Source organism: Schistocerca piceifrons, chromosome 4, assembly GCF_021461385.2.
Source record: "Schistocerca piceifrons isolate TAMUIC-IGC-003096 chromosome 4, iqSchPice1.1, whole genome shotgun sequence".
In the NCBI taxonomy this organism is placed as follows: domain Eukaryota; kingdom Metazoa; phylum Arthropoda; class Insecta; order Orthoptera; family Acrididae; genus Schistocerca; species Schistocerca piceifrons.
The window spans coordinates 5861833-6006011 of record NC_060141.1 but is presented as its reverse complement, the minus strand read 5'-3'; positions in this window follow the sequence as shown (position 1 = coordinate 6006011).

The window sequence follows — 144179 nt, the reverse complement described above, 5'->3', positions numbered from 1 at the left end:
TGGGACTCTGACTTTCGCAGGCGAGTATTCTACCAACTGAGCTGCCCAAGAACTACTCACGACCCGTCCTCACAGCTTTACTTCTGCCGTAACTTCACCCCAACAATGTATTTGCTGACCACCGCGATTTCGGTCCAGTAAGCCATTTAGAAGACAGCTGTAACAAAATAAACTGCCTGAAGACCATTTCAACTTTGCGATATTGCGGTGTGTGTGCTATTGCCAATTACGATGCAACGTTCCTTCGAACACGGATGCATGTCCGAAACAAGTTTGTATCGTAATTCGCCATAATACACGTACTGCAATATCGTATTTATCCGCCAGCGCCGGGTGAACGACTTTCCAGTGAAATGTCTGCCCTGTACAAGAATACACGTAATGGATCTGCGAGTACAGGTTGTAAACAAGGCTCAAATTGCTCTGAGTACTATGGGACTTAACATCTGAGGTCATCAGTCCCCTAGAACTTAGAACTACTTAAACCTAACTAACCTAAGGACTTCACACACATCCATGCCCGAGGCAGGATTCGAACCTGCGAGCGTATCGGTCACGCGGTTCCAGACTGAAGCGCCTAGAACCGCTCGGCCACTCCGGCCGGCTACAGGTTGTAGACACATGGTTGACGAATATGGAAGTTTCTGGCGGACTGTGAGTCATGACCGAGTAGCCAAACGGTGAGGCGACCTCTAGCGATAACCGGCAAATCCTGGTTCAAGTCCCGTCCAGCACAAATATTCATTGTCGTCATTCCATTCTACAACTGATGGTTGTCCACACTCGCAACTGCGAATACATTTAATGTATTTCAACTTTAAGAACACAAAGTGTTGTCAAAGCCTTTCAAAACAGTTGTCGTGGTCTTCAGTCCAAAGGTTGGTTTGATGCACTTCCCCATGCTACTCCATCCTGTGCAAGGCAATTCGTCTCCCAGTAACTACTGCAGCCTACATCCTTCTGAATCTGCTTAGTGTATTCATCTCTTGGTCTCCCTCTACTATTTTTACCATGCACGCTTCTCTCCAGTACTAAATTGGTGACCTCTTGATACCTCAGAACGTGTCCTACCAACTGATCCCTTCTTCTGGTCAAGTTGTGCCACAAATACTTCTCCTCTCCAGTTCTACTCAGTACCTCCTCATTAGTTATGTGATCTACCCGTCTAATCTTCAGCATTCTTCTGTAACACCACATTTCAAAAGCTTCCATTCTCTTCTTGTCTAAACTGTTTATTGTCCATGTTTAACATCCATACATGGCTAAACTCCATACAAATACTTTCAGAAACGGCTTCCTGACACTTAAATCTATAATAGATGTTAACAAATTTCTCTTCTTCAGAAACGCTTTCGTTGCCATTGCCAGTCAACATTTTATATCCTCTCTGCTTCGACCATCATCAGTTATTTTGCGCCCCAAATAACAATACTCGTCTGCTACTCATTTCCTAATCGAATTCGCTCAGAATCGCCTGATTTAATTCGACTACATTCCATTACCCTCGTTTCTCTATTATCGATGTTCATCTTATAGCCGCCATTCAGGACATGTCCATTCCCTTCAACTGTTGTTCCAAGTCCTTTACTTTCTCCGACAGAATTACAATGTCATCGGCAAATCTCGAAGTTTTTGTATCTTCCCCCTGGATTTTAATACCTACTCCGAAATTTTCTTTTGTTCCCTTTACTGCTTGATCAGTGTACGGATTGATTAACACCAGGGAGAGGCTACAACCCTGCCTCACTCCGTTCTCAACTACTGCGTCCCTTTCACGCCCCTCGAATCTTATAACTATCTTCTGGTTTCTGTACAAATTATAATTAGCCTTTCGTTCCCTGTATTTTACCCCTCACACCTTCAAAACAGTTATTAGCATTAAAGATGTATATCTCTTCCTATCTCACTATGAAGCGTGCCACTGCATAATCGTTTTTTTTAAGCGGTACTCGGGACAACTGTGGTTTCATAGGAAATTTGTGGTAAGGACTATGGACCAAACTACTGAGGTCATCAGTCCCTAGGCTTACACACTACTTAATCTAACTTAAACTAACTTACGCTAAGGACAAGACACATACCTATGTCCGAGGGAGGACTCGAACCTCCGACGGGGACAGCCGCGCGAACCGGGGCAAAGCGCCTGAGACCACACGGCTACTAAGGTGGATGTTTACAATATAGATTCATTCTGCAGTTGAACATGCCCTAATTTGAAAATTCCTGGCAGATTAAAACTGCGTGCCGGATCGGTACTCCAAACAGACCTTTTGCCTTTTTGTGGCAACTGCCCTACCGATTGCTTTATGCGGGACAAGACCCTCGAGCACTCCGTCCCCTCCTCACAACTTCACTTCCACCGCTAACTGTGGAAACAGTGCCCCAGGTTGCGCCTAAGCCACGTCTCCACAATACGTATGCTTTTCTGGAGGAATGTCAGTCATACGTGATGTTTGGAAGGTACGAGAGGAGGTGGTGGCGGACGTACACGTGCCAGTGCGCGTCGCGGTCGGGTAGCGCAGTCGGAGGACGGCCGCGGTGGCTCACCGTGTCTGAGAGTGCTCACTAACTACGCACAGCCTTTCTTTCTACTCTGAATCGCCAAAGAAACTGGTACAGGTGCGCGTATTCAAATACCGATATAGGTAAACAGGCAGAATACGGTGCTGCGGTCGGGAACGCCTGCATAAGATAACAAATGTCTGGCGCAGTTGTTAGATCGGTTACTGCTGCTGCAGTGGCAGGTTATCAAGATGTAAGCGAGTCTGAACGTGGTGTTACAGTCGGCGCGCGAACGATGGGACACAGCATCTCCGAGGTAGCGACGAAGCGGGGATTTTTCCGTATGACCATTTCACGAGTGTACCGTGAATAGCAGGAATCCGGTGAAACATTACATCTATGAAATCGCTGCGGTCGAAAACAGATCCTGCAAGAACCGGACCAATGTCGACTGAAGATAATCATTAAACGTGACAGAAGAGCAACCCTTCCGCAAATTGCTGCAGATTTCAGTGCAGGGCCATCAACAAGTGTCAGCGTGAGAACCATTCAACGAAACACCATCGTTACGGGCTTTCGGAGCCGAAGGCTCACTCGTGTACCATCGATGACTGCACGATACAAAGCTTTACGCGTCGTCTGGGCCCGTCAACACAGACATTGGACTGTTGATGACTGTAAACATGTTACCTTGTTGGACGAGTCTCGTTTCAAAAGGCACCGAGTGGAAGGACGTGTACGGGTATGGAGACAACCTCACGAATCCATGGACCCTGGGCGTCAGCAGGGGACTGTTCAAGCTGGTGGAGGCTCTGACGTGGTGCGGGTCAAATGCAGTTGGAGTGATATGGGACTCCTGATACGTCTAGATACACCTATCACAGGTGACACGTACGTAAGCATCCTGTCTGATCACCTGCATTCCTTCATATTCATTGTGCATTCCGACGGACTTGGGCAATTCCAGCAGGACAGTGCGACACGCCACACGTCCAGAATTGCTACAGAGTGGCACCAGGAACACTTTTCGGACTTTAAACATTTCCGCTGGCTACGTTATTGAGCATATGTGGGATGGCTTGCAACGTGCTGTTCAGAAGAGATCTCCACCCCCTCGTACTCTTACGGATTTATGGACAGCCCTGCAGGATTCACGGTGTCGGTTCCCTCCAGCAATGCTCCAGACATCAGTCGAGGCCATGCCACGTCGTGTTGCGGCACTTCTGCGTGCTCGCGGGGGCTCTACACGATGTTAGGCAGGTGTACAGGTTTCTCTGGCTCTTCAGTGTAACAGGAGTGCAGTGCAAAGTGGTGCCGCTATTGCCCACCCTCGTGTTGAACAAGCGTCCGTTTGTCTTGGCTAGAACAGCTCAGCGCCGGTTACGCCGGCAGTGGGGCCCTCCTTCCGTTCCCGCAGCAGGTAAGGCGAGTTCACCCGTTCGTTAGTGAATTGTTTTTGCGTTCTCTAAACAGGAGCGACTAATTTCAGTTAACTGTGCGCTTACTGTCTTGAATTTATTTCCGCGGATGGGTAGGAACTGTGATTCCTATGTTCAGATGAGAGCTGAGTTGCTGACTTTCAGTCACAACCCCAAGCAGTGTTAGCTAGGTCACAGAGCTTCAGGCTGTTGCCAGTTCCTCTTGTGATTCTGGTGTATTTTTGGTTCTAGAAGTCTGAGAAATTTTGTGTTGGAGCACAGTGAATTTAGGGTCATTTTGAAATGTCTAAGCATCTGGTACTTCCCCTTGTGCTGATTTGCATTATAATCCTCTTTTTTCCTTTAAAACGTGGTTCGTTCGCTTTTGCCATATCTCGTGACTACTGATGGCCTCGGGAGAGCCAGTCATGACAAAACTCTACCATCTGGTGAGCACGATGTATGAGACAGGCGAAATACCCTCAGACTTCAAGAAGAATATAATAATTCCAATCCCAAAAAAAGCAGGTGTTGACATGTGAAAATTACCGAACTATCAGTTTAATAAGTCACAGCTGCAAAATACTAACGTGAATTCTTTATAGACGAATGGAAAAACTAGTAGAAGCCTACCTTGGGGAAGATCAGTTTGGATTCCGTAGAAATGTTGGAACACGTGAGGCAATACTGACCTTACGACTTATCATAGAAGAAAGATTAAGGAAAGGCAAACCTACGTTTCTAGCATTTTTAGACTTAGAGAAAGCTTTTGACAATGTTGATTGGAATACTCTCTTTCAAATTCTGAAGGTGGCAGGGGTAAAATACAGGGAGCGAAAGGCTATTTGCAATTTGTACAGAAACCAGATGGCAGTTATAAGAGTCGAGGTGCATGAAAGGGAAGCAGTGGTTGCGAAAGGAGTGAGACAGGGTTGTAGCCTCTCCCCGATGTTATTCAATCTGTATATTGAGAAAGCAGTAAAGGAAACAAAAGAAAAATTCGGAGTAGGTATTAAAACTCATGGAGAAGAAGTAAAAACTTTGAGGTTCGCCGATGACATTGTAATTCTGTCAGAGACAGCAAAGGACTTGGAAGAGCAGTTGAACGGAATGGACAATGTCTTGAAAGGAGGACATAAGATTAACATCAACAAAAGCAAAACGAGGATAATGGAATGTAGTCTAATTAAGTCGGGTGATGCTGAGGGAATTAGATTACGAAATGAGACACTTAAAATAGTAAAGGAGTTTTGCTATTTAGGGAGTAAAATAACTGATGATGGTCGAAGTAGAGAGGATATAAAATGTAGACTGGCAATGGCAGGGAAAGCGTTTCTGAAGAAGAGAAATTTGTTAACATCGAGTATAGATTTAAGTGTCAGGAAGTCGTTTCTGAAAGTATTTGTATGGAGTGTAGCCATGTATGGAAGTGAAACATGGAGGGTAAATAGTTTCGACAAGAAGAGAATAGAAGCTTTCGAAATGTGGTGCTACAGAACAACGCTGAAGATAAGGTGGGTAGATCACGTAACTAATGAGGAGGTATTGAACAGAATTGGAGAGAAGAGAAGTTTGTGGCACAACTTGACTAGAAAAAGGGATCGGTTGGTAGGACATGTTCTGAGACATCGAGGGATCACCATTTTAGTATTGGAGGGCAGCGTGGAGGGTAAAAATCGTAGAGGGAGACCAAGAGATGAATACACTAAACAGATTCAGAAGGATGTAGGTTGCAGTAGGTACTGGGAGGTGAAGAAGCTTGCACAGGATAGAGTAGCATGGAGAGCTGCATCAAACCAGTCTCAGGACAGAAGACCACAACAACAACAACAACGTGACTCCGTTTTGCCCCGAATGCAAAAATAAACAAACCAGGACGTTGGTAAGTTAGCATCCACATTGTTTGCATTATACTAAGTCTGAAATACGCTGAAAAACATATTTAATTCAAATAATTATTTACCTGTTTCTTATCAGGTAATGTTTCTGTTCAGTCTACTGCTCCTAATGGTGCCAACGTCGGAGAAAATTTCAGCAAAAACTTTCAAATGTTCTATAAGGGAAAAGGAGCAGCGCCCACTAATTACGATTTCTACAACTCGCCTCTAGCAGTTCCAAGCGTTATGACAACAGTGTCACTGGTCGCAGAGAACTGAGGCACCCACTTCGATCCGCATATCCGGTTTTACCCTACCCTCTGTTACACCGTGCGTCATTTTGGAAAATGAATAACGAACGTTTCAGCCACTGTCACAGGCGACTTTCAGCGGGGCGTGTAAGATACCTTCGCATCCTCGCGAAGGCTGCCTGTAATTTTTGTTGAAACCTTGGCTGTCACTTCTACAGTGCGGCACGGTTTACAGCGCACTTGCACAATATAAGGGTCGTCAGGGGTGTTTTCTCTGATGCTTCCGCGGCCTCTCGGCACATACTTACAATTAAGCTTTTACAATGTGTAACGAGAGTCGACCAAAACAAATGCTGCTCGTAACGACTTTAACGCGGCATCCAGGGTCGACGGAAAGCTCCGGTCTGTTTCCTGTTGGAAACGAAGTGATTTTTAATTCGGGAATTTTAAGTGCGCATTCAAAGGAGCGGTCCCAAATGGGCCTAGTTCGACGTCTTCTTTTATCGATATACACTATGTTATCAAAAGTATACGGACACCTGGCTGAAAATGTCTTACAAATTCGTGACGCCCTCCATCGATAGTGCTGGAATTCAGTATGGTGTTGGCCCACCCTTAGCCCTGATGGCAGTTTCAACTCTTGCAAACATACGTTCAATCAGGTGCTCCAAGGTTTCTTGGGGAATGGCAGCCCATTCTTCACGGAGTGCTGCACTGAGGAGAGGTATCGATGGCGGTCGGTGAGGCCTGGCACGAAGTCAGCCAGTTCTATATGATTCAGGTCTGGCCTCTATGCACGCCAGTTCGTTACAGGGATGTTACTGACGTGTAACCACTCCACCACAGGTGCTCTATTGTGTTGAAAGATGCAGTCGCCATCCCCGAATTGCTATTGAACAGTGGAAAGCAAGAAGGTGCTTAAAAAATCATTGTAGCCCTGTGTGCTGTGATAGTGCCACGCAAAACAATAAGGGGTGCATGCCCCCTCCATGACCACACAATAACACCAGCGTTTCCGAATTATACTGTTGGCACTACGCACGCTGGCAGATGACGTTCACCGGGCATTCGCCATACCCACACCCTGCCATCGAATCGCCACACTGCGTAGTACCGTGGTTCTTCACTCCACACAACGTTTTTCCACTGCTCAGTCGCCCAGTGTTTACGCTCCTTGCACCAAGCGAGGAGGCGTTTGTCATTTACCGGCGTGATGTGTGGCTTATGAGCAGCCGCTCGACCATGAAATCCAAGTGTTCTCACCTCCCGCCTAACTGTCATAGTACTTGCAGTGGATCCTGATCCAGTTTGGAATTCCTGTGTGATGGTCTGGATAGATGTCTGCCTAATACACGTTACGACGCTCTTCAACTGTCGGCGGTCTCTGTCAGACAACAGACGAGGTCGGCCTGTACGCTTTTGTGCTGTACGTGTCCCTTCACGTTTCCACTTCACTATCACATCGGAAACAGTGGACCTAGGGATGTTTAGGAGTGTGGGAATCTCGCGTACAGACGTATGACACAAGTGACACCCAATCACCTGACCACGTTCGAAGTCTGTGAGTTCCGCGGAGCGCCGCCCCATTCTGCTCTCTCACAATGTCTAATGACTACTGAGGCCTCTGATACGGAGTACCTGGCAGTAGGTGGCAGCGCAATGCACCTAACATGAAAAACGCATGTTTTTGGGGTGTCCGGATACATAGTGTATATTAAACTAAACTCCGCCCGAACAGGCCTTGGAAGGCCCAACGGTACCGATCGGCCGCCGTGTCATCCTGAGCCTACAGGCGTCACTGGATGCGGATATGGAGGGTCACGTCTTCAGCAAACCGCTCTGCCGGCCGTATGCCAGTTTACGAGACCGGAGCCGCTACTTCTCAGTATAGTAGCTCCTCAGTTTGCCTCACAAGAGCTGAGTGCACCCCGCTTGCCAACAGCGCTCGGCAGACCGTCCACCGTATCTTCCTTCGTCGTCGGCGGTGTCGTTGTTGCCGTGAGGCACCGTTATACCAAGTGGAAAGGCGCGTCGATCTTAGAGCACGAGATATGATGACCTTAAGCCATAGACAACACACAACGGTCACTGTAGCACCTGATTCCAGAATAGCTGCAGTAGTTAGGATCTACGAGCTACCCCATCTTGACCAGGTCCCCAAAACTGAACTCGTAACGAAATACCTTCGAAGGAAATTGTCATAAAGATCATCTATAAAGGCTTCGCACAACGATAAGAAATGTTACAGTTTATAGAATAATAACAGATATGACCAAATTGTCTTGTTTCTTCTATTTTATTTAACGTAACTATGTTCACAGTTTTATTTCGCATTCACCACTCATTCACACTCTGATGTGGAGTATATGCGAGTGTCTGAACCCTAACTCCCGAGTTCCATCGAAACCCTTTGATGAACAGTTTTGGTTGCTCGACACCAACAGGCAATGATAATGATACCGTATTTTGTTATTGACTCTTCTAGTTTAGCCACCGCCCTCCACGAATGTTTGTTAGGCGTAAGACAATTACACAGTTTTCTCTCTGATCCGCTGTTATTAAGAGTTCGCGTAAAAGTTAACCTTTTTCTCCTTTTCATAAATTGGAGCCCGCTCTCCGCGATATAATTAAAAAAAAAAAACCGTCTCAATACCGCGTCCCTTGTGAGATGCGTATAGATTTATCCCGGAATTGACCGCCCTGTAGGTGTACTCAGTTTAATGACCACACTTCGTTATCCGCGATTTCGTGTAACTAATTGTCCTTTTGTTACTCTGATCGTATCCCGTAATTATTTAAAACTCGCCCCTATATTTTTTCACAACACACAATTAGCACTTCTTTGCTTGTTTATTTGTAAGACTAAACGAAAAAATGACGCCGTATCATCGGCTTCGTCGATATAAAGCAAAACACCTCAATATGCCCAATTTTACCTCTTCTTATGGGATCGGCTACCTAACTCATTAATTTACTACATATTATTTCCAATAACACTAAACAGGTATTGCCGTTATATTTTAATTGTATTCAAAAGCATGTTATTATGACCGACCAAATTGTAACAAACCGCGCGGCGTGCGTTTTTAACGGTAGCTTTACACTCGCCCAGCCTTTATTCATGCAATATTATATATAAATATAGAGACAGGACCGAAAGATCGATCTCTCGACCGTAATCAATAGAGGCAAATACGCTATTCAAGTTCCGTTACATCTATCTCGACTCGTACTGTTACAACCGGATGGTCAACCATCCAAGTGCTGGCCCAGCCGGACAGCGCTTCACTTTGGGACCGGTGTTACCACTGAGGTAAGGCCGTTGGCGTCGTGTATGTTATCAGGGACAGTAAGACAGGAAGAATGAGCGGAACTCTAGCAGCAGTTAGTGGGCAGCGCTGGATGCATGAGGGCAGTAGTCAGTGGGGGCCGGGGTGATGGCCTGTCGCTGATGGAGTACCGGTTATTGTTTCGTGTTTTACTGCCCCTGTTAATACACATTGATAAAACAAATACCGCACTGTACTCATTTGGGACCGCTCTATGGAGTGTAACGTAAAACTGCGCTTTAAAAATCTCTTCGTTTGTCCAAGTAAGTCCTGTTGAAATGGCTTTTTTTTGCACGGCCTCTGCAGTTCCTAAACTCCAAACCTTGCCTTCTTCCTCGACGTCATAATGGCCACGTTTTCTGTGGTATTATTTTAGCACCCATACATCTCATGCGCCCATACCGTTCTAGTTGGTTCCCAGGCTGTGCCGTAAGACTTTCTGGCACATGAAGACTCACCGAGAAGGGTCCACTGTAAAATCTAAGAGAAGAGTCCTGAATCGAGATAGTAACTAAATGGTTTGTGTTCGGTGAAGTAGTAGAGTTGCAAGCAGCATAGATAGCTAATTTCAGAGTGGAGGATACGACAATATTTGTTGTATTGTCCCAAAAATAAGCCGCACTTTCTATCCAAATTTCCCCTCGTAAAAGTTAGGTTGCTGCTTATATCCGCTACCTTGTCTTTTTACATATATTTGCTGTAAAAATTATGCTCATTTGCTACAATACAACTAGAGTCTGAAACCAAAACTGGTGGCAGGTCATTTTATTACGCAACAACGCAAACTATTGCCTGCATTTTATTGGCGTTAACATTGTGTAGGTGTGCCAATATTGTTTCGTTAGCTTGTAATTCAGTTTCAGTTGGATAGCGGTAAGAAACCTTGAATTGTGCCGATATGAAAGTGTATTTGGAGCGAAAGTCATCGCCAAGCGAAGGAATTCGGCGCGGTTAGGAAGCGAGCTTCATACTTAACAGCTGGAGGTTATGGCGAAACCACAGTCGAGAGGGAGGGCGATAGAAAGTACGAACTGGACGAATCTGATGTGTGAAGTTGGGTTGCTTCAGAAGAAAATGGAAGAAAGCACTTTCAACGAGAAAATCATTCAACGAACTGAAATGCGACAAGTATCCGAGACTTGAAATTAAGATTATTTCCTATATGCAAAATGAGAGGAAAGATGGGATGCCTATTCCGATAGAAATAATCGAGCTGAAGGTCTCTGAAATTGCAAGAGTTTTAAACACGCCACAGGGAGAATTCCGCGTGAGTATCATTTGGTGTAGTCCGTTTAAACGGAGAAATGACTTTGCCCTCCTACGAAACACTACACTGGCACAGAGAATGCCAGCTGGTTTGGACGATAAACCGGGTAACTTCCAGCGCTACAACATCCAGTTGCGAAAGTACCATTTCGATCAGATTGCCAATGCTGACGAAAAGTCGGTATTTTTTGATGTGCCGAGCAGTACGACAGTAGACACAAAAGGGGCAGAAAGTAACCAATTAAGAGGAACCGGGAATAAAAAAAAAAATAGAATTACGGTGATGTAAGCTGTTACAGCCGATGAGGGACACTTAACTCCTGAGGAATTCTGAAGAGGAAAACTATACCCAAAGAAAGCTTTCCTAAAGGCTTAGTCGTTCGCGGCCAAGAAACGGGCATGATGACAACACATTTGATTATTGACTGGTTGACTCGCTTTATAATGTTTCCAATCACAGACGTGAGGCACTGCTCCCTACGAGAGCTGTGCTAGTTTTGGATGTTGTTTAGGGACATCTAACTGCTGAAGTAAAACATAAACTTACTGCACAAAAGACAGACCTTGCATAGAACCCAGAGGGTTGGCTTAAAAGGTTCTAGATGTGGTCATAAACAAACTGCTCAAAGACAATCTCCGAGAATTATACACTACTGGCCATTAAAATTGCTACAGACGCGAAATTTAACCGACAGGTGGCGATACCTACAACGTGCTGACGTGAGGAAAGTTTCCAACCGATTTCTCATACACAAACAGCAGCTGACCGGCATTTCCTGGTGAAACATTGTTGTAATGCCTCGTGTAAGGAGGAGAAATGCGTACCATCACGTTTCCGACTTTGATAATGGTCGGATTGTAGCCTATCGCGATTGCGGTTTATCGTATCGCGACATTACTGCTCGCGTTAGTCGAGATCCAATGACTGCCAGCAGAATATGGAATCGGTGGACTCCGGAGGGTAATAAAGAACGCCGTGCTGCATCCCAACGGCCTCGTATCACTAGCAGTCGAGACGAGGCATCTTATCCGCATGGCTGTAACGGATCGTGCAGCCACGTCTCGATCCCTGAGTCAACAGATGGGGACGTTTGCAAGACAACAACCATCTGCACGAACAGATCGACGATGTTTGCAGCAGAATGGGGTATCAGCTCGGAGATCATGGCTTCGGTTACCCTTGACGCTGCATCACAGACAGGAGCGCCTGCGATGGTGTACTCAACGACGAACCTGGGTGCACGAATGGCAAAACGTCATTTTTTCGGATGAATCCAGGTTCTGTTTACAGCATCATGATGGTCGCATCCGTGTATGGCGACATAACGGTGAACGCACATTGGAAGCGTGTATTCGTCATCGCCGTACTGGCATATCACCCGGCGTTATGGTATGCGGTGCCATTGGTTACACGTCTCGGTCACCCCTTGTTTGCATTGACGGCACTTTGAACAGTGGACGTTACATTTCAGATGTGTTCCTACCCGTGGCTCTATCCTTCATTCGATTCCTGCGATACCCTACACTTCAGCAGGATAACGCACGACCGCATGTTGCAGGTCCTGCACGGACCTTTCCGGATACAGAAGGAGTTCGATTGCTGCTCTGGCCAGCACATTCTCCAGATCTCTCACCAATTGAAAACGTCTTGTCAATGGTGGCCGAGCAACTGGTTCGTCACAATACGCCAGTCACTACTCCTGATGAACTGTGGTATCGTGTTGGAGCTGCACGGGCAGCTGTACCTGTACACGCCATCCATGCTCTGTTTAACTCAATGTCCAGGAGTATCAAGGCCGTTATTACGGCCAGAGTTGGTTGTTCTGGGTACTGATTTCTCAGGATCTATGCACCCAAATTGCGTGAAAATGTAATCACATGTCAGTTCTAGTATAATATATTTGTCCAATGAATACCCGTTTATCATGTGCATTTCTTCTTGGTGGAGCAATTTTAATGGTCAATAGTGTATTTAGATTGGCCCTTACAGCGGCTGGTAAGATTATGATACCATCAGTCACCCTTCTGTGCGAGTGGATTCTTGCTTCATGGTCCTCCATATCATCAGAGTTGATCACCAATGGGTTTAAGGAATGCTGAATATCGAATGCGCTGTATGGCAGCGAGGATGTAATGCCGTGGAAAGAGAATGAAGAAAATGGTTGGAGTGCGGGTGATGAAGTGAATAACGGTAGTGATAGTGACGAGGGGAATAAAACGAAATACGGGATCTGCATGTTGGCGACAGTGTGTTGTTTCACACGTTAGAACAAATGCTTACATGTAAGTACAAGTAAACTTACGGTAATTTTTCTTCTGCAATCAGTATGTGGCTTTTTTCCTGCAAAATATTATTTTTATTTCTTCCTCGAAATGTAGGGATGCGGCTTATGTGTGGTGACGGCTTACTATCGGGACAATATGGCACATCGAAAGGTGGTAAGCATGCAGTGTTTCTTACTTGCTAGGGACATCTCTTGTTCTGCTCTATGAAAAAAAGACTAAGACAAAAATTCCTCTCCGGATGTGGAATCCAAATTCCAGTAATCGCGTGCAGTGCCTTACCAGTTGAGCCACCTGAGCAGTCCTCCCTGGTCCACTTGAGACTTGTGCATGTACGTCTCCACCTCGCAAGTCCTCTTATGATGTGTGGCAGAGGGTACGTGTGGCAGCAGTACACTTTACAATCCGCGAATGGTGCGCGGCGTGGAAAACTGTCGACAGAGCACCGTGTGCCTCGATTAGCGGCACTGGTCACTTCGCGAGGTCTGCTGTGGAGAGCAGGGGAAGATAATACGCTGCCTTGTTTTATCTCGGTCTCAGCAACAGACGGGTCATCGTAAACCTAGGAGGGAAGCGAAGCCGATGGCGCATCCAGAAAAATGCACTACCGCAAGGCAGTGTCCTCGCACCCACTCTTTTCAACATATATGTGAATGATCAACCAGTTGCACCAGGGACTAGGAGCTTTGCTTACGCGGACGATCTTGCATTAGCCGTGCAGGGTCGGAACTTTAACGACATAGAAATTAGCGTTACGAATGCCCTCAACGGTCTAACGCCATACTACGAAGCCAACTGCCTACGCCCGAACGCAGCAAAAACATTATCCTGCCTATTCCATCTTCGAAACCGAGACACCAAACATACCCTAAACATCACGTGGAACAACCAACAGATCGCGTTCAGAAGCACCTCCTTGTTATTTAGGCGTCACCCTTGATCGCACACTTACTTACAGACATCATGTAGACAAGGTCAGGGGAAAACTATCAATAAGAAACAACCTCCTGAGTAAGCTCACCTCCACAAAATGGGGTGCCTGTGACGCCGGAAATGCATATCCTCCTATTTCCACCTATTGTACCACAATTTTTTCCTTATTTTCTTACCTGAATATATAACATTTCTGTGTCTTTGTATATTGTAATTGTTTTACTATTTGTATATATATGCATTTATGTCGATGTGTAATTCGTTTGTTTTGTGAATATTATTTGTATTTATACGCTGGGTCTGGCCTAGGGAAAACTATACTATCGAACGAATACATCGATAGGTCGTGTGGAGAACGAAAGTGTTTAGGATCTTTGGTAGTGTTAACTCTGCCGCGTAGAGCGCGGGCAGAGGGAGTCTGGCTGGAGTAGGGCGGTGGAGCAGGTGTGTCGTGTGACGCTCCCGCGAGTTGCCGCGCTTTCGGGGTTTGGCAGCATGTAATTGCGCTCGACTGGCTATAATAGTTTCTAGCACGGTGTCGCGGACGGGAAGCATTAGCGGGCACACATCAAGAGCCCGTTTCGCCTGGTGACCGTGTCGAGAAGAAGGCGCGCCAGCATCCAGCTTCTGCAACAGCGACGGCCGACAATGAGTGACTGTCGCCACCTCCTCGATCGACGGCTTCAAACCTTCAATCAACCAACAAGGAAGACTAAAAGCACGTAAAGTTTCAGAACTGTATGGCAGACCTCAGCTTTTCAAACTGCTCCATTTGCCTCGCAAAAATTACAGCAACTTAGCATGAACCTTTGTTGCTCATTGTCCCAATTGCATTACCAAGCAGGGTCCCTTCCTTTTCCGAAATGAACCCGAGTGTCGTTGAAATTCAAACGCCAGCATTAAAATTCGATTTCACTGCTTTAATTTCAAAGTTCAGTTTAAGTATTCATAGCTGGCTACAATATTTAGATTACACAAGCACAAATTAAGAGTGCGAGTTTTGTTAGCGTATTTTAGCTTACCTGTGACTGCAGTTCAGCTTGGTACGTACTAAATTTTACTACTGTTAATTGTTCAGAATCATTTAATTCAAGTTCAAAGTTAAATCTCTTATTTCTAAATTGCGTAGATTCAAGTTGCTTTTGAAATGATTGTTGAGGTAGTCCAAGGCTAACCGTATTTTACAGAATTTCGATGTGCTTCAGAAAGAAAGCTCACTATTAACTTCAGTCACTAAATTAACTTGCGATTTTCCGGTTTTGTTAATTCTTTTGCTAAATTAAGTCAGAGTGTAGCGAAATTTATTACTTCTGACAAACTTTCAGTTTTCACACTGCACGTGTCAACCTTCAGTTGCCACGCTTCTAGTGCTGATTATATGTGTAATAACCTTTCTTTTTCAGTTACTATAGTAATTGTCCATAGGACTGGCGACCGTAATTTCCCCCAGATCTCAAATATCTAATTACCACTAGTTAATTGTTAACGTAACGGCCGCACATTTACTTTATTAACTTTACCCCTTTTCAAAATTAATTTCCACCAGTTTCATTGGCATTTTTCCTTTCATAAAGATGTAACCCTTTCCTCCCTCTTTACCGACAGATTAACTTCGGTGACGATTGCTTTGCTTTTTTCCAAATTTCCATCAATCTCATCAACTGCACTTTTAATGCTGTGCAGATAATTCCTGAAAATGGCGAACGCATGCGGCGCGCTGCAGACCAGCCGTTCGCAGCGCGCCTGGCGGTGGCGGCTGCAATGTTGCAAGTCAGACGCGCGCGATTAATCAAAACGGCACCGCGGCGCGGCGCCACCGGCGCTGCCAGCTCTCGCGCCATTGTTTCCGTTAATTTGATCTCCATTAACGATACAACACCGCGCTTATCACACCCACAACGACTGGCCGTACACGGACTCCTTTTTTAGGGTCGTCATGTGGGGAATTAGATTTTAATTAGTGTGCTGTCATACCATTTCCCCGGCAAAAAACTGACATTCGTAGTAAATTCAGCAATAATGGCCAATGGGCGAGAAATTTGATTTATCGCTCGGGTAAATATCAATTAATGCCTTCCGAAAAAAACGGACGTTCGTGTCGTTTAGCACAATAGAATTCCATCTATGGTAATAATGGAGAAGCATTATACGTTACTACGCACTGAACGAGTCATCATCTGCGTGGTCTTTGGCAAGAGAAATTATTTTAGACGTACCGGTATTAGGCCTGACAGAAATAATGAGCGAAGAAAATAAAGAAACGATACATGTCATGAGAAAAGCGCATCGCTGCCATGTCTTTCAACGCTGGTAAGAGCATTCGACTTTAAAATCGGTAAAAATTTTCACCGTAATAAGATACCAATAACAAGAATCTACCTATTCCGCTTTGAGCAAGAGCTCCCGTATGATAGTTTGTACAGCGGCACGGGGGGGGGGGGGGGGGGGGGGCAAGACCGACGAGTGTGGAGTATTTTTAATATCTTTGGAAGACGAATGCGGCTTGTAAGTAAAAGCTGCAGTTCGGACCCTGTTAAAAAGTTGGGTAATATGGACTTTCCAATCAATTTCTTGAAGTAAAAACACCCCACTACACTATATTTTTTCATTCCCTGAGAGCTGGGGAGAGGTAGGGGGCGACTCCCTTTGTCCCTGGGTTCTGGTGCTCTGGGCTTTGAGCTCTGATAGTGGCAAATGGTGGCAACGCGGAGGTACTACCTGACGCGTCTGCTCACGAAAGATTACTGAAATGTGTGATAAACTGACTTTAAATACAAATTGAAACTAATCGCTGGAAATAAAACTATTAAAATTAACTGGAGGACACGGCCATTTTTGATTCTGGATGCATCTTTGTTAGTGGCCAAACTGACTTCTTGAAAATGTCATAAAATTTAGAAATGCCATCAAGAGTTTTGCGGGACCGCTATCTGTTATCTAGGGACGAAACAGAATCATAGCTTGGAGACTGTGGCCGGATCATTAAGGTTCCGCGCTTGCATTTAAGTTTGCCAAACTCTTTGATCGGCAATTAATCTCAGGGAGGCTGAACCAAGTTTCAAATGAATAAATGACACAATACTAGAATGAGATTTTCACTCTGCAGCGGAGTGTGCGCTGATATGAAACTTCCTGGCAGATTAAAACTGTGTGCCCGACCGAGACTCGAACTCGGGACCGTTGCCTTTCGCGGGCAAGTGCTCTACCAACTGAGCTACCGAAGCACGACTCACGTCCGGTACTCACAGCTTTACTTCTGCCAGTACCTCGTCTCCTACCTTCCAAACTTTACAGAAGCTCTCCTGCGAACCTTGCAGAACTAGCACTCCTGAAAGAAAGGATATAGCGGAGACATGGCTTAGCCACAGCCTGGGGGATGTTTCCAGAATGAGATTTTCACTCTGCAGCGGAGTGTGCGCTGATATGGTCCCGAGTTCGAGTCTCGGTCGGGCACACAGTTTTAATCTGCCAGGAAGTTTCGACACAATACTAATTTATTTCGCCATTGAGTCTCCACGATTAAGCTTGTATTGGTCGTTAGCTGTAACAACAGAGTATTAAAAGATTTCATGTATCGTATGTGTATTAGGAGAGCAGTTAAAGTAAGAACTCATAAGAGTTAACTAACTTAATTGTAAATGTTTCTAAAGGTAAAATGACACATCGCATTTGTTCAAAAATGGCTCAAATGGTTCTGAGCACGATGGGACTTAACATCTGAGGTCACCAGTCCCTTAGAACTTAGAACTACTTAAACCTAACTAACCTAAGGACATCACACACATCCTGCCCGAGGCAGGATTCGAAACTGCGACCGCAGAAGTCGTGCGGTTCCGGACTGCAGCGCCTAGAACCGCTCGGCCACCGAGGCCGGCTCACCGCATTTGTCTACACAAAAGAAAGATTAATTAAAGATACGCAAAGAAAGAAACGATAGTGCGTCCTTTCAGTATAAAGACAAACAGACAAAAGATAGAGATCCGAGCCGGAAGGATCTTCACTTACTTTCTGAAACAAAAAAAAACCTCTTACAATCGATCGCAATCATCCACAGTCTGACTGCCCCTATATCTTTAAAATATTATTTCTTTGTTTTTGTGGTCTTTAGTCTAAAGACTGGTTTGATGCAGCTCTCCATGGTACACTATCATGTGCAAGCCTCTTCATCTCCGAGCAGCTACTGCAACCTACATCCTTATGTATCTGCTTACTGTATTCGTCTCTTAGTCCCGCTGTACCATTTTTACCCCCCCCCCCCCCCCCCACGCTTCCCTTTGTCACCAAATTGGTGATCCCTTGATGCCACAGACTGTGTCCTATCAACCGATCCCTTCTTCTTGTCGGGTTGTTTCTCTTCTCCCCTGTTCTGTTCAGTACCTGCGCATTAGTTGCGTGATCTACCCAACTAATCTTCAGCATTCTTTTGTAACACCACATATCAAAAGCTGCTACTCTCTTCTTGTCTAAACTGTTTATCGTCCATGTTTCACTTCCACACGTGGTTACACCCCATACAAATACTTTCAGAAAGGACTTCCTGACACTGAAATCTATACTCGATGTTAACAATTTTTTCTTCTTCAGAAACGTTTTTCTTACCGTTGCCAGGCTACATTTAATATCCTCCCTGATTCGACCATCATGAGTTATGGACTCATTATTTATGAAATAATAATTACATTTCACAATATTAATGTACATAAGTTATTTAGATTGAAGTTATTTATGGTAAATAAATAGATAAGTGTATAATTTTGTGCTTTCTGTAGCTTTTGTGACGTAAAGTTTACATGAAATTACGTGGGTCTGTTCATGTAATGCTTCATACCGATATGGCGTTCAACATTTTGCTACCACGTCACGTCTTTTGTGAATGTACCCGTTAGTCCGATATCCCGGATAACAGCATTTGTTAGGGACGTCCTGTAGTCTTGGTGGTATATACAGGGTGATTCAAAAAGAATACCACAACTTTAAAAATGTGTATTTAATGAAAGAAACATAATATAACCTTCTGTTATACATCATTACAAAGAGTATTTAAAAAGGTTTTTTTTTCACTCAAAAACAAGTTCAGAGATGTTCAATATGGCCCGCTCCAGACACTCGAGCAATATCAACCCGATACTCCAACTCGTTCCACACTCTCTGTAGCATATCAGGCGTAACAGTTTGGATAGCTGCTGTTATTTCTCGTTTCAAATCATCAATGGTGGCTGGGAGAGGTGGCCGAAACACCATATCCTTAACATACCCCATAAGAAAAAATAGCAGGGGGTAAGATCAGGGCTTCTTGGAGGCCAGTGCTCTGTCACGGGCTGCCTGGCGGCCGATCCATCGCCTCGGGTAGTTGACGTTCAGGTAGTTACGGACAGATAAGTGCCAATGTGGTGGCGCTCCATCCTGCTGAAATATGAATTGTTGTGCTTCTTGTTCGAGCTGAGGGAACAGCCAATTCTCTAACATCTCCAGATATTGTAGTCCAGTTACAGTAGCACCTTCGAAGAAAAAGGGACCAAAAACTTTATTGGCTGAAATGGCACAGAAAACGTTCACCTTAGGCGAGTCACGTTCATACTGAGTTGTTTCCCGCAGATTCTCAGTGCCCCATATACAGACATTGTGACGGTTGACTTTCCCGTTAGTGTGGAAAGTTGCTTCATCACTAAACACAATCTTTGAAACGAAAGATTCATCTGTTTCCATTTGAGCAAGGATAAAATCACAGAAATCGATTCTTTTAATCTTATCAGCTGCAGACAGTGCTTGAACCAATTTCAGACGATAAGGTTTCATAACTAACCTTTTTCGTAGGACTCTCCATACAGTTGATTGTGGAATTTGCAGCTCTCTGCTAGCTCTGCGAGTCGATTTTCCTGTGCTGCGAACAAATGTTTGCTGGATGCGTCCTACATTTTCATCACTCGTTCTCGGCCGTCCAGAACTTTTCCCTTTGCACAAACACCCATTCTCTGTAAACTGTTTATACCAACGTTTAATACACCACCTATCAGGAGGTTTAACACCATACTTCGTTCGAAATGCACGCTGAACAACTCTCGTCGATTCACTTCTGCCGTACTCAATAACACAAAAAGCTTTCTGTTGAGCGGTAGCCATCTTAGCATCTACTGACGCTGACGCCTAGTCAACAGCGCCTCAAGCGAACAAATGTACAACTAAATGAAACTTTATAGCTCCCTTAATTCGCCGACAGATAGTGCTTAGCTCTGCCTTTTGTCGTTGTAGAGTTTTAAATTCCTAAAGTTGTGGTATTCTTTTTGAATCACCCTGTATTATGGCAGACATGTCGTAGCTGTAATAATGGAAATATGTGTCAGGGCTGGAAAGCGGAAGCAACATCCAGAGCGACTATAAGAAGGAAACTAAGGCAACATGATGGAAAGGGAAGAGCACATACGTGAGGAGGAGGTGGGAGATCTGATACTACGAGATAAACTTGAAAGAGCCCTGAGTGAAAACATCTCATAATCGACCTATCAAGATCTAGCAAAACAGGAAAGAATAATTTTCAACATTTCATTCAAAACGATTTCTAACCAGTTGCAGAAATTAATTCATTGCTTTTTTTAGGTTCTTGGCCCCTGAACAACTAGTGTGACTCTCGATAAAGAATGTTTTCAGCTGTGAAAAACTTTGTTAAGGAAATTGTCGGACAACATAATTTCCGTTAGTTCCATGTCATTTGAGGTTAATTAGACGAACAGTATTCTTAAATTTCAGTCAGTCATTTGTGCATTACTAGTTTCTGTTGGCACGCTTTACGAATTGCTTTAAGTATACCCAGTATACTGCACAATAAGCAGAGCAACGGCCGTAGTTATGTCTAACTAAAACTAGTAATTACTGTGAAGTGCTTGAACGCATTAATTTTTGTTTCGTCAGGTATGCCTGATGTAGGAAAAACTTTTGTTCTGACCATCGAAATGAAAATTTGCTTTGTTGTCACGACTATGGGGAATAAATACGGGACTCATTCTTACTAAAATATACATTATTCAAAAAGTATCATAAGAACTGTGCTACAGATACTGTTATAAAATGATGTATGTGTAAGAAATATTTCATTTCGATAAATTAAAGTCACGATTGATGGAAGTCGTCTGTAATGTAACATAAAACACTGCCTTGATTTAGTCTCCTCCGCTAGTCACCTTTGTACGAATTACATATGCAGCAGTTTAGCTGTTTACACGAACTGCCTCTTATTCAAAACATTAATGATACGTTACGTTTTTGTAAGGTTTAGGTGCTTCAAGCTCGCCTTTGTCACTCTGGATATGTACACTACGGGGCGTAACGCTCTCTTGTTACGGACGCTCGCTCTCTAGGCTGCAAGGGCTGTACAAACCGCTGTCATAACGCCGCGTCCTACGTAATCGACAGAAGCGACCGACAGCGCGCAGCAGCTTATAACGACGAAACACCACAGGCATGGTTAACGCGCCAGCAGTTATGAAGTACTTATCATCCGGTTTCAAGAAAACTATTCAGTGCAAAATTTGATCCTTCCGCATGTTAAGACTGATATATTTGCTTTATAAAGGTCTCTATTTTCGTTACTCGTCATAGTTAATGTGCTGCACGAAACTAAGTACATGGCTACACGAAATTTTTAAGAGTTTGCAGAGGTAAAATCACAATGCGTAGATTTTCCGTAAAGTTCATTTTAGGCCATACATTACTGCGTATGAAATGTAACCGATACATCTAAGCTATATTTAAAGTTCAGGGCGAAATGTTATCTCTTTTCGTTCTTGGGATATTGGTTGTTACGTCTGGGGACGCGGCGCGACCGAATCCTTTCCTGTGCATCGGCAATCAAGTGGTCGTAAAAATCGTCATATGTCATAAAAGGCTGAAGATATCGAAACGTCGTTTTTTGAAAATGACAGCACGCAGAAAAAACTATTTTTACATATGATTAACACTCGATACGTTTTTGTCAAACGTGTGAGCAGATCTAAAACAAGACTCCCTATAAGTTACACAATGAAGTTCTCATAGCCACACAAAGAGAGAGAAATAGGCATACGGCGCATTAAAGTGACTAACGTGGGTCTAGTATTGCAAGAAAATATTTAATTGTTTGAAAGTGGTCAGAGTAATTAAGGAAAACTTGATTACTGAGTTGAGGAAAACTTGAAATATTTCACGAAAAGCTGCTGGAAGCTATGTAAATGAAGTGTCAAAAAGTTCATCTGTCCCAGGCTTCGTTCGAATCAAGAACCAAAGTTAGGATTCGTGAAAAGAAGACGTTAGGAAGGCAAATGAGGTGTCAATAAGGATAAAATTTGACAATAAAAAATGAAAGAAATCGGTCAGGTATTTTGTGAAATGATTTCTGTATTAGACATAAATACATCAGAGAACCATTCGATGTGACTTTGAATGATGCTGGAAGCCACGAACAGAATATTAGGTGCGTCAAATGTTTCTCTAATATTTTTATTTGATACTTTTAGAAAGATTATTTCACAAGACGTTTGACTTTCTTTTCAAAAAATTTGTATGCTTTACCTATACGGACTATGTAGATGAACTGAAACGCTTCGCCTTAACACTGACTGCTGATTCGCAACAATCAAATAGCAGTAAAATTTCATGGTTGTTCATTGTATTTTATTAGGAATTTAATGTGTGTCACATGCTGAGATAGGTGTGTGTACACTTAAAGATCAAGTGCTTTGGCAAAACTGTAAAAATACACTTAGCGATGCAGTGTGAACAGAATAAATAAAATTTAGTATACAGAAGTGTAGCTGAGTAGTTAAAAATATAAGAATTAGCAGGGATGGAACTCATGTCCTTTCAAATGATCGCAGATTCAAACAGAACACACTATTGTTGCACCACAACAGGCTGGTTTGTGCATTGCTCAATTTTTCTATTTACTAAAGTCAGTCATTCTTCAGCATTTATCGGTTGTTAAAAGTTCGTGATGATGTAAAAAAAAATCTTCAATTTATTGATGAGATAGTTGAATGTAAAACAACAAACTGGTAGCCAAGATCGCAGGAATTATTTTCATTCAGTGATTACCGGTTTCGGCGAATCTAAAGCCGCCATCATCGATTCTAGGGAGGACAGAAAACACTATAAAAGTGGCCTTGGATTCCACTTATATAACATGTATACATATAAATTTAGGTACATACCTTAGGACACATACAGGTTACACCATCAAGGCAGACAATGGTGATATTAATAGTTGCCTATAACACGCAGGCCTTACAAAATTGCCATACGTAGCACATAGGCGTCCAAGAGAGATGACATTATAAATGTTAAGTGTCTCCATTACACACAAGCACAAAGAAAATTTAAAAGAGAAAACTATATACTATAAGAGATATTTTGACGATGTCATTGCCCTGATCCGAGGCGACCTCAATCTACATCTACATCTACATGACTACTCTGCAATTCACATTTAAGTGCTTGGCAGAGGGTTCAAAAATGGCTCTGAGCACTACGGGACTTAACAGCTATGGTCATCAGTCCCCTAGAACTTAGAACTACTTAAACCTAACTAACCTAAGGACATCACACAACACCCAGTCATCACGAGGCAGAGAAAATCCCTGACCCCGCCGGGAATCGAACCCGGGAACCCGGGCGCGGGAAGCGAGAACGCTACCGCACGACCACGAGCTGCGGACGCAGAGGGTTCATCGAACCACAATCATACTATCTCTCTACCATTCCACTCCCGAACAGCGCGCGGGAAAAACGAACGCCTAAACCTTTCTGTTCAAGCTCTGATTTCTCTTATTTTTTTTGATGATCATTCCTACCTATGTAGGTTGGGCTCAACAAAATATTTTCGCATTCGGAAGAGAAAGTTGGTGACTGAAATTTCGTAAATAGATCTCGCCGCGACGAAAAACGTCTTTGCTTTAATGACTTCCATCCCAGCTAGCGTATCATATCTGCCACACTCTCTCCCCTATTACGCGATGATACAAAACTAGCTGCCCTTTTTTGCACCCTTTCGATGTCCTCTGTTAATCCCACGTGGTAAGGATCCCACACCGCGCAGCAATATTCTAACAGAGGACGAACGAGTGTTGTGTAAGCCGTCTCTTTAGTGGACTTGTTGTATCTTCTAAGTGTCCTGCCAATGAAACGCAACCTTTGGCTCGCCTTCCCCACAATATTATCTATGTGGTCTTCCCAACTGAAGTTGTTCGTAATTTTTACACCCAGGTACTTAATGAATTGACAGCCTTGAGAATTGTACTATTTATCGAGTAATCGAATTCCAACGGATTTCTTTTGGAACTCATGTGGATCACCTCACACTTATCGTTATTTAGCGTTAACTGCCACCTGCCACACCATACAGCAATCTTTTCTAAATCGCTTTGCAACTGATACTGGTCTTCGGATGACCTTACTAGACGGTAAATTACAGCATCATCTGCGAACAACCTACGAGAACTGCTCAGATTGTCACCCAGGTCATTTATATAGATGAGGAACAGCAGAGGTCCCAGGACACTTCCCTGGTGAACACCTGATATCACTTCAATTTTACTCGATGATTTGCCGTCTATTACTACGAACTGCGACCTTCCTGACAGGAAATCACGAATCCAGTCGCACAACTGAGACGATACCCCATAGGACCGCAGCTTGATTAGAAGTCGCTTATGAGGAACGGTGTCAAAAGCTTTCCGGAAATCCAGAAATACGGATAGCGGCCATTATTTCGTGCGAATAAAGAGCTAGCTGCGTTGCACAAGAACGATGATTTCTGAAACCATGCTGATTACGTATCAATAGATCGTTCCCTTCGAGGTCATTCATAATGTTTGAATACAGTATATGCTCCAAAACCCTACTGCAAACCGACGTCAATGATATAGGTCTGTAGTTCGATGGATTACCCCTACTACCCTTCTTAAGCGCTGGTGCTACCTGCGCAATTTTCCAATCTGTAGGTACAGATCTATCGGTGAGCGAGCGGCTGTATATGATTGCTAAGTAGGGAGCTATTGTATCAGCGTAATCTGAAAGGAACCTAATTGGTATACAATCTGGACCTGAAGACTTGCCCGTATCAAGCGATTTGAGTTGCTTCGCAATCCCTAAGGTATCTACTTCTAAGAAACTCATGCTAGCAGCTGTTCGTGTTTCAAATTCTGGAATATTCCATTAGTCTTCCCTGGTGAAGGAATTTCGGAAAACTGCGTTCAATAACTCCGCTTTAGCGGCACAGTCGTCGGTAACAGTACCATCGGCACTGCGCAGCGAAGGTATTGACCGCGTCTTGCCGCTTGTGTAGTTTACATACGACCAGAATTTCTTCGGATTTTCTACCAAATTTCGAGACAATGTTTCGTTGTGGAACCTATTAAAGGCATCTCGCATTGAAGTCCGTGCCAAGTTTCGCTCGTCTGTAAATTTTAGCCAATCTTCGGGATTTCGCGTTCTTCTGAACTTTGCATGCTTTTTCCGTTGCCTATGCAACAGCGTTCGGACCTGTTTTGTGCAGCATGGCGGATCAGTTCCATCTCTTACCAATTTATGAGGTATGAATCTCTTAGTTGCTGTTGCTACTATATCTTTGAATTTGAGCCACATCTCGTCTACATTTGCATAGTTAGTTCGGAAGGAAAGGAGATTCTCTCTTAGGAAGGCTTCTAGTGACACTTTATCCGCTTTTTTAAATAAAATTATTTTGCGTTTGTTTCTGGTGTATTTGGAAGAAACGGTATCGAGCCTAGCTACAACGTCCTTGTGATCGCTAATCCCCGTATCAGTCATGATGCTCCCTATTAGCCCTGGATTGTTTGTGGCTAAGTGGTCAAGTGTGTTTTCGCAACCATTTACAATTCGCGTGGGTTCGTGGACTAACTGCTCGAAATAATTTTCGGAGAAAGCATTTAGGACAATCACGGAAGATGTTTTCTGCCTACCACCGGTTTTGAACAAGTATTTTTGCCAACATATCGAGGGAAGGTTGAAGTCCCCACCAACTATAAACGTATGAGTGGGGTATTTATTTGTTACGAGACTCAAATTTTCTCTGAACTGTTCAGCAACTATATCATCGGAGTCTGGGGATCGGTAGAAGGAGCCAATTATTAACCTAGTTCGGCTGTTAAGTATAACCTCCACCCATACCAATTCGCATTCAGTATCTACTTCGACTTCACTACAAGATAATCCCCTACTGACAGACACAAACACCAATTCTGCCTAATCTATCTTTCCTGAACACCGTCTGAGACTTCGTAAAAATTTCTGCAGAACTTATTTCAGGCTGTAGCCAGCTTTCTGGACCTGTAACGATATCAGCTTCTGTGCTATTAGCGCTTGTAGCTCAGGGACTTTCCCAGCACAACTACAACAATTTACAACTACAATTCCGACTGTTCCTTGATCCAAGCACGTCCTGTATTTGCCATGCACCCTTGGAGATTGCAGCCCACCCCGTACTTTCCCGAGGCCTTCTAACCTAAAAATGCGCCCAGTCCACGCCACACAGCCTCCGCTACCCGTGTAGCCGCCAGCTGAGTGTAGTGAACTCCTGACCTATTCAGCGGAACCCGAAACCCCACCACCCTACGGCGCAAGTCAAGGAATCTGCAGCCAACACGGTCGCAAAACCGTCTGAGCCTCTGATTCAGACCCTCCACCCGGCTCTGCACCAAAGGTCCGCAGTCGGTTCTGTCAACGATGCTGCAGATGGTGAGCTCTGCCTTCATCTCGTAAGCAAGACCGGCAGCCTTCACCAAACCAGATAGCCGCTGGAATCCAGAGAGAATTTCCTCAGATCCAAAGCGACACACGTCATTAGTGCCGGCGTGTGCCACCACCTGCAGCTGGCTGCACCCTGTGCTCTTCATGGCATCCGGAAGGACCCTTTCCACATCAGGAATGACTCCACCCGGAATGCACACGGAGTGCACATTGGATTTCTTCCCCTCTTTAGCCGCCATATCCACAAGGGGCCCCATTACGCGTCTAACATTGGAGCTCCCAACTACCAATAAGCCCACCCTCTGCAATTGCCCGGACCTTGAAGACAGAATCATCCTCTGAAACAGGGCAGGCAGCTGCATCTGGCTCAGCCAGAGACAGTGCCTGAAACCTGTTGGTCAGACGCACCGGGGAGGCTTTCTGATCAGCCTCCGGGGACGTCTTTCGCTGCCTGCCACGCCTTGGAACGACCTCCCAATCAACCACAGGCGAGGGCTCAGCCCCACTGCGGGCAGCAACCGGGGCAACCACAGCGGCAGACGGATCTGGGGACAGACGGGACGAGGTTGACATCCCCGTGATACCCAAGTCCGGCTTCCCACAGTGGTGCCCATTGGCAACAGCCTCAAGCTGCGCGACCGAAGTCAGCGCCGCCTGCAGCTGTGAGCGAAGGGATGCCAACTCAGCCCTCATCCGAACACAGCAATCACAGTCCCTGCCCATTCTAATCGATGTTGAACAACAGTTACTGAAACACGAGTCCGTGCCTAGATAACGCAAGGGAAACATGCAAAGAATGTATTAACTAACCTGTATAAATGCCTAACGACTGCGCTACAATCTGCCTGAATTTACGATTACGGTAACTAAAACTCGAAATTACACCTCCTATACGAAACTCACACGCAATTTAAGTTAGAATCTGCGAAGTAAACACTAAAGCGCGATGCTACAACTCTCAAATACTATAATACGCCAGAAATTTATGAATTAAACAATGCAAGTACCCAAAAACAAGAAATGAAATTAAGAATTAAACTATGTAACAAATAAGTGAGCTAGGAGTATACGACTTGCTGTTGGCAGCTGTTTATCCAACGGCTGCAGGGAGCACACTGGCTGTGACCAACCGACACTGGCCGTTCAAAACAAAAACATAAGACAGACGACTACGCGAATTTACACTATGCAGGTACTAAAGCGCGACGCTACAGCTCTCAAATACTATAATACGCTCGAAATTTATTAATTAAACAATGCAAGTACCCAAAAACACGCAAATAAATTAAGACTTAAACTATGTAACAAATAACTGAGCTAGGAGTATACGACTTAGTGCTGGCAGCGGCTTATCCAACGGCGGCAGGGAGCACACTGGCTGTGTGACGTTAACATTTACCTTGCAGCCCTTAATGCGATGCATAATCAGATTGTTTGTACTCTTGAACTTGAGAGCAATTGCAGCATTAATTATTTAGATTTGTCGATTACGAAAGTTAACGGCCTCCGTAAGTTCAGCATTTATAGGAAACCGTCCTCTACAGACCTTATTATTAACGCCCAGTCATGTCACCCAAATATAAAAAAGCCAACTGCTATTCGATGGTTCATAAACTTATAAAACTCCCCCTGGAATAAGACAGTATAAAGCACAAAATAGCAACACTGAAACACATAGCACATAATAACGGATACGATCCGTCTATAGTCGACGTTATTTATAAGAATGTAAAAGGAAATAAAAATAAGAACAAGTTATCTAGTAAGACCAATCCGAAAAGATATGTCCCTATGACCTATAACCGTCCGATATCAGATAAAATTGAACTACAATTGCGTAAGTCGAACGTGGTGCTCTCGTTCAATACAAAAAATAACCTACGGTCGAAACTTAGACATGCCGTAGAAAGGCAAGCAGATAAATACAAAAGCACAGGGGTTTGTAAACTACGATGCGGTGAGTGTGAAGGGTTCTATGTCGGGCAGACAGGATGGTCGTTTTTTACACGTTTTCGAGAACACACAAATGCACATAACATGACCGCATTTGGCGACCATATGCGGGCGTCTAAGCATAAAGTGTTAGATATACGCCGAGACATTCAAATTTATAGAAATAAAGAAAGATACCGTAACTTATTGCTTAATAATCAACTCTAATCTGCAGACCACAATTTCTTTAGTATTTTTGACGAGGTCCTATGGAACCCTTTGAAGGAACAGTGAACCATTGGAGCGCAGTCAACTCTTTTGGGAGAATGTCCTATTTTAGTGCGATAGGCAACCCCCCCTCACCCGTTTTACGTTTTCTCGGTTTTGGTCCGGTGACCGCCGCGTACACCACAGAACAGGGTCTTTTGCGACTACATAAGTATATCGTCGACGTAAGGTGGCACAACTTTTTGATATCGATATTGTTAGAGGACTGTGGTTCATTTACATGAGGCTGACACATAGTTGTACTTCTTATATTAAGTGGTTCTGTTAAGACCAAAACCCATAGCCTCGTGCGCAAGGTGTATTTTATTGGTATGTTTTTAAATATAAGACCAGACGGATATGCAGTTGTGTAACCCTGCAGCGTTTTTAAATTTATATGTAACTTTTGGTAGGTTTTATATATGACCAGACAGATGTGTACTTGTGCAACTCGGCAGTGTCAGAATTATGTACAAGCCCTAATGACGTAGTGTTACCACACACGCAGAGCCTGTTATGACACGAGCTGTGACAGCCATTGGGGCCTCTTCTGCTAGTGCCATCTCGCGACGCGGCCTGTAGTGTAAGAACAGACCCGAAATTGCGGTAGTACCTAGCTTGCGCTTGTATGTGATGGAGACACTTAACATTTATAATGTCATCTCTCTTGGACCCATATGTGCTACTTACGAAAATTTTGTAAGGCCTGCGTATTATAGGCAACTGTTAATATCACCATTGTCTGCCCTGATGTTGTAACCTGTATGTGTCCTAAGGTATGTACCTAAATTTATATGTATACATGTTATATAAGTGGAATCCAAGGCCACTTTTATAGTGTTTTCTGTCCTCCCTAGAATCGATGATGGCGGCTTTAGATTCGCCGAAACCGCTAATCACGGAATAAAAATAATTCCTGCGATCTTGGCTACCAGTTTGTTGTTCTACATTCAACTATCTCATCAATAAATGGAAGATTTTTTTTTACATGATCACGAACTTTTAACAACCGATAAATGCTGAAGAATGACTGACTTTAGTTGTACAAGCATCTAGATCGCTCCCACATCAGCGCAATGTGCTCGCTACGAAGTAGTGGAATGTTCCTCTGCTCATTCATGTGTGTTCCAAGAATTTGTCTGGTGATCTTCGTAGTTGCTGATACAAATTATGAAATTCTCAATGAAGATCCCTTTGTAAATTTCATGCAGAGCACTCCTTCTCGCTTTATTTTCCTAAGTAAAGCTAATTTTGTAGCCTTAGTCTGCAGCTACAATATTCTACAGTTTAGGGGCGCCATTTTATAGAAACAGCTGGTTGGCTCTAAGCAGCCATCTTGTAGCACGACGTGGTCGCTCGCACGCTGGATACCCAAGCTTTCCGCCCGATGTTGCTGCTTGTCGCTGGAGTGTCGCGTATCCAGAAGTCGGGCGCTGTCGGTAGCTTCTGACGCTTATGTAGGACACGTCCTAAAGGGGTCTTCGTGTGACAAAAACGAGTAACCGACAACTTTTAAAAACACTTGCAGTGCACATTGGCAGCTAAAATTTTGACACTGTTTTTCCTTTGTTGTATCCTTCCTGCATAAAAAATTTCAGGATGGGTTTCGACGAGTCGGTACACCTAAGTCTGGATGGCCGGAAGAGGAACTGAACAGCAGTCCTCCGGAATGTGGACATCAGCCATCCGGGCAACCACTTGTGTAATTAAAATCAGAGGGACCTCAATTCAACACGCAGTTTTTCCTGCATGCTGGGTCAGGCGGGAGGTGCCAGTCGTGCCTCGAAGTAGCTATCGTCGGCTTGTCGCGCTGTCCACGGAGGGCTCAGGAACGACTCACCACAAGCGGAAGATAATTAAAACTTTTTTTTTTTTTTGAGTCATCAATCTTCTGACTGGTTTGATGCGGCCGCCACGAATTCATCTCCTGTGCCAACTTCTTCATCTCAGAGCAGCACTTGCAACCTACGTCCTCAATTATCTGCTGGGTGTATTCCAGGCTCTGTCTTCCTCTACAGTTTTTGCCCTCTACAGCTCTCTCTAGTACCATGGAAGTCATTCCCTGAAGTCTTAGCAGATGTCCTATCATCCTGTCCCTTCTCCTTATCAGTGTTTTCCACATATTCCTTTCTTGTCCGATTCTGTGCAGAACCTCCTCATTCCTTACCTTATCAGTCCACTTAATTTTCAACATTCGTCTGTAACACCACATCTCAAATGCTTCGAATCTCTTCTGCTCTGGTTTTCCCACAGTCCATGTTCCACTATCATACAATGCTGTGCTCCAAACGTTCATTCTCAGAATTTTCTGTCTCAAATTAAGGTCTATGTTTGATACTAGTAGACTTCTCTGGCCAGGAATGCCCTTTTTGCCATTGCTAGTCTGCTTTTGATGCCCTCCTTGCTCCGTCCGTCATTGGTTATTTTACCTCTTAGGTAGTAGAAATCCTTAACTTCATCTACTTCGTGATCATCAATCCTGGTGTTAAGTTTCTCGTTCCTGCTACTTCTCATTACTTTCGTTTTTCTCAATCCATATTCAGTACCCATTAGACTCTTCGTTCCATTGAGCACATCATGTAATTCCTCTTCACTTCCACTTAGGATAACACTGTCATCAATTAATTGTATGATTGATATCCTTTCACCTCGAATTTTAATTCCACTCCGAACCTCCTTTTATTTCCACCATTGCTTCTTCAATGTACAGACTGAACAGTAAGGGCGAAAGACTACATCCCTATCTTAACCCCTTTTTAATCCGAGCACTTAGTTCTTGGTTGTCCTCTCTTATTATTCTATCTTGGCTTTTGTACATATTGTATATTACCCGTCTCTTCCTACAGCTAACCCCTATTTTTTCTGAATTTCGAACATCGTCCACCATTTTACGTTGTTGAACGCTTTTCCCAGGTCGGCAAATCCTATGAACATACCTCGATTTTTCTTTAGTCGTGCTTCCATTATCAGCCGCAACGGCAGAATTGTCTGTCTGGTACCTTTCCTAAAGCCAAACTGGCCGTCATACACCACACCCTCAATTTTCTTTTCCCTTCTTTTGTATATTATTCTTGAGAGCAAGTTGGATGTATGAGTTGTTTAACTGATGGTGCGATATTTCTCGCACATGTCAGCTCTTGCAGTCTTCGCAACTGCGTGGATAATATTTTTTCTGAAAGTCACCTGGTATGTCGCCAGACTTATACATTCAAAACTCCAACGTGAATAGTCGTTTTGTTGCCACTTCCCCCCAATTATTTCAGAAATTCTGACGTAATGTTATCTATCCCTCCTGCCTTATTTGATCTTATAATCTCCATAGCTCTAGTAAATCCTGATTCTAATGCTGGACCCCTTATCTCTTCTAAATCGATTCCTGTCCCTTCTTCCACAAGATCAGACAAATCTTTCGCCTATAGAGGCCCTCAATGTACTCTTTCCACCTATCGACCCCCTCCTCTGCATTTAACATTGGAACTCCTGCTGCACTCTTAATGTTGCCACCGTTAGAGCTATACGCAGACAATTAAAATTAAAGTATGTAATGGAAAAATAGCAGCGTAAGTGGAGACACTAGCTAGCAAGCGGCAGTTGATGAGGAAATATATCAGACAGGAAATGAGAGAGGTATCAGACAAGGGTGTTGTCTCTCTCCGACACTTCTCAATATTTACGCAGAGAAACTAGCGAAGCACTAGAAGATGCAAGGTGTGGAACTGTAGAAAGAAAGATAAAGACAGTAAAGTATGCAGATCACCTAGCAGTTTTGGCTGAATCACAGCAAGAAATACAATTTATGATGGATAGGATCTTGAAACTCAGAATGAGGCTAAAAGTACGAAACTGGGAAGTGATGAAGATCAACAAAAATGAAGCTTCGGTCAAAGTATCACTGACTGGAAAGTCATTCTTCTTGTTCTTCTTCAGCGTTTATGCCACAGTGTAGTAGCGTCTGTCCCTCTGGCTCTGTCTCCTCTTGTGCTTGGATAGAGTAGTGACCCACTGTCTTGAGGTTTACACGAAGTCTACTTGAAGGATATCCACCAAACGTTGCTTTGGTCCCCCGATAAGTTGCTTACGGTAGACTTTCAACGAAAACACGCATTTCGCCATCCTATCTTGATCTGCTCCAAGTACCAGGTGATCAAAAAGTCAGTATAAATTTGGAAACTGAATAAATCACTGAATAATGTATATAGAGAGGTACAAATTGACACACATGCTTGGAATGACATGGGTTTTCTTAGAACCAAACAATACAAAACTTCAAAAAATGTCCGACAGATGGCGCTTCATCTGATGGGAATAGCAATAATTAGCATAACAAAGTAAGACAAAGCAAAGATGATGTTCTTTACAGGAAATGCTCAATATGTCCACCATAATTCCTCAACAATAGCTGTACTAGAGGAATAATGTTGTGAACAGCACTGTAAAGCATGTCCGGAGTTATGGTGAGGCATTGACGTCGAATTTTGTCTTTCAGCATCCCTAGAGATGTCGGTCGATCACGATACGCTTGCGACTTCAGGTAACCCCAAAGCCAATAATTGCACGGACTGAGGTCTGGGGACCTGGGAGGCCAAGCACGACGAAAGTGGCGGCTGAGCACACGATTATCACCAAACGACACGGGCAAAAGATTTTTCACGCGTCTAGCAATATGGGGTGGGGCGCCATCATGCATTTTAGTTCTAATAAAACCCCATGTCATTCCAAGCATGTGTGTCAATTTTTACCTCTCTATCTACATTATTCCGTGCTTTATTAAGTTTTCAAATTTATACTGACTTTTTAATCACCCGGTATGTGCCCACACCATTGCAGAGGGAATTCCTTCTTGTTCTCAAAGATAGAAGCCACTCTGTGCCACGTGCGTGAATCGCCATTGATCACATGATCGTGATGTGTCAGGCCAGATGCCCATCGAAGCAGTTGTGTTCCCCTCACAGCAAATCGTTCGTCTGCTTCTTCTTTTTCAGGCCAATGTCCTGCACAGGGCCGGATTACACAGATATATAACTTCATCTTGAGTCAGCGAGCGAAAAACACCAGCCTTTTCTGCTATTTGAGCAATGCACTGTGTGAAGAGAATGACTCGGTAGTGTGACGATATTAAACCATAACATTCTGTGTTACCTAGTCTTGTCACAAACTGAGCCATATGTGAAAAAAACGGTTCTCAGAGATCTACTTAGAGCATTTTGACCGTGAATTTCGATTATTTAAACTCAAGAGAACCCATTTTACTTCCAAACGTAACGAAAGTAACCATGTCACAGTTTGGCAACAAACATCAAAAGAACTTAAAACACAAAAAGTCCAGTGAATAAATTCGTAAATAATTAATAAAACAACTATAATTTTGTTCAGTTAAAACCGAAAGACCCAAATAAATTTGCGCTTGGTCATGAGTATGTCGTAATTAGACGTCTTACTGACCTTAAACAAAGTTTACATAGCAGACAGCTGTCAGATTCAAAATTCTCACTTGTAAGCTTACTCTGGACCATCAGCGGACAAGCCACCTAACTGTGACTGGTCGGCGCTCAGAATTTAATGGAGGACGCCGCAACTTACGCGGGCGTACACACACCACAACTAACCGTGCAAATGCGCCCGACATGCATGAAAACACACATCACCAAAACAGTAACAAGACACATGCAATAGCAATTAGAATAAAATAAAGGTTATTGTTGTGGTCTTCAGTCCAGAGATGCAGCTCTCCATGCTACTCTATCCTGTGCAAGCTCCTTCATCTCCCAGTACGTACCGCAACCTACATCCTTCTGACTCTGCTTTGTGTATTCATCTCTTGGTCTCCCTCTACGATTTTTACCCTCCACGCTGCCCTCCAATACTAAATTGGTGATCGCTTGATGCCTCAGAATATTCCCTACCAACCGATCCCTTCTTCTAGTCAAGTTGTGACACAAATTTCTCTTCTCTCCAATTCAATACCTCCTCATTAGTTATGTGATCTGTCCATCTAATCTTCAGCAATCTTCTGTAGCACCACATTTCTAAATCGTCTACTCTCTTCTTGTCTAAACTATTTATCGTCCACTTTTCACTTCCATACATGGCTACACACCATACAAATACTTTCAGAAACGACTTCTTGATACTTAAATCTATACTCGATGTTAACAAATTTCTCTTCTTCAGAAACGCTTTCCTTGCCATTGCCAGTCTACATTCTATATCTCTCTACCTCGACCATCATCAGTTATTTTGCTCCCCAAATAGCAAAACTCCTTTACTACTTTAAGTGTCTCATTTCCTAATCTAATTCCCTCAGCATCACCCGATTTAATTTGACTACATTCCATTATCCTCGTTTTGCTTTTGTTGATGTTCATCTTATATCCTCCTTTCAAGACACTATCCATTCCGTTCAACTGCTCTTCCAAGTCCTTTGCTGTCTCTGACAGAATTACAATGTCATTGGCGAATCTCAAGGTTTTTACTTCTTCTCCATGTATTTTAATACCTACTCCGAACTTTTCTTTTGTTTCCTTTACTGCTTGCTCAGTATACAGATTGAATAACATCGGGGACAGGCTACAACCCTGTCTCACTCCCTTCCCAACCACTGCTTCCCTTTCATGCCCCTCGACTCTTATAACTGCCATCTGGTTTCTGTACAAATTGTAAATAGCCTTTCGCTCCCTGTATTTTACCCCTGCCACCTTTACAATTTGAAAGAGAGTATTCCAGTCAACATTGTCAAAAGCTTTCTCTAAGTCTACAAATGCTAGAAACGTAGGTTTGCCTTTCCTTAATCTTTCTTCTAAGATAAGTCGTAAGGTCAGTGTTGCCTCACGTGTTCCAGTGTTTCTACGGAATCCAAACTGATCTTCCCCGAGGTTGGCTTCTACTAGTTTTTCCATTCGTCTGTAAAGAATTAGTGTTAGTATTTTGCAGCTGTGACTAATTAAACTGATAGTTCGGTAATTTTCACATCTGTCAACACCTGCTTTCTTTGGGATTGGAATTATTATATTCTTCTTGAAGTCTGTGGGTATTTCGCCTGTCTCATATATCTTGCTCGCGAAATCGTAGAGTTTTGTCAGGTGTGGCTCTTCCAAGGCTATCAGTAGTTCTAATGCAATGTTGTCTACTCCCGGGGCCTTGTTTCGACTTAGGTCTTTCAGTGCTCTGTCAAACTCTTCACGCAGTATCATATCTCCTATTACATATTCATCTACATTCTCTTCCATCTCTATAATATTGTCTTCAAGAACATCGCCCGTGTATAGACCCTCTATATACTCCTTCTACCTTTCTGCTTTGCCTTCTTTTCTTAGAAATGGGTTTCCATCTCAGTTCTTGATATTCATGCAAGTGGTTCTCTTTTCTCCAAAAGTCTCTTTAATTTTCCTGTAGGCAGTATCTATCTTACCCCTAGTGAGATAAATCTCTACATCCTTACATTTGTCCTCTAGCCATCGCTGCTTAGCCATTTTGCACTTCCTGTCGAACTCCTTTTTGAGACGTTTGTATTCCTTTTTGCCTGCTTCATTTACTGCATTTTTATATTTTATCCTATCATCAGTTAAATTCAATATCTCTTCTGTTACCTACTTGATCCTCTGCTACAGTCACTATTTCTTCTCTCAAAGCGAGCCATTCTTCTTCTACTGCATTTCTTTCCCCCATTCCTGTCAATCGTTCCCTAATGCTGTTCCTGAAACTCTCTACAACATCTGGTTCTTTGTTTATCCAGGTCCCACCGCCTTAAATTCCCACGTTTTTGCAGTTTCTTCAGTTTTAATATACAGTTCATAACCAACAGATTGTGGTCAGAGTCCATTGCTGTCTGTATCGCTGAGGCACGCAAGCCTCCCAACCAACGGCAAGGTCCACGGTTCATGGGATGGGGAGGGGAGAACGAATAAGAAAGAGAAAGTAAATAGTAATAACTGTCATTACTGATAGACTCAACAATATCAACACTGACAATAAACACTCTACGCTGAAATTACATTTATTTCTATACAAAGCAAATATCGAGAAAAGTATATCACAAAAGAGAAAGAAATTGAAACTGAAACCACATGAAATGTTTTTTAAGCCTTTACAGGGGGAGCGTTTGGCAATGCAGCTTATCTTTGCGTGGTCTGTGCGTTGTGACTTGAAATTACAACTGATACGTACTCTTGCTTAGTAAATGATTCTCCTGGCAGAAGTACTATCTTCCGTTGCATTCTTTCAGTCACAGGCTAATCGGACGTAATCGTTTTTGTGTAGGTCCAGTTTCGTATTTGCATGATTACAACGTTCCACACACACACACGTTTCTGAGTTTAACGTCTCGTACACAGTTTTAAAACAGTGTGCAACGCACCTTTAATCGCCGATCAGCTAGTTACAGTCCTTCCGATATTATTTTCTTTTTTTTCAGTCACGTCCACGAAATTACAATTCTGGTGAAGAGCAGTACCACAAATGATAAACCATGGAAGTAAACTCAAGTATGTACATTGCTGCCCGGAGGCCAGAATCATATCGCAGCACCGAGTGATGTGGACACTCTGGTTGTGGCAGACGGTGTTTGTCTTGTTGACACGTGGGACGGTCTTTGTAACCTGTACGTTAATGTGCAATAAAGTGTCATGCGTACTTTTCACTCAGTGCAGTTTATGTTCCATATACTTCTCCGTTACCGTGGAACTACAACTTTAAAAAGTCTCCTCGGCGACAGTTAACGTTTTAACGCGCGCAGCAGCTCATTAAGCTGCACACAAGGCAATAAATTCAAAGTACATTAGTTTGTGCAAGCCAGTTACGTGCAAAATAGCTCCGTTCTAAACAGTGCATTCGTGTTAGCACTGCCACTGCTGCTTTTCAATTAAGCTCACAGTATTCACAATCTGACATTTTGTTTCATAACGTCCACATCGAAATTTAGTTTATACAGTGATCGAATAATAAGAACGGGGTAAGAAATTTTCGTGTGTTTCTGTCTAACACGACTACAAATGCACGTGCTCACATCGCTACGCTGCACACCCGCTGTATGTCACTGTTCGACTGCCGGCTATCGATATCGCTCTCGCATCACAATGCTACATATTATATTTGGTTTCACACAGCGTGTTTCACAAATGCGTGACAAAGAATATGAAACATACACTGACTCTTTTGCATACTCAATTAAAAGAGATCCATGTAGCGATATAAATAAAGAAAAAAACATTTACGTTTCATACTATAAGTAATTAATACCCTAAACCATTGAAGACTGTGTATAGAGTAAATGAAGCAGAAGAAACGAAGGAAGAAAAAAAATTACATATCATAATCAACGATATCTTCTCAACTGTTAACGCAGTTTCAGATTTCGCGAACGGGTGAGCCATCGTCAACAATTATTGAGCCGAGGTACTTGTCTTTGTCTTTGGCAGATGTATACCACACTGTTCTACAAAAAGAACTTTTTTCTATTTCTGAAAAATACATTGTGAAATTCAAACCTGTTTTTCGTTTTCTTCTGTCAGGGATAGTTTATGAGTAATCGAAATTTTATTTCTCTTTTCTGTTTCTGATATAGTGCAGCAAACATGAGGTGAAATTCGATAACAAATTCACGTTTTTGTGATAAGTTCATTACATTAATGTAGGGTGAGATCTAACATACAAGACAGTAATCTTTGTGTATACGCTTTATAGCATTTATTTGACATGAGAAATTACAGAAAATTGACGAAAAAAATGAGCCACTGTATTGTAATCCACATCACTTTTTTCTCTTGTATTGTGAATCTTTCTTCTCTCGAATGATATTCCAGCAATAATCTGCCACCATAGAAGGTATCCACCTCCCTTCATAACGCCTTCCTATGGTAGAAATGTCTTTACGGAATCTTTCGCCATGTTCATCCGATACGTTACTACAACTCTCTGTGAAGTAATCCAGATGAGAGTAGATTATATGTACCTTCAAAGACATACTACACACCAGATCTTGATATGCTTTGATCATGTCATTCACCATTGCCTTGTAGTTCGTTGCTTTTCTTCTTCCGAGCAAGTTTTCCATCTTGAAACAGTACCATGCTGTCTTTTCTTTGTCAGTTAAAAGTGCTTCAAAATTTGCATCTTTCTGCAGCTCCTTGATTTATGGGCTCACAAATACACCTTCCTGAAAGACGGAGGAATCTGATAGCTAGATATGCAAATCAACTGCCTATAAAATCCATGTCCTTTACGAAATCTTTCATTAGACCAAGTTTGATGTGAAGCGCTGGAAGTAGTATATCTCCAGCAGCTACCTGACTTTCATGCTGTACATTCTTATCGCCCACTTTCCACCTCCTACTAGACCATTTCTTTTTCACGTAGTGAGAATTTCTGTCTCGACTATCCCACTCGCAAAGAAAACAGGCATGCTTGGTGTAGTCTTGTTACATTCCCAGTACCATAACAATTAGTCTGAAATCTGCACATATTTTCCATTTCTGTTCATTATATTGTAATGAATTTAGCATCCTTCGTACGATTTCGTAATTCACCTTGGTGAAGCTGGCGTAAGCTACTGGAACAGAGGGTATTTTATTTCCCTTGAGACTTGTTTTCGACGCATCTATGAAAAGTCTCCACTCCTGTGAAATATAGATGAAATTCAGCACTTTCATTAGTCCAGCAACGTCATTGCAAAATGTCAGTGCTCCGTCAGTTGCAAAATAGGAAATAAAGGCATATTCTCTGTGCCTAAACACACTGATTTTAGCACTTTGGTGGAGTAGATTATACTCTTGTAATCTTGAACCAAACAGCTGCGCCTTTTGTTTACTTAGTCCTAGATCACGCACTAAATCATTTAAATCTCCTTGTGTTAACAAATGTGGCGATGACTCACTTGTGCAGTGATATAAAGGATCATCAACTGTGATTTCTCCAGTACTGCGTACTTCACTGTCACTCCGAATTTGACCTGGAGCTCTGGAAGGTACTGGAAGGCTGTCAGAATGCTGCACTGGCATTCTCGCTGAAGACAGATCTCGGTAAACAATGTGCCTCTTCAATCTTTTGTTTGTAATACCCTGAGTTTTTGTTAGACAGAAACAACAACCAGTAACGAAGTCTTTGGGTTCTCTCCACACCATGGGCACTGCGAACAACGCCACATCCTCTTTAACTTTCCACCTCTGAATTAGTATGCAGTAACGTGTAGGACAACAGAAATGTGGTGCCTACTCTTTATCTTGGTCTCCTACCTCTACTCCAAAGTAATGTTTCTATCCTTTCTTTATGTCTGTAGAAATTTTCTTCCTATTTCTGACAATGATGAACTTCCCACAGATATAGCAGAAGTTGTCTGGCTTATATCGACATCCAAGACGACGTGGCATTTCTGAAAATTTAAAAATACCTCTTCAGTAATACACCTGTACTACACTAATGCTAGAGAACTGGAGAAACGCTGATGTGTAAAAACAAGCAGTCAATTTACTTTCAGCACCAGGCTAAATCAGTTTAAACAGAGAAACTTATAAGTTCAACTGTGCTCGGAAATATGACAGAGACTGTCGCTTGTCAGCCAAAACACCCACTCGTTAAGACTGACACAAATTACGGCTGACACGACTGTTGTGAACTCGGAGCACCTGCCTCTGAGAAGCGTCAAGGTTTACTGCCGAGGCAGCGGCCGGCTGTCGCCGTTCCAGTTAATCAGCTATTGCAGGTGGTATTAAAGACACAAGGTAGGGGGTGATAACCCAATGACGTCTGATTCTTCCCAACTGCTGTTGAACAAGATCTGGGTGCGATAACATAGTCGTATTTCTCTATAACGTCCCTGTGTTTGCCATGAATTGTGGATATATATAACATAAAAAGTGTCCCTGACAACGATATTTTGTTAACATATTTGAATTTCCCATGGTAAATTGGTTAAGGAAAAAAAAAAATGGAAATCTGTGATAAGTTCTATGGGACCAGATTTGTGAGGTCATCAGTCCTTAGCCTTACCCACTACTTAACCTAACTTAAACTAACTTAGGCTAAGGACAACACACGCACACACGCACGCACACACACACACACACACACACACACACACACACACACACACACATACATGCCCAAGGGTGGACTCGAACCTCCGACGGGGGAAACTGGTTTAGGAGCACACACTTTAATATCAAAAATAGGACCCTTGTCGAACAGTGCCATGGATCTTAATGGTGTCCTTATTACCGCATCTACATCTACATCCATACTCCACAGCCCTCCTTTGTATACCACTGTCGCTTCCCCCTTTCCTGGTCCAGTCGCGCATAGTTCGCGGGAAGAACGACTGCCGGTAAGCCTCAGTGTGGACTAATTTTATCTTCATGTTCCTTTTCGCTAAAGAACAATATATTTGTTGACTCTTCTAGGACCGTACGCTCTTGAAACTTTTAACAGTAAACCACAACGGGATTTGGAACGCATTTCTTGCAGCGTCTGCTGCTGGAATTCGTTGATCATCCCTGTGATGATTTCGCGCCTACTAAATGAACCTGTAACGAAACGCACTGCAGTTCTTTGAGTCTTCTCTATTTCTTCCATCAATCCTATCTGGTAAGGATGCTGGACTGACGATCGATAATAGAATATTGGTTGAATGAATGTTTTGTCAACTAATTTCTTTGTTGGTGCACTACAGTTTCTCAGGATTTTTTCAACGAATTTCCATCTAGCATCTGCTTTAACTCGCAGTTAATTTTTTGTGATCGTTTCACTCCAGATAGCTCTGTACAATACTTAGATATTTTATGGAAGTAGCTGTTTCCAGTAATTGCAACCATACAGTCATACAATTAAAGATCTTTGTGTCTGGGTGTTCGTATTACGTTAAGTTTATTTATGTTCAAGGTCAGTTTCCACTCCCTGCAACAGGCGTCGATCCTCTACAGATCTTCCTGCATTTCGCTACAGTTTTCTACTGTCGCTACTTCTCCGTATCCAACAGCATCATCGTGGAACTCCCGTCTTTACCTTCTAGGTCATCTATATAATTTTGCGAAAAGTTACGGTCCTGTAACGCACCCCTGGGGCACGCCTGAAGTTACTTTTATGTCAGCAGATTTCTGTTCAGAATGACAGGCGACACTCCTGTTTGCTAAAATCTCTTCAATCCAATCACATAGTTGGTCTGACAGTCCGGACACCCGTATTTTTTGATTAGATGGCAGTGCGAAACTCTATCCAGTGCCTTCCGGAAGTCAAGGAACGTGGCACGTAGTTCTCTTTGGGTCTGTTGCACGAACAGAGCAAGATGGATTTCAACACGATAGTTTTTTTCGTGACGAGTGTTGATTCCTACAGAGGAGGCTTTCGGTCTCCTGAAATGTAATGCGCGAGCATAAAACATGCTCCAGACTTCTATTACTGACCGACCTCACAGATACAGGCCTACAGTTTTGTGCCTCTCTTCGCCAACCCTTCTTGAAAAATGAAATGACCTGTACTTTTTCTCAATCGTCAGGAACGCTTCACTCCTGCAAAGATCTACGGTGTACAGCTGCTCGAAGAGGAGCAAGTTGTTCCGCATACTCTGTGCACAATGGTATTGTTAGTATCGTCAGGTGCACCGGCCTGCACTGACCTTCCATCTGACGAGCTGTTTCAATTGTTTTCCTATCCCATCGTCACTTATTTCGATATCAGCCATTTTGCTGCTAGTATAACAAATTGAAGGAGGTGGAACAGTGCGATCTTCTTCTGTGAAACAGTTTTGGAAAAAGATGTTTAGTATTTCGGCCTTTCCTGTGTCGTCCTCCATTCCGGTGTCACTATCATTACAAGGTGTCTGGACAGATGGCTTCCATCCGTTTGTTGAGTTAACTTGAGACCAAAACTTCTTACGATTTTCTGTCAGTTTTCCAGAATTTTACCTAAGAATTCGTAGAACGCTTCACAGTGGCTCTCGTTACGTTAATTTTGGTTTCGTTTACTTTTTGTTTGTATGTAGGGTTTGGATAAGTTTAAATCTGCAGTGAAGCTGTATTCGCTCTCGTAGCAGCCTTTTGACACGGCTGTCGAACCACACCGGGTCTTTTCCGTGCCTCACAGCTTTGCTCGGCACATACCTATCTAACATACATGTCTGAAGCGTATCAGCGTATTCTACTCTGCTTTTGAACTTTTTCCACTGATGCGAGAAATGAAATTTTCGCATCGTTCTGGTAGTCTGAAATCTGCTTCTTGTCGCTCTTGCTAGGCAGAAAGATCTTCCTGTTCTGATCGTCACCATCCTCTTGTTGAGCAGAGTCGATTCATTAATGTTTGAAGTAAGTCACTAATTTGGGCGGCTGGTCACATTTTCACGGCACTTGCCACTCTGAGACAGTGACACAATGCAGCGAGAGATAGCGACGGTCTCATTTAAATAACGAATTTTATTAATAATAGTCATCTTTCTTGTTGCTCTTCTTTGTTGTGAGTTGATGGCCCGATATCCATTTCTTTTCTTTGGCTCAACTTTTTATGTTCGTCTAGAGGATGAATGGATTGCTTCAACGACATTGTCGACTTTCCGGTGAATAAGACGTATATGTTTAGTCATTTCACTTCAAAATACAAATCAACATAACACACAAAACTTGTACTCCACCCTCGCACTACAAACTCGTACAACCAACCAAATAAAAAAGCATAGATTTACCTCTAACAAAATGTAGCAGAAAAATTATTATCATATATCTATCTAATTGTGCAAAATCGTCTTTGGAACATAGTTTCAAAAATTAAGTGTAAACAATAGTTTATCGTTTTTGAGAAATCCATAATCATGTTCGGATTTCATTAAGTGTTTATAAAAGTTTACATTTAAACATTTTTGCATATCTTTGTAGTACTGAATATTTGGTTTTCAAGTTTTCAATATTGTATCAGTTGTTTCATATGATCCAACATAGATTAGAACATTTGTCTCACCATAACCAGTTTTATTACACCGTCTTTCTTTGTATTCTTATGTACAGTTGTATTCTGTAGTGCTTTAATCGCCTTATGATCACTGCTTTCCTGTTCCACACTGAGTCGAAAGGTTCAGATCTGTTTGTCACCAATAGTTCTAAGATGTTACATTCACCAGTTGTTACCCTAATAGCTCAAGGCAATTTTCGGATTAAGCTCTTAGAACAATTTCATAAGACTACCCGTCCCAATAATATGAATCTCCCAGTCTGTAGCTAGTTCGTTAAAATCTCCACCTCAGACTGTAACTTGACTAGAAAATATTCACGAAATATTCTCCAAGTCTCCCTTCAATTGTTCCGCCACTATTGCTGCTAAGGCACGGGTGCTAAAATGCATCCGACGACCATCTTTGATTTAGCTTTAACGCTTGTCTTCATCCATGCTATTTCGCATTCGGGATTTTTGCTAATTTCACGAGATATTATCGTAATTTTTATGTCCTTAAACAGCGTTTGAGCTATCATCGTGATACACATTCCACCCGAATTTAGAATTTCATTGCTGTTAACATTTGGTTTCAGCCTGCAGGGGCACTATTACCGTTAATAAGCGAGATTAGTTCTGGCATCTTTTCGTAGATGCTCCTGCAGTTAACTAACATAACACCATTAACATTTTCTTTCTCAGATCTGCTTTGACGAATGTAGTCTGTCTGGACTCAGAACGCATCCAACCGGATCTGAGGAGGGACTTGTTTATCCTAAAAACCCACACGTGCGAGCCACATGTTCTCCGCTATCCTAGTAGCCGCTTCCTGTGTGCCTACACCTCCAACTCTACACTAAATAGCACAGGTCAAGAAATATGCATCCGATATCGTCGCAGGATCGTCTGAGCCTCTGGTTTAAACCTTCCATTCTACTCCAAACCAGGGAACAACGATCGGATCTGGGAGCGATGCAGCAAAACGAGAGCTCTGCTTCCACCCTGCGACATAGGACAGCTGTCTTCACCAAATCAGCCAGCCGCCTGTAGGAACCGAGGATGGCCTCTGGGCCCAAACACCAGGTGTCATTTGGGCCTATATGAGCCACGATATGCATCCGGACGCGCCCAGTGTACTTACTCGCTGTAAGCAAAGCCTCCTCCACGTCTTGGAAGTGACACCCGTGGCAGACAAGCAGAGTGCACACTGTCCTCCGTTCCCGACAACCTGCTATTTCCCTGAGGGGTATCGGTCTTCTTTGTATTGAGATGTAGTCCGAATTTTGTGAGGCAGACCTTCCCTGCCTGCACTTGTAGCTAAGGGCTGGTCTTGTCCTCACCAGCTAGAAGAACATCGTAAGCATACAGCAGCGTCGAGGGAGCCAATTTCTCAACATCGCCGCTAATGGTATCCTTTAGTGTGATGAAGAGAATGGGAGGAACAGCAGATCCATAATGGTCACCCTCATAAACAGGAAACTGGCTTGATATCCCACCATTAAAAACTAGGCTTACTCGACTTTTTGGATTGTGGTATATCAGATGGACCCATTCACTTGGTTCTTCACTTATTTCCCGATGTCGGAGGACAAATCATATGGGATCCGGTGGCACTCGGTAAAAAGCCTTTTCCGGGTCCAGGAAAGCAAAGTGGAGATGTTAAAATTTCTCACAATGTTTCCTGATAATTAAGGGCGCATGGACAGCGTCGGTTGTCCCATAATCTTTCAAGAAAGGCCGTTAGTTGATGGTAATATTCACAGCCTTGCGTATGCTGCTCTCTGTTATGTACTCTAAGATCTTCACTGTTTGTGGTAGGAGGCGTACAGTATGATATTTGGAACATTCAGCCAGGCTCCTCTTCCGTTTCCTAATTGGGACTGTGCTGCTCAATGTCGACCTGGTTGGTTCATTCTTGCTTCCAGCGATTTTTATTTATTTTGTTTACACGTCAAGTTCCGTAGGACCAGATTGAGGAGCAATTCTCCAAGGTCATGGAATGTGTCAGTACATGAAATTACAACATAAAAGTAATAACAGATAAAAATAAAATGTTTATAAACAAAAAAAATAGTCAATCCATAAGTTTAAGTAAATGCAATCAACAATACAACAAGAATCACCAAAATTTTTCAAGAAACTCCTCGACAGAATAGAAGGAGTGAGCCATGAAGAAACTCTTCAGTTTCGATTTGAAAGCGTGTGGATTACTGGTAAGATTTTTGAATTCGAGTGGCAGCTTATTGAAAATGGATGCAGCAGTATACTGCACACCTTTTTGCACAAGAGTTAAGGAAGTCCGATCCAAATGCACATTTGATTTCTCCCGAGTATTAACTGAGTGAAAGTTGCTTGTTCTTGGGAATAAGCTAATATTGTTAACAAGAAATGACAGTAAGGAATATGTATACTGAGAGGCCAATGTGAAAAAACCCAGACTCGTGGACAGAGGTGAACTTACATCACTTATTGCCTGAACCGCCGGTTTCTGAGCCAAAAATATCCTTTTCGAATGGGAAGAGTTACCCCAAAATATAACACCACACGACATAAGATAGTGAAAATAAGCAAAGTAGACTAATTTTCGTGTCGAACAATTATTCACTTCAGATACTGTTCGAATAGTAAAAAGGGCAGCATTAAGTCTTTGAACAAGATACTGAACGTGGGCTTTCCACAACAGTTTACTATCCATTTTAACACCTAGAAATTTGAACTGTTCAGTTTCACTAATCATATGCTCATTCTGTGAAATTAAAACGGCAGGTTTTGTTGAATTGTTGTTAGAAACTGTAAAAGCTGAGACTTACAGTGATTTGGCGTTAGTTTATTTTCTACCAGCGATTAACTTAGGTCATGAACTGCACTATTTGAAACCGGGCCAATGTCGCACACAACGTCCTATACTACCAAGCTAGCGTCATCAATAAACAGAAATAATTTAGCGTTACCGTAATAGAGGGCATATCATTTATATAAATAAGGAACAGGAGTGGCCCCAACACTGATCCCTGGGGAACCACCCTCTTGACCGTACCCCACTTAGACACCACATCGCCGTGCGGGATTAGCCGAGCAGTGTAAGGCGCTGCAGTCATAGACTGTGCTGCTGGTCCCGGCGGAGGTTCGAGTCCTCCCTCGGGCATGGGTGTGTGTGTTTGTCCTTAGGATAATTTAGGTTAAGTAGTGTGTAAGCTTAGGGACTGATGACCTTAGCAGTTAAGTCCCAAAAGATTTCACACACATTTGAACATTTCTTGACTCCACATCACAACCATTCTCAACATTGTGAATAATGACCTTTTGCTGTCTGTTGCTAAAGTAAGAGGTGAACCAATTGTGAGTTACTCCCCGTATTCCATAATGGTCCAACTTCTGGAACAATATTTTGTGATCAACACAACCAAACGCCTTAGTCAAATCAAAAAACGTGCCTAACTTTCGAAACCTTTTGTTTAACCCATTCAATACCTCACCGCAAAAAGAGAATATAGCATTTTCAGTTGATAAACGACTTGTAAAGCCAAACTGTACATTTGATAAATGATCAATTATCCTTACATGCACAGCCCTTTCAACAACTTTAGCAAACACTGATGGCCTAGAAACAGGTCTAAAATTGTCTACATTATAACTTTCTCCCTTTTTATAAAGCCGCTTTACTACTGAGTACTTTAATCGTTCTGGAAACTGACCATTACTAAAGGAAAAATTACAAATATGGCTTAATACAGGGCTAACATGTGCAGTACAGTTAAAGAAACCGGTCAGCCATTCTGCTGCCCGCCAGTGTCTTCATCTCCACAGTTCCGCTGGTAGCTCATCGGGCACAGTGCCTCTTCCTATTCCCTAGGGCTTGTAGGACTTCACGCTTGGTGATCGACGTGATGGGTACTTGAAGAGACAGAAAGAGGAAGTATAGTTGGATAGTTGGTTTTAAAATGTGGAGAAAAATGCTAAAAATTAAAGAATGCCAGAATTACAAATAAAGAAGTATTTCTAAGAAAATCAGAGAAAAGAAAAATAGTGAAAAATTACGAGGATAAGGAAAACTTCTTCGCTGCAACACACACACACACACATACACACACACACAGACAGACATACAGTGAGCAGCCATAACATGACAAGTGTCCAGCTCAAGACTGAATACCACTTGGCAGCGTTACGTGACGCGGTAAGGAGAATATACACTCAAAAAAAAAAAAAAAAAAAAAAGAAAAGACGCACGACGAAAGATGAATCTGAATTATGGGACGTAAAAATGTGGTAGATGTACATGTGCAGATAAACAAATGATTAATATTTCACGAAAAATTGATGACTTCATATTCATAAGAAAAAGCTTCACAAATTTAGCAAATCAGCAACGCGTTGGTCTGCCTCTGGCCTTTATGGGAACTGTTTTCGGCTTGGCATTGATTGCTAGAGTTGCTGGATGTCCTTCCGAGGAATATCGTACCACATTCTGTCCAGTTGGTGCGTTAGATCTTCAAAATCCCGAATTGCTCCTAACCTCACTTGGGAGAGACCTGTCGACCTAGCTGACCAAGGGAGAGTTTGGCAAGCACACAGCAGACACTTTCATCGCGTGTGGGTGGACGTTATTTTGCTGAAATGTTGAAATGTCAGCGCAGGATGGCTTGCCACGAAGGGCTGCCAAGTGGTGAAAAGCAGGAATGTTGGTACTCAACCAATGTCCAAAGTATCTCCAGAGACGTCCTCACTGGTCATCAGGGCCAATTCGTAGCTGGACTCATCACTGAAGACAATTTTACTCCAGTCGGTGAGACGTGTCTGAAGACGTTCCTGTCAGCGGTGGGAGAGCAGCTTGACTGTTGCTCATCGCGTGGATGATAGTCTGGGACGCTATTTATTTGCGTAGTAGGACCGCTTTGGTTGTCATCCGCGCCACCCTCACAACCCAGCGGTATGTCGCCGATATTTTACGCCCCTATTTGTTGCCCTTCACGGAAAGCCACCCTGGCCTTACATTTCAGCACAATAATGGCCGCCCGCGCACAGCGAAAATTCCTACTGCTTTTTTTCGTGCTTTTCAAACCATACCATTGCCATAAATGTGGATGGATCTCTCCGCAGATGAAGTTTGGAGCATTATGTGTCAGGTCCGCAAGCAGCTCGGGGTTTTGACTGTCGACCGCACAGCTGGACAGAATATGGCGCTCACGAGTAGGTGACAACAAGCTGGACGTCCTCTCCTCAGCACCCAGAGTGGACGCTGGAGACTTGCCGGCTCTATAAACCAGCACAGTTGTTCTGTAGCAGCTGTGACGACAGAGTATAATGTTGATGCAGGCACGGTTGTTTCAGGACTTAATCAGGGAGCACCACAGCAGACGATCCCAACGTTTCTCCATCTTGGCATCTTCAGCTATGATGACAGGTAGCGTAAGATCATTGGCTTGGTACTGTCTATCAACGGAAAAGTGTCGAATGGTCTTGTGAATCACGTTTCTTGCTACCCCAGGTCGAGGGTCATGTCCAGATACACAGTCATCCAGGCGAACGCTTGCTTGAAACACGCACCACATCAAAGTCGCAGGCAGATGAGAAGAATATTATCACGCTACTTGGAACATTCGCCCGGGGTTTCCACGGGGCCTGCGGTAGCAATCGAAGGAACCCTGACAGCTCACAGTTATGTCAACATTATTGAAGACCACCGGCATCCCTTTAAGATGGATATTTTCCCTGAAGTCGGTGGACTCGTACAGCAGGGCAGCTGCCCGTATCTCGAGGCCAGCGGTATGAGGAATGGTAGTCGTAGGGAAGCAGCCTACTCACGCCATATAGAATTCATGTGCTTTCCATTGTGTGACAGCCGAGTCTGCTCTAACTAGCTATGACGTCACGAATGTTGCGCAATACCTTAAAAGTAAAGTAAATGATATGAAAAATTAATAGAATGTCAGGAGTGATGCTAAAATAACAATGTGTTAAGTTTCAATTTAGTAACTTTAACAGTTGTCGAAATTGGGACGTTTTACATAAAAATCATCGGCGCAAGAAGAAGGAGCTAGAAACTTCAAAATTTATATTCGGATTCCTTCATCATTGTAATTTAATGGAAACAGTATGCTGGATCTCACAAAGTAATATTTTGGTTGAAATTCATGATTTTCTGTTTTTGTGTCCTAAAAGTATGGAAGCAAAATATATTAAGTAAGTGATTAGATAAAGCTAGGATGTTTAGATTTAGGTAGAATGGAGATACGCCATAATAACAAAGATGTGAGAAGTTTCCAAAAGGTGACTATAAAACTATAGCTGTAGCGTCTCGCCAAAGGGCAAGTTCAGAGCTCATTTATTGTGTACAGTGCAGCTAAAATAATTCTCTCTCCAAAAGTATTTAACCTAGCCACATCAGAATTTTATTACAGACATTTACCTGTGTGCTGATATCACAATTAAATTGAGAACTTCATTGGCCTTCAGTGAATGAAGCAATTAATTACACTCCTGGAAATGGAAAAAAGAACACATTGACACCGGTGTGTCAGACCCACCATACTTGCTCCGGACACTGCTGTACAAGCAATGATCACACGCACGGCACAGCGGACACACCAGGAACCGCGGTGTTGACCGTCGAATGGCGCTAGCTGCGCAGCATTTGTGCACCGCCGCCGTCAGTGTCAGCCAGTTTGCCGTGGCATACGGAGCTCCATCGCAGTCTTTAACACTGGTAGCATGCCGCGACAGCGTGGACGTGAACCGTATGTGCAGTTGACGGACTTTGAGCGATGGCGTATAGTGGGCATGCGGGAGGCCGAGTGGACGTACCGCCGAATTGCTCAACACGTGGGGCGTGAGGTCTCCACAGTACATCGATGTTGTCGCCAGTGGTCGGCGGAAGGTGCACGTGCCCGTCGACCTGGGACCGGACCGCAGCGACGCACGGATGCACGCCAAGACCGTAGGATCCTACGCAGTGCCGTAGGGGACCGCACCGCCACTTCCCAGCAAATTAGGGACACTGTTGCTTCTGGGGTATCGGCGAGTACCATTCTCGCAACCGTCTCCATGAAGCTGGGCTACGGTCCCGCACACCGTTAGGCCGTCTTCCGCTCACGCCCCAACATCGTGCAGCCCGCCTCCAGTGGTGTCGCGACAGGCGTGAATGGAGGGACGAATGGAGACGTGTCGTCTTCAGCGATGAGAGTCGCTTCTGCCTTGGTGCCAATGATGGTCGTATGCGTGTTTGGCGCCGTGCAGGTGAGCGCCACAATCAGGACTGCATACGACCGAGGCACACAGGGCCAACACCCGGCATCATGGTGTGGGGAGCGATCTCCTACACTGGCCGTACACCACTGGTGATCGGCGAGGGGACACTGAATAGTGCACGGTACATCCAAACCGTCATCGAACCCATCGTTCTACCATTCCTAGACCGGCAAGGGAACTTGCTGTTCCAACAGGACAATGCACGTCCGCATGTATCCCGTGCCACCCAACGTGCTCTAGAAGGTGTAAGTCAACTACCCTGGCCAGCAAGATCTCCGGATCTGTCCCCCATTGAGCATGTTTGGGACTGGATGAAGCGTCGTCTCACGCGGTCTGCACGTCCAGCACGAACGCTGGTCCAACTGAGGCGCCAGGTGGAAATGGCATGGCAAGCCGTTCCACAGGACTACATCCAGCATCTCTACGATCGTCTCCATGGGAGAATAGCAGCCTGCATTGCTGCGAAAGGTGGATATACACTGTACTAGTGCCGACATTGTGCATGCTCTGTTGCCTGTGTCTATGTGCCTGTGGTTCTGTCAGTGTGATCATGTGATGTATCTGACCCCAGGAATGTGTCAATAAAGTTTCCCCTTTCTGGGACAATGAATTCACGGTGTTCTTATTTCAATTTCCAGGAGTGTACTTATTTAGTAACTTGAAGTGGTGTTCTGTTAGCCTTTGCTGCTAGTCAGAGAGGCAAATGTCGTCGGCTAAGCCTTCAGCGGTCCGCACCGCGGCTGTATAAATAAGAGGGCTGTGAGCTAGAGTATAAGTCCCCAGTTCTCTTCTAGATTGGTATCAGCGCGCACTCCGTGTCGGAAGCCGCGTCGCGTCTGTGCAGTTGCAAGGAACAGCCTTGGATGCCGTATTATGTACCTCGGTATGTACATAACAATGAGTTTGCATTGTGGTAAAGTTTTAATTGTGCAACGACCTCAGTGATTTATTCTCAGTTTGCGTATGTCGTATTTTAACGTGTCGCCGCGGGACAGACCTTCTACCATTACTAGCGTGGCGTTTGATGAACATTAACATCAAATTTTGGCGAGCTTTCACTTTGAACATTTACATCGATAACGATTATTGAACAGTTTCGTTATCTAGGGATAATAGGATCCACACAATAGACTCTAAACAGCTCTGATAATACAATAGCTGATAGTAGCATTGTTTGGTTGAACATTTGTCTGGAACTTTACACTTTATCGTTTTCAGAATATAATGAACATTGTTGTAGTAAACTGAATTTTCTATAAATCCCAGACATCATCCTAAATTCTCAGCGTAATGAACTTCAATGATCAATAACTTTATGTCTCCATCAGAGTGGGCACAGTCAACTTGAATTACAGGCATCACGTTTTCGCTAATCACTTTCTGGTTGCCAACATTGTAGTTAGAGATCCTGTGCTGAGAACGGCAACAACAATAGAAAAGTTCTCCAAGCGCCACCCCACATAGTGGATTCTCGTTGATGTCTTGTCCACCAGATTCACCTGATCTAAACCTGGCACGGCACATTTGGGACGCTATCAGATGCAAGCACCGCGCCCAGGAAACACGCTTCCGTAATTTATGGAAATTGCTTGACCTATGCGCAGACATCCACTACCAGATACCTCTAGACACCTACTGAGGACTTGTTAAATCCGTGCCACTCAGAATCGATGCTTTATTGAGTCCCTAAGGTGGACCAACACTCTATGAAGCATGTGGTCACAACGTGTTGACTCATCAGTATTTACTGTGAGGAAACTGACTGCAACGAAAAGTCATTAAAGGAAATATGAGTAAAACAGGAAAAACAAGAAGATTCCAAATGATGGATGTCTTCAAAAAACGAGAATGTCGCCAGCCTGTACGTTAAGGGAGAGGCGCACGCGAGATTAAACTGCAGAGCAGGCGGTTTGTGCCTGTCGTTCACGCCGTCTGTTTCCGTGTCAGCGTCGTCCTGTGATAACGGTATGACCATGTCCGAAGCACATCCATGTTGCAGTATTTGAGAGCAATGTAGTTTCATTTGCGAGTTTCTCGATCCAATGAGTAAGAATCGTCTGCTAGCTAAGTGGACAAGGTTGTTAGCGGCGAGAAAGTTGTCGACGCTGTCCGAGACCACTCGACTTCATCAGGGACAACAACTCTGCTGGTCCACCGTGCCTCGAGTTTTCTTAAAGCGAACGGTTAATAGAAGGACCTCGATTCTCCCCACAGAGAGTAACGCCTGTTCTGTTTTAAGGCCAACAACAGATACGTGTTGTTACCAACAACGCATGAAGCATTCTGAAGCTACTGGTTGTGCACTAATGGCACCTGTAATACAGAGTGCCACCAGAGTTTCTCGACAATTTTTTGTGCCGAGTAATTGATATATTTATTTGCAATGTAAATGGGTCAAATGTTGTGTTACCTAATGAAGAATTACTAACGTCAAACATTGTAATGCTACTAATAATTGCCCACGATAAAAGAATAGCAACTAGGCAGAGAGCATAGTCTCCGGTCAGTGTCACCTGACGCTGAGAACCAGCGAGGTAGGAGAGATACACTGAGATCTGAGCGATGGAAGTGGCTGGACGAGCAAGTAGCGTGCGCTGTGTGGCAGCGGTTATGTAAAGCCACTTAATATATATTTTGGGAGGCACAGTTCCAAGGCAAGCTTGGGGGGCTGAAGGAAACACCTGTTACATCGACAATCTGCCGCTGAATCGGCTGTGGTCGCGGCGCTCGGCGAAGTTGGAGTTGTAGTAGCGTTGTCACCTACGCCGATTACAGCACGACAACAAAATTTTGGAAGATGGTATACAATGATTCACGATGTGTAGAAGCTGTGAGGAGTTACCCAGTGACTCGATTTTGATCATTTTTCAAAAAATAAGCGAGACAATGAGAGTCATTATAACATAGAGGCGGTCCATACCTTTCGTGTGTGTGTTAATCCGAGTGTCATGTGCGAAAGAAAGGAACAGAATAAGTAAATTAAAAATCTTCCAGTTTGCTTTTATATTTGAAAATTGATTAACTATAACTATTAGAAACGCCTCATATAGTTAACTGTTTGACTTACATAACAATAAGAGGTACTGTTCAGTTTCAGTTTGAAAATAAAAGTAAATGTAAATTATTGGAAAATATATTTAAATAGTAGTTATACATAAGATTTCTGAGTATAATTATTCTTGAGTGTATTGCCTTCGTTCAAAGTTTATTATCAGTAATGTGCTGCAGTTCTCATAATTGAACACATGATTAGTTTCCAGTCAAGTAACTTTCAGAATGGATGAAGAACCATATTACAAACTATTTCATTAAGCTTAGATTAATTCGTGTTTTCTGAAAGCTGCAAGTACCGAGTAATTAATAATGTGAGGTTACATAAGTTTTGTCGTAACATTAGTGAGCTTCAGTTCCACTACATTCAATGCCAAGCATTTCAAAGCATATTCCAAACTATTTCACTTAACTGCATTATATTATCTTAAATTATTTATTGCCATTTCATTTATTCTTATATTTTACTTGTAGTTTTGACTGCTTGTGTATACGCCTTCTGCTGCCGAGCGATTATTTCAGTATATGCTACGGTCGCAGGTTCGAATCCTGCCTCGGGCATTGATGTGTGTGATGTCCTTAGGTTAGTTAGGTTTAAGCAGTTCTAAGTTCTAGGGGACTTATGACCACAGCAGTTGAGTCCCATAGTGCTCAGAGCCATTTGAACCATTTTTTTTCCAGTATAATTTCAGACAACTACTGCTCAGGTCATTACTAACTTATCGAACAGCAGTTGTCGTACTAGGCTGGAGACGGTAATTATTAATCGTCTTAAATCATTTCACTGGACTTCTTGTGACCTAGTCGATTCTTGTGGTATACCTTTTCTTTTAGTACCTTCCGTGAGCGATTGCAGTAATTATCAACTAAGACACTATAAAGTATAATAGCAGCAGATTAGTAGGGAGGAATACGTTATTTTTTGGAATAACTTGGTCCACACATCTTTCCTTTAATCGGTATTACATTTCTTCAGAAACGGTAGACGGTAACCGATTAATGAGGGGGGCGGGGGGGAATGATACAGTATACTACTGTCATATGTCCAGAGCCTTAAAGAAAGCAGTGAATACGTGAGGATATGACTAATCAGCTGTCGATAGATAAGACATTTCCTTCAGTATCTGCAGTGAATATAGTCGATCAGTCGAAAAGCTTGATCCAAAAACCTGACTTTCAATTTTAGCACATTTTGCGATAAGTTTCAACTTCAACATGGACAAGCTCTATATCACTTCACTTTTCTTTTCAAGAAATTGGGTTCAAAAATGGCTCTGAGCACTATGGGACTTAACATCTATGGTCATCAGTCCCCTAGAACTTAGAACTACTTAAACCTAACTAACCTAAGGACAGCACACAACACCCAGCCATCACGAGGCAGAGAAAATCCCTGACCCCGCCGGGAATCGAACCCGGGAACCCGGGCGTGGGAAGCGCGAACGCTACCGCACGACCACGAGATGCGGGTAAGAAATTGGGTCAAATAGCTCTGAGCACTATGGGACTTAAGGTCTGAGGTCACCAGTCCCCTAGAACTTAGAATTAATTAAACCTAACTAACCTAAGGACATCACACACATCCATGCCCGAGGCAGGATTCGAACCTGCGACCGTAGCGTCGCTCGGTTCCAGACTGTAGCGCATACAACCGCATGGCCACTCCGGCCGGCCATTCTTTTCAAGAGTCCAGGTTCTTACTACTACTTCACTTCGCTCTCTAAGAATAGTTGAGGAATCCTTGTACAACCTTCCATCGCTCCAGATACGCTCATAAAGGGGATGGACAAAAACTGGGAACACACTAACTTTCCCAGTATGATGCAGGAAAGCAGCTGGCATTCAAAAAAGCTCCTAGTCGTCTTGGGAATGGTAAATACAGGTCCCACATCGTTTCTAAAGGAATCTTATATTATTCTTTCTGCAAAATAGTGGCAGGCTGAGTTAACGATTATGGAGGTGCTCAGTAATATTGGCATCTGGTGGCTGTGCTGTCCAGAGGAGGTGCGAGAACTCATCCCCCTTCCCACAAAACCAGTGCTCGAGGATGCGATGTGTGTGAACAGAGGCGCTATCGTCTTGGAATACAAACTAAATGGCCAGACACTGTGACCAAAATGGTACTGAAACAGAGGATGACAGACTAAAGGCCGAAATACTAAATGTCTTTTTCCAAAGCTGTTTCACAGAGGAAGACTGCACTGTAGTTCCTTCTCTAGACTGTCGCACAGATGACAAAATGGTAGATATCGAAATAGATGACATAGTGACAGAAAAAGAATTGAAATCACTCAAAAGAGGAAAGGCCGCTCGACCTGATGGGATACCAGTTTGATTTGACACAGAGTACGCGAAGGAACTTGCCCCCTTCTTGCAGCGGTGTACCGTGGGTCTCTAGAAGAGGATTGGAAAAGGGCACAGGTCATCCCCGGTTTCAAGAAGGGACGTCGAACAGATGTGCAGAACTGTAGACCTATATCTCTCCTGCGATCAGTCGTAGAATTATGGAACACGTATTATGTTCGAGAATAATGACTTTTCTGGAGACTAGGAATCTACTCTGTAGGAATCAGCATGGGTTTCGAAAAAGGCAATCGTGTGAAACCCAGCTCGCACTATTCGTCCACGAGACTCAGAGGGCCATAGACACGGGTTCCCAGGTAGATGCGGTGTTTCTTGACTTCCTCAAGGCGTTCGATACAGTTCCCCACATTCGTTTAATGAACAAAGTAAGAGCATATGGACTATCAGACCAATTGTGCGATTGGGTTGAAGAGTTCCTAGATAACAGAACGCAGCATGTCATTCTCAATGAAGAGAAGTCTTCCGAAGTAAGAGTGATTTCAGGTGTGCCGCAGGGGAGTGTCGTAGGTCCGTTGCTATTCACAATATACATAAATGACCTTGTGGATAACATCGGAAGTTCACTGAGGCTTTTTGCGGATGATTCTGTAGTATATCGAGAGGTTGTAACAATGCAAAATTGTACTAAAATGCAGCGCGGGATTAGCCGAGCGGTCTAGGGCGCTACAGTCATGGACTGTGCGGCTGGTCCCGGCGGAGGTTCGAGTCCTCCCTCGGGCATGGGTGTGTGTGTTTGTCCTTAGGATAGTTTAGGTTAAGTAGTGTGTAAGCTTAGGGACTGATTAACTTAGCAGTTAAGTCCCATAAGATTTTACGCACATTTTTTTGGTACTGAACTGCAGGAGGATCTGCAACGACCTGACGCATGGTTCAGGGAATGGCAATTGAATCTCAATGTAGACACGTGTAATGTGTTGCGAATACATAGAAAGAAAGATCCTTTATAATTTACCTACGATATAGCAGGTCAGCAACTGGAAGCAGTTAATTCCATAAATTATCTGGGAGTAGGCATTAGGAGTGATTTAAAATGGAATGATCAGATAAAGTTGATCGTCGGTAAAGCAGATGCCAGACTGAGATTCATTGGAAGAATCCTAAGGAAATGCAATCCGAAAACAAAGGAAGTAGGTTACAGTACGCTTGTTCGCTCACTGCTTGAATACTGCTCAGCAGGGTTGATAGAAGAGATAGAGAAAATCCAACGGAGAGCAGCGCGCTTCGTTACAAGATCATTTAGGAATCGCGAAAGCGTTACAGAGATGATAGATAAACTCCAGTGGAAGACTCTGCAGGAGAGACGCTCAGTAGCTCGGTACGGGCTTTTGTTGAAGTTTCGAGAACATAGCTTCACTGAGGAGTCAAGCAGTGTATTGCTCCCTCCTACATATATCTCGCGAAGAGACCATGAGGATAAAGTCAGAGAGATTAGAGCCCACACAGAGGCATACCGACAATCTTTCTTTCCACGAACAATACGAGACTGGAATAGAAAGGAGAACCGATAGAGGTACTCAATGTACCCTCCGCCACACACCGTCAGGCTGCTTGCGGAGTATGGATGTAGATGTAGACGTAGATACAGCATCACCAATGGAAAACGAACGTTGTACAATGGCGCGGACTCGATCAGCTAAAATGGTCACATAATCCTTGACAGTAATGCGAACTAGCAGAGTAACCATGAGGTCCGTGGAACACTGCGATGTGGCTGCACGAATCACACAGAACAGGCGACATATTTCACTCTTGGGACTTGAATTCGGCAAGAAGTTGGAAACAGCGTGAAACAATACTCGCCCGACCAAACGACGTTCTTCCATTGCGCCACATTCCAGATTGTAACCGAGCGAGATGGCGCAGTGGTTAGCACACTGGACTCGCATTCGGAAGGACGACGGTTCAATCCAGTCTCCGGCCATCCTGATTTAGGTTTTCCGTGATTTCCCTAAATCGTTTCAGGCAAATGCCGGGATGGTTCCTTTGAAAGGGCACAGCCGATTTCCTTCGGAATCCTTCCCTAACCCGAGCATGAGCTCCGTCTCTAATGACCTCGTTGTCGACGGGACGTTAAACACTAACCACCACCACCACCACCAGATTGTATGTCTTCGGCATCGCGTTTCCGTGTGACGCGTTTGCGTCACTGATGGGTGTTTCTGGAATTCCATCTCGTTCTGCAGTTCCCTGCTTACCGAGCTCCCTTCTTGCCGATTCGCTGGTGACAGGGTCTACGAGTGCGACGTTCAGTTCTGCAGCTCGTACTGGAGCAGTCGTGCTCTTATTCTTCGCCACGACTCTCTTCAGTGATCGTCCGTCACGACCACTAAACACACGATTACCTCCGCGTTGTGACGTAGCGAATGGTGTTTTTCCGCTTACCTTGTATGCCGTATAAACCTTCGACAAGGTGCCTCTTAAAACCCAAAACACTTCGGCTGCCTTGGTTACGAAAGCAGCCACCACACGAGCACCAAGAATTTTCCCACGTTCGAATTCACTCCATCGCACCCCCCTCAGATTTAGTTATAAGTTGGCACAGTGTATAGGCCTTGAAAAACCGAACACAGATCAATTGAGAAAACAGGAAGAAGTTGTGTGGAAATGTGAAAAATAAGCAAAATATACAAACTGAGTAGTTCATGGCAAGATATGCAACATTAAGGACGCTGCGACCGCAGCAGCGCCGTGGTCACGTGGTAACGTGAGCAGCTGTGGAACGAGAGGTCCTTGGTTAAAATCTTCCATCGAGTGAAAACTTTAATTTTTTATTTTCAGTTTATGTGACAAACTCTTATGTTTTCATCACTTTTTTGGGAGTGATTATCAGATCCACAAGAAAACCTAAATCGGGCAAGGTAGAAGAATCTTTTTACCCATTCGCCAAGTGTACAAGTTTGGTGGGTCAACAACATATTCCTGTCATATGGCGCACATGCCGTCACCAGTGTCGTATAGAATATATCAGATGTGTTTTCCTGTGGAGGAATCGGTTGACCTATGACCTTGCGATCAAATGTTTTCGGTTCCGATTGGAGAGGCACGTCCTTTCGTCTACTAATCGCACGGTTTTGCGATGCGGTCGCAAAACACAGACACTAAACTTATTACAGTGAACAGAGACGTCAATGAACGAACGGACAGATAATAACTATGCAAAAGTAAAGAAAGTAAAATTTTCACTAGTGGGAAGACTTGAACCAAGGACCTCTTCTTCTGCAGCTGCTCACTCTACCACGGGACCACGGCGCTCCTAACCTCCCGTTCTCCTTTATGTTGTTTATGTGGCCAAGACTGATGGCCAGTTTGTATATTTTGCTTATTTTTTCACAGTTCCACACAACTTCTTCCTGTTTTCTCAGTTGATCTGTGTTCAGTTTATCAAGGCCTATCCACTGTACCAAGTTATAACTAAATCTGAGGCGAGTGCGATGGGGAGGTTCCCTTGTCAGAACTACACAGAACTACACGACTGTCACTTGCAGTACGTTGAGGACATTACACAGGTGCCGTTTGTAGTCAAATACAGCGCTACCTGGAGGCTTGGCTAGCGTCTTCATTTGTGCCGAAGCACGCATTTCTCGCAGTGATTGCAGTATTTCGAAAAACCCTTTTAGTTCCATCCCGCGACCATAGGTTTGTCTTCGTAGAGGACCTCACGCGAGGAGAAGTATACGGCAGCAATCACAATGTTAAATTTTAGGATAGAGGAAATAGCTGAGTAACTTTTGCTAGAGTTCTGTGCAAGATAAGCTACGAAGTGATTTGATTTGATTTATTGCTCATCTAGAGACCTGTTGACTTAGATCTTATAACAGGTCGTTCATTTTATAGCTTTTCATGTGATTACAAAACATATTGCATATTACAAACAGCAATTATTATTTTCAGCAATTACAATGGAAGTAATAATAAATTAAAAATGCATTAGAAATTGAAAAAAACACACAAAATATTGAAATTTTAAGAAGATATGATGATATATGTGAAACATCCCCTTGAAAGATTATGAATGACTGTGCTGGTAAACTTCTATATTATTTGACTTTCAAACAGCTGAGCAAAACTCAACGTACTCAAACGGTTTTCTCTTTGCTTATCCTGATCGTCACTAAGCCGACACACAATATTTTTAGCGCAACGCAGACTGACTTTCAATAATTCCTACAAAAGAATGGCCCTGACTAACAATAACCTATACCGTTCAGGAACCACTTACCTCACAAAAATCTTCGTTACTCGAACTACAACGAGCGCCAATACTGCCAGCTAAATAAAAGATTCTAACTAGTGAAGGCACTAACTACTGATAGGCATAGTTAGCAAATGAAAGATTTTGGTAGAGAACAAACAATGTATTTACCTTAATAATGTTTAAAAGTCATCATATATATCTATCAATTCATGACAATCATCTTTACAAATTTCCTTTTATGGCGGACACAAGTCCAGATCGCCCACTTACAGTAACCTCTCAAAACTCCGCCATCTCTCTCCCCACATCCACCACTGCTGGCGGCTCACCTCCAACTGCCCAACGCTACGCGCTGTTCACATACAACTGCCCAACACTACAATAGCGAATATTCCAACAATGAGTCCAACCAGCCACAGACTGGACACAGCACAGTCAGTGATTTTCATACAGAGCGCTACGTGGCGTTACCAACATAAAAATCTAAGCAGCCTACTTGCATAGCCCCCATGCTCCCCACAAAAAAAAAAAAAAAAAAAAAAAAAAAAAAAAAAAAAAAAAAAAAAAAAAAATTACAAATTGTTTTGGGCTAAATTTTTTTTATATTAACGATAACCAATATATCAAATGCACACAATTACTGATACACTTTCGGTAAAAAGTACTTGTTCTCACAGTCCATAAGGACAGTGCTGATCATTCATCACAAGAAAACATATTAAAATAGCACTGAAAATAATATCCAATTAATTGGAAGCGTGGCTGCAAAATACTTGGTGCAAATCTACATGCATGTCACAACTGTTTTACAGTACAACAATGAGAAACTACAACTACATAAGAAATTCTCTCTACTGTTAACTACACTAGCAATAAACAATGACTACACTAATTACTCGAACTTAAAGAAAAGGTCAGAAGACTCCAGTGAGGTGTCCTCGGCTAAGGGTCGACATATGAAACATCCCCCTGAAAAATTATGAATGACTGTGCTGGTAAACTTCTACGTTATTTGATTTTCAAACAGCTGAGCAAAACTCAACGTACTCAAATAGTTTTCTCTTTTCGTAATGTGATCATCACTAAACTGATAGACAATATTTTTTAGCGCAACGCAATGTGACTTTCAAAAATCCCTACAAAAGAATTGCCCTGACTAACAATAACCTATATCTTTCGTGAATCACTTACCTCATAAACATCTTCGTTACTCTAACTACTGCAATACAATGTGCGCCAATACTGCCAGCTGAATAAAAGATTCTAACTACTGAAAGCACTAACTGCTGACAGGCATGTAGTTAGCAAATGAAAGATTTTGTTGTACAACAAACAATGTATTTACCTTAATAGTGTTCAAAAGTCATTGTTCATGACATCCAGTCTTACACGTTTCCTTTTTCTGACGGACACAAGTCCAGATCGTCCGCTCTCAAAACTCTGGCATCTCTCTCTCTCTCCACATCCACCACTGCTGGAGGCTCACCTCCAACTGCCCAACATTACACACTGTTAACACCTAACTGCGCAACACTACACAAGCGAATATTCCAACAATGAGTCCAACGAGCCACAGACTGCACACAGCACAGTCAGTGATTTTCATACAGAGCGCTTCGTGGCGTTATCAACGTTAAAACTTAAACAGCCTACTTACAGATGATAGGATAGAATTGAATAGTAAGAGAGAGAGAGAGAGAGAGAGAGAGAGAGAAATGTTCCTCGGAACTAGTTCGAGCCTTGCAGTCCCGGTTCGCTACAGTTTAATTTACGGATTAATATTTCTAAACACAATTTACAAAAACACTATCATGCGCTTTGTGGAAAGCGCAGTGGTGAGTGAGTGTAAAGTACGTTATTTCTTGGGATTATTAATTAACCTTCAGTTCCTACATTATGTGTCTTGAATTTTACTTGTTACTTTGCTTGTATGCTAAGTGTTCAGTTACAAATGTTACATCCCAACAGCGCTGTAATGACCGCGTGGTGGATGTGCCTCCTGTTTACACTTAACCTAGAACAGGCTTACAAGATTTATAGCATGTCACTGTTTATACTGATACACTTTAATTATTTCAGATATTGTGTGAGGCTGTCTGTGGGACGTGTTGGTGAAAGTGTTTGCTGTTTGAGTGAGTGTGTGTTTCGATAGTGCCGTCTGTGTTGGTGCACGAACTGGAAGTGCCGTCTTACGTGCTTCGTGTGTGGTGCAGTGTTTTGTTATCCGGCCGTGTCTGTCTGCATTCGTCGTTTAATGTCCTTGAGACGTCATCAGCGATTTTATCTACTACTTCCCACTCATCTTTGTCTCTTATTGCACGTGTCGTGTCACTGTCGTTCTGCGTTGGTGTCTGTTGTGCTGCTCTGTATCGGCGAGAGTGAAAAAGTATGACTTCTGGGGGTCCGTGTTCCCCACACGTACAAGCAGTACTCGGGCTGCGGCCTAGCCGCGCGGGGTTAGCCGAGCGGTCTAGGGCGCTGCAGTCATGGACTGTGCGGCTGATTCCGGCGGAGGTTCGAGTCCTCCCTCGGGCATGGGTGTGTGTGTTTGTCCTTAGGATAATTTAGGTTAAGTAGTGTGTAAGCTTAGGGACTGATGACCTTATCAGTTAAGTCCCATAATATTTCACACACATTTGACCAGAGTGAGGCCCGTGACCTGTGGGAGAGTGGACGGTACCCACACTGGGATTGCTGTGGCTCAGTCTCAGACGTTCCTTCATGTCCGGGAAGAACTGATACACCCTGCGGCTACCAAATGCCTACGATATTTTTTTATTCCCTAAAAAGCAGATTTATCTGTCTCCTCGCTCCACCCTACCAAGGTTGTTCTGCACATGACTTCCAGCCGGTGTTCTCGCACAGAGATTCGCCAGTGACCGCCCAGACCCGTCTCGCTCCACCGACAGAACACAAAACGACACAACGGCAGACGCTGCACAGGCGTAGCTCACTTGTTTGTCAGCCAGGAGCCCCCCGCCTAAGACGTAGGCCAACAGGAGCGACTTTGAGTCCGTGTCTCAGTGAAAACTGTCTAAAGGGGGCGTAATGAAACACAAACATCTGAAACGCGGCGCGTTTGTTTAGCGGCGCTGTTTACGCAGGCGGCGGCGGCGGAAAGCGCGCCGATGACACTCGCTCGCCACCTCACCCAGTCCACAGGGCCCTAACTCACCTTCCACACACGCGCGGCTCCGGCTTCCCCCTTCTCAGCGCCGGCCACGTCTGTTTATTAACGGAATTCCCTGCAACGTAACGAGCTGGAGCGTCAGAGACGCTGCGGTTTCTTCCAAGTTACACACAGCAGCACTAGTTAACAGTCCTAAGTATTGTCCCAGGGGAGACCGCCTTATCGAAGGCACTTCGAGTGCCGGGCGCGAGGGTGTACGTGCTTTGACGAAATCGAGAGCTGTGCGGGCGGTAGTATAGCTGCTGGCAGGATAACCCGAGCCGGAGTGGTCCCGGCTGAGGAGCTGGACGCAGTATGTCCCACAACACAGGGCAGGAAGGGTTCTAGAGGCACGGTGAAGTCAGCTTTGCTAAGGGAGACAACCCTGACAGAGAGTCTGACAGGTCGCCATGCCTAGAGGTGACAGCCTAATCACCTGCAGCTTACATACATCCATTAATACTGGTTACATGGATCATGAACACGACATTTCGTAATCATGAGGAACGTGTCACTTTAACACAAGTTTTCTTTACACACAATAATAGTTTTTTTAAGCTACTAATTCATATCTAAAAATTCATCTATTGAGTAGAAGGAGTTGTCATTCAGAAATTCTTTTAGATTAGATTAGATTAGTAATTGTTCCATAGATCATGAATACGACACTTCATAATGATGTGGAACGTGTCAGGTTAATAAAAGGTGCCTATACAAGATAGTACATTACACAAAATATTACATGACACTAAATATTTTAATTTTTTTTTGTACGGCTTGGGGAAATTAACCACTTACTACATCCAAAAATTCATCTAATGAATAGAAGGAGTTGCCATTAACAAATTCTTTTAATTTCCTTTTAAATGCTATATGGCCATCTGTCAGACTTTTGATGCTATTAGGTAAGTGACCAAAGACTTTCGTGGCTGCATAATTTACCCCCTTCTGAGCCACAGTTAGATTTAACTTTGAGTACTGAAGATCATCCTTTCTCCTAGTGCTGTAGTCATGTACACTGCAATTACTTTTGAATTCGTTCGGTTTGTTAATAACAAATTTCATAAGTGAATATATATTATTTTGTGAGGCTACAGTGAAGATCCCTAGCTCTGCAGGATGATCTTGGATGAGCTCCAACAATTATTCTGATTACACGCTTTTGTGCAATGAATACTCTTTTATTCAATGATGAGTTACCCCAGAATATGATAACATACGAAAGCAGAGAATGAAACTAGGAGTGGTAAGCTAATTTACTGAGATGTATATCACCAAAATTTGCAATGACCCTAATAGCATAAGTAGCTGAACTCAAACGTTTCAGCAGATCTTTAGTGTGTTTTTTCCAGTTCAACCCCTCATCAATGCATACACCTAGATATTTTGAATATTCTACCTTAGATACCGATTTCTGATCGAAGTCTACATTTATTAATGGTGTCATTCCATTTACTGTGTGGACCAGTATGTACTGTGTTTTGTCAAAGCCTATTGAGAGCTCATTTGCAGAGAACCACTTAATGATTTTTTGAAAAACATCGTTTGCAATTTCACCAGTTAATTCTTGTCTGTTTGTTTTGAAATGTTGGCTGGCTATCTGTCAGACTTTTAATGCTATTTGACAAATGACCAAAGATTTTTGTGACAGCATAATTCACCCCTTCCTGTGCTACAGTGAGACTTAGCCCAGAATAGTGAAGATCATCCTTTCTTTTAGTGTTCTAGCTATGAACAATTTTTGAATTGGAATGGGTTATTGATAACAAATTTCGTAAGTGAATATATGTATTGCAAAGGTACAGTGAATATTCCAAGTTCCTTCAATAAATGTCTCTAAGGTGAGCTTGGGTGGGCTCCAGATGTTATTCTGATTACACACTTTTGTGCAATGAATATTTTTTTTCTTCGTGATGAATTAGCTCAAAATACGATCCCATATGAAAGCAGTGAATGAAAATAGGTATAGTTGACTAATTTACTCGTATTTTCATCTCCAAAATTTGCAATAACCCTAACCGTTTGAGCAGAGCATCGATGTGTTTCTTCCAATTCAATTTCTCTTCAATGCACACACCATAAAATTCTAAATATTCTGCCTTAACAATAGACTTCTGTTCATAGTCTATCAATGGTGCTATGCCATTTGCTATACAGAATTGTATATGCTGTGTTTTTTCAATATTTAGTGAGCCCATTTGCAGAGAACCGCTTAATAAGTTTCTGAAAGACACTATTTATAATTTCCTCAGCTGATTCTTGTTTTTTGGGTATGATTACTATACTTATATCATCAGCAAAAATAACTAGCTCTCCATCTTCATGAATATAGAGCGGCAAGTCGTTAATACACATTAAGAACAATAAGGGACCCAAACAGAACCCTGTGGGACACCATTCTTGATACATACCCAGTTAGAGGACTGCGCTGATTTTTGCAGACTATCTCTACTGTTAACTTCCACCTTCTGCATTCTTCCAGTTAAATAAGAATTAAACCATTTGTGCACTGTCCCACTCATACCACAATACTTAAGCTTATCTAGAACAATTTCATTATTCACACAATCGAAAGCCTTTGAGTGATCATAAAATATCCCAATGGGTGATGTTCAGTTGTTCAATGCATTTAATATTTGATCAGTGAAAGCACACAGAGCAATTTCCGTTGATAAGCCTTTTTTGAAAACGAAATTAACATTTCGTGAGTACTTAATTTTAACAAATATGTGATGCTGTTCTTGAAAATATTACTTTTTCAAGAATTTTCGAGAAAGGTGTCAGAAGTGAGATTGGGCGGTAACTGTTAGCATCAGACCTATCCCCTTTTTTATGCAGTGGTTTAACAATAGCAAGGCTGGAGCCCTTAACCTCCGCAGCACTCGCATTACGCCCAGGGGAATAAAATCTTACTGGCAAACTCACAAACAGCCTCGGAAACAGGACGGTGTCAACTAGTGGCAACCGGAAAATCTTTAAGGAAAAAACCATTTGGCATTATGAATTATCTTTCTTTGGCAACGTGGAAATGTTCGAGGACTGACCAACAAAGAGAGCAAATTAAATTCTTAACGGAAAGTAGACATTGCAGTAATAACAGCAATTGAGAGAAAAAAATAAAAGTAACCAAAGAGTTGACAGACTACTGGATGGCTTACAGTGGTATCTCAGAAAGAAAACGAGCTGTACTGGAGTAGCAGTTTTGGTACTGTAAAAGATAAATGAGACGAAAATTCGAGAATACAGCTTCATAAATAAAGGAATAATGACAGTCGGAATTAGAATTCCAACAGTTATAGGTGTCAACAGCGCAGAGGAGGGAAGGAAGGAAGAGACTGAACACTTTTTACGATCTTCTTATTCTTCTTCTTCTTCCTTAGCGTTTGTCCCGCTTGCTGGCAAGGTCCACTTTTTTGGCTCGTTGTCTCCACTTCTTGCGATCGTGTGCCTTATCAGGGTGACGACCTGAGGTCTTCATGCAGGGTGCCAAGTCATCGCTGCCTTTGCCGTCCTATTGGCCGTTTCCCATTTATATTTAGGTTGAAACTAGTCTTTGCCTCCGTTGTCTCGTCTGCTCTAAGGACATGCCTGTACCAATGTAGGCGGATTTCTCTCATTTTGTCTACTATTGGTGCAACACCATATAGCGTGCGAACTTAATTATTTGTGACATGCTGGTGCAATGTTAGTCCCGATGTCCACCTAAGTTTTTCGTGTCCGTAACAGCAAGTCTTTGCTCTGTTTCCCTGGTTGAAGGCGAGCATTCAGCTCATACAGTGCAAACAGACGGATTATCGATCGGTATAGTTTTGATTTGACCCTGTTTGGAATTTTCTTGCCGCATAGTACTCCAGTAACGGAACGCCATTTGAGCCACGCGCTGCTAAGGCGGCTGGAGATTTCTGCACTGAAATTTCCATCGGCAGCAATTTTCGAGCTCAGGTAGTTAAAAAGTCCTTGCTGTTGGAAGGTCAACACCATTGATTCTGATGGTTACAGAGTCTTTTAAATCTGTGGGAAGGTAATATGTTTTCAACAAATTGAGCCGTCTTCAAGGCGGTCGTTCCAGGCTTGGACCTGAAGTTGTAGATCATCTTCACTGGCCAATAGCACGCCATCAGCATACAGTAAGGTCCAGGGTGAGGTTTCCTGCAGGTTTCTTGTGACGGTATCCATGACAGTGATTAATAGGAACGGTGAGAGAGCGGACCCCTGATGAACTCCCAAGGAAGTCCGGCAGCTGACTGTATCCGGCTCTTCGGGTTCTGGTAGAGCAGTCTCACCGACATAACGAGCTCTTCAGGTACTCCCCGCTCTCGCAGGGCGAGCCAAATTAACTCGTGTGCCACTCGCTCAATGGCCTTCTCGAGGTCGAGAAAGGCAAAGTGTAGATGTTTCGACTTCTCGCGGTGCTTTTCGATAAGCAGGCGAGATCCGTGGACAGTGTCTGTCGTCCCACAGCCCTTCAAGAATCCACATTGGTTGATGGAGAGACTGATAGTTTGTCAGATTCTTTTATCGATGATGCGCTCGAACACAGTACGACAGAAGGCGTATTGGGCGGTAGTTGTTACATTCAGCTGAACTTCCCTACTGCCTCCAAATTGGAACTGTGGCGCTACATGTCCAGTCAGCTGGAATCTTTCCCTCCTCAATGATCTTATTAAAGTAATCCGTCAACCATTCAGCTGAAGCCTCGTGTTCTGAATTACACAAGTCTGCAGGAAGACCATCTGGCCCCGTTGCCTTTCCATTTTTCATTTTCCGTGATGCTTTGACAACCTCATCCTTGGCGACTGGTGCAAAGAATCCCTCTGCTGGAGTTAACACTGGAATTGGAGTATGTGGAAACTCCTTTTTACGATGATTTCAGAAAGACGTGAATAAAATTAACAAGAGAGACCACGTTGCCATCGCCGGCGATTTTAAAGGACGAGTTGGAAACTTATCTATACCGGGAATAGTAGCATTATTTGAAGAAAAGGCTCTTAATAATAATGCACAGGAGCTATGTCAATTTGCCCGACATTACAATTTTAAAATTATTAACACATTTTACAGATGGATAGACATCACAAGTTTATATACCATGCACGAAGATTAAGGTCTGATTGATTATATACTAATTAATGATTAAAGGAAGAACGTTATGTAAGATATTCGTGTTTATAGAGGAAGCAACATAGGTAGCGACCACTTCCTTTTACTAAAAAAGAAACTCCTCCAGCTGTACTTGAGATTTTATATTTATTTGGCTACTAGTTCCGACGTTGCGTCAACGCCATCTTCAGGCCCGTACACTTTGATGAAATCGATTGTGTGTGGCTCAGTACTAAAAGTCCGCGGTGAGACCAACACGTGCTCCACCACATGGATGGCGCCTTTTAGGCGGTAAGATAAGCCTACCATCAAAATGGAGGAAACCAAACTCCAAAAGAAGTCACAACATGAGTTACTCAAAGCACATCTCCTGTTAGAATGTGGTGTGAGGAAACTTTATCAATACAGTCTCCAAAAAAAGTTGGGTCAGTACCAGTCATTAAAGAAATCGGTATCAAATGGAATAATATTAAGACTATCTTCATCGAAGCAGTCTCAGAAGCACTTGGTAAATGGAAGAAAACTGATGGAAAAAAGACCCAGAATGTAGAACACAAAAATTAAAGAAGTCACTAAAGAAAAATAACTAGCTTATTTGAAGTTTCTACTGACGAAAACACCAGGGATCTGTGAAACACACAAAATATCACAGGGTCTATTATTTCTGAAGAACAAAATGGAATTAGATCAGGTCATTCATGCACAGCAATGTATTTGTAATTAAAAATATTACAGAAAAGCTCAGATAGTTTAATACAGAATCCTTTATGGCCTTCCTTTATCGACCTTGAGAAGGCTATTGACCATGTGAGCCGTGGTAGCCTTTGGAAGATTATGTCTGAATGTGGATGTCCTTTCACCTAAAAGACGTAGTGAAAAAGTTCTACAGAATAGTCGCATTGTAATAAAAATAGGTAAGAATCGATTATAAGAAATAATGATTAACCAAGATATGAAATCTTCACGGGTTATCAGCCGAGTGGCGTCGTCTTCTACTCGCAAAGCTTCAATGGACTGCGTATCCATCATCTTCGGGCGAAGTTCTTCGCACGAAGGTGATGGATACTTAATCCATTGAAACGTCGCGACTAGAAGACGACGCCACTCGGCTGACAACCCGTGAAGATTTCATAGCTGAAATACGCCGAGAAAGCCTGAAATCGCATTAACCAAGATGTTACACATGGGTGTGGACTATCATCTACCCTTTGTAGAATTTACATTGATTTTATTCATCATAAATGGAAATTTATAGTCTACAAACGAACTAAGATAATGAATGAGGAATGCCATAATGTACTTTTGGTTGCAGACGATATAGTTATTACTAAAAAGAATGAAGGTGCCTTCCAAAGGTCAATATAGCAGCTGAACAAATAAGCAAGAGACACAACTTTAAAGCTTCTTGTAATAAAAAGAAAATTATGGAATTTGGACGAAACTGTCCAGTCAGATCAAAAATTGTTTTCGATAATTCACTTTTAGAAAACTCTATTATTTACTCTGCGCTATAAGTTCTGATTTTGAACCATATATATATACAATTTCCAAGTTGTGGAACCATTAACAGAACACAGGGCCACAATGTACAAAATGAAACCATCCTGTGTTATCTATGGAAGCGAAAACTGTGATACCACAACGAGCAAATCAAAAATAAAATAAATAGCAGAGATGAAATTCCTGGGACTGCAGAAGAAGAGACATGATTTTAATTGAAGATATTACAACAAAATTAAATATTTTCAACATGAATTAAAATTTTTAAAAACATCGAGAATGTCAGGTCACAGAATTCCCCAGAAGATCCTGAAGTGCAAGCCGAATGGGAAAATACATATTGGAAGACCTCGAAAAAGATGGGAATGATTTTGTTCGTGAGTTCGAAACAGGCAACAGGTTAATCCTTGGAAGGAAGATGATGATGATGATGAGTATTGCAAGATTCTGAATAATGAACATGAACTCATCGTCTCGAAGAGAGGAAGCTTTACGTTTTGACATTGGCGACATACGGTAAAGCATAAGCTTTTAAAAGTGATAAAGCGATGCGAAGATCGGCAACTTGTTTTAATTGTTCGCATATGTGAAACTGTGCACTTCACAAAACGAAGAAATGTATTATCCTGAGATTACATTTATATGTCACAACTGGAATCCGTGAATACCTGGGTGTGACAATTTGTAGAGATGTTGTTGTTGTTGTTGTGGTCTTTAGTCTGAAGACTGGTTTGATGCATCTCTTCATGCTGCTCTGTCTTGTGCAACTCTGTTCATTTCCGAATAACCGCTGCAACCTACATACTTCCAAATATGCTTACTTTATCCATCTCTTGCTCTCCCTCTACAATTTGTACCCACCACATTCCCCTCCCGTACTAAACTGGTGATCCTTAATGTCTCAGAATGTGTCATATCTTCTTCTAGTCAGTCTGTGCCACACTTTTCTTTTGTCCTCCGTTCAGTACCTCCTCATTTGTTACGTGATCTACCCATCTAATCTTCAACATTCTTCTGTAGAACCACATTTCAAAAGCTTCTAGTCTCTTCCTGGCTAAACTGTTTATCATGCATGGCTACACTCCATAAAAATACTTTCAGAAATGTCTTCCTAACACTTATATCAATATTCAATGCTAACAAATTTCTCTACCTCAGCTACGCTTTTCTTGCCATTGCCAGTCTACATTTTATAGTGTCTCTATTTTGACCGTTATCAGATATTTTACTACCCAAATAGCAGAACTCATCTATTACTTTCAGTGTCTCGTTTTATAATCCACTTCACTCAGCATTATCTGATTTAATTAGACTACATTCCATTACTCTTGTTTTGCATTCGTTTATGTTCATGTTATAGCCTACTTTCAAGACATTGTCGATTCTGTTCAACTGCTCTTCCAAGTCCTTTGGTGTCTCTGACACAATTACAGTGTCATCGGCGAACCTCAAAATTTTTATTTCTTCTCCCTGACCTTTAATTCCTACTCCAAATTTTTCTTTTGTTTGCTTCACTACTTGCTCAATGTACAGGTTGAATACTATTGGCGATAGGCTGCACCCCTGTCTCACTACCTTCTCAATCACTGCTTCCCTTTTATGCCCCTCGACTCTCATAACTACTGTTTGGTTTCTGTACAACTTGTAAATAGCCTCTCGCTCCCTGTATTTTACCCCTGACACCTTCCAAATTTCAAAGAGTGTATTGCAGTCAACATAAGTAAAACCTTTCTTTAAGTCTACAAATGCTATAAAGATAGGTTTGGCTTTCCTTAACCTATCTTCTAAGATAAGCCGTGGGGTCAGTATTGCCTCGCGTGTTCCTACAGTTCTGCGGAATCCAAACTATCTTCCCCAAGGTCGGCATCTACAAGTTTTTCCATTCTTCTATAAAGAATTCGTGTTATTATTTTGCAGCCATGACCTATTAGACTGAGAGTTCGCTAATATTCACACCTGTCAGCAACTGCTTTCTTTTGAATAACAATTATTACATTGAAACTTCCTGGTAGATTAAAACTGTGTGGCGGACCGAGACTCGAACTCGGGACCTTTGCCTTTCGCGGGCAAGTACTCTACCAGCTGAGCTACCCAAGCACGACTCAAGCCCCCACCTCACAGCTCTACTTCTGCCAGTACTTCGTCTCCTACCTCCCAAACTTTTCAGAAGCTCTCCTGTGGCTCAGATGGTAGAGCACTTGCCCGCGAAAGGCAAAGGTCCCGAGTTCGAGTCTCGGTCCGGCACACAGTTTTAATCTGCCAGGAAGTTTCATATCAACGCATATTCCGCTGCAGAGCGAAAATCTGATTCTGGAATTATTACATTATATGTGAGTGCAGGCTTTCTAGGCGAATTTCAAGTACGAAGTCTTCACGGGTTGTCAGCCGAGTAGCGTCGTCGTCTCGTAGCAACGTTTCGATGGAATGCGTCTCCATCATCTTCAGGCGGAATGTCGGAATATCCCGACACTTCGCCTGAAGATGATGGAGACGCATTCCATCGAAACGTTGCTACCAAACGAGACGCTACTCGGCTGACAACCCGTGAAGACGTCACATATAATTATTGCATTCTTCTTGATGTCTGAGGGTACTTCTCCTCACTCACTCATCTCATATACATATGAACAGAAATGAAGACATAGGCTCTGTCGTGGCTAAAGCAGTTAACAGACTTCGTTTCATTGTCAGGAGAAAGGAAAAATTCCGTGAGCTTACAAAAGAGACAGCTTACTAATCACTTATACGTCCCATCTTCGGAGACTGACAACTTTGTGGGATCCATAACAAGAAAGATTAACGGAGGATCTCGAGTGTATGCAAAGAAGGTCGGGAGAAACGATCACGGATTTGAATGACTGAGGGAACAGCGTCGCGGAAATGCTGAATATCCTGAACGGGCAGGACCTTGAAGATGGACGCCAATTATCCGGCGAAATCCTACTTAGAGAGCCCAAGAATCGCTGAAGAGTCTGGAGGTAGTCGTCAGGCTGCAAGGAGCCACTGCCGTATCGATCGTGAAGACAAGATGAGACTGCTTACGGCAACCACAGAGGCAGTTACACACTCACTCTTTCCGCGTTCCATACGCGACTAGAAACCTCACTTGTGGTAAATCTGCGTCAACATAAGTATTCTGCAAGCCACCTCATGGGGCGTGGCGGAAGGCACTCCTGGTATCACTAATTAATCCCCCATTACCTGCTCCATCCGCAAATGGCGCTTGGGAAAAATTGCTACTGATAAGCCTCTGTATTAGCTCAAATTTCTAGAATTTTCTCGTCGCGGTCATTTCGCGAGATATATGTGCTAGTAAGTTCTATGTTGTCCGACTCTCCACGGAAAGTGCTCTCTCGAAATTTCAAAAGTAAACCTCTCCGTGAGGAGAAATATGGTGAAAACAGTGTGAGGTAAACATTCAAAACATTCTGGTTAATTGGTGACTTCGATGATGAGACTGCATCCGGCTGTCAACCTAAGGAATGTATGCATTTGTAACGCGGATTCTGAGTACCCATCACTTTATCCAACAGTGAGACATTATGTCATGACATCTGGCGTAAAATAAGCTTTAGGAAACTTGGGGGGCAAAACCCAGTTACTCTTCTATTAAAATACGACAGACCCAGACTCATTTCAAAGAAGAAAGTTACTCACGTTCTGTCCTTGGTTTACATCCCTTCTGTTCGTCGATTTTTCTTGTTACTAAAACCAACATGTTTGGCCAATGCACACATCTGTGATGCCGGCCGGTGTGGCCGAGCGGTTCTAGGCGCTTCAGTCTGGGTCCGCGCGACCGCTACGGTCGCAGGTTCGAATCCTGCCTCGGGCATGGATGTGTGTGATGGCCTTAGGTTAGTTAGGTTTAGGTAGTGCTAAGTTCTAGAGGACTGATGACCTCAGATGTTAAGTCCCATATGCTCAGAGCCATTTGAACATCTGTGATGACAGTCATGAGTGATTACGTACTGTCAAGCAACGAGCTATACGGTTAAGTCTTCTAGTAACTTTGTGTAAATTTTCTCGTATGATTATCTACCATTATGTTTTGTTGTCAGCGTATGGCATTTGGGTAACAAAATGGTACCTCCACTACAGCAATGTATTTATTTTTGTATATTTCATATTTTATAGTCTGTATCTTCTTCTTTTTATGCCCTTATGAAAGAATATAGATGTTAAAAGCCGTCTGGAACAAAATGCATGTTAGAATAGATTTATTCAGATTCGTGGAGCTGTTGCAATCTTTAATCCTCTGTACCTATAATCTCTGATTCTAGCGCTCGTTGCCCCGAGCAGCTCAATTCTACTACACATTAGCATCAACGATACAGGCCTACATTTATGTGCATATGTCCTAAGACCTTTCTTGAAATCTACAATTACATGCGCTTTTTTCCAACCGCTAGATACCCTTATTTGCTGTTAGAAGGGAAGCAAGTTCCTTAGCATAATCTCTGTAGTACCTTACAGATATCTCGTGTGGTCCTGATGCCTTTCCTCTACTATTCCGCGCTCATTTATCCCAGTGTCCGACGTGTAAGAGTTAGTACGATAGTGAAAAGGACGGACCCTATTACGATATTCCGTGGCGAAACAGTTACGGAAGACAGAATTGAGTATTTCGGCCTTCTCTCTGTTATTTTCCTTTACGAATTTTTGCAAGTTCTCTCTCAAGTGGCCTGCTACTACAGCTTCTGATGCAGGTAGTCTATAAAAGCAGTCGATTACTATTTATGACCAACGTTTTGCGAGGTAACATCCCAGAGATGTTCCAGCTCACAAGCGATTCCTCTTCGTCGAAATGTCTGGGATCAAACTCGTCTAGGGGTTGAACCGCACGTGTCGCATTACACGCCCTAAATTAGACACTTGTGACCCATTGGTTAAATTGTCTGGCTGACGGCAAGTTTGCGAAATACAAAGTTAACATAACATATAATATCAGTAATAATAGTATCGGGAACTAAATTAACGACCCATAAATGATGTAGGCAACACCGTTGCGACTTTGTTAGAATAATGTTTATTCAGAAAGCAAACTAACAGCGAAAGTGGTCGTGTTTAGAGTTACTGTTACACTCGAGCGCATATCTCTTTGACACAGTTCGATCATTCACAATCTCATCGCGAAATACAAATTCGATATCGCACCTCGTTAACTATGCGAAAAGTTATTCACACCAGGCGCGAGGCTGCTCACCGCTCAGAAACTAAGTCCCGCGATACCACACAAAGCGAAATTTTCCGAGTCGTTTCACTTCCTAGGTGCCTAAAGACCGACCGTCCGGTTTCAAGTCTCCACCAGCACTGATCCCTTTGGTGCCTGGACCAGAACTGCCCTCTGCCCGTCTCCGACCGCCTTGCCCGCGCGCCAGATATCTTCGCTCAACTGACTAGGGTAGTTCCCTTTTCTGAGCTCGTCCATCTGCTTGGCTACAGCTTATTCTACATTATTTTACATTTTAACATATTTAAATAATCAAAGCTTGAGCACTTTCACGTTGTAAATCAAGTAACAATAACATCCATTACATAATAAACGTTAAATTCTTTTACATAAAACCAATACAATTTCGGTCTTAGCTTTGAATGCCACGGCCAATGTACCAATGTGCTATCTGATAAGCCGGCGGGTGTGGCCGAGCTGTTCTAGGCGCTTCAGTCTGGAACCAAGTCACCGCTACGGTCGCGGGTTCGAATTCTGCCTCGGGCATGGATGTGTGTGATGTCCTTAGGTTTAAGTAGTTCTAAGTTCTAGGGGACTGATGACCACAGATGTTAAGTCCCATAGTGCTCAGAGCCATTTGAATCCATTTTGCTTCCTGATAAATAAATAAAGAACAAAAGTAACTATTATGCACTAAACTTTACAACAAATATTCTATTACCTAATGATTCAATAAGGTGTCATGCTGTCATCGTTCAATGTGTTTTGTGCCGAGAAAATGATGATCTGATGCCTAACTGAAAATACTGATTTAAATTTACTATATCTTTTAAACAAATAAAGCTACGGAGTTGATATTGACAAACTTTGTCATTTAATGATATGCTTCTATGTGAAATGCCTATCGTTAAGATCGACCAAAGCGTTCAGATTTTAGCATTCAGGTCTTTGTTACAAAACTTGTAAATTTCACTTTAACAATAAATCCTAAACTATTATAGATATGATCAGTATTAAAGCTTTATTGGACGTTACCGTAGTTGCTCTTGCAGTTTACTAATATCACAGTAACCTTTTTTACTTCCGATCTGCGGGGATGAGCACTTTCGGATGCAACTTTAACTTCGGCAGGCAATTCATCCCTGAGCGCAAGAGGGTTGAGGGAGTTCCTCTAACCTAAATACCCCTTTGTGAACACCACCAGTACTCCGCTACCCTAGTAGCTACTTCATGTGTGTAGTCCCTTGTAAGCGGCCTCTCGCATGCACTGCAAATCTGCAGATCATGTGTGTTCATATGTAGATGTGTTTCTCATAGCTGGCTGCAGTAGCCGAGCGGTTCTCGCCGCTACAGTCTGGAGCTGCGCGACCGCTACGGTCGCAGTTCGAATCCTGCCTCGGGCATGGATGTGTGTTATGTCTTTAGGTTAGTTAGGTTTAAGTCGTTCTAAGTTCTAGGGGACTGATGACCTCAGAAGTTAAGTCTCATAGTGCTCAGAGCCATTTGAACCATTTTTTGTTTCACATACAGGCTGGACACTCGTTCTTGGATTCTCTATACAAGCTGACGCAGAAAGGAAAGAAATTACATCATCTATCAACAGGAGACGAAGTATTCCACTAACGCTACGTACAGATGTATTTCAACGCACCTATTTTCGTAATACCACGAAAAAAATGAGGATGTTTTATGCTGAACTATCACTCAGGGCTAGGAAAGACTCAGAGGAATTATTTAATGTTGCGTATTTGCGGTTGAAAATTTCTAGGGTAAAGCGGTGATCATGTGTGAATTACCAAACATACAGTATGTGATAAAAGTATCCGGACACCCCCAAAAACATACGTTTTTCGTATTAGGTGCACTGTGCTGGCACCTACTGACAGGTAGTCCATATCAGCGACCTAAGTAGCCATTAGACATCGTGAGAGAGCAGAATGGGACGTTCCACGAAACTCACGGACTTCGATCGTGGTCAGGTGATTGGGTGTCACTTGCGTCATACGTCTGTACTCGAGATTTCCACACTCCTAAGCATCCCTAGGTACACTGTTTCCGATGTGTTAGTGAAGTGGAAACGTGAAGGGACACGTACAGCACAAAAGCATACCGGCTTCGTCTGTTGAATGACAGAGACCACCGACAGTTGAAGAGGGTCGTAATGTGAAATCGCAGACATCTATCCAGACCATCACACAGGAATTCCAAATTGCATCAGGGTCCACTGGAAGTACTATGACAGTTACGTGGTAGGTGAGGAAACATGGTTTTCATGGTCTAGCGGCTGCTCATAAGTCACAAATCACGCCGGTAAATGCCAAACGACGCCTTCCTTGGTGTAAGGAGCGTAAACACTGGATGATTGAATAGTGGAAAAATGTCGTGTGGAGCGACGAATCACAGTACACAATATGGCGATCCGACGTCAGGGTGTGGGTATGGCGAATGTCCGTTGAACGTCATCTGCCAGTGTGTGTAGTGCCAACAGTAAAATTCGGAGGCGGTGGTGTTATGCTGTGGTCATGTTTTTCATGGAGGGACTTGCACCCCTTGTTGTTTTGGGCAGCTCTATCACAGCACAGGCCTACACTGATGTTTTAAGCACCTTCTTGCTCCCCACTGTTGAAGAGCAATTCGGGGATATGTATTGCATCTTTCAACACGGTCTAGCACCTGTTCATAATGCACGGCGTGTGGTGGAGCGGTTACGCAACAATAACATCCCAGCGTTACCACGAATTTGTAAGCCATTCTCAGCCAGGTGTCCGGATACTTTTGATCACATAGTGAGGCTGTAAATATGTCACATTATACAGGTTATGAAATTCTAATACTAAATGCCGTCAAAGTTGTAATGTGCAAGAAGTATCGAGGAAAGAAATGGCGATCTCGATCTAACTGTCGTTATGGGTGGTGAAGAAGATTGTTGTCAAATATCTACTTTGCGTAATTTTGACCGTGAATTTTGATTATTTAAACTCAAAAGAGCCCATTTTACTTCCAAAGTTAACCAAAGTAACCACATCATATTTTTATAAAAAATAAACCGTAGAAGAACATAAATCACAAAAATTTTCGTAAATAATGAAGGAAAGGGTTGTAATTTTGCTTGATTACAACTCGGAAAAGTAAAACAAACTTGCACTTGGTTATGAGTGTAAAGACAGTTTACGTAGCTGGCAGGTGTCATATTGAAAGTTGCCTCCGATATAGCGCGCGTTGCACCAATAGCGGACGAGTAGCCTTGCTATGATTGGTGGGCCCTCGGAATCTAATGGCGGATGCCACAGCTTACACGGGCGACCACGTACCAAAACAAAACACTTAATCCGCCTGATAAAACACTGCACATTTCCATAAAACACACCCCTTACAAATAATACTCTTAAGCCCATATCAATTACAATAAAATAAAGAGAAAGATGAAAGTAGCAAATAGTAACCACTGCTGCTTATTGTGAAATCAACAGTGTCAACACTGATGCAAATAAATTTCACTGAAAAAAAAATTGTTTTAAAGAAAGCAAATATGAATATACTTTTCTCACAACAAGACAGGAATTTACATGTGAGACTCTTTAAAATCCTTTTACTTTTTACAAAGGGAGAACGTTTAGCGTTGCAGCGGAAATTTCCAGGAAGCGCAGCGGCCTGCCTCGGACCGACGTACTGTATGCGGATTGCGAGACTCTCGAGGCGGTAAGTATGGATGTCGTTTTCTGCGTTGACAACGTAGTGTCGTATAAGATTGTTTATAATGGTGACTTAATTCGGTGTAATATCCAGATCGAATAGTCCCACGTGGTGGAAGTTAATCCCGCGATTATATAGTGCAGAAGATTGTTTACGGTTTTGTCATGTGGCGACAAAGGATCAGGGGGTACAACAAAATGTAACTGTATCATCTGAAACAGCACCTCCTCGAACATCCACTGACTTAGAACCGACCGTGTACAACTATTCTGACAATACCATGATCCGTTTCTCCTAAATTTAACGCGGCATGAAATTTTAAGTTAGCAGAGACCATGAATACTTCGCTTTTCTTCAGTTAGGCTGAACTTTAGATTCACACATGCAAGTAACTACCCAAAAATTAAAGCATACCGAATGATCCTCCTTCAGTTAACATGAAACAGACTACTGCTGGTACAATGTTCTCCTTAACAAACTGAACAACTGGTGGCGTGCTTCTACCTACTAATGAAATGGTGATCAACGCATAGCATGCAGAATTTATTGGCAGAGCACAAAAATTCGCACCAGATTAAATTTTTGCCTGACTGTCAATGTTTTCCTCGGCATTGACAAACCCGAGACAAAAATTTTGTCGGAAGGGGGGGAGGTATGTAGGACGTCGTGGTCTCCTGACCTTCATTGCTTACATATTCCGCCCTCACAATCATATTCCGCACATCAAGACGCTTCATTCGAACCCAAACTCGATAAGATAAAGTGAATGTTATATGAATTCATGTAAACGATATGCAATTAACTAATAAATTGCAGGTGCGCACCGTGGTTGAAATACTCGAGGCTGGCGTGCACACATGCGTTCCAGACACGACGGTCACAGGAGCTTTTAGTTCGAGAGAGGCAACCGCACGCCAGGAGGCCGGTCCCAACCCATCTACGTCGGTCGGTGACCGCCCGTAGGGGAGACAGCGTTAGCCCGAGTGAAAGGACGACCCCGTGTTCGGCTTAAAAGCAAATTCCACTACATTGTGTGGGAGCGGCCAGCATTCGCATTCTTTACACATAGCACGCAGTTTCAGAGATTCTCACAGGGAGACAGCTAACGCCAAACGCCGATACTACAGATTTCCGGATTGGTCGCCTTAAACGAAACGTCATTCTCCCGTTTTAGAAGAGCAATGCTGATTGGCAGACGATATTTCTGAAACCTTGAGCTGAAGGAGTAATGGAAGAGACCAAAAGATATATCCCTTCACGTCTGTCATGGAGAGGGGCCGTTCCGTTGTCGCTCTTCGAGCGAGAACACGTAACGAGAGCGTGTGCGCTCGTACGTGTGCTCAAAGAGCGAGGAACAAGTCTCTCCTCAGTACTTCACTGGGAGAGCACCTCTGTCGAGAGCGAATCGGAGTGCGACTCTATACTGAGTCCTTGTGATTAAGCGTTGTTCACTGTGTTCGCCGCGACACTTATTGTGCGGTGTGAATGGACAGAGTTATAGCTAAACGCCTGCGAGCGAATTTTGAGTGGCATTGCGGTGGACTGGTTATCTGACTGGTGTACCACGCCAATAGTTAGACTAGGGGCGAATAGGAGTCCTTGACGTCATCAAGGCACAGGAAGAGTTTGGTTGGCGAAGGTCAGTCCAGATAGAACGAGAGTTATATTATTTTTCAGCAGCGAACAGCGCAGACAGCAGTCATCGCAGCTTAAGGTATTGTGCGCTACAGCTCTTGCGAGCCCCATATTTCGTCCACTACAGTACACTTCACTGCATTTCAGACACGACAGCCTCGACCATACCTAGCAACATTCTAACGGATGGCTCTCAGCCATTCTGCCAAGTCAATAACCATCTTAAACTTTGTATAGAAATTTCATTAGCGAATCCTATCCTTAAGAGGTTAAACTTCACATTCCGAAAATAACCCGGAAATAACGTGTTTGGTGCATAACTAAAAGTGCCATTGTGATTTTCTCAGAATTTTTGCAAAATAAATAATAATTTTCATTAGTTTCATGGTTTTCTTACACTAACACTACTCCAGTTCCCAAGTATCCCACTAGTTACCTAAGAAATTTTGTGAATTTTTGTGTCATTTCCTTACAGCAGACAACTCCAGAAGATATTTATTGCTGAAAGTTTTTCAGGCATTTCTCTTTAGAACATTAGGAGCGTCTGTCTGACTTCTGTAGTAGTGTGGGGGTGGAAATTGCATCTTGCAGGAGCCACAGGGTAAAGGGTACATCTCAGATTAATCCGTTGCGCAGAATGACAGATTAGCACCCACACGCTCACAGAAAATGGCGACCCTGCCAGGATAGGTAAAATAGGTAAGCTACCAGGATAGGAAAGTGTCAGGATAGTTGGGTACGGCAGGCTGCAACAGTAGCACTTTCAAGAACTTTCTTTCATGTATTAAATAGCTATTTGCAAAGATCGGGATCAGAATAGATACAGGTAGTGAAGAAAGCAGAATTGTAGGGAAAAGGGCGTGTGTTATTGTGTTTGAAAATTTTGCATTTTTTTACGACTTTTTGTAGCTCTTAGGGCATAGAATTTGCAGGTGATAGGCACAGACGCAGAGTGACTCAGAGATGCAGTGTGACGCAGCATCATATAAGTTAGAATTAAGAAATAACATTATTCTCCCTTTGCAAGCGCTTAGGTGGAGATTGGAGACTGTAGCAGAGCAGACAGGACATTAGCCGAAAAGACACAACGTTGTTGTTGTTGTTGGTTCAACTAACTGGTAAGTGGTTGTACAGTTTTATGGATAGGGTTGTGGTGTGTTGAAAGAATTTCCATGTTAACGAGAGCACAAGCCAAAAGGTTACGTGAGAGACAGCCAGTAGACAAGATGAGGGAGAATTAACCAGATAGTCAGCAAGTAAACGAGCTTATTGAGAATAGGACAGGAGGTGAACCTGAGAATAGGACGGACGGTGAATCAGAGAATTGGACAGTCGGGGAGCTGCAAAATCAGCAGGCTCAGCTAGACTGGGATGAAATTGAGACAGATCAGACAGATGGGAATCGAAGGGACTAGAACATCGAATTTCCAGAATATGAATTCCCAGGTAGGGCACATTCTGATCTAGAAATAGACAGCCCTCGTAGGAAATGGCAAAGATTAGATGCGAAACGAGCACAGGAAACGCGTTTGTTTCCCGTATATTCAGGTACATAATACGCGTTAATACAGTCAATGAACCGGCAGTTAGCTATCGTTCAAAGAGAAGTAGACAGTAAGGAATAGGGGGGACATTTAGAATACGTCTCTAACCTATCGTACACATTCTAAATAAGCCCCAACAACAGATTCAGAATTTTGCGGAGTTACGAGCTCCACGAAAAGGTTCCGTAACAGACGCAACTGTACCTGCCAACACAAGACATACACAACAGAGAGGGCAGAATGCGGAGTTGTTTGCGCCACGTAATGGTTCAATGACAAACGCAACTAGTCCTCAACACAGACAGCACGGGTTATTGCAGTTATCAAACTTAGAAACGCCACAGCATAGCCCAGTAAACGACGTAACTGACCGAGTAGAAAACAATAGATCGAGAATACATAGTTCAGCAGAAGGTAGTGTTACAGGACAGGACGCGATCATGGAGACGTTGCAAAAAATGAACGCTAGTATGACGAAACAGAATCAGGATATTAATAATATTAATACACAGATAACGAAACAGAACACACAGATGACAAAACAGTATCAGGAATTGAAACAGGATAATCAGGCTATTAAGACACAGATCCAACTGGTTAAAATCCAGATGGAAGTAGGGATCGGTAGAATTGATAGATCACTCAGATAAACAAAGACGCGAAAGAATCTAGAGAAAGAATTCAGGTGCTAACGTAAGGTCAGCAGCAATTACGCACTGACGTGGACAGGGTCCAATTGGACATAGTAAACGCTGACAAAAAGGTGGAACGTTTTTCGAAAAAAGCCACTCGAACAGCAATACAAATTTCGGAAGAACAAGCAATTCAAAGCAAGGTCGCAAAGATTGCACTGAAAAAATACGATCAGCGAATCAGTAAAATAGAACTTAAAAACAAAAATCAGTTTGAAAAGCTTCGAACAGAGTTGATACAAACTATCGAAGAAAAGATAGAGACCGATTACACCTGTAGCGAAACAACTGACACGTCAAGCATTAATTCAGTACACGAACACGCGCCGTCTAAGAAAGTCCAAGTAGAACCAAGGCTAGACGTGACACTCGCACAGAAATCGAAACAGAAAACCCCGATTAAAGTAATACATGACATGCCACAGGACCAGGCACAGTATCTAGAAAAACGGAACACATACATTCAGCCGATACCAATCGAAAGGCAGGTAACTGAACCAGTAAATCCAGCGACACAGCATAATAGCAGCACAGGTACTATACCGCGAACGACGAGAGTAGAAACACACGAACAACACTTTTGTTCGCCAGTGATACGATATGACGCGGATATGAGTCAGCAAACGGAGAATAGGCAGACAGGCAGTAGATTACCAGAGAATAAACACGACGACACAAGCAGTGGCAGATTATTTGATTCCATGAATCAGCCATAAACCGGATTTATGAGTAGATATGATACAGACCACTTCCTTACAATTAGAAAATTTCATCAGTTCATGGAAGAAGGTGGTAGCTTGCATGAACGCACATTCATCGATCAGTTTCAAGTAGGCTTACCAAACCATTGGAGCGTAGCTCACAAACTTGACTTCATTTGTGCACATATGTCAGGGACAGTAGCAGAGGTGATGCAAAAGATCGCAGCTACCTGTACATCTTACCTACAGTTCAGAACAGCATTTCTCGAAAGATATTGGTTTAAGGAGGCGCAAAACAAAATTAGATACGAGTTACTTCAGATGACACCATATGAAAACTCGGGAGAGAAAAGCGTGGTAACATTATTTGATATAATGGACAAAAAGAATCGATGCCTAGACAAACCATACAGTAATGGAGAGCTGATACGTCTATGTAGAATGAAATTACCGGTAAAGTATCAACAGGCGACAGTAGGAAAAAATGAAAATACCGAAGAATTCAAAGAGGTTTTAAGGGAACTTGAATTTCTGTTTAAAGAAGACGAGGTGAAAGAAAAAAGTAAGGAAAGGGAACAGCAAAAGGAGAGGACTAGGAACGAATATTCCAGTAATAATAATCGTAATCCAAACACCAATAATTTCAGGCAATTAAACAGACAAGGACAGTGGCACAATGGAGACAATTGGCATAGAAACGATAATTGGTACCGAAATAGGGACGGTAATGGACACTCATACAGTGGCGGATATGGGTTTAGGAATCAAAATGCCAACGGTCAAGGGTACTTTGAAAGAGATCACGATGTTAGAGGCAGCAACTGGCGAGACCAGGAGGCGAATAATTACCGAGTAAATTACGGTCGACAGAGACAAGAACAACACAGCAAAGAGAAACCAGATGTAGAAGTTAGGCCACCGAATACTGCAAAACGTAAAGATCGAATAGAAAAATGCGGAAGAGGTTACGCAAACTAACGTCCACCCTATCTTATGCTAACCACTAAATAAAAGTTAAATTAATAGATCAACAAAATAACACATTAATTAAAAGAAAAAGAGACACAATACACACTAACAATCTCTTGTAGTATCAAGTACACTACAACATGCACACAAACAATAAATGGCACACAATAATTAAAAGAATGAAGAAGTGGTAGGACATAATTAGAATGATGAAAAGATATCATACATATACAACAATTTTTGCCACTATCAGAAAATTCTTGCATTATATAAAATCAGAGTTTATTTGTAAATAACAGCCAGCCGGGGTGGCCGAGCGGTTCTAGGCGTTAGAGTCTGGAACCACACAACAGCTACAGTCGCAGGTTCGAATCCTGCCTCGGGCATGGATGTGTGTGATGTCCTTAGGTTAGTTAGGTTTAAGTAGTTCTAAGTTCTAGGGGACTGATGACCTCAGAAGTTAAGTCCCATACTGCTCAGAGCCATTTGAACCATTTTGTAAATAACAAATATATGTAAACCAAAAATTGTAAATATTTCTATGCGTCAGAGGGACATCACCACCAACACCAATCACCAGCTCCCTCAACACCAGAAGCTTCGAGATAGCGAAGGAGAGGGTACAGACATGCTGAGAAAGCACAGCAACATGAAGACCAACGCCACACTGGAAATGCAGCACAGACATTTCATATGTCACGACACTGCTACACAACAGAAGAGCGTGGGGAGAATCATGATATGACGAGGCGACAATGAAGGTACAAAAAATTACTAAGAGCTACAAACTCATCAAGTAACAGCTGGAAAGACAGTCAGATCCTACAAATCCTATATCACTCCTAGACTAAAATTCACATATTCCTAGCCCAAGAAGAACAAAATACTGCAATAAAGAAGGGAAGAACAGAAGATGCAAGATGAAAAAGGGCAGAAGACAGCAAGATACCTTTCTCTTCTATCCTACAGAGCAAATTGCTACAAACGTCTTTCCATGAACTTTGAGGCATGGCGACTACTACAACCACCTCTCCTGAATCGTCAAACAAATACAAGCGAACGGCAAACAGGATATTAAGTAACTTCCTGGCAGATTAAAACTGTGTGCCCGACCGAGACTCGAACTCGGGACCTTTGCTTTTCGTGGGCAGGTGCTCTACCAACTGAGCTACCGAAGCACGACTCACAGGTTTACTTCTGCCAGTACCTCGTCTCCTACCTTCCAAGGTTCGCAGGAGAGCTTCTGTAAAGTTTGGAAGGTAGGAGACGAGGTACTGGGAGAAGTAAACCTGTGAGTACCGGGCGTGAGTCGTGCTTCGGTAGCTCAGTTGGTAGAGCACCTGCCCGCGGAAGGCAAAGGTCCCGAGTTCGAGTCTCGGTCGGGCACACAGTTTTAATCTGCCAGGAAGTTTCATATCAGCGCACACTCCGCTGCAGAGTGAAAATCTCATTCAGGATATTAAGTAGTACCAACCAACATTATCTAGAAATAGATTCAGCAAAATGAACAGTATTCTCCCTACCACATCATCAAATCGCCATGCCGAAAAAGGTGTGAAGTACCAAGGCGTCACAGCACAACATTGGGTGACGGTCGTCGGGAGTCAACTACAGTCATCGAACTGCCACACTGTCCAAGGTGTGACAGTAAAGGAGTACCAAGACATCACTGTTTATGCAGTAAAGCACAGTCAACATCATCGGTTAAAAGTACCACTCCATGATGACAATGTCAACAAGTAAGACCCGGCATCGCATGCTAGAGTGCTTCTCTCATGATTTGTGACACCCATACAAATGAGTCGACGCCTTCGAGTATTTCAGTGGGGATCGTCGAGCACAGAAACTGACGCAGGAAAAAAAGGAAAAGACTGATAAAACACAAATATAGAGATAAGAATATGATATATTTGTAAAAATATTTTTTTCCTTTTTTGTAAAAGTAATTATTTTTATTATGTATGTAAAGTCCATAATTTATAGATACCTTAAAACCTTTTGTAAAGAAACTTAGTTAGTATAGTTATTTAATCTCACAAGCTCATGGAAAGTCTATCTATTTCTTTATATGTAAAATTAGAAAAGGATTTGTGCAGGATTTTTCTTCTTTAAGTAACATTCAAAAACACCTTTTTGTGGCAATAATATTAATACTGAGGATAGAATTAAGAGGAAACGCTTCTTCATTCTTACAAACAAAAACGAAAAACAAAAACAGTGACACATAAAGAAAAAGATAATGCCTAAATAAATAAAACAAAGTAACACAACAGAGCTTTAGCGAACATTTACGCAAAGCCTAACTGAAGAAAAGATATAACCACACTAAATCATGGTACACTGTACACTAACGAGTTTAGAAAAATTAATATTGTAAAAATAAATTTTTGGAATTGAAAAAGAAAAACAGAGACACATACTGGCAACGACAAAGAATAACAACCTTTGTAAAGTCTATAGTTACCTAACAACAAAACACAAATTGTAGAATTAAAAAATAGAAACAATAGCTATAAAGAAATCATTAGAAAAAATTGTAAAGATTAGCTGAGAAATGTTTACTGGAAAATCTAAAAGAACAATTTTTGCCTGACTCTGTCAATGTTTTCCTCGGCATTGACAAACCCCAGACAAAAATTTTGTCAGAAGGGGGGAGGTATGTAGGACGTCGTGGTCTCCTGACCTTCATTGCTTACATATTCCGCCCTCACAGTCATATTCCGCACATCAAGACGCTTCATTCGAACCCAAACTCGATAAGATAAAGTCAATGTTGTACGAATTCATGTAAACGATATGCAATTAACTAATAAATAGCACGTGCGCACCGTGGTTGAAATACTCGAGGCTGGCGTACACACATGCGTTCCAGACACGACGGTCACAGGAACTTTTAGTTCGAGAGAGGCAACCGCACGCCAGGAGGCCGGTCCCAACCCATCTATGTCAGTCGGTGACCGCCCGTAGGGGAGACAGCGTTAGCCCGAGTGAAAGGACGACCCCGTGTTCGGCTTAAAAGCAAATTCCACTACATTGTGTGGGAGCGGCCAGCATTCGCATTCTTTACACATAGCATGCAGTTTCAGAGATTTTCACAGGGAGACAGCAAACGCCAAACGCCGATACTACAGATTTCCGGATTGGTCGCCTTAAACGAAACGTCATTCTCCCGTTTTAGAAGAGCAATACTGATTGGCAGACGATATTTCTGACACCTTGAGCTGAAGGAGTAATGGAAGAGACCAAAAGATATACCCCTTCACGTCTGTCATGGAGAGGGGCCGTTCCGTTGTCGCTCTTCGAGCGAGAACACGTAACGAGAGCGTGCACGCTCGTACGTGTGCTCAAAGAGCGAGGAACAAGTCTCTCCTCAGTACTTCACTGGGAGAGCACCTCTGTCGAGAGTGAATCGGAGTGCAACTCTATACTGAGTCCTTGTGATTAAGCGTTGTTCACTGTGTTCGCCGCGACACTTATTGTGTGGTGTGAATGGACAGAGTTATAACTAAACGCCTGCGAGCGAATTTTGAGTGGCATCACGGTGGACTGGTTATCTGACCGGTGTACCACGGCAATAGTTAGACTAGGGGCGAATAGGAGTCCTTGACGTCATCAAGGCGCAGGGAAAGTGTGATTGGCGAAGGTCAGTCCAGATAGAACGAGACTTTTTTGTCAGCAGCGAGCGGCGCAGACAGCAGTCATCGCAGCATATGGTATCGTGCACTACAGATTCTGCATGGTGTCTGTTGTTCTACATCGTGTCTCCATACCACTTTCGCGCAACGACGGTCTGACCGTGTTTTTTAGGGAGTTTGTAACCTCCCCCCTCTCTTATCGACCTTAATGACAGAGAAAAATTAAACCGCGTGTACCTAATGGGAGTTTTGGAAAAGCAATCGTCACCGAAGTTAACCTGTCGGTAAAGAGGGAGGAAAGGGTTACATCTAAATGAAAGGAAAAGTGCTAATGAAACTGGTGGAAATTAATTTTGAAAAGGGGTAAAGTTAATAAAGAAGGTAAATGTGCAGCCGTTACGTTAACAATTAACTAGTGGTAATTAGGTATTTGAGATTTGGGGGAAATCACGGTCGCCAGTCCTAAGGACAATTACTATAGTAACTGAAAAAGAAAGGTTATTACACATATAATTAGCACTAGAAGCGTGGCAACTGAAGGTTGACACGTGTAGTGTGAAAACTGAAAGTTTGTCAGAAGTAATAAATTTCGCTACACCCTGACTTAATTTAGCAAAAGAATTAATAACCGGAAAATCGAAAGTTAATTTAGTGACTGAAGTGAATAGTGAGCTTTCTTTCTGAAGCACATCGAAATTCAGTAAAATACGGTTAGTCTTGGACTACCTCAACAATCATTTCAAAAACTACTTGAATCTACGCAATTTAGAAATAAGAGATTTAACTTTGAACTTGAATTAAATGATCCTGAACAATTAACAATAGTAAAATTTAGTACGTACCAAGCTGAGCTGCAGTCACAGGTAAGCTAAAATACGATAACAAAACTCGCACTCTTAATTTGTGCTCGTGTAACCTAAATATTGTAGCCAGCTACTGAACTTTGAAATTAAAGCAGTGAAATCTAATTACATTATTTTAATGCTGGCGTTTGAATTTCAACGACACTCGGGTTCATTTCGGAAAAGGAAGGGACCCTGCTTGGCAATGCAATTGGGACAATGAGCAACAAAGGTTCATGCTAAGTTGGTGTAATTTTGCGAGGCAAATGGAACAATTCGAAAAGCTGAGGTCTGCCATACAGTTCTGAAACTTTACGTGCTTTTAGTCTTCCTTGTTGGTTGATTGAAGGTTTGAAGCCGTCGATCGAGGAGGTGGCGACAGTCACTCATTGTCGGCCGTCGCTGTTGCAGAAGCTGGATGTTGGCGCGCCTTCTTCTCGACACGGTCACCAGGCGAAATGGGCTCTTGATGTGCGCCAGCTAATGCTTCCCGTCCGCGACACCATGTCCGAAACTATCATCGCGAGTCGAGCGCAATTACATGCTGCCAAACCCCGAAAGCGCGGCAACTCGCGGGAGCGTCACACAACACCTGCTCCACTCGCTACTCCCGCCAGACTCTCACTGCCCTGCCCGCGCTCCACGCGGCAGAGTTAACACTACCAAAGATCCTACACACTTTGATTCTTCACACGACCCATCGATGTAATCGTTCGATAGCAGTTTTCCCTAGGCAAGACCCAGCGTAAAAATACAAATAATATTTACGAAACAAATCAATTATACATCGACATAAATGCATAAATATATATACAAACAGTAAAGCAATTACAATATATAAAGAGACAGAAATGTCATATCTTGAGGTAACAAAACAAGGAAAAAAATAATAGTACAATAGATGGAAATAGGAGGATATGCATTTCCGGCGTTACACGTGCCCCACATTGTCTGAGGATGTTCGTGTAACGTAAACAGACTCAGAAAATGTCCCAAAAAAGAAACAGCGGAAATGCATATGCTCAAAACATCAACAAAATTTAGCATTCGTCTAATTAAGCACAAATAAATTTTTTAGACCATAATAATTCAGTGGAGACACTCCTAATCTTATTCCACTCTGTCATCTTGCACAAAATAAAACAGGTTGACAACATATTAAAATTCATAGAAAACATAGAAAATGGTTTAGTTATTCTAAAATTGTCAAAATTCCCAACAGTATCAAGAAATGGAATACTATTTACAAAATTAATCAGAGTACATGGTCATAAAAACAGGTAGATGAAAATACGCAAATTAATAATTAATTACATAGAATACACATTTTTACATAACCCTTTCATAATTAATATTCTCGTCATGGGAGTCCATTAAACGCTAAACAAGAAAATAACACACATCAGATCGAAAAAAACATAAATATTGACAGTAGAATTCTTTCAGCTGTCCAGGAAGAAAAACAATTCCGCCTTCCGTACTCGCAAGTACAAAGAATGCCGACAGCGGCCCAAGAGCCAACAGCGACACAAGAGCCGACAGCGGCTCGCCTCGCCAGTATTGTTGCGCCCGCGTGTGCGGCACGCTTGATCTCACTCGCCCTTGTGACGGCGTTTCCAGAACGTCCGCTTCACTGAATTCTTTGGGAAAAACTCACTCCCGAGTAATCTCAAGGAGTCCATTAACACTATCACAGTGGATAACTCAACACTGTCCATCATCACACGCATGTACTAGCCTGAAACTTAAAGCAGCGTCTAAGTACATCGGCAATGACTAGTAAATCTCATATTTATGAAATCTTACAGTTATTTACAAAATCATATTTACATTCCTTAATCTACTGTGACTCAGCTGAAAACTTAAACTAACAGCTTGGATTTTTCAGTTGATTAGATCATGATTAAATTGATTAAAATTAAATTGATTAATCAAAATTAATTACTTATTAATTACAACTTCTTTAATGACCTTGGTCAGTCAAAAGCATGGCAATCTAGCAAACCTTAAATCTTACACTCTATATTTACATATTGTACAAATTACCCATTGTGTGGTATTAATCGATCCTAGGTTGGTACAATTTCAAATCTACTATATTTCGAATACCTAATAGCTTTCCAGAGCTTGGATACTCTAAGCAATAAGCATTTGTGTGAGGTATACCAATGACTTTATATGGTCCATTATAAACAAACTTAAATTTAGAGATTTCATTGTCTATCTCGCTCGATTTCTCATGAGCTTTTACAAGTACTAAGTCTCCGATCGCAAACTTAGCAAAACGCGCTTTAGCGTCATGACGACGTATGCGAGCATCGGCTTTTAGCTTCATTACTTCTCGCAAACGATCTTTTTTCACACCAATACTAATGTCAATCCGTGGAGGGAATTTGATTATCTCTTCCACTAAACTTTTACTTCTGTCATCCAGCAGGATTTCCTCTGGAGAAAATCCCGTCGATTCATGTCTCAAGGTGTTCATAATTCTCTCAAATACTGCTACATATTTGCCCCATGCCCTATGGTTGTGATGGCAATAGGTACGGCACAGTCGGCCTAGCTCGCGCATATACCTCTCAGCGGGATTCCCAGCCGGACAATAAGCTGAAATATGGATCACATCGACCCCATTACTTTCCATGCCTTCATTCCACAACTTAGAAGTAAATTGTGCCCCATTGTCTGATAGAATCGCCTTGGGCTTACCAATATGAACAAAATAATCGTTCACAAGCTTGCTATAGACCGCTTTGGCTGTAGCTTTCCTAATCGGGTATAGTTTGATGAACTTGGAAAAAGCTTCTAGCACTACTAAAATGTAGGCAAAGTTTCCTGATGACTTGGGCAAAGGTCCGTACAAGTCCACGCACAGTAACTCAAAGGTGTCGTTAGGCCTTATACTTTGCATAGGACCACGACTCGTACAGTTGGTAACCTTCACCTTCTGACATAAATCGCAAGTTTTCACTCTGTCAGTAACTCGTTTTAACATGTTGTTGAAATGCACTACTTCACTCAGCTTTTCCGTACATTTCTTTGGTCCACAGTGACCATACGCCAAATGGTAGTAGTCTATTATTTCCGTGACGTATTTGCTGGGCCAGCATACCCGCCAAATATTACTATCTTCACCCTTACGTATGTACAAGATATGATCGTATATCTTGTAATACTTCCTTAATTTCTCTCCTTCTGGACTCTTTTCATCATATCGGGTTTTCACCATATTTAAACAACCATCCTCGTTCTGATGACGACGTAGATTCTTACAAATGTTCATTATTAATTTACGTCCCTCAACTTCTTTAAAATAGTACAATTTGACCACTCCATCTGCCTCACCTTTCAATAGACCTTGATTAGACTCGGGCAACCGCGACAGCGCATCCGCTACGCAATTGTCGGTCCCTTTTACGTAACAGATGTCATAGTTAAATTGCTGTAAATACAGCGACCACCTAGTCAGTCTTTCGTGAAGTAGTTTACAATCCTTCAGATAAGTGAGCGCCTTATGGTCCGTATGAATAATCACCTTACGGTCCCATAGGTAACCCTTGAACTTCTTGAATCCCCACACGATAGCGAGACACTCTTTCTCAGAAATCGTGTAGTTTCGCTCACTTTTTGATAAAGTTCGACTCGCGAACGCTATCGTCCGGTGTTCCTTATCCTCTCCTTTACCAACTTCTTGGAACAGTTCTACCCCCACCCCGTAATTCGACGAATCCGTTCCCAGATGGAAGGGTAGCGATAAATCAGGATGAAATAGTATGTTAGATCTTAACAACTCGTCTTTTAATCTCTCAAAAGCGGTCTGACACCCGTCAGTCCACACAAACGGAACATTTTTGCGTAAGAGGTTATTCAAATTTTCATCATTAAACACTTGTCCTTTTACAAATTTACGGTAAAATCCTGTGAGCCCTAGAAAACTTTTTAACTGTTTCCTAGACTTGGGTGGAGGACAATTCCTTATTGCCTCTAGTTTCTCTGGGTCTTTCGTAATACCAGCAGTGGTAATTACATGCCCTAAAAATTTCAGTTCCTGCTTCACAAATTCGCATTTCTTTAGCTTTAGAGTCATTCCGCCACGGCGCAATGCTCTAAAAACTTCATCTAACAGGTCACAATGGTCATGCCAAGTGGCATTGGCCAACAATAGGTCGTCAACATATACAGTTAATCTTGAACTCAAAGCCGGTCCTAGCACTTTATCTAGGGCCCTGATGAATACGGACACAGATATATTAAGTCCAAACGGCAGTACTCTATACTGATAACACCTGCCCGCAAACAAGAAGGCGGTGTATGGCCTAGATTCTTCTTCGAGTTCTATTTGCCAGTAACTAGCTGTCAGATCGAGGCTAGTCATGAACTTAACGTCATGAAAACGTTGCAAAATCTCCTCCATACTCTCTGGTCTGTCTGTTTCACGTTGAACGACCCTATTCAACGTGCGTGCGTCAATCACAATACGCACACTACCATCCCGTTTTGCTACAATGACCAAACCGTTATTGTATGGACTTGTACTTCTTTCAATCACTCCCCATTCGATCATCTTATCTATCTCCCGTTGCACTGCTTCCTTTTTGGACAGCGGTATAGCATACGGTCTCACGAAGAATGGTTCGTGCGGAATTACATGCAACTTGCATTTATATCCTTCCACAAGACCCGGTTTGTCTGAAAACACACTCTTATTCCTCATCATCACTTCATACAGGCCTCGTCTTTGTTCGTGCGTTACGTTTGACATACCGTCTACAATACTTTCCAATTCAGTTTCTACACTATTGTCAATGCCGAGATTCCTCACATTACAGTAGTTCAAATTCATATCTACATCAATACCATTCGGCCAGTTAACAATGTGTATAGGCTGGTATTGCCTATGCACACCGTCTCCTGCCTCGTCAAAGCTAACTACAATTGTTTTATCTAGTGACATACATGTCAAAGTTTTGCTTTCGCAGTTAATCACTGCACGGTACTTTAATAGCCAATCTAACCCGATAATTACTTCCGTAGTTAAGTCTGGCACGACGACAAACTCTTGCTCAAATCGTGCCCCACATATCTCGAAGTTGACAAAAATCTGTTTTGTGACCGGTTTACTGGCCTTCCCAGTAGCACCGATAATTTTCACTCCTGTTACTGGCATAACTACGATGCCGGGTCTGTCTTTCAGTAACTCAAATATTTTCCCAGATACAGCACTCAATTCTGCACCAGTGTAAATCAACACGTTTAGTTGTAGGTCGTGCATATTAACAGACACTACTATCTGTCTACACTTGTCCTCGACTGTTTCTTTATTTTCCCACAGTAAATCCTCGTCTATATCCAGGTCATTCCAGAATAAACCATCCGGCTTTGATCCTAAATCCGGTTTATCTGGCGGCTTTTTCAGCCTCTGTTCACATACAGTTTTAATTTCAACACGTTTGTCCTGAGGCATAGTCTGTAGCGTCGCCTCCACCTTTTCCTGTAACCCGTCAACTAGTGAGCGTTGCTTTGCTATCACTTCACTAATTGTCACCTTCGTTGATTCCTCTTTGGTCAGATTGATCTCATCTGCCAATCTACCTGGAAGAATGTGCCCAGTAGCATCTGAAATTACTTCCTCTGGATCTGCGCAACTCACACTGCTATCGTCTGACTGTATAATGTCAGCTCTAACCCCATACACGCTGTAATCTATGTGCTTTTCTACCAATCGTGTCCGGCTATCACTAAAATTTTCGTAATCTTTCTCCTTAATACTCTCGCAATGTTTAAACTGGAGGTTTGCGTCGGATGGGTCGGCTACTTCTACCACTATAACTTTCGGTAAAGTCTGCCGGTTAGGGCCAGAACTTTCCGTTACTACTTCAACATCTAACTCCTGTGGGACGAGACACGACGAATCTTGCTCGTGCTCCCCCTTAACATCAACTATTTCTAGTAAAGTCTGCCGATTAGGGCCAGAACTTTCTATCATTTCACAAACACTATCTTCTTGCGGGACGAGACGTGGCAAATCCTGCACGCGCTCCCCATAAACACTTCTCCCATACAGACCCCTATAATCTCTTAGTTCGTCGTATAAGCGACCGAACTGCCTTAACCAGACCTCATCCCTCTCTGCATCCCCTCGCTCGATGACGGACGTGTTATCCGACATCTGATCTTCTCTCAACAATTGCGAATCATTCTTAAACTCAATCTCCAGTTCCGCTGCGGGCATTACAGCTGCCACTTTATGATCGATTTCCGGAACACTACTTAAATTGTTCTCACTGACAGCGAATGTATTTTCTACTGCCGTGTATACAGCTGATCTACTACTTGTGGGCGCACTCTTTTCTCTTAACACTGGCACACTCTCCCGCCGTTGATTATTCCACACGGAATTTTCATAATGACGATACCTGGGTTTTCTCCTGTTATTGGGCCGCCAAAATTTCTCCACGCCCGCTCGGCCCCTCACCGGCGCGGCTAATGGTTTCCCTGTCTCGTCCCAGCAGATACGCTCCCCGGATGCTGCTGAGGCGGCTGATCACACCCTCTGGCGTTATTACTATTCTGTAAAGCCCGTATCACGTTAGTATGATACTGGTTTCTGTCATTCCTGTTACCATTTGCATTGTACCGATTGTTATTACGGCCCGAACCATTATTGTTATTGCTGCGGTATGCATTATTCCCATGGTTATCGTTGTTATGGTTGGGGTGGTACCCGTTGTTGTTACCACGGCCTCTATCACTGTCGCGATTATTGCGCCAATTGTCCTCGTCCTCAACTCTTTCCAGGAAATCACTGATTGTCCTGTAATTGCTTCCTACGTAGCGTTTTGTATCATCTGGAAGCTTCTTGTAGAGTTCCCAGACTATTTCGGATTCCGTGCGGCGATCACGCAAATATTCCAACTTGCGGATCCAGCCCTCACAAAACTACCTCATCGAACCGCGCGAATTCGCATCGAAAGGCCTCGATACGACAAATTCGCGCCAGACACTTTGCTGTTTTTGCTCTGACCAGTATTCAGCCAGAAACAAATTTTTAAACTCGTCAAAAGTCAGGTTCGTAATGTCGAGGTTTAAGCCCCAACGCTTGGCATCACCAGCCAGCACATCAATAACCGCATTAATTTTTCTCTCATTAGTCCATGATCTGGGTAAAACTCTTTCACAATTTTTAATGAAATCCGTCGCGTGTATACCGCCTTTTTTCAAGGGGTCGAACCGCTCCTCTTTCGTCAACAATTCCGAACTATGTGCACAGATTGGCACATAGCTCTGTTTTTCGTCAAGTTTCTTTTCTAATTCCGACACTCTCGTAATTACTTGGCAAGTGGTTGTCGCAAGCGTTTCCACTTCCCTCTTTTTCTCTTCGCAGGTATTAGCCTGCTCCCTCACTTTAGTGTCTACTTCGGACACTAAAGCCTTTAAAGTTTCCACCTTCTTTTGATCCTCTTTTTTCACTAATTGAATTTGTTCCGTCACCTTATTCTCGATGATCGGAGCAACTGATTCTCCTACACTTTTCTCGATTCTGCTAATTTCGGAATCAAAACGAGTATTTATGCTCGCAATTTCCGCCTGAACGCCTATCATTTCCTGTTTAAGATTACCGATTTCGGTATTAATTACAACAATATCTTCTTTGATTTTATCAACTTTTGTATTAACAACTCCAACATTGTTGTTAACAACATTAATAGCTTTGTTCTGATTGTCTAGCTTTCGTTCAATCTTTTCAGACTGAGCTTCTTGCTTGGCAGACAGAGCTATAATTTCTGCCGATTGACTCTTGATTTCATTAATCAAAACATTCAATAAATCAGTTAAATTCCCGGAGACTACCGGTTTTACTTCCGTAGCTGGTTCCTCTATACATGTTCCCCCGTATTCATCATCAAGGGGTACAGATTTGATTTTCGCTTCCGATTCCGAAACATTTTCTAAAGTTTGGAATTCCATTTCTGCTCTTTGTTGCGTTTCGGCGGTCGCGTCTTTCATGCTAGCCGCCTGCCCCTGAACAATGGGAACCGCCGTGCGCGTTTCCCACTGTTCGACCGATTGTTCCGTATCCAAGTCTACCAAATTTTGGTAATTGTTGCCTTCACTCATTTTAATAATTTTCAATATAAATACCAAATCTCAAATCTAATTAGGATTCCTCACACTATTTATTCTCGCTGACGTAACGACCATTTCGTAACCAGTACTTTGTTACGAGATTTGCACAATGCAAAATTCGTGTCCAGAACAACCTCAAATTCGAAGATTGTCCTGTCACGGTCGCCACGTGTAACCTCCCCCCTCTCTTATCGACCTTAATGACAGAGAAAAATTAAACCGCGTGTACCTAATGGGAGTTTTGGAAAAGCAATCGTCACCGAAGTTAACCTGTCGGTAAAGAGGGAGGAAAGGGTTACATCTAAATGAAAGGAAAAGTGCTAATGAAACTGGTGGAAATTAATTTTGAAAAGGGGTAAAGTTAATAAAGAAGGTAAATGTGCAGCCGTTACGTTAACAATTAACTAGCGGTAATTAGGTATTTGAGATTTGGGGGAAATCACGGTCGCCAGTCCTAAGGACAATTACTATAGTAACTGAAAAAGAAAGGTTATTACACATATAATTAGCACTAGAAGCGTGGCAACTGAAGGTTGACACGTGTAGTGTGAAAACTGAAAGTTTGTCAGAAGTAATAAATTTCGCTACACCCTGACTTAATTTAGCAAAAGAATTAATAACCGGAAAATCGAAAGTTAATTTAGTGACTGAAGTGAATAGTGAGCTTTCTTTCTGAAGCACATCGAAATTCAGTAAAATACGGTTAGTCTTGGACTACCTCAACAATCATTTCAAAAACTACTTGAATCTACGCAATTTAGAAATAAGAGATTTAACTTTGAACTTGAATTAAATGATCCTGAACAATTAACAATAGTAAAATTTAGTACGTACCAAGCTGAGCTGCAGTCACAGGTAAGCTAAAATACGATAACAAAACTCGCACTCTTAATTTGTGCTCGTGTAACCTAAATATTGTAGCCAGCTACTGAACTTTGAAATTAAAGCAGTGAAATCTAATTACATTATTTTAATGCTGGCGTTTGAATTTCAACGACACTCGGGTTCATTTCGGAAAAGGAAGGGACCCTGCTTGGCAATGCAATTGGGACAATGAGCAACAAAGGTTCATGCTAAGTTGGTGTAATTTTGCGAGGCAAATGGAACAATTCGAAAAGCTGAGGTCTGCCATACAGTTCTGAAACTTTACGTGCTTTTAGTCTTCCTTGTTGGTTGATTGAAGGTTTGAAGCCGTCGATCGAGGAGGTGGCGACAGTCACTCATTGTCGGCCGTCGCTGTTGCAGAAGCTGGATGTTGGCGCGCCTTCTTCTCGACACGGTCACCAGGCGAAACGGGCTCTTGATGTGCGCCAGCTAATGCTTCCCGTCCGCGACACCATGTCAGAAACTATCATCGCGAGTCGAGCGCAATTACATGCTGCCAAACCCCGAAAGCGCGGCAACTCGCGGGAGCGTCACACAACACCTGCTCCACTCGCTACTCCCGCCAGACTCTCACTGCCCCTCCCGCGCTCCACGCGGCAGAGTTAACACTACCAAAGATCCTACACACTTTGATTCTTCACACGACCCATCGATGTAATCGTTCGATAGCAGTTTTCCCTAGGCAAGACCCAGCGTAAAAATACAAATAATATTTACGAAACAAATCAATTATACATCGACATAAATGCATAAATATATATACAAACAGTAAAGCAATTACAATATATAAAGAGACAGAAATGTCATATCTTGAGGTAACAAAACAAGGAAAAAAATAATAGTACAATAGATGGAAATAGGAGGATATGCATTTCCGGCGTTACAAGTTGACTAGTTTGAACCTGGGACCTGTTGCTGGTAAGGAGACGTCAGACCACACATGACATGTAGAGTTCAGAAGAGTTCAGTGAGACTAGCGATGATGTAACCAAATACTTAATGATTTCAGCGTCAGCTCCACTGCACTCCCTGTAAAAGAATCTTAATACTAACTAAATTTAGTGGAAGGGGTTCAAGGCTTTCCTATTTTTAGTTAGCTGGTAAAATAACGTCGAAAAAGCAGTTAAGTTTACCATTGGAAATTTTATTCTACTCACAAAACGTTGCCATGTGGGATTAGCCAAGCGGTCTAAGGCGCTGCAGTCATGGACTGTGCGGCTGGTCCTGGCGGAGGTTCGAATCCTCCCTTGGGCATGAATGTGTGTGTTTGTCCTTAGGATAATTTAGGTTAAGTAGTGTGTAAGCTTAGGGACTGATGACCTTAGCAGTTAAGTCCCATAAGATTTAACAAACATTTGATCATTTTTTCACAAAACGTTGTTTATAAATTGCACTATTGATAAAATGAAATGTTTTAATACAGGATGGTAAAAACCAACTGCGTTGAACAAAAATGTGAACGAGTATTCCCTGAATGGGTTTCCAAGTTCTACAATGGATCGAAGGATGACCTATGCCATATCACGTCTATAATCTAGGTTTAAATTAAGTTTCACAAAAGAGAAAACTATCAAAGTGGTCTACAGTGACCCTCAATTATCTTTAATTGCCTATCTAACATGTCGTAAATTACAGTGGCTGATGTGGCTTCTCAATAATTATATAACAGAAAAATCATCGCGTTTCAGACTTTAACTTACATAGCAAATGTGAATACCATGAGCTTTAATTGACGATCGACACGAGTATTACGCAAAACGGGGATGTAACAGATGAGACTTCTGCAGTTCTGAGTGAAGCCTTATGCGCTCCAAAATGCGGCGTCGCGTGCGTTCATTACTTTGTCGGTGTTCAGGCAGCGTCAGGGCGGCGCAGCACATAGCTTACCGGTCTGCATATCAAAGATTTATGCTTCTTGTGTCAAAAGACAGTTCCGCCAAATAACCAACACGACACGTAAAGTTATAGTTCTTTAATGGCGATACGCACCGAGATCCTAAATGCGACATCGTCCGTACACTGATATTTTTCACCGGCAGCGAGCACAGTGTGTAGCAGAGCATACGTGGAGCACGAACGTCACCTCCACTATCTTCTTCTCGCTCCCGACTCTTTGCTGTTGCCTTCTTTTTCGACCTGTCGATATGATTCTACATTGCTCATACACATTGCTTCACATAACACTTTCGAAGATTCTGATTACATCGATTCACACTTTTACACAAAATCGCAGTTACACTTTACTCTGACCATAGCAAATAAATTGAAATAATATGTTGTAATATATTGATTATTCCTTGCTACTGTAGTGTTATCTTGAAGCCGTGAGAAAGGAGGACAGGCGCTCCAAGGCGAGGAAGCAGAGACGACGCTGAGAGCAGACGAAGCTAGGAGAGATATCGTTACATGAAGTAAACGGTCAGGGGAGAGTCTTGCGAAAACTCAGACTGCCCCAGACGCGGTCCCAGGGTGTTAGTTACTCTTCAAGGAATTAACATGTAACTTCATATGTCGTCTAGGCGCTGTGGTAAGTTGCCACCGTAGAACTTTGTAAGCAACAGGCACGTACTAGCGTATAAAGTCAGCTTGATACCAACGCTGAGATCGGTAACGTCAGTAGGCTGACAAGGGTTAGAACGAGAGCTAAAACGCCAAAAACTGTGGACCCAGCAGTCCCTACTCCGGGGAGCCCGAGGGGCGGAGCTAAATGGCGTACAACAATAATGTTGCAAGCCTTATTTGGCAGAGCAGTTGCGTTTAGCTTTCAGCTGAACAATGTCGATACCAAATACGGACTTAGTAGGTGCAACTGCATTAACATCCCCGCCTTAGGAGCAGTAGAAGGGACCTAACTAAACCGTGATTGGCAGGCACCTGCAAGAGACCTACGGGATTGGCTGGGTGGCTTTAAGTGGGAAAAACAGTGCCCCCACGCGACTCTTTAAAACCCCTAGGTTCCGCATTTTGACGGAGTTCTCAGTCAGACGATCTGGGCTCCGAATCCACGTCCGTCGACTCCAGCCTAGGTCCAGCTCCGCGTAAGTCTGCTCTCTCTCACTTGGAGTGCCTCAGTCAACAGTGTCACATTCAATATGTTTTGTTTTGCAACTAAGTTGTTGCCTTAAGATGCTGCTAGTGTTTGCTACTGCGGTTAGCATCCACTCCCGGGACTTCTGCACTGCTTTCTGTTGTAACAGTGTTATTCATGCTTTTTCTAACCCTAGAACTAGCTTCCAGAGTATTAGTTAGTCCTGTCTGGAATAAGCAACTATTTCAAAATCCTGTTTGTCCAAGAGTTTCCACAACGAGTTCATCGTCTTAACACTTGCGGAGTTTCGCACAATTTGTCACAATCCTTTCTAGCGAGACAGTTCATTTTGCGAATTCAGCCTCGCGGTGGCGCTACGTTGTATTCTTCCGTGTCGTGAGGTAAGCGGTTTCTTTGAATAGCATGTCAGCTCTTTTATTACCCCCATTGGTAGCATATCTATGTTTTTACGTAGGAAATTGCCATATGAGGTCGCTTCCTAGCCAACCGAAACAGACTGCTCTCTGTCGACTAGGCTAATTAAAGGATATTCATGCGCAGCTCACACAAGTAATAAAACATTGCAATACGAGCTACAAGAGGAAGCGACGTACTCAATGTAATAAACCAAACAGTACGTTAGAGGATCGCACGCAGACGACTCAAAAGGAAGAAACTTGAACGGGTTACTCGTGAAAGACGTGTTTGTGTACTGTGCGTTGACGAAGTTAAATAAGTATATTATCTGCACGAAAAATTTCGTTACGATCCACGTGTCATGGGCCTTTGGTGTACAGTAGAACGAAGTTACAAAGAGACTGATTCTTTTTTTTTTTCGGGGGGAGGGGGGAGGGGAAAGAAAGATATGGCAAAAGGTTGCGAAAACCATCGCAAGACCATTGAAAGACAAGGAATTTTTACACAATCTGAATGGAAAGCCCAGTTTGCCGAGCTAGTGACCACTCGTCCTAGGGGCCGTGCTGTACTGGCATTCGCGCGTGCACCAGCCAGTGAAAGCCCACTACAGAGTGAAGGGAAATTTTCTCGCAAAAAACTTTTTCCCTCGTGGAGGGGCAGGCCTGCGAGCTTAGCTTTTGTTTTCATATCCACAGCGTGGGCTTAGTCGGACGGCAAAACATGGCGTGCGTCGCAACCCTCTGCGCCAGCGGTTAATTAAGAAGGAAACGCCGCCATACGACGCGGCTAATTAGCTCCCTAAACCTTCATTACACGCCTAATTTCATCACATTAAGGACGCGGATAAACAGTAACACAATTAAATTATGCAAACGTGGCGCTTGTTTGAAAGTTAGTTCCGGTCTGTAACGCTTCTGAAGCGGGCGCTGACACAATCCACGAACGGCCTTCTGCGGCCCTTCGAAATTAATGTGTTACGTACTGTGGTCTGCGCCCCACACCTGTCTGCTCCGTGCGTCAAAAAATGTTCAAATGTGTGTGAAATCTTATGGGATTCAACTGCCAGGGTCACCAGTCCCTAAGCTTACACACTACTTAACCTAAATTATCCTAAGGACAAACACACACACCCATGCCCGAGGGAGGACTCGAACTTCCGCCGGGACCAGCCGCACAGTCCATCACGACTGCAGCGCCTCAGACCGCTCGGCTAATCCCGCGCGGCTCCGTGCGGCTTCACCTCCTACATGCGCCTGTTAAGTGACAGCGTGGTCCACGGAAGAATGTTAGCCAAGTACTAAAATGTGGAATGTGACAAAGAAATAAAGAGATATACAACGTATTTTACAGCTATCATCATACTTATACAGGGTTTAACACGTTAAAAACATGACGTAAATAGAAGTGAAATTTGCAGCTGCGATATAAAATATGAGCGTGGCTCGCGTGTATACCTAATAGAATTTTTCTGATTGGATAAGGCTATCTTTCCCGAAGAAGTAATACCGACAAGTAGGGGGAAAGTGTACAACCGATCTTTCTGATAGAAAAATCTACTAAAAATAAAAAAGAAATTAAACCGAACAGGGCTACAATTTGTAAAAATTGAAGTTATTTTGTGCATTCAGTCACGAACAACACTGGACAGAAATGGGGTTCCACTGATCATGAAACCAAAAGTTACACTAATGAACGAAAAGGAAATAATTACGGTCGCCAGCCCACTAAGGCGATTTACAGCCAAAATCCTGTACAAGATGATAGGAAAGAAAAACATTTATTATTAAACACTGACGTGGCAACTAAAGGTTGTCACGCTTTTTTACACTAATTGTAAGTGAGTATGTAATGGTAAAGAAAACTGAGAAGTCATTTTTACGTTACGTTTATCATTAAATTTTGAAAAAGGCAATCGAGTAATTATTTGGAAATATCCACTTCAACTGTTAGTATTGAACTTCGTTACGGGAACAATGGCTTTCAGAGACCTCAACAGCCGGCAGCAGTGGCCGAGTGGTTCTAGGCGCTACAGTCTGGAACCGCGAGACCGCTACGGTCGCAGGTTCGAATCCTGCCTCGGGCATGGGTGTGTGTGTTGTCAGGTTAGTTAGGTTTAAGTAGTTCTAAGTTCTACGGCACTGATGACCCCAGAAGTTAAGTCCCATAGTGCTCAGAGCCATTTAACCAGACCTCATCATAACGTCATCAAAGAAATTTAGAGAAAGGCATTTACTTTTTACTTTGCACTTACTTAATTTTCAAATTGGATTTCATATTATTGTCTGAACATCTGCGCCTTTTTACTGACTTGAACAGAATTAAATACTAGAATACGTACCAAACCAAACACCCATGTCCTCCAAACCGTGTGTAAAACAAATAAAACTTCCGCACTGTTAACTTGTACATTTTCTTTCGATTTGGATTTTTTCTAGTGATAGATTCTCAAACTTCGGTTAGCATATACGGAAAAAAGGGATCAAGGACCCCGATTCGTAACAATGTCTGGAGGCAATGAGAACACAACCACCCTGAATTTAACTGATTATTATTTAAATAAAGTTCATTAATGAAGTCACATTCAGTTGTGCTGCTGGGTTAGCCTTTAATACTTTCCACCAATGAACAGTCTTCCTTCAGTGCTGCGAGTGCGACGAAACTCGGAGCCGACGACCAAACTGTGTCGCTGGAACTGCTGCTGTTGTTGAAGACGGTAGCATCTTGTGGAGCGACGGCTAGTTACAGGAACGGGCAAATATAATTAATACAGCCTCTGCCACCCGTCCACTGTCCTTACTCCTGCTACTAGTCATCCGGCCGGCGCGAGTACATGGTGCCGCCGAAATGGTACTCTCTACTGCGAGAGCGTTAACACCACACTTCCGCACACTACAAGCGCTGGAAACCGTCTATCGCTCTCTCCGCGCGCTCTGCGCAACAACCCCCTACCCAAAGATTATACGACGCAAAAGCACTGCTATTATCGTTGCTAGTCGATGCAAATAACAATTCCTTTGGCTTTTTCCCAGAGTTTAGAAGTTTAACAGTAAAACACAGACAAATACAATGAAACGTCAACAGACTTTTACCTAAATGTACACATACAGTGAAGCAATGTCCTTACTTATTAAAAGAAATCATTTAAGTTACAAATATTTACATACAATTAAAAAAAAAATATATCGTTAGCAGGTGCCATGCATCCTGCATTTTCGATGTTACAGCCACTCAACGGGCGTCCAGTTGCCGTACTGGTGCACAAATTCCAGCCTTCGCCGCCATTAACAGCAGTCAGCGTGGGTGCACCAGCCAGGAGCCTGCTGCGGAATCCCGCACACAGCAGCGTTCGCTGAACGGTCTTCGACGGGACGCTGTTCGAAGTCTCTCGGTTCACCTGGGCGGTCAGTTCTTCAACAGCTGCAAGTCAGTTCGCCCGTACACATCACGTCAGCCACCATTCACACCTCTCATCTACCGCCCGTGGTGCACCCGTTACCTAGGAAGCAGTTTTGGATAAAGCCATACTCCACACACGGTACACTTTAGCAACGGCGCCAAGCGAATGGCTTAAAAACACAGACGTTTCAGAAACGCTTCCACACTAGGCCCCAAAGCCAATGATCGTGCTCTTTTGGACGTCAGATAAATCGCGCGGTTTCCGTGTTGCGACACCATCTGCATTGTGTCCTGCGTCTGAACCAGACTTCCTTTATCTGCCCTCCACTGCCAGTGCTTCCAGATATTGCACGTTGATGCCGAACATAGGCGGTGGTCACATTAATGCGAGTGGAATGTGTATTACACGTTGAACTAATCCTCAAGTCTTTCAAGCAGAGCAGTATGGCGACACGTATCTGCAAACAACAGACTGGCTACCACTCTTTGTAGGAGGTGGCCTGTACAGCTGCATCTGTTAGTGCCGGCAGGCAAAGTTCGGTGGACATCCTCGTCTTCACGCAGTCGCACAGTGGGCGTGTGACCACGCCAAAACGATGTAGATGCTTTCCCTAACAGCCCCGGTTGAATTTGAGGGGCCTTGTAGTCTTTGTGAGTCTCCTGGAAGACCTGTTTTTATCGTGCCTGACATTAGGAATGAGGAACGGGTTTATTTTGGTATAATCCTTGCTTTCATATTTGCAGCTCTTGCCATTCTGCATTCCATCCCTACCCGATTGCTGATCAAATAGCATTTAAAACATCTGTCACTGGTATTTACATGTGTCCATTCATTCTGCCGTTCGCGGCTGCTTTGGTTACCTTGTCTACTGTATCGTCCCCGAGTACGCACAATGTGCTCTTACCCAGCACACGGTAACTTCCTGATTCTCACTTGTCATCTGCCACATTAGAGTTGTAAATAAAGAAACGCTGGCAATTAAAAGCAAATGAAAAGAAATCAATATTTAATTCTTATCCCATTAGTATTAACAACTGTATACTGCAAAATGACTGTATCAGAAATTAATAGCTTTGCCAAATTATAATGGTTATGAAAATAAATAATTAAATGAATGAAACCAAGCTTTAACTATTGTCCTGAATGTTACTGAAAATAGAGCTGAACAGTACTACAATACAATTTACAGTTACGTAAAATGAATGATCAAGGAAAGTTATTGTCGTTCCTATACAATGACGCTATCCGGCGGCTGGATCTTGCGCTGTGCCGATATCTTAGTTCCAGCGCTGACGTGGAACCAGAAGGGATAACGAACCCACAGCCCAGATGCTTCGTGGCGTAAAGAAGGGCTCGATGAATAGGCGAAAGCTCGACCGTCGTAACAGTAAGTTTCTTACGGAGCTTCTATTTCATCCCAATATGGAAGCTGGTACCACAGTAAAGCACAACCACTTCCATCTTCATCCATCGACGCGTCTTTATAGACGAATCTCTGGTTGTTATTTTTGGAGGGTTACTCCGTCAAAACGCAATTATATGAATACCTATAACCAAAGTGTAAGATCAAATACAGCATATGGTTCCAACACACACTTACGATAATAGTCTGCTTCACAGCAGAGTAATTGTTGTGCAGACAGCCTTGGTTTGAGAATCTGACTACTAGCCACTGAAGCAGCAACAAGAAGAGGAAGACTTTGATTGAACCAGAATCTGGACATATACCACAATCAAGTTTGTTGTTGTTGTTGTTGTGGTCTTCAGTCCTGAGACTGGTTTGATGCAGCTCTCCATGCTACTCAATCCTGTGCAAGCTTTTTCATCTCCCAGTACCTACTGCAACCTACATCCTTCTGAATCTGCTTAGTGTATTCATCTCTTGGTCTCCCTCTACGATTTTTACCCTTCACGCTGCCCTCCAATACTAAATTGGTGATCCCTTGATGCCTCAGAACATGTCCTACCAACCGATCCCTTCTTCTGGTCAAGTTGTGCCACAAACTTCTCTTCTCCCCAATCCTATTCAATACTTCCTCATTAGATATGTGATCTACCCATCTAATCTTCAGCATTCTTCTGTAGCACCGCATTTCGAAAGCTTCTATTCTCTTCTTGTCCAAACTATTTATCGTCCACGTTTCACTTCCATACATGGCTACACTCCATACAAATACTTTCAGAAACGACTTCCTGACACTTAAATCTATACTCGATGTTAACAAATTTCTCTTCTTCAGAAACGCTTTCCTTGCCATTGCCGGTCTACATTTTATATCCTCTCTACTTCGACCAACATCAGTTATTTTGCTCCCCAAATAGCAAAACACCTTTACTACTTTAAGTGTCTCATTTCCTAATCTAATTCCCTCAGCATCACCCGACTTAATTAGACTACATTCCATTATCCTTGTTTTGCTTCTGTTGATGTTCATCTTATATCCTCCTTTCAAGACACTGTCCATTCCATTCAACTGCTCTTCCAAGTCCTTTGCTGTCTCTGACAGAATTACAATGTCATCGGCGAACCTCAAAGTTTTTATTTCTTCTCCATGAATTTTAATACCTACTCCGAACTTTTCTTTTGTTTCCTTTACTGCTTGCTCAATATACAGATTGAACAACATCGGGGAGAGGCTACAACCCTGTCTTACTCGCTTCCCAACCACTGCTTCCCTTTCATGTTCCTCGACTCTTATAACTGCCGTCTGGTTTCTGTACAAATTGTAAATAGCCTTTCGCTCCCTGTATTTTACCCCTGCCACCTTTAGAATTTGAAAGAGAGTATTCCAGTCAACATCGTCAAAAGCTTTCTCTAAGTCTACAAATGCTAGAAACATAGGTTTGCCTTTCCTTAATCTTTCTTCTAAGGTAAGTCGTAAGGTTAGTATTGCCTCACGTGTTCCAACATTTCTACGGAATCCAAACTGATCTTCCCCGAGGTCGACTTCCGCCAGTGTTAGTATTTTGCAGCTGTGACTTATTAAACTAATAGTTCGGTAATTTTCACATCTGTCAACACCTGCTTTCTTTGGGATTGGTATTATTATATTCTTCCTGAAGTCTGAGGGTATTTCGCCTGTTTCATACATCGTGCTCACCAGATGGTAGAGTTTTGTTAGGACTGGCTCTCCCAAGGCCATCAGTAGTTCCAATGGAATGTTGTCTAATCCGGGGGCCTTGTTTCGACTCAGGTCCTTCAGTGCTCTGTCAAACTCTTCACGCAGTATCATATCTCCCATTTCATCTTCATCTACATCCTCTTCCATTTCCATAATATTGTCCTCAAGTACATCGCCCTTGTATAGACCCTCTATATACTCCTTCCACCTTTCTGCTTTCCCTTCTTTGCTTAGAACTGGGTTTCCATCTGAGCTCTTGATATTCATACAAGTGGTTCTCTTCTCTCCAAAGGTCTCTTTAATTTTCCTGTAGGCAGTATCTATCTTACCCCTAGTGAGATAGGCTTCTACATCCTTACATTTGTCCTCTAGCCATCCCTGCTTAGCCATTTTGCACTTCCTGTCGATCTCATTTTTGAGACGTTTGTATTCCTTTTTGCCTGCTTCATTTACTGCATTTTTATATTTTCTCCTTTCATCAATTAAATTCAATATTTCTTCTGTCATCCAAGGATTTCTACTAGCCCTCGTCTTTTTACCTACTTGATCCTCTGCTGCCTTCGCTACTTCATCCCTCAAAGCCACCCATTCTTCTTCTACTGTATTTCTTTCCCCCATTCCTGTCAATTGTTCCCTTATGCTCTCCCTGAAACTCTGTACAACCTCTGGTTCTTTCAGTTTATCAATCTCGTTTAGGTATAGATATTTTGTAATGTCTGGTCGTCAGCAAACTGCGACCCCTTGAGTAAAAATTCGCACCAAGTATTCGCGACGTAGATGTACGGCAGGCTCATTTGCTTCAACTAAAATAACTTTGCTCGGTAAGGACTGAATTGTCCCCAGGCATATTGTAACGCCCGCATCTCGTGGTCGTGCGGTAGCGTTCTCGCTTCCCACTCCCGGGTTCCTGGGTTCGATTCCCGGCGGGGTCAGGGATTTTCTCTGCCTCGTGTTGGCTGGGTGTTGTGTGCTGTCCTTAGGTTAGTTAGGTGTAAGTAGTTCTAAGTTCTAGCGGACTGATGACCATAGATGTTAAGTCCCATAGTGCTCAGAGCCATATTGTAACGCCTACATCTTGTTATTCGTTTATTTCTTTACTATCCCAAACTAATTTCGGCGACAAATGTCAGTGGTGTTTTTTAATCTGAAACATGCAGAGAATGGCATGGTTGTACAAACACAGTAAAACATTATTACATTTTTACAAATCGTCTTTTGAAATATAGTTTTATATTGATACTTTCATACTACCTTATTTATTGTATGGTTCAAATGGCTCTGAGCACTATGGGACTTAACATCTCTGGTCATCAGTCCCCTAGAACTTAGAACTACTTAAACCTAACTAACCTAAAGACAACACACACATCCATGCCCGAGGCAGGATTCGAACCTGCGACCGTAGCAGTCGCGCGGCTCCGGACTGAGCGCCTAGAATCGCTAGACCACCGCGGCCGGCATTTATTGTATGTTACAGGATGTTTTAAGCAATTATTGATGCTGTTTGTGACATATTTTCTGCGCTCTTTTTTCCGTTTTTTTCTGTTGCCGTCTTCTTACTTAGCGAATATCATGTCATCTGCAACCATGTGAGCGGCTCTTAGTAAACAAATGCAGATGACATGATGTTCGCTAAGTATAAAGACGGCAACAGAAAAAAACGGAAAAAAGAGCACAGAAAATATGTCACAAACAGCGTCAATAATTGCTTAAAGACATGCTGTAACGTACAATAAATAAGGTAGTATGAAAGTAGCAATATAAAACTATATTTCAAAAGACGGTTTGTAAAAATGTAATAATGTTTTACTGTGTTTGCACAACCATGCCATTTTCTGCATGTTTTAGATTAAAAAACCCCACTGATGATGGTGATATTTGTCACCGAAACTAGTTTGGGATAATAAAGAAATAAACGAATAACAAGGTGTTTTGTAACAAGGCGGACACTATTTCTGATATTACTGTTTCTCTATGCAAACACGGACCAAATGGAAAAGTTCCAAGATAATATTATTATTCCTACATCTACTTAGTACACTAGTACGGACACTTGTCTAATCATCTTAGACATCTGTCCAGAGCTGCCCCAAAACAAAGACAACAGGAATCTGTGTATCGACTTACCAAAGCACGGTACAGTCTTAATCCAATGCCTGTATCTGCTCCCCATCTTACACACATGATAGCTCGCAATATACTAGTGCTCTTCACTCTCTTGTCGACGTCTTCTTAGTGGAAGCGTTCAAGCAATATTTTCTTTTGTATGCATGAATTATGATTGCACCGTTTACTTTCATTGTGTTGGTTTTATTTCTGTCATTTGACTTTAGAGTTACCTTACTTTACTCAGTGTCCGTTCGTTCTCTTCTTCCCTGCGTTTTTCATCGCCTTCCAAACCGCAAACGCTCCGACATTCGGGCCACACTTTACCAACGGCCTCGTCCCCCCACAACACACGGCTGCGTAACCGCGCTGGTTGTTGGGGCGGCATCTCATACCCGGAACTTCTGCTGCCGATAATTACTGTGTGCTTCGCTTCTTTTCTGAAGAAGGGTTTGGCTGAAAACTTATGTGAACGCTCTTTTCGCCGTGCCTCCTTGCTGCTGGCACGCTAGTAGCAATCTGTCATGTTCACCGTATAGTTATTCCCAGATGAAGTTTACTGTAAACAATTTACTGCACTTGAACAAGAACAATGATGTACATAATTGCAGTATCAGAAGAAAAAATGTACATTCATTACGCCACATTAAGGTTGTATATAGCACTACCAATGGAATTATAATGTCGTAACCAAAGGTTTTCATCACTTACCCTGTGATACAAAATGCCTGACAGACAGCAAAGTCAAACTTGAAACTAAACTGAACACGTTGCTCTTTGACGACACCTGCTACTCCGCAGAGACCTTACTATTACTGTAATGTGTGAGTGCTGGTGGATAGGAACTGCTGACTACCATACGCCTGTCTTTAATTTTAGAAAAAACTTATAAATGATCAGCATTGAGGCGTATTTACAAAAAAAGGTACTGTAATATAAATGACTCGTTATACAACATTACAATTTATCGTGTAAATGATACTAACTATTGGTATATCACAAAAAATGGTTCAAATGGCTCTGAGCACTGTGGCACTTAACTGCTGTGGTCATCAGTCGCCTAGAACTTAGAACTACTTAAACCTAACTAACCTACGGACATCACAAACATCCATGCCCGAGGAAGGATTCGAATCTGCGACCGTAGCAGTCGCGCGGTTCCAGACTGTAGCGCCTAGAACCGCTCGGCCACTCCGGCCGGCAACTGACTCGTTCCACATCATTTTGACAAAAGAATCACTCATAGTATCTATGGACATGTAACTAATTAAGTAAGTAACTGACATCGTATAAAACCTTTGTTCAAGCTTTCTGCTCGGAATACTGCTATCTGAGATAACAGCTGGAGTACAACCGGCCTACCGTGAAACAGTGGTTTAGCTACAATGTGGTAGCCAGACGAAATAAACTTTTTGAACGACAATAACCTGCTGACCTGGCTGATCGTTTTGTGTGTCGTTTTTTCTTCTGAACATTTTCTGCTGTATAACCATTTTCGAGAATGTGGTATAACCCGTCCAGGTGAGATATTTACTGGTTGTAGTCGAAACTTAGGTTGCTAGTAAATTGTTATACCACAGTTGGGTGACCGGACTTTAAAGAAACAACGTGCCACTAAGCATTTTTGAAATAAGTGTGACGTAACGTCCTGCTGGGAAGTATACTTCGTAACCAGTTGTGGCTATACTGGCAAATGGTATACTTCGTACAAAACTGTGATTGTACTCCGAAGTAGTACACGTCGTCCTCATTAGTTATTACACTTTCAAGTGGTATGTTACGCCACAAATAATCGAGAAAAACTTGGTGACACGGGTTATTTTAAAGTTCGGCAACGTCTGAAGACATCGCTGGTTGCGACCTATATAAGAGGTTTTCTTTGTTTTCTTTCTTGCTTTCTTTCGTTTTTTGTAATTGTACATGAACTTCTGGTGATGTATCATAGTAACTGTTTGTTGAAAATAATAATATGCAACTGTTAGTATTTCTCTTTTGGACATTAGTAATTAGGTCTTCCTGTCTACTGAATACGTAAAATATTTTAATTCTTCGTTTATCATTCATTGCATTAATTTTGATTGGAATGACTTTGTAAAGTGAAATGTGTACTGAGATATTGTAGAAGCAGAGCGAGAGCGATCAGAATATCGATTGTGACGGATGGACAGTGGGAGTAGAGCGTGTGTTCCAGTCAAGTTTGCGTCGAGAAGGCGGAAGGAGGATAAAAAGTGTGCTGACTATATCGTGTTGTGAAACATTCGGTGCGATCGAGACTAATTAACGATGGGATACATTCCTGCTCCTTTCTGTACGTTGAATGTAAAACATTTAAAGCAGACAGAGAAGCTGGACTGTGTAAAACCACCAAACGAACTGTGTCGCGTAACTACGACAATATAGCTACGGGCAGGCGACGGTGTTCTGGAAAGAACCGTATTCGCTAAGACTGCGCCATGTGCAATTTAAATATTTTAAAATTTCAATGCATATTCGCGCCGTCGCTGACTACAGTGTGCATGAACCGTTAATTGAGCCACAGGTATAGAGAAACTGTTTATTACGAGTGTGCATATTACCGCCAACAGTGAAAAATTCGCTATCGCGTTCTTCGCTTGGTAAACGAACAAACTGTCATTCCGCTATCGAAATAACTTTAAAAGCCTCTACTGGACTGTGTTATTTTAGCGTTGTGCGTGAGAAGCAAAATAAATCGCTCGTGCAAAGCTGAATGTTGGCAACAACTATAACAACGGCCAACTATCCAGTGGCCTATAATACGCCACTGATGAAATCGTTGCCGAATGAAAAGTAAAATTCCCCGTGAGATAGTTCGTCTGCAGCATCTACACACGACGGAGCTGATCCCAACACGCCGTCTGCAACGGTAAGCTGCCGACGACATTGCGCCTCACCGCCTGCATCGTAACAGATAAGGACAGCTGCTTTGGCTCACGTCAAAGACTGAAACAACTATTAAAATCGTAAACTTTCTATTTGAAACTTGTTCAGAGAAACTGATCTTTAGTCTGCTTCTTCTTTAAAATAAGTGTCATGTTAGCGAAGTTTTCTTATTAATGTAGACATTGTTGACCTCCATTAGTGTATTTGTTTCCAATCCCATGTCCGTTTCTTTCATTCTTAATTCTAGCGTTGCTGCCACTGCCTGCTGTTTTAATTATCCTTTGGTGAGTGTGAAACATGTGTACACCACAATTTCTGGGAGCGAATTTAATGTGCAATTATTTAGGCATTGTATTTGTTCGAATTGTGGCGTCCGCCATTAAACTGAACGCAACAGCCAGTGGCAGCAGAGCTGTTTACACCCGATTGGTGCAATATACACGGGCGTGAGTGAACATAATTACAAGAGTCAGACTGAGCACTCTGTGTACACTTAGAAGTAAATGTCCTACTGCCATATCATCATAACCATATATCCATGCAGTTGTACCGTATACAGAGGTAATATGTTAGGCAAAACGGTCAAACTTTTGTTAGTAGAAATCAGAGAGTGTTTTGTTTCCACACGACATCAGATATGCAATGAACAGGATTGACTCAGCGTTTTATGGTAGTGTGGCGAAAATTTAGTGTCAGGTCTGAGTTACGATCACTACATATGGCTTGATTCATAAATGAACTAGATAACATAGCAGGTTAGGTGTTAATTTTGTTAGCCGTGCGTAGCCGGATCACTGCAAACGCAACCACATTTCCGAAAGAACAGGTACCATCTTCATATAATTAAGTCTAACTGGCCATTCACCTTATTCTTCTGTGCTGGATGCACACGTATTGCCCGAACTCTTACGGCACTCGGTGAGATTGTCTACCTCGAGTAATGAGTGTAGTGGGCAGGGGCACTATGAATGTAGTGTGAGGACATCAAGTTGGGAATGTGGGTCTCACGGGGAGCGTGCAAGGGATAATGCCTGCAGTCGCACTATCCTCTGTGCCCTCGGTGGCTCAGACGGATAGAGCGTCTGTTCAACTGTCCCCGCTGATGTATATCAACGCCTGTCAACAGCTTATGGTCTTGATTTAATTATCATTTCACATTTTAATAGCATGACAGCTTATGTGGCACTTTATCATCATTCAGAAAAATAACTCAGAATGGTGACAACGAGACCATTCAGTGAAGTGTGGCAAGAGCTGATAAAAGTTAGCTGCAAAACTGGGTCTGACGGTATGTAATCGGCGTGTTGGAAAAGATTTTCAGTCACAAATGCAGAAGTATCACCCGACCTCCAACGGGAATCAGGCTTTGCGACTAGCGAGTTTAGTGGACGAAGGATGCTACATCGAAGCGTGTGATAAGTCAGTCAGGGATCACGTCTGGATAGCCGAAGTGATTAAGGCAACCGCTCACGAGAAGCATTAAAGTCGGGTTTGAGTCCCAGTCCGGCAGAAACTTTCAACTTTCGCCTTTGGATTACCACACCCATTACCCACCCATCCTTTTCCTTTCCTTCACATTTCTACATCTGATGTTTTATATAGATTTTCATTCATTCTGAACTCCACACTGCATGTGGCAATGTGTGCACATGTGCGGTTGTGGATGAAGAGAGTTTAAGACTTTTGCTTCTCTCTTCACCGCGTCTGAACAATGGCATTTGGGTTCAAACTCGTTCGGTTGCTCAAAACTCCAGTTACAACTCAAGTTGGTGGCTCCAGGATGTCCATCGTAGAAGAGAAGGACTTCTTCCAGAAGCTTAGACCTGCCACTCCTCTCCGAGTCCAGATCTAGATTACGTCTGTAGCCGAGTGTTAGCAGTTCATCATTGTGAATGCAGGGAGATTGTGTAAATGTTGACTTCCCAGTAATCTCTCTTGTGTACCGGAATGGTGGTGAGACCCCAGCGTCAGTCAATGAAGAGACATCATAAGGTAAAACGTGAAAGCAAATGCCAGTTGTTGTTGTGGTCTTCAGTCCTGAGACTGGTTTGATGCAGCTCTCCATGCTACTCTATCCTGTGCAAGATTCTTCATCTGCCAGTACTTACTGCAACCTACATCCTTCTGAATCTGCTTAGTGTATTCATCTCTTGATCTCCCTCTACGATTTTTACCTTCCACGCTGCCCTCCAGTACTAAATTGGTGATCCCTTGATGCCTCAGAATACGTCCTACCAACCGATCCCTTCTTCCAGTCAAGTTGTGCAACAAACTCCTCTTCTCCCCAATTCTATTCAATACCTCCTCATTAGTTATGTGATCTACCCAGCTAATCTTCAGCATTCTTCTGTAGCACCACATTTCGAAAGCTTCTATTCTCATCTTGTCTAAACTACTTATCGTCCATGTTTCACTTTCATACATGGCTACACTCCATACAAATACTTTCAGAAACGACTTCCTGACACTTAAATCTGTACTCGATGTTAACAAATTTCTGTTCTTGAGAAACGCTTTCCTTGCCATTGCCAGTCTACATTTTATATCCTCTCTACTTCGACCATCATCAGTTATTTTGCTCCCCAAATAGCAAAACTCCTTTACTAATTTAAGTGCCTCATTTCCTAATCTAATTCCCTCAGCATCACCCGACTTAATTCGACTACACTCAATTATTCTCGTTTTGCTTTTGTTGATGTTCATCTTATATCCTCCTTTCAAGACATTGTCCATTCCGTTCAATTGCTCTTCCAAGTCCTTTGCTGTCTCTGACAGAATTACAATATCATCGGTGAACCTCAAAGTTTTTATTTCTTCTCCATGGATTTTAATATCTACTCCGAACTTTTCTTTTCTTTCCTTTACTGCTTGCTCAATATACAGATTGAATAACATCGGGGAGAGGCTACAACCCTGTCTCACTCCCTTCCCAACCACTGCTTCCCTTTCATGTCCCTCGACTCTTATAACTGCCATCTGCTTTCTGTACAAACAATGTCCCTCGTAAATGTTTTAAGGAATAATATCAATGACTGAGTTTGAACGAGGCAAGATATTCAGTCCCTATGACATGGGTTTCTCATTGCCTGCTTCAACGCAACTAAAATATTGTACAGTGTCCATACTATCCTGGTATCAGTCACTGACGCGTGAGCAGCATCGAATGACTGACAAAAAGTAATACTGGTCATCCGCTCACGGAGTAATATTCTCCCAATACGTTTTCTCTGGGCAGCTGGAAACATCCGTTGCATGGGAATACAAGTTCTTTTTTCCAACAAGACGGTGTTCGGGTAAAGGCTGAGCACTGTTGCTTTCCATGGCTGGGCGGCCGGTGCAGTTGACGCGCTTCACGTTGCGGGCGAGCTGCAGACAACCGCAGACCGTTCGTTCATGACGGGGGAGGAGCAGCAGAGTGTGGGCCGGTACCGCCCGAGCTGCCGCACAGGCAGCCGTGTCGGTGCCTGCTGCACCCCAGCACAGCAGCTCTCCGTGTGCCAAGTGTTCTGCTGCAGCGCCCCGACTCAACAGAGCTGTGAGACCCAGAGTTGTTATGTCCTCGCTCTTCTTATTACATGCCTGTTCTCACTAGTTCGACCGTTGTACGTTCTCCAGTGAATCAACTGTGGTACAAAAAATTTGTGGCTTGCACACAGGTACTCCTGGGGCCAATTTGTTCACCCGCTACACGGATCCCCCTACACTGCTAGCTTGAGATTTCCTGCTTTGGTTCCCAAGTGGTTCTGGTCCCTTCCACTCCCTATTTTTTTGTTGGGTCTTTGGTGCACATGATACGCTCTGTCACAGTGATACTCACGGACCGAAGCTTCCTGTGGCCGAAGTGCACGGCTCAGCGTTTACACAGCTTTGCCAAGCCATCTCCATCAACATCTACATCTACATGAGTGCTCTGTAGTTCACAGTTAAGTTCATGGTAGAGGACCCGTCCAAACACCTTCAAGCTATTTCTCTACCGTTCCACCCTCGAGCAGAATGCGGAAAAAACAAACACTTAAATTTTTCCTTAAGAACTCTGATTTCTCTCATTTTATCATGATGATCATTCCTCCATATGTAGGTGGAAGTCAACAACATATTTTCCACCTCTGAGGAGAAAGTTGGTAATTGTGTCATGAGAAGATCCCGTCGCAATGAAAAACGCCTCCGTTGTAACAACCGCCACCCCAATTCGCGCGTTATACATATGGCACTCTCTCCCCTCTTTCGCAATAAAACGAAACGGGTCGCCCTTCTTTGAACTTTTTCGATGTTCTCCATCAGTCCTGTTGAGGAGGATCCCACACTGCGCAGCAGTACTCCAGAAGAGGACTGACGGGCATGGTGTAGGCAGTCTCCGTAGTAGACCCGTTGCATCCTCCAAGTCTTCTGCCAATAAATAGCAGTCTTTGGTTCGACTGTTGCAGAACATTATTTGTGTGAACGTTCCAGTTTAAGTTAATCGTAATTTTAATCCTTAAGTATTTAGTTCAGTTCAGAGCCTTTAGATTTGTGTGATTTATCGTGTAACTGAAATTTAGCAAATTCATTTTAGTAGGGGAGAGCAGAGCTGTTGTTGTTGTTGTTGTGGTCTTCAGTCCTGAGACTGGTTTGATGCAGCTCTCCATGCTACTCTATCCTGTGCAAGCTTTTTCATCTCCCAGTACCTACTGCAACCTACATCCTTCTGAATCTGCTTAGTGTATTCATCTCTTGGTCTCCCTCTACGATTTTTACCCTCCAAGCTCCCCTCCAATACTAAATTGGTGATCCCTTGATGCCTCAGAACATGTCCTACCAACCGATCCCTTCTTCTGGTCAAGTTGTGCCACAAACTTCTCTTCTCCCCAATCCTATTCAATACTTCCTCATTAGTTATGTGATCTACCCATCTAATCTTCAGCATTCTTCTGTAGCACCACATTTCGAAAGCTTCTATTCTCTTCTTGTCCAAACTATTTATCGTCCATGTTTCACTTCCATACATGACTACACTCCATACGAATACTTTCAGAAATGACTTCCTGACACTTAAATCAATGCTGGATGTTAACAAATTTCTCTTCTTCAGAAACGCTTTCCTTGCCATTGCCAGTCTACATTTTATATCCTCTCTACTTCGACCATCATCACTTATTTTGCTCCCCAAACAGCAAAACTCCTTTACTACTTTAAGTGCCTCATTTCCTAATCTAATTCCCTCAGCATCACCCGACTTAATTAGACTACATTCCACTATCCCTGTTTTGCTTTTGTTGATGTTCATCTTATATCCTCCTTTCAAGACACTGTCCATTCCATTCAACTGCTCTTCCAAGTCCTTTGCTGTCTCTGACAGAATTACAATGTCATCGGCGAACCTCAAAGTTTTTATTTCTTCTCCATGAATTTTAATACCTACTCCGAATTTTTCTTTTGTTTCCTTTACTGCTTGTTCAATATACAGATTGAACAACATCGGAGAGAGGCTACAACCCTGTCTTACTCCCTTCCCAACCACTGCTTCCCTTTCATGTCCCTCGACACAGAGCTACAAGTTCCGATTTTTAGTTAACCTCAAAATCTGTAAAGAATACTTGATTTTAGTACTCATGCGTTGCAATCAGAGTTTCCTTATATATGTAACTTTGATATTAAGATAGGTATTTGGGTCATTTGTTGTGAAATTTTTTTACTAATAATGTTTCAGTGTCTAAATTTATCCCGACTTGGGGAAAATTGTTAACAAGCGGGGATAAGATGTTACCATATTTGTTAAAGCTATTATCTGTGAAATAAAAAACAATAAATATTTAAACCATGTCTGTTTATTTAGTTAATAATCAACAATGTCGTACAAATCATCAGGTAAACATTAGTATGTTATATAACAAGTAACTATGGTTTGTACTTAAACAATTTTTAACCCTTTAGTAATTAACAGCTTATCAAATAACATATAACTACTCAGCCTTGATAATTCAGTCTTCAATCATATTGCCCTTGCTTTAGGCTGAAAGTATCTACCATATTGCCGTCATAGGCAGAAAACATATATACTTTGTAACCTCCCCGCAAAAATAAAAGAAAATATTTAAATGAGAATTGGTCATCGTGCTAAGTGTAACCTACCCGTAAATATTTTTAAATGATATGAATTGAATGAAAATGCAAATAGAGCCAAATGTTAGCTTCCCACAGTAATAAAACTCAATGATAATAAAAATGTGCAAAAGTGTCAAGTCCCCACAAAATTAACGTTAAGATCAACCTGATAAATTTTATAAGGGCAGCATCGCTGACCTTAGGCCCTGTGCAATAATTAATCTGATAAATTGAAGGGCAGCATCGCTGACCTTAGGCCCTGTGCAATAATTAATCTGATAAATTGATTCTGGGAGGAAAGGCATAGGAAATATTGTTCCAATTGGAATGATTCTTTTCTTAAAAATGATTGCTTTGAAAACAAAATTATTATTGGGGCATTTCTTGAACAAATTAATTGCAATTAACAGATGTTATTGGCTGAGCGCAATGCTGCTTCATTACCTTATTTAACAATATACCTCGTCCCGAACCGTGACCAGAGACTCATGTCGACGCCAGCCGACTCCTCACACACGACTTCCGACTCGCAACTGAACTACATGCTCTCGCGACTCGCTACGTACAACTACTGCACTCACGCGCAGACTAGCAACGATAAATAACTCTCTGGTCAGAGATTCTGTCATGCCTCGCCATCGCTGCTACTGAATACATACGTGTTTCATAACCCTCCACTGGGGGGGGGGGGGGGGCAAAAATTTGGCAGTGATGGTGAGTCATTTGGACTTGCCATGAGCAACAAATTTTTTTTAACTAATTAACTTTACAATCACAGAATATTCAGATGTAGATCATGAAGTAAATGTGGTGCACATGCACCGAGTACAAAACATATTAGGCAATGACAAAATGTGAGTACAAAACATATTAACAAATGACATAAGTGCAGACGCACTGAAAAACTCTTTAGCATTTTCACAACAAATAAACATAATGGCAAAAAATCATGTTGACAAGTGACATAAGTGCACATGCATTGTAGTTCAGAATATATGAGCAAATCAAAATGTACATACAATGAGTAGTAATCATGTTAGAAAATGACAAAAGTGCACACGCACTGAAATTCAGAATATATCAGCAAATCACAAAATGTATATACAATAAGTAGAAATCATGTTAGAAAAATGGCAAAAGTGCACACGCACTGTAGTTCGAAAAAAAATGTATAGGCCATGAATACAAATTATGTTAGCAAAAAATGATTTTCACTATGTTACAAGAATTAGGATAGGAAAGGGAAGGATTGCATCATGGTTGTAGCACTTTAGGTTGCACGCAGCTGCACTGAAAGTCCATATCTTTCCACAGAAGTACATCACCAAGTCAGACAATCTCAAGTTCCGATATTCCGGGGACCACTGGCCTATTTAATCTGGCCTACAGAAAATAAGTTCTACTATTTTTTATCGTACCTTCATTTAGCTAGAGTTTACTTTCCGATACTAGAAGGTATCAGATAGATTATATAATGGTAAGACAGATATTTAGGAACCAGGTTTTAAATTGTAAGACATTACCAGGGGCAGATGTGGACTCTGACCACAATCTATTGGTTATAAACTGTAGATTAAAACTGAATAAACTGCAAAAAGGTGGGAATTTAAGGAGATGTGACCTGGATAAACTGAAAGAACCAAGGTTGTACAGAGTTTCAGGGCGAGCATAAAGGAACAATTGACAGGAATGGGGAAAAGCAGTACAGTAGAAGAAGCATGGGTAGCTCTGAGGGATGAAGTAGTGAAGGCAGCAGAGGATCAAGTAGGTAAAAAGACGAGGGCTAGTACAAAACCTTGGGTAACAGAAGAAATATTGAATTTAATTGATGAAAGGAGAAAATATAAAAATGCAGTAAATGAAGCAGGCAAAAAGGAATACAAACGTCTCAAAAATGAGATCGACAGGAAGTGCAAAATGGCTAAGCAGGCATAGCTAGAGGACAAATGTAAGGATGTAGAGGCTTATCTCACTAGGGGTAAGATAGATAAAGCCTACAGGAAAATTAAAGAGACCTTCACAGAAAAGAGAACCACTTGTATGAATATCAAGAGCTCAGATGGAAACCCAGTGCTAAGCAAAGAAGGGAAAGCAGAAAGGTGGAAGGAGTATATAGAGGGTCTACACAAGGGCGATGTACTTGAGGACAATATTATGGAAATGGAAGAGGATGTAGATGAAGATGAAATGGGAGGTACGATACTGCGTGAAGAGTTTGACAGAGCACTGAAAGACCTGAGTCTAAACAAGGCCCCGGGAGAAGACAACATTCCAGTAGCACTACTGACAGCCTTGGGAGAGCCAGTCCTGACAAAACTCTACCATCTGGTGAGCAAGATGTACGAGACAGGCGAAATACCCTCAGACTTCAGGAAGAATATAATAATTCCAATCCCAAAGAAAGCAGGTGTTGACAGATGTGAAAATTACCGAACTATCAGTTTAATAAAAATGGTTCAAATGGCTCTGAGCACTATGGGACTTAACATCTGTGGTCATCAGTCCCCTAGAACTTAGAACTACTTAAACCTAACTAACTAAGGACATCACACACATCCATGCCCGAGGCAGGATTCGAACCTGCGACCGTAGCAGTCCCGCGGTTCCGGGCTGAGCGCCTAGAACCGCTAGACCACCGCGGCCGGCCTATCAGTTTAATAAGCCACAGCTGCAAAATACTAACACGAATTCTTTACAGACGAATGGAAAAACTGGTAGAAGCCGACCTCGGGGAAGATCAGTTTGGATTCCGTAGAAATACTGGAACACGTGAGGCAATACTGACCTTACGACTTATCTTAGAAGAAAGATTAAGGAAAGGCAAACCTACGTTTCAAGCATTTGTAGACTTAGAGAAAGCTTTAGACAATGTTGAGTGGAATACTCTTTTTCAAATCCTGAAGGTGGCAGGGAGCTAAAGGCTATTTACAATTTGTACAGAAACCAGTTGGCAGTTATAAGAATCGAGGGGCATGAAAGGGAAGCAATGGTTGGGAAGGGAGTGAGACAGGGTTGTAGCCTCTCCCCGACGTTATTCAGTCTGTATATTGAGCAAGCAGTAAAGGAAACAAAACAAAAATTCGGAGTAGGTATTAAAATCCATGGAGAAGAAATAAAAACGTTGAGGTTCGCCGATGACATTGTAATTCTGTCAGAGACAGCAAAGGAGTTGGAAGAGCAGTGTCTTGAAAGGAGGATATAAGATGAACATCAACAAAAGGAAAACGAGGGTAATTGAATGTAGTCGAATTAAGTCGGGTGATTCTGAGGGTATTAGATTAGGAAATGAGTCACTTAAAGTAGTAAAGGAGTTTTGCTATTTGGGTAGCAAAATAACTGATGATGGTCGAAGTAGAGAAGATATAAAATGTAGAGTGGCAATGGCAAGGAAATCGTTTCTGAAGAAGAGAAATTTGTTAACATCGAGTATTGATTTAAGTGTCAGGAAGTCGTTTCTGAAAGTATTTGTATGGAGTGTAGCCATGTATGGAAGTAAAACATGGACGATAAATAGTTTGGACAAGAAGAGAATAGAAGCTTTCGAAATGTGGTGCTACAGAAGAATGCTGAAGATTAGATGGGTAGATCACATAACTAATGGTGAAGTATTGAATAGAATTGGGGAGAAGAGGAGCTTGTGGCACAACTTGACAAGAAGAAGGGACCGGTTGGTAGGACACGTTCTGAGGCGTCAAGGAATCACAAATTTAGAATTGGAGGGCAGCGTGGAGGGTAAAAATTGTAGAGGGAGACCAAGAGATGAATACACTAAGCAGATTTAGAGGGATGTGGGTTGCAGTAAGTACTGGGAGATGAAGAAGATTGCACAGGATAGGGTAGCATGGAGAGCTGCATCAAACCAGTCTCAGTACTGAAGACCACAACAACAACATAGTTTTCGATACGTGAATTTTCGCAATAAAAATAATTTATTGGCGCTAAATTGCATGTATTTGTAAATTACTCTGAATTACAGACTTCACTTAATACACATAGCTAAAATTTACTCTTAAATACATACAATTTTCGTATTCAAAACCATCTGTTTTATACGTTTCATTCACGACGTGTTTACTTAATAATCATCTCTCTTTCCCTCGCGGAGCTATTTCAATGGGAACAACTTACCTCGGTAACTTGTAGCCCAGCTCTCCCCTACTCATGTAATTTTTCGTTTTTTAGAGTCAGTTACCACTTCTTGCACGATACAGATATCTCGTCTAAATACTTTTGCAGTTGGTTTTTATCAGACTTTACAAGACGGTAAGTGGCAGCATCATCTGCATACAACGTGAGAGAGTTGCTCAGATTGTCTCTGAAATCGTTTATGTATATCAGGAAGAACAGACGGCCTGTAACGCGTCCTTGGGGTGTGCCAGACATTACTTCCGTTTTGCTCCGCGACCTTCCGTCAGATACTACGAAGCGTGACCTTTCTGAAAGAAAGTCACGAATCTAATCGCACAACTGAGACGACGCTCCACAGGCACGCGATATGAGAAGTCGCCGCTTGTGGGAAACGGTGTCAGAAAACCTGGAAATGGTGGAATCAGTATGGCATTCTCTGTCGATAGCACTCGCTACTTCGTGAGAATGAAGAGGTAGTTGGGTTTGACAAAGACGATACTTCCCGAATTCCAGCTGGCTGACAATCAGCTGACGGGTACTTTCCACGAAGACCTCTTATTGTCCTGACGTCACGCGTTTCATCCCTACGAACTTCCGTCGAGGGCCGAATCGAAGAGTGTCCACACCAGAGATTGCGACCAAATTACTGACGAATAGAACCACCAGCATAAAACACCTCATTCCTCCGTTTATCACGAGGCCCACACACATCTGTCGCTGGAGGTCTTAGTTTCTATGAGATTCATCAGTGTGTTGGCTCGTCGCTGGAGTTGGCGACGGACAGATCCGTGTCTGACGCCTCCAGGGGTCTACTGCGCCTCCTTGGCGAGCTCACCACTGTGCGTGCGGCAACCAGGGGAGCCGCAGAGTGCAGCCGCGTGCTGAGTGGTCGAGGTGCGCCGCTTTCGTATGAGTCTCGCCAATCGTAACAGTGGACGCCGCCCACGGGTTCAGGAGCTAGCTACCTCCTGCCACCTCTGCCGCCGACATTCCTCAGTGGAGAAAGGCAGACGCAGGTGCGACGGCTCAAGGAATGTACAGCAGCTACAACGCCATTAAAGTTTTAGAATTCGAGGCCACGCCACTCCTTTCCACGCCACGTTTCATCAGGACAATGTGCGACTGTATGTGAGGGGTGACGTGCAACTCCTCCTTCAGAATGCCAGGTAGCGCTGCTTCCCCAGCCCTTTCATTCGTCTGACAATTTTTTCATCGAGCACGCCTATGTTGTGCTGGATCGACAACATAAACCTCTGTTGGCGATTTGTGAACCTGCGGATATACGTATATTCCAAAGCTGGGAGTTGTGACGGTACGTCACATAAATATTGACATTTTATCGGTTGTAAACCGCGGTTAATGTATTTTATGAATATAATTAGTGTAAAAGATATAATTAATGTTCTTGAAAGAACTGATATGCAGAGATAATTTAAGAGTAGCATCTTTATTTAATGTCTATGAAAATAAAAAAGGATCGAAAGAGACGCGATTGTACGGCCGAGGAGAAAGGACGTATTTTATGAGGAAACGTTAGCGACAGCCCCAGACATTTGCACAAGCCCCGCCCATTTACCCCCCTCCACACCTATCCCCCGCCACACCAACCAAGAGCGCATCAATATGATCTTTGGTAGTCCTCGTCGCTATCGTGTTTTTGTTCGTCGTTTTTTGTTTTACCGCGGTTGTTCATATTAGCAGTGTTGTGCTGTTAGTACTTCTTAGCAGTTTGTGTAATACTGTCAAAATAAAACATAGATATGCACTCTCAATAAAATTATCATACACAAGGTACCTAATCTTGACTGTTGTGGCCAACTGCTGTCAAAACTGATAATCTAACAGACATTAAAGTGCGATAAGATGTGTTGGAGTGACACTGACGAAATTATGTACATGTGTTTAACAATAGGCAGTTCTAAAGTTCTCAAACACTGAAGAAGAACTCAAAGTAATCATGTGTCTGCTATAAGCAAGCAGTCATAAGAGTTCACAAGTAAAAATTCACCCATTACACAGGCAAATATTAATGAAGAATGTCACTGTATAAATATCTGACTGCTTGCATTACGCATTTCTACATTATACCACTCTTATTTTCTTTAGTCTTAATGAGGTAATCAGAAACAAACCAAGACATCGACTTTGCCTTGTTTATGCACAACATTGACTTTAGACAATCGAGATAATGGACAGCATCCTTGGCGGTAATACCAATTAATATTTCCCAACAGAATTTCTTACACTACGCGACGTGACGGAAATTTGCGCTCACTGCAATTAACAAATATCAGATTTTTTGATATAGTGCAGATGAAAGCTCATGAAATAAAAAAGTCAGGGTGGATACCATTTTTTTCTTTCTTATTGATGATTTTTCAACTCGCATATTAATGAACATATTTCTATTTCTTTTCACAATGGTACCGGAAAAACTGTATTTCGTACTAACTACTGATTTTCTCCCTTGTTATGACTGGCATATCTGTGATACGAACAACTTTGACGTTGGAACATGCGGCAGACCATGGGCGGAGCTTAGGATACGGATCGGTGTGGAGGGGGGTGATTGGGCGGCGCTTGTGCACCGTCCGGGGCTGTCGCTAACGTTACGTATTTTATGGGACATACACTGTTTTGTTTCGCGATACGGAAGGCAACCATTGAGCGGCAACACATTTTATGTAAGTTATTCTGTATTCCACTAAAATAAACTTGATATTATTATCCCAAAATGAATTTCTTTGTAATCGTTGTCACCTCAAATGCTCGCAGTGGCTAATTATTTTTAATAAGCATTTTTTCAGTAACTTGCGCTGCGAGAAGCTCATCTTCCGACGCTGCCTCTGGTCGGCCATTACGCACCGAAATATTAATTTATTTTTAAAAGTGTTAACAGTAAATGGAAATGCGAGAGATTTCGTTGTAAGAACCTTTCTAAATTGCAACAGATAATTATTTCACGTTAAAGTTCATTTTTTAAATTATACAGATTCCATGAGTTCAGTAAGTTTTATCTTGGCCGTTCCACGGTAACAATCGAAATTCTCTCGAGCCTTGCTTTGCAATCAGTAAATAGAAATTAACAAAATTACATTCAACTCAGTTAACGGCAACTATATTTTAGTCATCACGTTGAAAATCTAAAGTTGGTACATGAATAAGTGAGGCCCCTCAAGAACCCGTCTCATATTTACTTATGCATGTAAGTAAAAGTGATAAGAAAAGACAATATCCCTGAGAGTAAGAATCATGCTGATAAATTAAAAATAAAAATATATAAAATATATATGTAATTTCTTTTGTATGTGACGTAAGGAAATATATGTGTAATTTCTTTTGTATATGACATAACGATTGCCACCGACGTCACAGAGTTCATGTACAATACTGTAAACACGGTTGTTTGTTTACTGTGTTGCACTTAAGAACAGGACAAAGCTCATTTCGGTCACATTTATTCGTCAAGGTGCTGGTATTGTTGCAAACGTTGGTATGTACGGAGGTACAGTAAGTGCACGACACATCTTGTCGCACAACGCCGTTAGCAGTCTCAGTTTCACTACAATGAAATCGTACTATTTAAAAAGAAACCAATTAACTCATCAGTTTCACATAGTTACTCGTCGCATGCTTATGGTGCTGTAGACCGATTTACTTCTACGTCTCGTATTGTGCATTCATTTCTGTTAGTTACCACTACAGCCTTCACAGCCAGCCGTTTCGGCCCTTAATGATGTAACGAATGATCTGCCCTCTCCTTAAGGGCGTGTCTCGTAGATTAACAACCACTTAAGAGCGCCTAGAGTCGTTTCGGCAATTTATTGGGCTTCCCCTCATTACGGAATCTGATAAGTGTTAGGAAAAAAAAGTACACAGTATAAATTGTCTTAACGTATCTCCGCTGCTGCGTTATCTAAAAGAAAGTGCTAGTTTCAACACTTTACAACAAATCAGCGTAAAGTTATGGTTTCCTTTTACTTACAGTGCTTCTCTCTTGTAACTATATATTATATTTGCTCTAATCCTCACAAACTTCTTAGTGTAAGGACACAACCTTGCATAGTTTGTAAGTTTTCCCATTCTCCTTTGATGCTTTTTTTTCTTTTTTCTTTTCTTTTTAGCTAAATACCGCACGAAAATATTCTGTCGGAGTTTCTGTTCAAGAATATAAAGTGAGTGAAAAGCTCTCTGACCCTCTGACCCTGAACGCAGGTAAGGGAGGGGAATAGAGGACACACAATTTCGCTTAAGTATGTTGTTGTTGCTGGTAACAGGTTATATCGTACGGGCGTTAGTCGTTAAGACTACAGCGGAAAAGTCAGTCTGCTAACATACGAGTTAGTGATCGTACCCTTCAACACGACACATTTTTTCTCAACGAAAAATGACTTGGTGTAGACCTCGGTTTTGCAGGTCTGCCTTTTGGATGTTTAGGATACGTTCCGCCTCGAAATTCACGTCGTCGTCATTCTGAAAATCTTTTTCACGCATTGTTTTCTTCGTCCGAGGAAAGAGGAAGAGGTCACTGGAAGCCGTGTCGGGAGAATACGGTGCAGCGGGAGGGGGGGGGGGGGAGGGATGGGGGGAGGAATGTGACGAACTAAACAAAATCAAGAGCTGTGGTGGCAGCCGATCTACGTTATGTTCAAAATGTCGCAAAAGATGCTGAAATTGGTTCACGAATGATTTCAACTTTTCCCATTATCGTCTCGACTGTGGTACGCTGGTCTTTAAACACCAGCACCGCCTTCGCCTTTGTCTCTGATTCCCAATTCTTCAAAGAGCCGGGAACACGGCGCCCGCTAACCTCTCTGCCGCGTGGCCGCGCGCCTTTACCGCACACTCGCACCACCTCCCTACACCGATTGCTGCGGCGTTGTTTGGCCGCAACATACTATACACTTTATCGATAGGTTGCCCAGTTTTCTTTTGCCTTCTCCAGCAACTTGCTACGTATTGAGGCCAAGGGATTTCGGTATATACCGTCATTGCAGACATGTACAAACGAAATCAATCATTTAATTTTCCCGTGGTGATAATTAAAGCTTTATGACTTCTTCTAGAACTTCCTGAGTACGAACAACACGTCTTGTAGTCGTCGTAGAAGTCTATATCACCTCTAAAAGGTTTTAAAGTGGTTATCTGCGGGTCATCCATTTAGTAATGTGAAAGGAGTCTTCGATTTCTTACATTTTTATCAGCGTTTCTTATCTACCTTTGGCGGGATGGGACGTCAAATTTTCATCTTCTTTCACTTTTTTTCGCGTCTGAGAGCGCGGTCGGCTTCCTACCACATTCTCCAAACAATCCGAGGTTGTGCTGCGTCTCTAACCGCCTCGTGGTAGTCGCTACGTTGGACACTAGTCTCCCTACCTTGCTCCTAACTTCAGATCAATTATGCAATGTTAACTGTCACTCATTTGCACACAGAAAATTAAAATCATTATTTATGTAATAATTCAGTAAAAAATTTACCACATTGCTGTTCTGCATCGAACAAAGTACAATAGACTTCAATGCAAAATATAATGAGGCAAGTGAGACATCTAGTGTACAAGATGAAAACAGCGTCTGTTAGTATAAAGGGAAGAATTTGACAACATTACTGACATTCAAGATACGTGTGCTTCTTAAAGATGCAATACTCTAACAATGCCCACAGTCGAGCTCGAACAGAAAAAGGTGGTAGGTGTTGCCTATTATTTTACTTCTGCTGGCTAGAACACGAAACAAGGTTAACAACTGAATCCTGTCCGGAAACTGAAACAGCTGTGGAAGAAAGATATTTATGCTATATGCCAATATTGATTTAACTGTGTGCCGTTTCTAGACTCATACAAGCATTTGATGTGATTAGCCACCATTAGATTCTTGGGATTATACAGATATCATATCCTTAGAGTTGTCTACAACTGGTCTATGGGATGTGTTTCTGACGGACGTCCTGTTGTAGAAGCACAGATTATGACCGACGTACAGCGGTACGTCACACTGTAAAGAAAGTATATCAGAGTGAGGAATCATTATAGCAGGAATACCGCTATGGGAGATGTTTCAGGGCGGTGAAACCACTAGCAGGCCTGTCGAATTCCAGGCGTCGTGAGAAAACGTGCAGATCGGATGATTGACCGCTCAGAAAAGCACTACAGGCTGCAGTGTGTAGCAAATGTGGCCTCAGGGTACAATGCTGACGCAGTCACGAGTGTGCCGTAGCTCATCGTTCAGCGTGTGTTGTAACCTCCCCACTACATTTCTTTCTGTATGAAATTTAGCTCAACTTTACCTCCCACTCTGTAAAAGTCTGCATATTACCAAAACTATGTCCCCACAGACTGTTATCCAACTTAAACTCGTGTGCTAACCTTTGACTAAAGAGAACCTAATTTGAACTGAACTGTAGCTGGTCTGAATGCAACTTGTCTTTATATCAAATGCGCAACTGAAATAAAACAATAATCTGCCCGTATTAGAAATTTCCACTTACCTTGCGTCTTGACAACACTGTGCAGATTTCTCGAAAGCACAGTAGAAAACCGCAACCAGGCAGTCGCTAAGCCAGCCAGATTTATGTTTCTTAATACATATTCAAACTGTTCCATGTGCTAATGCGTAATGACAAACACTGACGTGGGGAGAGTAGATATTCCTATGGCGTAATCTTCACACAGAACACTGGTGCATGCCGGAGTGGCCGCGCGGTTAAAGGCGCTTCAGTCTGGAACCGCACGACCGCTACGGTCGCAGGTTCGAATCCTGCCTCGGGCATGGATGTGTGTGATGTCCTTAGGTTAGTTAGGTTTAAGTAGTTCTAAGTTCTAGGGGACTGATGACCACAGCAGTTGAGTCCCATAGTGCTCAGAGCCGTTTGAACCATTTGAACACTAGTGTGGGCAACATTATGCTTAACAAAATGAGTAGTGATTTAAAAAAGGTACGAAGTTAACGCAGAATTTTTATAAAAATCAAACAGCCTAATCAGTTAATATGTTAATTCATGACTCAGAGAAGCGGGGTGGTCTTTCTCTCAGCTTTGAGAAAGTTAACTAGCTGATAATAATCATTCCTAGCTGCGCAGTGCTGCAGTCTTCCCTCAAACTTCTTCTCTTCAAAATAAGATAACTTTATTCAAAATTTATATACTTTTCACCTTTCAGTGTATACATCATATTCATCCTTGCTCTCATTTACAGTAAATCTGTCTTCACCTAAGAGGTGTAGTCACAAGTCGACGTAGCACTACGGAATACGTCCGTCACCTGCCATACTTCAACTAAGAATGTATCACACTGCGCAGAGGGAAAGACTGCGCCACGACGAGACCAAAGATCGTTTAACAGTAACGTAACTAGCTCTCTCTCTCCGACGTGCACACGACAACATACAGAAACCCCAATGGCGTGACGACCTTACAACACCGTTCAACATGGGGCTCCGCAGGAGACAACCCCTTAGTGTTTTCAAGTTGGCACAATGGCAGCGTCTATTACGGTTGGTGTGGGCACAGAAACATCGAGACTGGACCGCGAGTCAACGGAATCGCGTCTGCCGTTAGAATGGACGACGCTACTTGCTGTAGAGGGCCGACGGCCGTGTCCTGTCCGGTTACGCCGCCATCCGGATCAGCAGCTGCTCGAAACGCGAACCGCGGCACCGACGCCGGTCGGTGTGCGCAGTCAGTGTTCTGCTGTGGGCTTCCGCGGGGCGTGCGAGGGTAGTCGAAGGCGCACGTCAGCATTGGTGAGGACCACCTGCATCCATTTTTGTTTTGTATCTCGCGTGACGGCAACGGCACCTTCTAGCAGAATAACTGTCTGTATCACGATGCCAAATCTCTGCTGCTCTAGTTTGAGGAGCACGTTAGGGGACTCAGCTGGGCTCCAAATTTGTCAGATACGAGGTCGGCACTATCGGGCGCCAGCTCCGCGACAGCAAACCACGGGCGCGTCGTTTGCGGTCACTGCGTGACCTGTGGGAAGACGTCTGGTGCCGAACACCTCCGGAAAGCTGCAGAGGAATTGTCGGACGCACATCACGCAGAAGCGCCGCTGCATTGCAAGCCAAACGTGGACCAATACCTCGCGCACGTAGCCTCAAACTACAGTTTCTCCCATCGCACAAAATCTTCAAACAGCTTACGTGGATGCCCGCGGGTGACACCTTCGACAACCGCCGGCATTTCGACGGCTGCAAATCCTGTAATCTTCAAGGCATAAATGCAGCGAAAAAGCGGTGGACAACAAGTTTAAAACCTAGGACATGCTGAAAGACAGACACACAAACACACACACACACACACACACACACACACAGAAACAAAGAACAAACATTAGCACCACCGCACAAGCAAACAGGACCAACATCAGAAGTTATCGAGTGAATTTTAATTACCTCTGTTGTTTGACCAGAGCGAGAGGATTCCGAGCAGATTTTAATCGGAAGTCTCCATCTCTATTTATTTTCTCATCCGCTAACTTATTCTCAGCTGGTCCCTCAATAATACTATCCAAACAGCAGCAAGTGTTATATACCAGAATCTTCGTCTTGTTACAACCCGCCGGACGACCGATGGCGAGGCGATGTTCTACTGCAGCAAGTTTCTTTGGCTGTTGTAAGCGTTTGTGACGCCTGGAACTTTGGCAGCAACAGCAGCAACGACGACAACAACAGCAGCAGCAACAGCAACAGTTTGCGATTCGAGGTGAACTGCAAGAGCGACAGCAGCGCAAAAACGAAAGAACAGAGACTCAGCTGAGTGTAACGAGTGCGTCAAGCAGCGAGGCAGATGAGAGTGATGAACCGACCAGAAGCGAATTCCTGACTTCGAAGATATAGAACAGTACAAATAGAGAATTGAGCTAGATTAACGTAAGAAGAAAAGAGAAAAAGAAACGGTTGAGCAAGAGAAGAAAAGGAAGAAGCAGGACTATCCACGGGGTAAGACAGTGCATGACCTTCACGTGCAGGTGCGGAAAGAAACGTAAGGACTAATAAGGAAGAACGATCAGTGTCTAGGCAAACTGGACCGACTCTAGGAACAAATATCCTGCCACGACTCACAAGGTAAATGCTGTCAAGCACAAGCAGAAAGAATAGGATAAGAGAATAGATGAAGTGGAAAGACGAGTAGTTACACTAGAAGGCAGAATAGACCGAGTAGAAGAACATATACAACAGCAGTTATGTAAAGCTAAGGGCGATTTTCTTGTGGAAACGAGGTTAGTCAAGAAGAAATACGAAGTGGGTACGCCTCTTCAGCGGCACTGCCCTGGTTCTAATTGGTGAGACACAAGAAGTAATGTTATCGTCAGCATTTAGCGAGAAGCATGAAAGCGTTAACGGGAGGCAGCGAAAAGAGTAAAGCAGTTGACAGAACGTTACGACAGTATGAGAGAATGTGAGACGGGTGCCACAGATACGACCAGTAATGCGGGAACGAAGCCACAACTGTGGGTCACTCACGATTGACGATTATGAGGACAGGGCCAATAGAGACCGTGAAAGTGTACAAAGAGTGATTTGAAATCAATCACGAGAAAGTAGAGAAACGCGAGGAGCGGAATCATTCAGGCAGACAGAAAGATATGGGCTCCATCAACTCGATTACAAGCGCTACAGAGGGGTACGCAAGTACCATGTGCTGAAGGAGAACTTAAATTCTCTCCACAAGCAGGCTTACATTGAGCCCCCCCCCCCCCCCTCCCCCCCGTCGCGGTGTCACTGATGTACAAACTGGAGTACGTGTGCAGTTTATTCGAAGGCGAACATGCATTGAAGATGTGAACACCAGCAATGAAGTGCTCATTATTTCGAGAGTTTAAAGAAACATTTTTGCCCATCTAATTGTCAAAGGTAAAGCAAGTACGAGTGAAGAATAAAATAATTGTGAGACATTATTATTCCGAAGGATCGTGACTCAGAAGTCCAGCAGTAAAATTTTTCATAGAGAAGTTGAAGAACAACCAATTCTTAGGTATAGCATACAGCGCAGAAAAAAATGGTTACGTTATCAAAAGTTACCTCGGCAGTACCAGCATTCATCGATCACATACTGCAGTAACAATGTAGATGAGTTCAAGGACATACTGCAGCAAATCGAATTTGTACACCGTGGCGATCATACAACTAATCACCCTGTAGCGCGAGTAGCTAACTTCACCAGCCCACAAGAGGTCACACCACAACCAGAGAAATAGTAGGGAGCATTCCAGTAGTGATAAACGTCTCTGACCGTATCACCCCAACCACGGAGAATGGACTAATACAAACGACGGAAGGAAGAACAGCCACAATGACTACCAGAATAACGGGAGAAGAGACTACTAGACAGGGGAATCAGTGTCTACAACCATGACAAAATGTCCAGATTATTGAACTGTGTGGACCTGATCCACGAACAATTCTGACTGCAGGGTTATCATCAACACTGTAAGTAGGCTGTTAAGGTTTTTATGTTGGTAACGCCAGGTAGCACTCTGTATGAAAATCGCTGACTGCGCTGTGTGCAGTCTGTGGCTGGTTGGACTCATTGTTGGGCAGTTGCATGTGAACAGCCCGTAGCGCTGGGCAGTTGGAGGTGAGCCGTCAGCAATGGTGAATGTGGGGAGAGAGATGCCAGAGTTTTGAGATGTTAATATGAGCGGACGATCTGGACGTATGTCCGTCAGAAAAAGGAAATTAGTCAAAATGGATGTCAAGAATTTTTATATTATGACTTTAACACTATTAAGGTAAATACATTGTTTGTTCTCTATCAAGATCTTTCATTTGGTAACTATATGCCTGTCAGTAGTTAGCGCCTTCAGTAGTTTGAATCTTTTATTTAGCTGGCATTATTGGCGCTCCCTCCCCCCATGAACCATGGACCTTGCCGTTGGTGGGGAGGCTTGCGTGCCTCAGCGATACAAATAGCCGTACCGTAGGTGCAACACAACGGAGGGGTATCTGTTGAGAGGCCAAACAAACTTGTGGTTCCTGAAGAGGGGCAGCAGCCTTTTCAGTAGTTGCAAGGGCAACAGTCTGGATGATTGACTGATCTGGCCTTGTAACAATAACCAAAACAGCCTTGCTGTGCTGGTACTGCGAACGGCTGAAAGCAAGGGGAAACTACAGCCGTAATTTTTCCCGAGGGCATTCAGCTTTACTGTACGATTAAATGATGATGGCGTCATCTTGGGTAAAATATTCCGTAGGTAAAATAGTCCCCCATTCGGATCTCCAGGCGGGGACTACTCAAGAGTATGTCGTTATCAGGAGAAAGAAAACTGGCGTTCTACGGATCGGAGCGTGGAATGTCAGATCACTTAATCGGGCAGCTAGCTTAGAAAATTTAAAAAGGGAAATAGATAGGTTAAAGTTAGATATAGTGGGAATTAGTGAAGTTCGGTGGCAGGAGGAACAAGACTTCTGGTCGGGTGACTACAGGGTTATAAACACAAAATCAAATAGGGGTAATGCAGGAGTAGGTTTAATAATGAATAGGAAAATGGGAATGCGGGTAAGCTACTACAAACAGCATAGTGAACGCATTATTGTACCCAAGATAGATACGAAGCCCACACCTACTACAGTAGTACAAGTTTATATGCCAACTAGCTCTGCAGATGACGAAGAAATTGAAGAAATGTATGATGAAATAAAAGAAATTATTCAGATAGTGAAGGGTGACGAAAATGTAATAGTCATGGGTGACTGGAATTCGCTAGTAGGAAAAGGGAGAGAAGGAAACGTAGTAGGTGAATATGGATTGGGGCTAAGAAATGAAAGAGGAAGCCGCCTGGTAGAATTTTGCACAGAGCACAACTTAATCATAGCTAACACTTGGTTTAAGAATCATGAAAGAAGGTTGTATACATGGAAGAACCCTGGAGATACTAAAAGGTATCAGATAGATTATATAATGGTAAGACAGAGATTTAGGAACCAGGTTTTAAATTGTAAGACATTTCCAGGGGCAGATGTGGACTCTGACCACTATTGGTTATGACCTGTAGATTAAAACTGAAGAAACTGCAAAAAGGTGGGAACTTAAGGAGATGGGACCTGGATAAACTGACTAAACCAGAGGTTGTACAGAGTTTCAGGGAGAGCATAAGGGAACAATTGACAGGAATGGGGGAAAGAAATACAGTAGAAGAAGAATGGGTAGCTTTGAGGGATGAAGTAGTGAAGGCAGCAGAGGATCAAGTAGGTAAAAAGACGAGGGCTAGTAGAAATCCTTGGGTAAGAGAAGAAATATTGAATTTAATTGATGAAAGGAGAAAATATAAAAATGCAGTAAATGAAGCAGGCAAAAAGGAATACAAACGTCTCAAAAATGAGATCGGCAGGAAGTGCAAAATGGCTAAGCAGGGATGGCTAGAGGACAAATGTAAAGATGTAGAGGCTTATCACACTAGGGATAAGTGTGGTGTCACCGCCAGACACCACACTTGCTAGGTGGTAGCTTAAATCGGCCGCGGTCCATGTAGTACATGTCGGACCCGCGTGTCGCCACTGTGATCGCAGACCTAGCGCCACCACCAAGGCAGGTCTCGTGATACGAGAGAGGACTCGGCCCCAGTTGTACGCGAACCTAGCTATCGCCCAGTTGTACGCGAACCTAGCTATCGCCCAGTTGTATGAAGCCTTTCTCTCTCATTAGCCGAGAGACAGAATAGCCATCAGCTAAGTTAATGGCTACGAACTAGCAAGGAGCCATTTGTATCAGTGCCTATAGCTTACGAGTATTCAAGAGAGATGTATTCCAAAGAACCATTAAAAGATAAGTAATAAGCATCTACATACTTTTCTTCTTATTCATTTATAAGTTCTCATGTTCCAGACTTCACGCCCGTCTGCTTTAGCCTTGCGTGCCCTATCGGCCACAGCGTTAGTCTAGCATTCCTTTTCAGCCATCAACATCACGGTGTCGGCCCAGCTACCGACACAACATTTATTGGCGACGAGCAAAAGAGTTTGTATTACTTCGTTTGTAACATTGGCGACGATTTAAAGTGTTCTGATTGCTTACATTTAATTGTGTCATGGCTTCGCCACATTCTCCAGATGTACTGTCCGAATTTTATCGCTTGCAGAATCAGCAGACGCAGGCGTTACTGGATGCCCTTGGACAGCTCGTCCAGGGTCAACGTACCATTCCAACCGATGCGGCCGCCGCCGCTTCTTCGCTACCGCTGCCACTAAACGCTGTTGCACCTCCCTTTCGACCATACGTGGCAGCCGATGAGACGTGGCAAGAGTGGTCTCGCCAGTTCAACTTCCACCTTGCTGCCTACAGAATTCAAGGTAATGAGCGGCAGCCATTTTTGCTTTCTTGTGTCGGTGTGTCCACATACCGTGTGATAGTGAAATTGTTTCCCCGACGAGACGTAGCAACTCTGTCCTACGAGGAAATTTTGTCTGCATTAGATGCCTATTTCAAAGAAACAGTTAATGTGGTTGCAAAACGGTATACGTTCTTTCGTACAAAACGTACGGCCGGTCAAACTAATAGGGAGTGGGTAGCAACATTGCAAGGACTTACTAGGGACTGTGCCTTTGAATGTGACTGTGGTCTTTCTTATTCAGATACAATGGTGCGTGATGCAATTGCACAGAACGTTTCTGATGTTCGCATACGGGAGCAAATTTTGAAACTAGTTAATCCCTCCCTTCAACAAGTGATAGACATATTGGATAGACAGGACACACTTGACTGTGCTCAGGAATCTTTTGAAACTTCGCCAGCCGTGTGTAACATTAACCGGCCCGCCGGGCGCGCTCGCGCAACGCGGCCCGGTCAACTGCCCTCGCGGCCGTCCGCACAGCTGCCGCCGCGCGCTAAGCCAGGTGTGCCGCGCCAGCACACACATGTAGTGAAATCGTGCCCGCGGTGTGCTACTCGACATTCGCGTGAACATTGCCCGTCACGCCAAGCTATTTGCTTTTTCTGCAATAAGAAAGGACATGTTCAAAGTGTTTGCCAGAAAAAGCTCAGATCAGACAATCACAATCATTCCAGGCCCTTTGCTTCGCGCCGGAATCGAACCAAGGACACTCAGGCTCGTGGACCTTCGCCTATGGACATTCATGTCGTTAATTCCGCTTCGTCCAGTGACACTTTCTCTAACAGTGACTGTGATCGTCCCACAAAAACTGTGCGTCGACGTCGCCGGAAATCACGTCAATTAGCAAGTGATTCTGTACCAGTGTCTGTTCCCATTGCACAAAACAGTCGCTCTTGTCGTCAGCAGGACAATAAACTTTTTGTGGCCTTAGACTTTGAAGGCCAAGTGATACCATTCCAGCTCGATACCGGAGCTGCAGTTTCATTGCTCAATCACGACACGTACAAACAACTGGGCAAACCTCCGTTGCGTTCCGCAAATGTTAAGCTAACCACATATTCAGGACAGACAATTCCTGTGTTAGGACAGTGCAGCCTTCTTGCAACGTACAAGGGACAAACAAAACTTGTGTCATTTTACGTTCTTCGTTCTTCTTCTGCAGTGAACTTGTTTGGTCTAGATTTATTTAAGTTGTTTCACATGTCTATTGTAAATCAGGTCCTAACAGTGAAGCAGACTGTGCCTACAGACAGTGTTTCCCGGCTGTGTGACGAATTTGCAGACATTTTTGCACCGGGCTTAGGTTGCGCTAAAAACTATGAAGCACATTTAGAACTGAAGGTAAACGCGCAACCGAAATTTTTCAGGGCGCGCAATGTTCCCCACGCATTGCGTGATGAGGTCGCAAGAACGTTACACGATCTCGAATCACAGGGTGTAATTGAACGTGTGCAAGCTTCTCTCTGGGCCTCACCCTTAGTCATTTTGCCAAAACCTTCCGGAAAATTGAGACTTTGCGTGGACTTCAAGGCCACAGTGAATCCACAGCTAGTGACTGCTACTTTTCCTTTGCCCCGCCCGGAAGATCTTTTTGCTAAACTGTGCCCGGGAAAATATTTTTCAAAGTTGGACCTAGCCGATGCGTACTTGCAAATACCGGTGGACGACGAATCCCAGCGCGTATTGGTGGTTAACACGCATCTTGGATTGTACCGCTTCAAAAGACTGCCTTTCGGGTGTGCATCCGCCCCTGCCTTGTTTCAGCAATATTTACAAACTATTTGTGCGTCGGTCCCTACTGCAGCAAACTATCTGGACGATATAGTGATCTCCGGACAGACAGAAGAAGATCATCTTGCGAATTTACGATCATTATTTCAGGTCTTGCGGCAAAATGGTCTTCGCTTGAGGAAGGACAAATGTGTGTTTTTTGCTCGTGACTTACCATACCTGGGACATGTCATTAATGCCCAAGGCATACATCCAAGTCCAGAGCACCTCCGTGCCATACACGATTTGCCTTCCCCTCAAAATCTGAAACAGCTACAGAGTGTGTTGGGTAAAATTAACTATTATCATAAATATGTGCGCAATGCCTCTTCCATTTCAGCTCCGCTTCATCGCTTACGCCGTAAAGGTGTTCCGTTCGTCTGGACGACGGAATGCGAACGCGCCTTTCGCCAGTTGAAATCGGCGTTGCTTTCTAATACTTGCCTTACGCCATTCGATCCCCAGAAACCCCTTTTGTTGATGGTAGATGCATCGGATTTCGGGATCGGTGCTGTGCTTGCGCACAAAGTTGGCTCCCATGATCGCCCTATTGCCTTTGCGTCAAAATTGCTCTCATCTGCGCAAAGAAATTATTCACAGATAGAGAAAGAAGCTTTGGCTCTCGTGTTTGGTGTTACTAAGTTTCATGATTTCTTGTATGGTCGTCACTTTACCATCATCACAGACCACAAACCTTTGACATCGCTTTTTCATCCGACCAAGCCTGTACCTCCACGTACAGCGCAGAAATTCATTCGCTGGTCTATTTTCCTCTCGCAGTACCGCTACGATATCTTGTATCGGTCCACTGCTAAGCACGGAAACGCCGATGCGTTGTCCCGTTTGCCTGTTGCTGAGGATACAGCATTCGATTCTTCCGAACTTGCTTGCATGTTCATTGATTCGGAAACCGATGAAGTGGTCGAATCGTTTCCGATTGATTTTCGTCGTGTCGCTACAGCCACAGCTGCTGACCCTGTCCTTGCTACTGTTTTACGTTTTGTTGCTACGCAATGGCCTTTGTCAAAGTCTCGGATCGAGGATCCGTTGGTTCGCCGATTTTTTGCTCACAAGGAGAGACTTTTTGTTCGACGTGGTGTTTTGTTGTTGCGTTCTGATAATGATCAGTCCCGAGTCGTGGTCCCACGTTCGTTACAGTCCTCTGTTTTACGGCTTCTTCACCAAGGACATTGGGGTATAGTGCGAACGAAACAACTTGCTCGTCAGCACTGTACTTGGTTCGGAATCGATGCTGCGATTACGAATATGTGTTCTTCGTGCCCGGCGTGTGCCGAACAACAGTCCGCACCGCCGCGGAAAGTCTTTGCGTGGCCGAAAGCCACTTCCCCTTGGCAACGCTTGCACATTGATTTTGCTGGTCCATTCTGGAATGCTCGATGGTTGGTTCTGGTCGATGCCTTCAGTAATTTTCCTTTTGTTGTCCGGATGTCTTCCACGACGTCCTCCGCCACCATCCAAGCGTTGTCTGCTATCTTTTGCCTTGAAGGTCTTCCGCAGACTATTGTTTCCGACAATGGCCCACAATTCATGTCCGCAGAATTTCAGTCATTCTGCCAGGCCAATGGTATTCAACATCTGACATCCGCGCCGTTTTCGCCTCAGTCCAACGGTGCCGCTGAACGTTTGGTCCGGACTTTCAAGTCACAGATGTTGAAATTGAAACAGTCGCATTCTCGGGAGGACGCATTGTTGCTCTTTTTGTCTTCGTATCGCTCTCAGCCCCGAGATGGGCGCTCGCCGGCTGAGTTGCTCCACGGTCGTCCTCATCGCACCTTGATGTCTTTGCTGCATCCGCCGCATCAGGTTCCTGTGCAGCGGCAGACTCCTGCTTTTGCTCCAGGCGACGTTGTATTTTATCGCAACTATCGAGGTTCACGGCGTTGGCTCGCAGGGCGCATTCTTCGCTGCCTCGGCCGCGCGATGTATTTGGTTTTGGGGGCCTCTGGTGAGGTGCGTCGGCATCTCAATCAGCTGCGCCTCTGTCGTCGCTCGGGTTCTGCCGCTCCCCGTCTGCTTTCAGCGATGGTGCCGTCCGGTCAGCGCCCTGGGGACCCATCTACTGGCTCGCCTCATCCCCAGGTGTTACCGACGATGCCTTCCATTTTGCCCCATGGCGACGCGCCGCCGCCGCCGCAGCAGCAGCAGCCGCCGCCGCCGCCGCCGCTTGTTCTCCCGCCGGCGCCGCCCGCATTCGACGCTTCGTTGCAGCCGCCAAGCGCCTCCCAGGGTCACGCGCCGCCGATCGCTTCCCGTGACCAGCTGTCCTCCGCCATGGAACTTCCGCCCGCTCCGGACCACATGACGTCATCGCGCGTCGGCTACCCCGACGCAATGGAGGTCGACCCTTCGGTACCTCCTGTCTCTTTACGGGCGCATACACCGCATGTTGACGTGCACCCTGGACTAGTTTTTCAGGCGTTTCCTAGCTCCCCTCGGACCGGATGGCCGGGTGCGGGTGGCACAGCCTCGCCTGTTGTTAGGCTCCCCACCTCATCGCATACGTCAACATGTGGTCCTCCCCACGGCGGGCGGAAGCCTTATCTCACGACCGTTCGCCGATTTGCGGGGGAGGAATGTGGTGTCACCGCCAGACACCACACTTGCTAGGTGGTAGCTTAAATCGGCCGCGGTCCATGTAGTACATGTCGGACCCGCGTGTCGCCACTGTGTGATCGCAGACCTAGCGCCACCACCAAGGCAGGTCTCGTGATACGAGAGAGGACTCGGCCCCAGTTGTACGCGAACCTAGCTATCGCCCAGTTGTACGCGAACCTAGCTATCGCCCAGTTGTATGAAGCCTTTCTCTCTCATTAGCCGAGAGACAGAATAGCCATCAGCTAAGTTAATGGCTACGAACTAGCAAGGAGCCATTTGTATCAGTGCCTATAGCTTACGAGTATTCAAGAGAGATGTATTCCAAAGAACCATTAAAAGATAAGTAATAAGCATCTACATACTTTTCTTCTTATTCATTTATAAGTTCTCATGTTCCAGACTTCACGCCCGTCTGCTTTAGCCTTGCGTGCCCTATCGGCCACAGCGTTAGTCTAGCATTCCTTTTCAGCCATCAACATCACGGTGTCGGCCCAGCTACCGACACAACAATAAGACAGATACTGCCTACAGGAAAATTAAAGAGACCTTTGGAGATAAGAGAACCACTTGTATGAACATCAAGAGCTCAGATGGAAACCCAGTTCTAAGCAAAGAAGGGGAAAGCAGAAAGGTGGAAGGAGTATATAGAGGGTCTATACAAGGGCGATGTACTTGAGGACATTATTATGGAAATGGAAGAGGATGTATATGAAAATGAAATGGGTGATACGATACTGCGTGAAGAGTTTGACAAAGCACTGAAAGACCTGAGTCGAAACAAGGCCCCGGGAGTAGACAACATTCCTTTAGAACTACTGACAGCCTTGGGAGAGCCAGTCCTGACAAAACTCTACCATCTGGTGAGCAAGATGTATGAAACAGGCGAAATACCCTCAGACTTCAAGAAGAATATAATAATTCCAATCACAAAGAAAGCAAGTGTTGACAGATGTGAAAATTACCGAACTATCAGTTCAGCTGCAAAATGCTAACACGAATCCTTTACAGATGAATGGAAAAACTGGTAGAAGCCGACCTCGGGGAACATCAGTTTGGATTCCGTAGAAATGTTGGAACACGTGAGGCAATACTGACCCTACGAATTATCTTAGAAAATACATTAAGGAAAGGCAAACCTACGTTTCTAGCACTTGTAGACATAGAGAAAGTTTTTGACAATGTTGACTGGAATACTCTCTTTCAAATTATAAAGGTGGCAGGGGTAAAATACAGGGAGCGAAAGGCTATTTACAATTTGTACAGAAACCACATGGCAGTTATACTAATCGAGGGACATGAAAGACAAGCAGTTGTTGGGAAGGGATTAAGACAGGGTTGTAGCCTGTCCCCGATGTTATTCAATCTGTATATTGAGCAAGCAGTAAAGGAAACAAAAGAAAAATTCGGAGTAAGTATTAAAATCCATGGAGAAGAAATAAAAACTTTGAGGTTCGCCGATGACATTGTAATTCTGTCAGAGACAGCAAAGGACTTGGAAGAGCAGTTGAATGGAATGGATAGCGTCTTGAATGGAGGATATAAGATGAACATCAACAAAAGCAAAACGAGGATAATGGAATGTAGTCGAATTAGGTCGGGTGATGCTGAGGGAATTAGATTAGGAAATGAGACACTTCAATAGTAAAGGAGTTTTGCTATATGGGGAGCAAAATAACTGATGATGGTCGAAGTAGAGGGGATATAAAATGTAGACTGGAAATGGCAAGGAAAGCGTTTCTGAAGAAGAGAAATTTGTTAACATCGAGTATAGATTTAAGTGTAAGGAGTTATTTCTGAAAGTATTTGTATGGAGTGTAGCCATGTATGGAAGTGAAACATGGACAATAAATAGTTTGGACAAGAAGAGAATAGAAGCTTTCGAAATGTGGTGCTACAGGAGAATGCTGAAGATTAGATGGGTAGATCACGTAACTAATGAGGAAGTATTGAATAGGATTGGGGAGAAGAGAAGTTTGTGGCACAGCTTGACCAGAAGAAGGGATTGGTTGGTAGGACATGTTCTGAGGCATCAAGGGATCACAAATTTAGTATTGGAGGGCAGCGTGGAGGGTAAAAATCGTAGAGGGAGACCAAGAGATGAATACACTAAGCAGATTCAGAAGGATGTAGGTTGCAGTAGGTACTGGGAGATGAAGAGGCTTGCATAGGATAGAGTAGCATGGAGAGCTGCATCAAACCAGTCTCAGGACTGAAGACCACAACAACAACAACATATTGCAGTAGTTCGAGTAACGAAGATTTTTGTGAGGTAAGTGATTCATGAAGGGTGTAGGTTATTGTTACTCAGGGCTATTCTTTTGTAGGAATTATTATGTCAGATTGCGTTGCGCAAAATATTGTGTGTCAGTTTAGAAATGATCAGAATAAGTAAAGAGAAAACTGTCTGAGTACGTTCAGATTTACTCAGCTCTTTCAGTATCAAATAACGTAGAAGTTTACCAGCACAGTCTTTCTTTACATTCAAAGGGGTGGTTTCAACACAACGTTTCATTAGACCCACAGGTAAAAGAAAGACAAGACCCATGAATGGACTCAGAATATGAAAGATAATTTGCATCACACATGAAGACTTACGAGAAGTGTTGCTGGAGGAGAATGAGGTCATGCAGGCGCAGAACACACATCCAGTAGTTAGTGTTTTAGTCTGTGAAATAGGTTTTATTGGCAGTGTAGCCAAATTTCGGCAGTGTCGGATGACAAATCTCAATGTTTACGAGTAAGCAAGGGAATGAATGGCCCATGTTAAATTTACCTAAGATAAAAGTAAGAGGTTCGTTAACTGGCTAGAGTACATACGTGTGGCATCAAATATGACTAGAATTCATGTGTCAGGGCAATATCTTGGAATGGAACTGCTTGAGAATAACGAACCTGTCCGCATCTATCTGTGATTTTACGCTGTGCTAGGAACAATACGTTCCACATATTCCCCTCACTGCAATGCTAGCCACAGACTTCTTGCAGTGTAGCATTATCTTGCTCCTTGCTGCTCTACCTCACGTCAATTGAGCTTTAGCAGTTTTGCCCAGAGGTTAATTGGTTTGTCCATGTCA